The sequence below is a fragment of the Monodelphis domestica genome, chromosome 1 (genome assembly GCF_027887165.1).
Source record: "Monodelphis domestica isolate mMonDom1 chromosome 1, mMonDom1.pri, whole genome shotgun sequence".
In the NCBI taxonomy this organism is placed as follows: Eukaryota; Metazoa; Chordata; class Mammalia; order Didelphimorphia; family Didelphidae; genus Monodelphis; species Monodelphis domestica.
In genome coordinates this window covers 123,470,722-123,614,900 of record NC_077227.1, presented here as the reverse complement: position 1 = coordinate 123,614,900, position 144,179 = coordinate 123,470,722, and the positions used below count along the sequence as shown (strand labels likewise).

The following is a 144,179-nucleotide window of genomic DNA, read 5'->3' as shown; positions in this document are numbered from 1 at the left end:
GGTAAGGAAGGGTTTCTGAGGTCTGAACTTTAGCAGCTTCTAAGCCGCCATCTTGACCGGAAGTCATTAAATTTATTTTTTATTTTAATGTAGGGAAATTGCAGGAAAGAATAATAGACTAGAAATTAGAAAAACAGGCTTCTAGTCCCCAGTCAATGACTAACCTAATTTGTAAACCCCATGCCTTCTCATATATTATAATAATATTAATGATTTAACATTTCAATAATATTTTAAATGTTTACAAAATGATTTCCTCATTATCTCAGTTTCACAGAAGAGGAAACTGAGGCTTAGAAATATGTGCCCATAGGCACACTGCTAAGAAATGTCTAAGTCAGGACACAAAAGGCCTGACTTCAAGCCCATTGCTGTTTCTGCTGCATCATGTTGTCTTAAAATTCCCTCTTAGCTCTCAGGTCCTCTTTGGAGGAGTATAGATTTATTCAACAAATCCAGGAATACAAACATGAAGAAATGCATGTTATGATTGACTTATTTTTTCTGGTGTCCTGTGATTTTGATTTGTTTAACAGATATCTGAAAATAGTCTGTTTTTAAAAGTTGGGTTGGAAAATGCTGAATTATCTGACCATAAATCCCCTGAATGAATTAATCAGGATCAATTGGATGAAGAGTTTGTCATCTCCTGTGCTCCAGGAATAACAAACTGGTTAGAATCTCAGATCTGAGAGAGAACAGAAAGGGAGTGGGGTTGATTGCCTCAGCTGGTAGAGCATAACTAAGAACTGAAGAGAATTTTGTTCCTGTTCTCCATGACCAGGAATAAACGACTGAGAATAAACTGGGGCCAATAAATACCAGCTATGAAAAGATCTTAGTTAACCTAATGGCAATAGGCAATTTTAAATGCATCAAATTAAAGGACTCTTGAATAAAATCAGTGCTGCTAGGATAAGAAAATTTATCACTTTTAAAAAATCTTTCCATCAATTATTGCTGATGAAAAGTCTGATATTTACAATATGTAGAGAAATAATGCAAGCATATAAGACCAAGAACCAAAAAAGGTCATCAAATGATAAGAACAAAATTTTCAAAAGAAAAATCTCTCAATTATCCAATAAAATATTAGTCCAATTCAATAATTATAAAAGAAACACAAATCCAAAGTAACACATCTATCACATTACAAAGATGACAGGAGATAAAAATGCTCAAAGTCAATAGTCATAGTCAATATTTGAAGAAATGAGAATATAGTATGCTAATAAACTGAGTGGAGCTATATTAACTGGTCCAAACAATTTCTAAAAAACAACTTAGAATTGTTCTGAGACAACTAAATGTCCATATCCTTTGACCTAGAGAGCCCACTCTTGGGCATACTACCCAGAGGTACCTGAAGGAGATGAAAGAAAGAAAAAAAGGCTAGATAGATGTTCTCCCTCCCCCCCACCTCTCTCTCCCTCCATCTGTCTTCCACATACACACATATATACACACATATACACTGATACATAGAGTGAGAGATGTAGATTATAGATTTAGATGTAAATGTTGTAGATAAAAATGATATGGATGCAAAGTGATATCTTATATCAAAGGATTTAGACCAATCATGAAACTGACCTTGACCTCAAAATTGATGTCAATGATCTCAAAATCAATCTCTCTATATCTTGATTATCCCAATCTCAATCTCAATGATAGTGATGATACTATATATCAATCTCTAAATAGAAGGCTATTGATATATATCAATTTTTTTGTTTTTGCTAATCAGTGCCTTGTGATATTTATTTAAATGCTTTACAATTAACTTATAAATAGCAGGAAAAAAACTAGTCTAAGGTCAGAAATGATAGTAACTGTTGTCTTTGATCAAGCTTTTCCAGCTTCAGAAAGAACACACTTTCCAGAAGGGAGGAAACAGTTAATTCAGAGATCAAAGACAAATAAAAAACAAGAAAATGAGACCTCTAAGAATATATGCTTGAAGTTTTTAATAGCCTGACCATCATTAATTAAGGTCAGAATTAATAATTTAATTGGTTAATCTGACAAGGGTTTCACTCAGCCTGATCAGACTATTTAGGGAAAGTTTCTAGATAAAAATCTTTAATTTTCAAAATGGATACAACTGGAAAAAAATGCCACTAGCATCACTACTATTCTCAAGGTTTCCTATGAGGATAGTGAAGCATATGATACCACCCCAAAAGCCCATATCACCATGACAATGACTTCAATGAGTCTCTCAGAAATGAGGAAGGTGAACCATGAAAACACCCCTGGGACCCTACTGCTTGGTACATCACAGTGTCTGGCTTGACTAGACTGACTTCTGGTAGAGTCCATCCCCAGATGATTTCTCCCTGGAAAAGGTGGAAGGAAATTGTATTCATAAGTCATCTGAGTAAATTCAGTACAGGAATGCAAGTCTTAGTCATCATCATTATCACAGGTGGAATCATGAAGGGGATCCTTTTGGTCAGGAATGACTTTGGAGGGTCAGGCATGTGTGGATGAATGCCTCATATCCTTGCTAGGACTATAATGAGCTTCCTCAAATGGCATGAAGATGTATTATAGCCTTTATCCCCATTCTTGGACTCTTGACCAAATATGAGAAGTCAAGGTCTCAGAACAAGGGGCTATTCTAAAGAATACTCAGGATACAAGTGGTATGTTCCTGCTATATAACCAAAATTTTCATAACAACATATTTAGTGATAGAATAAACCTCAAAACTTCTTCAGAGTAGAGACTGTCTTTTATTTATTGATTTGTATTTCCAATGCTTAATATGGTGCCCAGAACATAGTATGCACTCAACAAATTCTTTATCACCCAACATCTATCTATCTGTCATCTAAAAACATAGAGGCAATGTCATGTGGAAAAAACACAGGATGCCTTCCCTAATAAAGGAGAGCTCTGATTTATTAACTTACCTCAAAACTTCAAGTTTCACCAGAGTAAGTCCACCTCCATTAATGCAGAGTGTATACCTGATGGATTTAGTAGGCATTCCACAAAAGTTGCTTCACCATGCAGGGGGAAGCTAGGTGGCTCGGTGGATAGAGAGGTCATGGATTCAAATCTAATCCCCAGCACTTCCTAGCTGTGTGATCTTGGGCAAGTCACTTAACTGCCTTGGAACCAGGACTCAGTATCAACTATAAACCTTAAAATTTCTTAGACTTATGAATGTTGGAAATTTCACCATTGGGAAATTTCATACTTGGAAAAAATTTCCTACTGATAGTAAGAACTCTATTGGAATGTAAAACCCCTTGGCATGGGAGGATCCTTCTCCTCCCTACTTAAGACTACTTTAGGACAGAAACATTTTGCTAAACAATGGAAAGGGTTTTGACCTATGCTTAAGCATAGAACAGGAAGTTCTTTGAGTCATGATTGATTTTAGAATTGATACAATAGAGATACTTGGAATGGCAGAACCAGGTCTTGGAAAATACAATCTCCACCCTACTTAGAGTAACAGGATTTAGGAAGGGCTGCAGCAAAGATCAAGATTTAATTATTTGAGAATATGACCTTCAACAGACATGTGCAAAGCCACAGACCTCTGGGCGATCCTGGGTTAAACTAGAGCCACCATTGGCACAGGGGAGACATTGACAGTGATTGGTAGATGTGAGAATTGAGGGGAGGGAACTTAGATGGTTTCCTTAAAGATAGCCGGGGGGGGGGGGGAGGGGGGGGGAGCTGAGGAGAGAAGGAGGAGAGTTTTTTGCTCTGAGAGGTTTGCTCTGAAGGAGTCTGAGAGGAGAGAGGTCCTGGAGGGAGAGGTACTGGAGAGGTCTTGAAGGAGGCTGTGGAAGGAGAACTCAGGAGGAGTCAGGAGGAGAATTCTCTGGAACACTTCTTGAAAGGAGGCTCTCTTGAAGGTGGAGCCTGAGGTTGGCATGAGAAGCCTTACCTAGAGAGATCTTGGGTGAGTGATAAAACCAACTTACTGATTTATTCATTCTTATTCCTTTCTTACTTTCTCTCTTTTTCTATTGATTAATCAGTGTATTATAAATTAAATTTCTCTATAAAACCCAGTTGGCTTGGGCATATTCTTTTTTTTTTCTTTTCCTCCCCCCCCACCCCCCATAGCCAACGCGTAAGTCCACTGGGCATTAGATGTTTTCTTGATTTGAACCCATTGCTTTGTTGATAGTATTTGCATTAGAGTGTTCATTTAGAGTCCATCCTCTGTCATGTCCCCTCAACCTCTGTATTCAGGCAGTTGCTTTTTCTCGGCGTTTCCACTCCCATAGTTTATCCTTTCCTTATGAATGGTGTTTTTTTCTCCTGGATCCCTGCAAGTTGTTCAGGGACATTACACCACCACTAATGGAGAAGTCCATCACGTTCGATTATACCACAGTGTATTAGTCTCTGTGTACAATGTTCTTCTGGTTCTGCTCCTCTCGCTCTGCATCACTTCCTGGAGGTTGTTCCAGTCTCCATGGAACTTCTCCACTTTATTATTCCTTTTAGCACAATAGTATTCCATCACCAACATATACCACAGTTTGTTCAGCCATTCCCCAATTGATGGGCATCCCCTCGTTTTCCAGTTTTGGGCCACCACAAAGAGCGCAGCTATGAATATTTTTGTACAAGTCTTTGTGTCCATTATCTCTTTGGGGTACAGACCCAGCAGTGCTATGGCTGGGTCAAAGGGTAGATATTCTTTTGTTGCTCTTTGGGCATAGTTCCAAATTGCCCTCCAGAATGGTTGGATCATTTCACAGCTCCACCAGCAATGAATTAATGTCCCTATTTTGCCACATCCCCTCCAGCATTCATTACTTTCCTTTGCTGTTATGTTAGCCAATCTGCTAGGTGTGAGGTGATACCTCAGAGTTGTTTTGATTTGCATCTCTCTGATTATAAGAGATGTAGAACACTTCTTCATGTGCTTGTTAATAGTTTTGATTTCTTTATCTGAGAACTGCCTATCCATTTCCCTTGCCCATTTATCAATTGGAGAATGGCTTGATTTTTTGTACAATTGATTTAGCTCATTATAAATATGAGTAATTAAATTGGGCATATTCATAAATTGGGAATATATTCCCTGGCGACCATCTTATATTTATATAAAGCCAAGACACAGTAGAAAACATATTTCAGCGGTCATAATTGTTATATATTTCCCTTGCTCCCAAAACATTTTAATTATCACACAACTCTAAGATAGAAAGTAAAGGTTTAAAATATATACTGTCTGATAAATAACTGTGAATATCTTATGTCAATGATCCAAGATAATTCTGAAGGACTTACAATGAAAAATGCTATCTACCTTCAGAGAAAGAATTGATGGAATCTGAATATAATTTGAAGCATACTTTTTTAAAACGTTATTTCTCTTAAGGTTCTTTAAAAAAAATCTGTGCATTCTTTTGCAATGTGGCTAATACTGAAATCTGTTTTGCATGACTGCACATGTATAATCTCTGTCAAATTACTTACCTTCTCAAGGAAAGTAGATGAAAAAAGAGAGGCAATTTGGAACTCAAAAAAATTTTTAAAAGAATGTTGAAAATTGTTTTTACATGTAATTGGAAAAATAAAATGTTAATTTTTTAAAAGCAGAGTTCTTTGCCAAAGGATAAGGAATTTTAAGTGTGTGAGGTTGGATTTGAACTTAGATAATCTTGATCCCAGACTTTGCACTCCAATCACTTTGCCACTTAGTTGCCTCAAACACCAAAAACACCAGATGAGAAGGGCAAAAACCTGCAGCTTTCAGCAGTAGTTTCTTTAGTATAGCAAAGCCTCTGTTCCCATTTTACAAGTAGTGAACATATGGATCTTAAGAACTGATATAAACTGAATGAATAAAGCAGTTTAAGTAAGATGATATTCACAAATGTATTTGTGAGTGATAATACATACTATATAAGCTTTATAGGTTAAAGTAATGGATATCAACCCATTCTTCCCACTCCACAAACACCCCAATTGTTCTATTATATTCTTATAAAGAATTTAGACCAAAGCAGGAATGCTCTGGAGCCAGCTACCACAGACTAAAAAGAGCTGGTTGTTAAATTTTCTGGGTGTGCATTTATATCTCAGAAATCAGAAAACACTAAAAATCAAGCCTTTGTTTTTTATTTTTAACTTAAGAAAGTGATGGAGAAAATACTAATAAAGCAAATCAAATTTAAAAGTGTATTGTGTACATTTTGGTGAGGAGAGCCAGTACCATTTACCACGATATTACTGAATTAAAAAAGCATCATTGATTTGACAGAAGATAGCATTCATATGTTCTTATATGGCCAAAATAGCAGGTTATTGATGGAATTTGTCATTTTTAACTGGTTCTTTTGATATCCTATAATCACAGCTTGCAGTCAGCAAGCCTTCAGGGCTAACTACCTCAGATGCTTTCTCATGTTTTAAATTCATTTGATCAGATGGAATTGGCCATAGTGTTCACATTGGGATATTGTATTATCAAAGATCCATGAAAGAAATTGTCATTGTTCAACTCCAAGTTTAATGCTCTAGTTCTTGTCACTATTTTGGAACCACCACCAATGAAATTGCCGTGATGGTTACAGCTTCATAAGGAGGGGATTTCAAAAGAATCAATTTCTACTTTTCATCTATTTAAAATCCCTGCATTCTGTCTCTCTCTATCTGTTCAAGGATGTAATTAAAGTAAAAGAGTCCAGAAAATCCCCTTCCAATCAATAATTCAAAAAGTTGGTCCCCTGTGACATTTTTTTCATTATAACTCTTCAGGTCAGGAGTTAATGAATTCTCTAGGATAGAGCTCCCTGCTGGGATGCTAAAGTATAATTAATGTACTCCTTGGGTAATTATGTATTTTTTAATTATCCCCTTTTTTCTAAGCAGGCTGGAGGACTTGTTTATAAATAAAAGAAAGCATTACAGGATTGTGAACTGTGCTTTGCAAAAAGGAGATTCAAATGAGGGAACAAAGTAGAGTGCCAAGAGACTGCTTGGATATTCGCTGAGTCAAGAAAGATTCATTTGGAAAGGGGTGATAATAGTTCAATCACCTATTAAAAATTCCTGACACAAACTTTCAGTGCCATAATGAATACTACTGAGAAATCAGTCAATTCAGAGGGGTTTTCTCACTCTCTTTCTTTCTTTTTTGTCAATGTTGGCAGCATGCGTTTCCACCTGGGTATCAGAGAACACTTGGAGCACATTCAATCATCCCACCCTGCATAGATTTCTTTCAGTTATAGGGACCTATTATTTTGTCACAGCTACAGTCTAACCACAGGATTCAGTCAAGTTCAAAACGATTTCTATGAAAAGCATTGGATAATTTCACTCTAAGGTAGCAAAGTACTGAAAAGAATATTGTGCCTTCAAAGCCCCTCTGCTTCCTCGAAAATATGACTCTGTGGATCGTCACCAAATTTCTCTCAGTCTCAATTTCCATAGTATAGATATGATAATATATGTGCTACCCAAGTCAAGGGAACTTGGAATAGAAAACCAGCCTTTAAATCAAAAAGATCAAGATTCAAAACCCATCGCTAACACAGACTAGCTATGATCATGAGCAAATCACTAAGCTTTTCCATGGCCCAGGAAGCCCAAGAATATTAAGTTATAGATGAGTTTGTTTTATGTTGGTGAAGGGATCTCCACACTGGGAATGTCCTACCCTAATGAAATAGCAAATCCAGATGAAAAGAAATATCCATTCATTACCTCCCTACCATGATGCTATGAAGATGTAATGAGATAGATAGTATATGTGAATATGCAGTATGGATAGAATATTATTATTATTATTATTATATTAGTTATTGGTGCAGCCATTTAGGTGACAGGTAGGTGGCTGAGCTTGTGGTCAGGAAGATCTGAATTCAAGTCCAGTCACTCACATTTACTGTAAGTTATGGATGAGTTGAATCCGTATTGATGAAGGGATCTTCACAGGCATACTGTAGACACTTGATAAGTGTTTACTCCTTTCCCCTTCAATATCTCCAGTCAAATCCTACAATTCTGAGGTCCTTATTCTAATGTGGTCTTCCTTCTCCCCTCACCAAACCATTGCTCATACTATTTCCCAAGTTTGGAATAGAATGACCTCCTTCTATATCTATCTGTTCAAGTCTTTCCATTCCTTTGAGCCCCAACTAAGATACTACATTTTCTCTGAAAGCTTGACTTTTCTCTCCTCTCATCTCCACCTCCAAAAGCCTTCCCTGAGAAAAGTGATTTTCCTTCCTCAAATCTCCCATAGCCCCTTGCCTGGATCCTTGATGCCCCTCTCATATTCCTTTTTATCATACTGATTTGTTTATATCTTATATTCAACCACTGAGAAGCTATATAATTGGAAAAAAATTTACCTGGGGGGGAAAAAGACAGTTGAAGGTAGAGGAAAGTGGGGACAATGCAATGGATAGACTATGTTGCTGTCATTGTTGAGTCATTCTTCAGTCACATCCAATTCTTCAGTACCTCATTTGAAGTCTTCATGGCAAAGACACAGGAGTGGTTTGTCATTTCCTTCTCCAGCAGACTATGTATGGTATAGTCCAACCAGGCAAGGGAACAGTCTAGTCTTGCCCCAAAGAGATAGGGAGATTGTAAGCTCTGAATGTAGTGACTCTCTTTTGCCTTTTTGTATCTGGCACAAAGTAAACATTTGGTTAATTAATTGATTGAAAGGCAGGGTTAAGAAAAAAGTAAGGGCATTTGGAAGTGGTGGCTGTGCCACATTAATTTGGGTCTAGAGAGGGCAACAAGGCAAGGTGCATGGACAGATATTATGGAAAAGAGGAAGTATGCCCTCCTGGGGAGGAAGTGTACACCATATCTCAAGAAAGAAGTATATGTCCCCCAGATATTAATGTCCTGGGTTAAAGCTACATCTCATACTAGTTTTAACTGCTACCACCCGCCAAAAAGATCATACAAATTCCTGGAGGGGAGGATATTTGTATTCACAGCATCTAGCACAGTTCCCTGAATATTGCAGGCAATTAATAAGTATTTATTGAATTTAATTGAATAACTGTTTGATGATTGGAAAAATGGACCAAAACTCCTCATTTCCTTCCTAGCTTAGCCAATAATTAAGTGAGCATGGTAGTCTATTGTCTCCAGTTCCCTGACCATATTATTGAGAAGACAGCCCCTTAATTAATAAAATTCATCAACCAGAAAAAACTGGAATTTTGCCCAAATTTTCTGTGAAGTAGAATATGGCATAAGGAAGTTCTTTCTGCCTTGAGTATTAAAACTAAAGGGAAATAAGTAGAGCTACAAGGAGAAGGTGCACTGTGTTGTGATTTTGTCATTTTCTTTATGTGTGCTATCCCTGAAAGGATCTACTCCTTAACTCCTCTACTACATTCTGGTGTCTTTTGTGCTGGGCTTGAGATGGCTTCTTGGGGTGCAGGCTCAATCACTAGAAGGGATGAGGCTGGGATAGCACAGTAAGCCAGATACAATCCAACAGTTTCATATCTATGAAGACTTTTGATCTGAGACTCTTCCCCATCCCTTTAAAGCCATATTTGAGAGTCACAGGAAGTATTCCATCTTCAAACCTGGTTTGGCCTGTAACTCTCCTGATTCCTTCTGGAAGGTTGTCCCAGCAACCAGTTCCTCCACCTCTACAGTCTTCTCTGTTGGGTAAATTCAATCACACTTGAGGAAGTCTGTGTGAGGAAATCTGTGACTCCTCAAACTCCCCCTAGACTTTGCCTTACCTTCCACAATTACCTTCCCAACACCCCACCCCAAGCTTTTGATTTCCCTTTTTGGTGCTGTCTTCCCATTCAAAAATAGACACCTTAAGGGCAGCTAGGTGGCCCACTGAAAAGACTACTGGGCCTACTGTCAGGAAGACTCGTCTTCCTGAGTTCAAATCAGACCTCATACATTAGCTGTGTGACCCTGGGCAGGGAACATAACCCTGTTTGCCTCAGTTTCCTCATCTGTAAAATGAACTGGAGAAGCAAATGGCAAACCCCTCTGGTATCTTTGCCAAGAAAACCCCAAATAGGGTCAGGAAAATTCAGATGTGACTGAAAAACTACAGAACAACAACAGGACAAAGATTGGCTTGTATTTTGTATTTGCATTCCCAGGGCTTGGCACAAACTAAGCACTGGATAAATATTCTGGATATGGAACTATTTGGCTATCTAGTTTTCTCTATCACCAATGAAAGATTTGTTGCTGAAGGACAGAATTTTCCTCATTATGAAGTTTTACCATAAGGAATTACTAGAAATGAACTCCTAGGAATGCCTTAGAATAAAGTACTAAAGCAACACAGCATCTACATAGATCTGCAGAGATGTTTTCTCATTGAATATCTGTAATGTAAACCACTCCATTTTGTTCTCATGTCTCTTGAAGCAAATAAGATCTTTGCTAAATAATGAATTACTTAGCCCCAAAAAGAACATTTAGGAATCTAAATATCAGCCTCAGAATAGCACCTGCAAGAGGAAATTTTACCAGTTGACTCACCCTTCCCTCCTCCAAAGGAAGATGAATTAAGTAGGGAGTCTAGCATTATCTAGCAGATGATGTCATCAAATCATAGAGATGAGAAGAGAATTTTTAGTCTAAATGTTTCACTTTATAAATGAGGAAAATGTGTCCCACAGAGGTTGGGTCTTGTCATTGCTAATTAATTAGTAGCTGTGCGAAATTAACATAAAAATGTAAACCTTTGTGTGCACACTAAGTTAGGACACCAACAACTCATGTGATTAAAGGGCTACATGGGCACCTGGAGTCCTGACTTCCTGAAGGAGCTGGTAGAAGTCGTAGATGTGCCGGGAAGCCAGGACTCAGGACCAGATTGTCCAAAGAAAGAACCCTAGTAGGAGTGATGTCATTGGCCTTATAAAAAAAAAAAAGGAATCAGATGATGATGTCACTCCCACTGGGGCTCTCTCATTGGACAGTCTGAGACCCAGAGTTCAGACTTCCTCCCTTAGGGAGGAACTCTTCCTGAATACAAGATAGGTCCAGAGCTCTCCCTTCTCTCTAGTTCTCCTTAAAGTTGGCTGGAAGGAAGGCACAGGCAAAGAAGCACAGAAGAGGGTTTTTGGGTTGTTTTTTTAATTAGGGTGACCTGGTGATTTCTCTCTGACTATCTGTGTCTGTCAGTCTCTGTCTCTCTCATTCAAATTTTAATCTTTACAGTGATAGGTGGAATAGTGAATAGAGCATTGATCTCAAAGTAAGGAGGAAAATCTGAGCTCAAATCCAGGTTCAGATAGTATGTGTTCATGGGAAAGTCACTTAGCTTCTGTCTACTAAAGTGTATATCTGTAAAATGGGAATATAATAATATAGTCCTTGCCTCACAAAATTATTGGGAGGATTAAATGAGTTTAGTAAGAGCTCAAATAATAAATCAATAGTTGTAAACCTTAAAATACTACATAAATACTAGTTATAATTCATTTTATTATTCATTTCTGTTGATTGTACCATCTTAAAATTGGAGGCTCTTGTGTGGCTAGGCAAATTGCTTAACCTCAGAGGGTCTAAACGTTTTAGTGTATAAAATGAGGGGTTCAGATGGAGGGATCTCAAAGAACTCTGATTAATTTTTTTTAAACCCTTACCTTACTGTGTGTTAATTCTAAGGTAGAAGAGTAGTAAGGACTAGGCAATGGTGGCGAAGTACCTTGTCCAGGGTAACACAGCTAGAAAGTGTCTGATGCCAGATTTGAACCTAAGACATCCCTGTCTCTGGACCTGGCTTTCAAATCCTAGCTGCCACCTAGATGCCCCTGCTCTTTGATTTTTAATTCATATTAATTTATTTTTATAATTTACTGCTCTTCAGCATAGTATAATAAATAGTTCTCTTTCTTGTTCTTTGCCAAATATTTTGTCTGAAAGCCTGGATTAGTTTTAAGGAATTAGTTATAATGAAATATTACATTTATTTAAACTTTTTTCAATCATTGCTCTTATTGTTTAGGGAAATATATACGCCCATATGTCAGTCATTTTAAGATTCCTCAAAAGGCTCCCCCTACACAAAAATTATCTCCTTTTATAACACAAATTGACTTGATAGGGATAATACATTCCATTCAATTCAATAAATATTCATTGTGTGATAACTATATTTAAAATATCATGTTGGGCACTGGGACTACTATTAACTCCTTAATTTAAATAATAATATAATTAAATTTTTGATGTTTAATTGTTTTTCAGTTACGTCCAACTCTTCATGATCTTTTGAGGGGGTTCTTGGCAAAGACACATGGTTTGCCATTTCTTTATCTATATTATTTTACAGATAAGGAAACCAAAGCAAACAGGGTTAAGTGACTTGTCCAAGGTCACACAGTATAGTGGGTCTAGTAAGTGTCTGGGGCTAGATTTGATCTCAAAAAATGAATCTTCCTGAAACTAGGTCCAGCATTCTATCTACATCATCACCTAACTGTCCCATTAATAAAATAGTCAGCAACTGTATAGCACTTTAAATTTTACAAAGCATTTTTGTATATACTTTATCTCATTTGACACAAATGATGAAATACCAGGAGTACCCCAAATAAAGACTTTTTTTGTTCATTTTTGCTAACTCTTGTTACTAATCCCTAATGACTATAAGTAAACCTCTTTGCTGGACTACAATTTAGTGTCCTTGATTCCATTCTCCCCCTTAGTTATGAGTCATCAGCAAAATCACTACTAGCCCAGCTGCATCAAGATTAAACTACTTGTCTACCCTGGGAGGATTCTGAGGGTTCAAACTATATGTAAGTGGGCTAATTACACATATGGAGTATACTTACAAAGTCTTCTCCAGCTTCACAAAATTCCTCTTCAAGACTTTTCTCATTTCCAGATCTATCTAGTCCTTCAGTCTCAGTCCTTGTAACTCTGGCACTTTATCTACCTGGTTTCCCTCAAAGGCTGGCTCACCTTCTTGGTCCTTGCTTCTGCTTTCCAACTCCAAATACAGGCAGGTACCATTTGATCCCAGAAGAATCAGGTGATTTCTGTTCTATCTCTAATTTCCTCCCCAGCTTACATAGACCTACAGCCTTCATTTTCCTGAATTTTTTGCCCCATAATGTTACTGGTACATAAATTTTCTCCAACTAAGCCGTGCACATATTTGATTCTGACTCATTCTTGCTCTTGGCCTGCCCTTCATCATTCCTGATTTTTCACCCAGAGAGCTGATTCACACCCTCCCCCACAAATAGGAGGGTGTCACGTTTACTGAATATAAAGTTTCTTGATAATCAAGTTCCGGAATGACCTGTCCAATTATATGAGATTTACATTTCCAGAGATATAAATTTATATTGAACATATAAGGGAGAAGAAAGTTATACTGGAAAGGATCTAATAAATTCATGTCATTGATATCACTCTTCTGTGTAGAAATTAGCTGACAGAATTAAGACTTAGTGAGCAGGGAAGATGGGCCATATTTAGAATGTCTGGAACCTAGAGATTGAGTAGATAAAGACCAACTCACATGGCACGCATGAGGCAGGTACCCATCGTTCCCTTGGAGCATGGTCAGGAAATATTTCTGTTGAAATGTGAAAGGTTGGGGCCAGACTAGACATGCAGATAAGAGGTTTTTAGTGGGAGATGATGAACAGTCTCCAAAAGGACTACAGTGTCAGAACTAAACAAATATATAAAAGGAATGACCTATCTCCTTCTTGTCTCTCTTCCATTTGGTTTTTAAATAGGAAGACTGCCTGGAGCTGCCACTAAGATCAGGGGAGAGAAGGAGCCATTGACCCCATTCCTCCTCATATGGTCCATCCATGCTACCATGAGCCCAGATCCTGACAGGTGAGTCTGAGTCTAGCTCTTTGATGTTTCTTTCTCTGAGGAGGTGAGCAAAACAGTAACTCAAGTTAGAAGTATCCAGGTGACGTTGGGTTTCCAACCATCTGGGGAAAGGTTCACCCCACACTTAAGTGGTCCCCAGGAAAAACAACTGAACATCCCCTAAAGAGAGTCAAGATGATAAATATGTATAATAAAAAAATATACATATTCTAAATCCACAACATCCTAGTTTGCTAGGATGAATACAAGATATAGAAGTAATACCCAAGTCAAGGCTTTAGTTGAAGGAATCTCAATAAACAGTCAAAATCATATCAGGATCAAGACTGATTTTGTCAAGACAAAATGCATTTTTCCTTATTTTCTTCTGCTAAAGGATTATATTGATGACTGAGACTGAGTCAAGGACTGAAATTGTTGAGGACCCAGATTCCAGAGCATAGAACCAAATTAGCTATTATACTTGCCAAGAGCATCCCCCGAAGAACGAGATACATAAATATCAAATTTTGTTGGTGATCATGAGGAGAGGTGCAGAATCCAAGCAACTGCCCAGTTTGGCAAACCTGGGTAGAATGAGACAACCAAGAGGTAAAGACAACTTTGCTCAAAGAACTCTTCAGAAGGTAGGGACAAAATGAGTTAAATAAATTATTTGTGGCAGAGAGTTGACCCCATGGGGTAATCCATGATCCTTTATCCAAAACTCTGGATTTACAAGGATTGAGTTCAATCTCAGTGATGCTTAGGCTAATTTTGTCCTGATCTAGATTTTCTTTTGGGAAATCTGAGAATATAGCTCATACCTAGTACTTCACAGATAGAAGCCAAAAGGTCCCTAGCTCCTATCTAAGGATTAGAGGTACCAAGGGATATCACTTACAGGATCGCCTTTATTTCATCCCACAAAAAATGCAGAAAATACCTAAAGGACTCACAATAGCCCATAAACAATAAATACAAATTTCCTCCCTCTTGCCTGAGCCCCAGTTCCTCCAGAGACTAATAGAGTTCCCCAGACACATTAGCTCCATCCTGTATAGGCTCTATAAGGAAAGCAATAAACATTTGTTAAGTTGGTATTATGTGCTAGTCACTGCACTAAATACTTTCAGCAGAGAATCATGAGGCTTCCCTCAGAATCCCTATAAATTTGAAGTACCAAATTTTTATCAGAGATATTTACATGGTTTTTTTTAAAAGAATCTAATCTTCAGATTCTAGCTCCATTCTGCACTTCCTTGATGTACTACCTTATAATATTGTATATTGGGGGTATTTTTGTTTGCATATTATTTTCCTATTAGTTCCTTTTAAGACAGAGACTATCATAGCTAAATCTTTTATTTTCCCAAAGCATAGTTTTGGTTTGTTGTTTGTTGGTTTGTTTGTTTTTTAATACTTACCTTCTATGTTGGTATCATTTTTAAAACAAGAGTGGAAAAGGCTAAGTAATTGAGGTTAAATGCCTTGCCCAGGGTCACACAGCTAGGAAGTGTCTAAGGCCAGATTTTAACTAGGGTCCTCCTGACTCAATGTCTGGTGTTCTATCCACCTAGCTGCCCCAAGTACAGGGTAAGGACTTGATATTTGTTTGTTAAATTTATTATACTTTTTGAACATTGTATCATGCTTTGGGGATTTATGAAATCTTTTTACATGTTTTTTAATAATTCTTATAACTGTACCTAAATTATTATAATAGCCACATAATAAATTTTCCATGTCTATTCCTTCCTTCTTTGGTCCATTCAATTCTTTACTCCATAGTCCTCACTCTATATAGATTATAGTGAAATTTCCAGATGAATCTTCCTAAAACACTGCTTCCATAAGATCATTCCCCTATTCAAATGTCTGCAGAACAAAACAAAACAAAAAAAGAAGTCCTTAAGATTTCCACTCTGTTTTTGTGAGTGTACTCTTACAACAAGGTCCAATATGGAAGTGTATATTGCATAACAATAAAAATAAAATTTAAAACAATTTTTAAATAATTTTTTTTTCAAAAAAGAGAGCAAGAGAGAGTAGAAAAGGTCCATTAGGGCAGCGATGGCAAATGAGTCCCCAAACTGCAATCCTTACAGACATGTGGGCCACCTCCCCTACTCTACACTGGGAAAGGAGGAAGTGCTCCCATTGGGCTGCTTGGGGGGTGGGGGGACAGGTGATGAAAGAAATTTCCTCAAGCCCAGAGAGAGAGGGGGAGGAGAGCAGCCCCTTAGGACAAGCGTGCCATAGGTTTGCCAACAGGGCTTTAGGGAAAAGGGGACCACCAGAGATCTTCATGGGTATTAGATCTTAGTCCTTATTCCCATCCAAAATGAGATGGTGCTTTCCTTGTTCAGAAAGTTGAGGTGGCAGATGAACGGAAGAGGTCTTTACAGTTTATCCTGCCCAAGGGTCGACCAAATGCTTTTTGTTTTAACATAAGGTCTGGAGCCTAGTTCTTTTTTCAAATGACTCCTAGTATGAAAGGCATCTTCTCCTCCATTGCACTTTAGGCATGGCTGAGGATTATTTCTCATTGTTCTTCCTGGTGAAAGAAACTCAGTAAGAATCTATGAGGGCTCTCAAAAAAAAAAAAGTACCAAGTATGTAGTATCTAGTATGTAGTATCTAGTACCAAGTATGGAAAATACAAAAACAAAATCAAAAATGTTCTCAATAGGTAGATGCAGCTAATAGAAGTTGGAATCGCTGACAAAGAGGATGGTTGGGGTTAGTATAATGAAAGTAAGGGTGCCTGTGCTGAGTTCTGAAAGAAGAGAAGGATTCCAAAAGGCTGAGATGAGGGAATGCAATACAGACTTGGATAAATCCTGTACAAAACACAAAAGTAGTAGACAAAATATTGAGTTGGGGAAGTGCTAAATAAAAATTGGAAAATCAAGTGTATGATGGGTAATAAGGAGTAATAAAGCTAGAATGATAAATCAGAGTCAAACTGCAAAGGCCTTACCAAATTAAGGAGCTTGCATTTTATCCTAGAGTCAACTGCATGTGTCCATGGGAAAGTCACTTAGCTTCTGTCTACTAAAGTTTCTACATCTGTAAAATGGGAATATAATAGTACAATCTTTGCCTCACAAAATTATTGAGAGGGTTAAATGAGCTCAGATAATTAATTAATATTTATAAACATTAAGGTACTACATAAATGCTAATATTTATAATTTATTTTATTATCCAACGATTGTACCATCTTAAAATTGGAGGCTCATGTGTGGCTATTCAGCACTTTTGAGTACTGTGATCTGGCTTATGTTATTTTATTCTCTATATCTAGAAAGTCACTAAGTTCTGTTGTTCATTTCCCTTAGAAATCTTTTTCTAAAAACAAACAAACAAAACTTCTTACCTTCCATCTTAGAATCAATACTGTGTATTGGTTCCAAGGCAAAAGAGAAGTAAAGGATATGCAGTGGGGATTAAGTGACTTTCCCAAGGTCACATAGTTAGAAAATGTCTGGAATCAGATTTAAACCCAGGTCTTCCCATCTCTAAATCTAGCTCTCAATCCACTGAGTGACCTAGCTGCCTCCTAGAAAAATCTCTTAATTGTATTCCTTCTACCATTATTTTCATAGCTGCTGTCTGTAATAAAAAAAGGAAGTTTGCAAAAGGATTTTGCAATGTGAACTTCCAATTGATTGACAGGGACATGTCACATGGGAACTTGAGTCAAGATCTGGGTGAAGATTCCAAGGTCCCAACTGTAAAACACTCTCTCTTCTGAAGAAGGTTTTGGAGAAATTGGAGAATTTCCATCTGTCTACCAGGTATCTGGCCCTTCGGGAGATACCATCTGGAGTGAGAGAGAAACTGCTTGAACAGGCTGCTGGCAGCTAGACAGAAGACCAAAGAACCACTTCTCTATTGGACCTACTTTGGACATTTTCCTCTGAAGATCTTGGCTCATATACTGGACTCTATTTGTAAGATTGTGTTTGGGTAAACTTAATTTATTCAGCTTAGATAAATTAAGATAGTTTTCTAGGAATTAGGTTATGGGATTAAGATCAACAACCTTCCCTTATCCTTTTACCCTCCTTTCCTCTCAACCTTCCCAACAATAAACCTAAAATATTTATATGTTTCCTTCTTCTTCTTTCCCCTAACAAATCCCATAATAACATGCCTTAGCTCCCCTAATCCTTGATTGTGAGCTCATTTAAGAAAGGGACTGTTGGGACTTCCACGTAAGCATGGCAGCAGTCTAGACGCAGGATGCTTCCTCTCTTCAGCACCCACTGATATAGACTACATCAAAAGTCCAAAAAAATACCCAAATTCATGAGAACGAGGGGACTCTACAGTAGGGCACAGCATAGAAGGTACATGGGATTTGGGCATTTCCACACTATAAGGTGATGAAAAAGCACCCACCAAAACGTGAGCTGATCTATCCTCCCCCATGCCACCTACAGAACCAGAGTCAGAGCCAGAGTGCACCAGAATCAGTGAGTGAGTGAGGGACACCTATAGGTCTTTGGGTGCTGACTAAGACCACCAAAAACCTATCTCTGAGAGCAGATACAGCTGAAACACCAGCGGGCTGGAGAGTGCAGACCATGGGTGCTTCTGGGAAGGTGGTGCAGAGGAGGGCAGCAAAAAGGTGAAGTTGCAGAGATTCAAGAGCTTGCCTCAGGCAAAATCCTTGCTCCTTAACTCCATACACAGAAGGCCTGCCCATCTCACTCAGATTTCTGACTAAAGAGGGAAGTAAAAAACCTCCACAGTGATAGAAAATTGTGCCCAGGAACTGCAACCTCCCTCCACAAAAGAAAAAAAAAGAAAATAGGCATTGACCCTGGAAAAATTTTACAGAGGAAAAACCCAGGCTACAGAGGAAATACAGGAGGAAATTCAAATAAACACAAAACCTTCAAAAAAATGGAAATTGTCCACAAGCTCCTGAAGAATTTAAATTGGGGCTTATCAAAAAGATGGAAACCTTCTGGCAAGAAAAGTGGGAAATAGTTAAAAGAGAAAATAACACTCTGAATGACAAGAACTCCCAATTGGAGAAACAGTTGGAAGCCACGAAAAGCAGGATAGACCTAAGTGAAAAGGAAAATCAAAAGATTATAGCTGAAAATCAGTCCTTAAGGACCAGAATTAGGTAACTGGAAGACAATGATCTTGCAAAACAGCAAGAATTAATAAAGCAAAGTTAAAAAAACTGACAAAATAGAAGAAAACATAAAATGTCTCACAAGTGATCAGGAAAACGGGTCACAGGGAGACAATTTGAGAATCATTGGTCTAGCTGAAAAACCAAAAATAAACAGAAATCTTGACATCATACTACAAGAAACCATCCAAGAAAACTGCCCTGATATTCTTGAACAAGGGGGGAAAATAGACATTGAAAGAGTTCATAGAACACCTTCTACACTAAATCCTCAAAAGACAACTCCAAGGAATGTAATTGCCAAATTTCAGAGCATTCAAGCTAAGCAGAAAATTCTACAAGAAGCCAAAAAGAGACAGTTCAGATAACAAGGAGCACCAATCAGGATCACAAAAGACCTGACAGCTTCCACACTAAAGGACAGCAAGGCCTGGAACATGATATTCAGAAAGGCAAGGGAATTGGGTCTTCACCCAAGGATCACCTATCCATCAAAATTGACTATATACTTCCAGGAGAAAGTACAGGCATTCAAAAAAAAAATAGAAGCTTTCCAAGTATTTGTAAAGAAAAGACCAGAACCAAGTGGAAAGTTTGATATCCAAATACAAAGAAAAAGAGAAACATGAAAAGGTAAAAAAGAAAGAGAGGGAAAAGGGGGAAATGCTTTTTTATCCAAACATCAAATTATATATATATTGGGGAAATGTTATTTGTAACTCTCAAAAATTGTATTCATTATTATAGTAATTAGAAGAATCATTCACAGGAAGAGATTGGGGCATTAAGGGATATAAGATAATATGCAAAAAAAAAGAAAAAGGGAGGGGGGAATTGAAGATGGCCCCAAGAGATACTTGAAGAAATAAAATAAATAGGATAATCTTTATCACACAAAGATACACATGGGAAGGGGAGGGGAAGAATAATCTTATAAAAAGGAGAAGAAGAGAGTGCTAATGAGTAATACTTAAACCTTACTCTCAGTGAAATCAATCCTGAGAGGGAAGAGCATCTAGATCTATAGGAGTCTGGGATTCTATCTTATCCTACAGGGTAAGTGAGAAGGGAAAACTAAAGGGGTAGGGGTAGGGAGTACAAAAAGGGAGATAAGATAGGAGGGAGGGAACTTAAAAGACCCTAAAAAAACAAGAAGGAAACAAAAAGGGAGGGGAAGAAAGGGAAGCACATTAAAGGAGGGGATTAGGGGGATTGATTAAAAGTAAACCACTGGTTTAAAAGGATATAGCAAAAAAAGAAAGGATAGAACTAGGAGAGCATATCAAAATGCTAGGGAATACACAAGTGACAATCATAACCTTGAATGTGACTGGGATGAACTCACCTATAAAATAAAAACAAATAGGAGAGTAGATTAGAATCCAAAATCCTACCATATGTTGTCTACAAGAAACACACCTGAGGTGGGTAGATACTCAAAAGTTTATAATTAAAGGTTGGAGCAAAACCTATTGTACCTCAATTGATAGAAAGAAGGCAGGAGTTGCAATTTTGATATCTGATAAAAAAAAAAGTAAAAATAGATACGATTAAAAGGGATAGGGAAGGTAAATACATCCTTATAAAAAGGAAGTATAGAAAATGAGGAAATATCAGTAATCAACATGTATGCACCAAATGGCATAGCATCCAAATTTCTAAAGGAGAAACTAGTGGAATTAAAGGAGGAAATAGATAGTAATACTATACTAGTGGGAGAACTGAACCTACCACTATCAAATTTAGATAAATCAAATCAAAAAATAAATAAGAAAGAGGTAAAAGATGTGAATGAAATCTTAGAAAACTTAGAGTTAATAGATATATGGAGAAAAATAAATAGGGACAAAAAGGAATACACATTCTTTTCAGGAGCACATGGTACATTCACAAAGATTGACCATGTACTAGGTCATAAAAACATGGCAAACAAATGCAGAAAAGCATAAATAATAAATGCCACCTTTTCAGATCATAACACAATAAAAATAATGATCAGTAAGGGTACATGGAGAGCCAAATCAAAAATTAATTGGAAATTAAATAATATGATTCTCTTTTGGTTAGTTAGAGAACAAATCATAGAAAAAATTAATAATTTCATTGAAGAAAATGACAAGGATGAGACATCCTTTCAAAATCTATGGGATGTAGCCAAAGCAGTACTCAGGGGAAATTTTATATCCTTGATTTCATATGTTAACAAATTATGGAGGGCAGAAATCAATGAAATGGACATGCAAATCAAAAAACTTGAAAGTGAACAAATTAAAAATCCCCAGAAGAAAACTAAATTAGAGATCCTAAAAATTAAGGAGAAATTAATAAAATCAAAAGTGAAAGAAATATTGAACTAATAAATAAGACTAGAAGCTGGTATTTTGAAAAAACAAAATAGACAAAGTAGTAGTCAATGTAATTTTTTAAAAAAGGAAAGAAGCAAACCAAATTAACAGTATCATAGATGAAAAGGGAGACCTCACCTCCAAGGAAGAGGAAATTAAGGCAATAATTAAAAACTATTTTGCCCAATTTTATGGCAATAAATATGCCAATCTAGGTGATATGGATAAATATTTACAAAAATATAAATTGCCTAGATTAACAGAAGAAGAAATAGAATTCTTAAATAATCCCATATCAGAAAAAGAAATTGAATAAGCGATCAAAGAACTTCCTAAGAAAAAATCCTCAGGGCCTGAAGGATTCACAAGTGAATTGTATCAAATATTCAAAGAAAGGCTAATCCCAATACTATACAAACCATTCAACACAATGAGCAAAGAGGGAGTTCTACCAAATTGCTTTTATGACACAAATATGACACTGATTCCAAAGCCAAGCAGGTGAAAAACTGAGAAAGAAAACTCCAGAACAATCTCCTTAATGAACATAGATGCAAAAATCTTAAATAGGATACTAGCAAAAAGACTCCAGCAAGTCATCATGAGGGTTATTCACTGTGATCAGGTGGGATTTATACCAGGAATGCAAGGATGGTTCAATATTAGGAAAACCATCCACATAATTGACCATATATCAACAAGTAAATCAACAAAAATCACATGATTATCTCAATAGATGCAGAAAAAGTCTTTGGCAAAATGCAACACTCATTCCTATTGAAAATACTAGAAAGTATAGGAATAGAAGGGTCTTTCCTAAAAATAATAAATAGTATCTATCTAAAATCATCAGCAAACATCATCTGCAATGGGCATAAACTAGATGCATTTCCAAAAAGATCAGGAGTGAAACAGGGATGCCCATTATCATCTCTATTATTTAACATTGTACTAGAAAGAGTAGCAGTAGTAATTAGAGAAGAAAAAGAAATTGAAGGTATTAAAATTGGCAATGAAGAGACCAGCCTATCACTCTTTGCAGATGATATGATGGTCTACTTAAAGAATCCTAGAGAATCAACTAAAAACTAGTGGAAATAATCAACAACTTTAGCAAAGTTGTAGGATACAAAATAAATGCACATAAGTCATCAGCATTTCTATATATCTCCAACCCAGTTCAGCATCAAGAATTAGAAAGAGAAATTCCATTTAAAGTCACCCAAGACAATATAAAATACTTAGGAATCTATCTGCAGAGACAAACACAGGAACTATATGAACACAGCTACAAAACACTTTCCACACAACTAAAACTAGATCTAAACAATTGGAAAAACATTGATTGCTCATGGGTGGGATGAGTTAACATAATAAAAATGACCATCTTACCCAAACTTATTTACTTATTTAGTGCCATACCCATCGACCTACCAAAAAACTTTTTTACTGAATTAGAAAAAACCATAACAAAGTTCATTCGGAAGAACAAAAGATCAAGAATATCCAGGTAAATCATGAAAATAAATGTGAAGGAAGGGGGGGCTTGCAGTACCAGATGTCAAACTATACTATAAAGCAGTGGTCATCAAAATACTATGTTACTGGCTAAGAGACAGAAAGGAGGATCAGTGGAATAGACTTGGGGTAAGTGACCTCAGCAAGACAGTCTGATAAGCCCAAAGATACCAGCTTTTGGGACCAAAATCCACTATTTGATAAAAACTGCTGGGAAAATTGGAAGAAAATTGGGAGAGATTAGGTTTGGATCAATACCTCACACCCTACACCAAGATAAACTCAGAATGGATGAGTGACTTGAACATAAAGAAGGAAACTATAAGTAAACTATGTCAACAAAGAATAGTATACATGTCAGACCTTTGGGAAAGAAATAATTTTAAAAACAAACAAGACTTAGAAAGTTACAAAATGTAAAATAAAGAGTTTTGATTTCATCAAATTAAAAAGGTTTTGGACAAACAAAACCAATGTAACTAAAATTAGAAAGAAAGTAAAAAATTTTGAAACAATCTTCATTACAAAAACCTCCGACAAAGGTCTAATTACTCAAATTTATAAAGAGCTAAGCCAATTGTACAAAAAATCAAGCCATTCTCCAATTGATAAATGGGCAAGGGACATAAATAGGCCATTTTCAGTCAAAGTAATCAAAACTAATAATAAGCACATGAAAAAGTGTTCTAAATCTCTGATAATCAGAGAGATGCAAATCAAAACAATTCTGAGGTACCACCTCACACCTACTAGTAGATTGGCTAACATGACGGCAAGGAAAAGTAATGAATGCTGGAGGGGATGTGGCAAAATTGGGACACTAATTCATTGCTGGTGGAGTTGTGAATTGATCCAACCATTCTGAAGGGCAATCTGGAACTATGCCCAAAGGGCACTAAAAGATTGTCTGCCCTTTGATCCAGCCATAGCACTGCTGGATTTGTACCCCAAAAGAGATAAATTGTGGTGGCAAAAAATTGGAAAATGAGGGGATGCCTTTCAATTGGGGAATGGCTGAACAAAATGTGGTATATGTTGGTGATGGAATACTATTGTGCTAAAAGAAATAATGAACTTGAGGAATTCCATGTAAACTCGAACAACCTCCAGGAATTGATGCAGAGCGAAAGGAGCAGAATCAGGAGAACATTGTACACAGAGACTGATACACTGTGGTACAATCAAATGTAATGAACTTCTCCATTAGTGGCAATGCAGTGTTCCTGAACACTATCCACATTCAGAGGAAAAACTGTGGGAGTAGAAACACAAAAGAAAAACAACTACTTGACTACATGGGTTGAGGGGATATGGCTAGGGATATAAACTCTAAATGAACATCCTGATACAAACACCAACAACATGGAAATAGGTTCTGATCAAGGACGCATATAATACCCAGTGGAACTGCGCCTGGGCTAAGGGTAGGAGAGGGAGGGATAGAATACAATTCTTGTAACCAAAGAATAATGTTCTAAATTGACTAAATAAAAAAAATTAAAAAGAAAAAAGAAAGGGATTGTTTTTCCCTCTTTGTATCCTCAACACTTAGCAGGGTGCCTGGAACAAAGGAGGTACTTGAAAAATGTCACAATAAGTGAAAAATGACACTCAATTCCTCTATTTTTGTTACTGGAGAATACTATAGACTATATGAACAGAAAGAGAAAATAGGCAAGGATTTGGGGAAATATCAGAAATCTGGCAAAGGAGCATGATAAAGTAATGATAAGAAACTTCCTTTTTCCAGATATATACTGGAGCTCTCTCTCTGCCAAAAGCTGCACACCACGTACCTAAATTTCCTTGCATTATTTCATCCTTCAGAAGTTGGAGGGAACAGAATTCCATTGTGTATGTATTTCTTACCAACAGAAAGAATTTGTTAGCTGAGGTAGAAATAATGGGAATCTTAACTAAACATGACTAGACCTCCTAAAGTTTGTGATAGACAAGAAAAAGAGAGCCAGGATGAACCAAAATGCATCTCAAATTTGAGGAGAGCAGATTTCAAGGAAAGATAGGTGGAAGTCATAAATACGAATGCTATAATGGAAACCAGTTCATGAGGCATGGGAAGGTTCTCAAAAATGAAATTTTTTACACACCAAGTCCTTTTAAACAATCCTTGTGAGGAGGAAAAATGAGTCATTTGAAGAGACTACTGAAGATTCCTCCAGAACTCATCCAGGAACTTAAATTTTCAAAAGATAGGTATAGAAGCTGCAAATAAAGAACTGTAGCAGAGGAAGAATACAAAGTCATGACAAACTACTGTAGGAACAGAGTCAGGAGCCCTAAAACTCAGAATGATTAGAGTCTGATAAGGAATTATCAAGACCCAATTACTTTGTTTGGTTTTTATATTGTTGGAAGATTAAGGAAAGGGATAACCCCTCTGCTCAGAGTAGATATTAAAATGATGAAAACCAAAACAGTGACAGAGAGAAAGCACAATTGTTAGTAGCTCCCCTGTTTCTTGAGAATGTCATTTTCATTTCTATATCCACGCAAAGCCAAAATTAGGCTGGGGTGATGAGGACTTTTTTTTAACCCTTGCTTTCTGTACTAGTAACAACTCTAAGACAGAAGGGCAAGGGCTAGCTAAATGGAGTTAAGTGATTTGCCCAAGGTCACCCAGCTAGAAAGTGTCTGAGGCCAGATTTGAACCAGGTCCTTCCAATTCCAAGTCTGGTGCTTTATCCACTTTGCCACTGAGCTGTCTATAAGGGATTTTTAGAAAAATAAGGCTCAAAATATAGAGGGTACAAAAATTTATCATATTTTTATTATTAGCCAGAAACAATTGAACCTAACAGTATGATCCAGGAGGAAGAATATTCAGTCTGGAGTCAGAGAACCTAGGTTCAAATCCTGCCTTTGATATGTAACCACTGATGTAGTTTTGAGCAAGTCAATTAATTCCCCACTAAGCTGCAAGTTCCTCATCTCTAAAATGAAGGGGTTGACATAGATGGTCTGTGAGGTACCTTCTAGAATTATATCTATGATTTTATTTAGCTAGAATAATTAGTTGAAATAGGAAGAGACAAGCACTATTAATGATCCCCAACTGTTAACCATGATAAAAACTAATTCCCATTCAACTGATTTTGCCTTAATTACTTCTTATTTTCATATCATAAATTACAAGATGATTTGAGAGCCCATTTTGTGCTGCTTGTCCCAAATGGTGAAATTACTAGTTACAGCCCTATCTCCAGATGTTTGCTCATGCTTTTCCTTCATTTGGAATTTTCCCAATTTTCTCCTCCATCTGTCCACTTTTATTTATCATCATCATCATCATTTCTGCAGTCAAGTTCAAGATCATGGAACTCTGATAGAGTGCTGGGAAGATCAGATGAGAGAATGGATGTAAAACATATAGCACCATATAAAAGTCAATCGTTGTCATTGTTGTGATCCTACAGTCACCAGACCTCCTTTCTGGCTATAACTTCATTCCCTGAGCCATCTACTGCACTCCTGCTGAGCTCAATATTTCTAGAGTAATACAGGGGTTTAATGGTAAATATTTAACCCGGTTCATTAGGGAAAAAATGTATATAAAATCTCTTAAGTGGAATTTGCATCATTAACACTTTCTTTAGTCTAAACAACCAACAAGACAATAAAGTAAGCCCTAATTTTCACATTTATTTCTAAGGTTTAAATACTTGAATACAAAATTTCACAATACCTCGCCAAATATGGTTTAGCTGGCTCCAAGAAATTCTGGATTTAAGGTTCTTTCTTAAGGTTTTATCTCCAGTGCTTAGCGTAGTGTCTAGCATATATTGTTGTTTATGCTGTTGTTCAGGCACTTCAATCATCTCTGAATTTTCAAGACCCCATGTGCTGTTTTCTTAGCAAAGATACTTGTGTGGTTTGTCATTTCCTTCTCCAGTTCATTTTATAGATGAGGAAACTGAACAAACAAGGTTAAGGGACTTGCCTAGGGTCAAATAGCTAAGTGTGGGTGGCCAAATATAAGTTGAGAGAGATAATTCATTCTAACTTCAGGCCTGTCCATGAAACCATTTAACTGCCTCCTAATATACATTTGACACTTAATAAATGCTTATTGGTAGACTGTCCAGTACAACAAAGCAATTTGTCCAAGATATCACAGTTCCTTTCAACCAAACATAATGCTCATTTTTATACATCATACTGACGAGATTCTTGAGGGCACGGACTGTGTGGTATTTTACTTCTGTAAACCCAATACCTATGACAGGCATTTGTATATTATAAGTTCTTTTATTTTAATCAGGCATAAGGCAAGTATTTATTTCCTGTGCACAAAAAAAAATGTTAAATACAAAATGCTTTCATGAGCACTCATTGTCAGAAGAACCAAACTTATAGAAATGGCATTAATAACTATCACTGAGATTTAAAACTATCTGAAGATAAGCATTTGCTGAACCAGTATTTTACATTTTACCTGCATTTACCTAGGGTTTGCACAATTCCCTTCAAGAAAGATGTTTTCTGGCGGACCAAGCCAAAGGTCACACTCATCTTCTGGTTGGCACTGTTAGGGCTAAGAGAGCCCCTGGAAAGATGGTATAAAGGGACGACCAGGATTTTACAGAACCGGGTCAGAGAGGGTAGTCAGTCTCTTCAAGGCCAGAGAGCAAAAATGGAGGCCAGTGAGTAATCAAATCTAACTGCTTCTCTGAGATAACAAGGTTTAATCACATTGATAACTGGGTATGGGATGAGGGAAGTGGGTTGAGGATTATTCCCTATCTCTAATAAAAACTAACTTGTTTCCCCACCATCTGACTTTGAATGGAAAGTCTCTTCTGTCCTTGACCGAAGTTGAGGCTATGCTGAATATACTCTCTGCCTGATAAATCCCTTCTATTCTTAGCTAAACCTAGGCTAACCCCACTTAGAAACAAGCCTCTAGATTGTAGATTGAATAGAAATGAAGTCAGGCTTCAGAAGTGATCAAGTCCCTCTAGGGGATGACCCCCAAAGGCAAACTGAGCAGTTCGATCAGCTCTCATTCAGATCTTGCTCTTCACAGTTTCACAGTAGAGTTATAAGTCTCAGTGGGGTTCAGGCTCTCCTTAAATTTTCTTTCAAGAATGGTTTCCCCTTTCCAAAGGTTGGAGCAGGGATGTGGGAGCTGGTTGTCCCCTCCAGAGTTAAGGAACAATTCCCCTCACTGGCTGTTGGAATTCCAGCATCCCCCTCTCCTTCCAAGCTTCTAACAGGGTTTTAAACCCCTGTCAGTCTTGCTTCATAGCATTCTATGACACTCTACTTGTAATCCTGTTGTCTTCCCAAAATCTCCTCTTACAGTACGCCATCTCTTAAAACAACAACAAAAAAGTTTTAAGTTAGCAAAGCCAGCAAAACTAGTCAACACACCAAACATGTCTGAGAGTATATTCTATAGTCTCCACCCATAGTCTCTCACTTCTTCAAAGAAGGGAGGAAGGTATATTTTTTCCAACCCTTCTTCAGGTCTCAGGTTGGTCATCCTGATTTCAATGAAACAAAACTGGTGAACTCATAGAGAAATGGATACACATTCATTGCTGGTAGAATTGCAAACTTGTAAATTCTGGACAGTGATCTGGCAGGAAGCAGCAAAAATTATTAAAATAATATTATCCTTTAACTGAACATGTCAATTGTTGGTGAATTTGTCTTAAAATTATTATTGAAAACAAAACAAGATATTCAAAGACGACAGAATGATGATGTTGTTGTTGATGACAATGATGTCAATAATGACATAGATGATGATATTGTTTGTGATGATGTTGATGTTGATATTGATGATGATGATGATGATGATGATGATTGAATTTGGAGTTGGAGGTTTTCCTTCCATTTAGACCTTTCTGACTCTTCCCACTACAATGGTAGGTGAGGGAGTGGTCATGGGACCTTCTTTCTTCCTTTTCCTTAAACCCAAGAATTCAGGCTTCTGCATACTTTTTAAGTTGAATCAAGCAGGAGCATCCCCTGGCTGTGTCCTGTTGTTAGATTTGGTTTTCTGTCCCCTCAAAGCATTTTATTTTTGATTGGTATGGAAGGGTTTTCACAGAGATCTGGACTTTTGATGGTTCTAAGTAGCCATCTTGACTTTTCCCCCATAGGTTCTTAATATAATGTTTTTTAAATTAGGTATAAGCCCTACTTTCCCAAATCTACAATGTCTCCCCAAATTCTAGGCTATGCTGATATCTCCTTTCTCTGAACCATAATCATACTTATAATCATAACAATTTATCATTTAATTATTCCTTAATAATCATATTTATATATATTATTTTTGTCTCCTACTCAATGATAAGTAAAATTGAGAACATGAACAATGTCTTATTCTTACATTCCATATTCCACCATGCATAGCACAATAAGTCAAGAGAATTATTGGGATAGCTATCTAATTAATTCAATTCAACAAACAATGCTTTTAAAGGAAAAATTAATTTTATCCAAAATTATTTTATCGAGATATCTATTATAAATATATGTCCCATTGAGTATATAGGGTGATTGAGGAAGACTAGCAACTCTTGGGTGAGGGGTGAGGTAAGCCCTTTTAGGACCACTCATCCACCTTTGGTATCCACCTTTCACCCAACTCTCACCTATGGTTCCAAGAAACTGTACCATGAACAGCTCCCACACTCTGTTAAAATCATCTTGGCAGATAGGTTAAGGGTAATCGAGAGGCCTCAAACTCATAGTGAGTTAGGGGGATGTTTAATCTAAGCATGTAAAGACATCCCCCAGCAGAATGGATGATGAGAAAAACCTGTTCCAACAGCCATTAAGGCAGCTGAAGTGGGTGCTATGGAGCAATTTAGAGTTTGGTCAGCTATCAAAGAAGCCAAGGCCATCCACTGCATTCTGGGCTATCACTGGTAGTTATGACTTTTTTTTTTTCCACTGAATTTCAATAACCCTAGAAGAGAGAGTAAGGCTGATGACTTTGTGCAACTCTGCTTCTATTAAATGCAATTCACCCTCCAGGCAAGATATGACTCTGAGATATCATTGGTCCACTTCAAAAATGAAAGATGAACAACTTTCCATAGGAAACACACAGATAAAATGATATTGAATTTCTAAAAACTGAAGTTTGACTGGTATAGTGTCATCAGGGGCAAGATTCAATGGAATAACATTTAAATAAAGGAAAAAACTATGTTGAAACACTGACAATGAGTTAAAGAAAATGATATATAATGAAACCATTAGATCATAGGTTTTCAGAGGAATTATAGGTCATCAAGCTAACATCCTGATTTTGTGAATAAGGAACCTGGGACTCACAGAAATGAAGTAGCAATAATAATACTAATATTTAAGGAATACTTAAAAGTTTGTGAATTGCTTTAAAAATATCATCTTATTTGAGCCTCAAAAAGGCCCTGTGAGGTTAACTGTTATGGGTAGTATTAATCCCATTTTATGGATGAGGAAAATGAGATAAGAAGGGGTTAAATAACTTTCCCACAGTCAGTGGCAGAAGTAGGATTGTGATCTAGATCACAGATTGAGAACTGGATGGAAGGTCTTTGAGTATAGCTTTCTTGTCTTCCAGATGAGGAGACACAGAAAAGCTAAGCATCTTGTCCAGTGTCATATAGCTAAGCAAGAATCTGAGATGGGATTTAAACAAACACAAGTCTTCCTGACTCTAATACTATCTGCTGTCCAATTTTCCCAATGTTACAAGTAATGAAAAAGTCCCATTGTCAAGTTCCATTGTCAATCCACTAAATAGTGATTTTTTTTCAATGTTATGGCATGGTTTAAGAATCACCCCATGAATGAAAGCTAAATCTCTGATTAATTTAATCCACCCCATTAGGCAGTTACTAGGATTCATTACCATGTATATGCCTATTGATGAAAAGACACAATATAACTTTAACTGTCTTCAAAAACAAAATCCTACTAGGCTCAAAGATGAGAATGTGAGTCTAAGAAACCTCATCTGTAAGAATTTGTCTCTGTGTTAATCTGTCTCTCTTTGTATTATATGACTATGAGCAGGTTATTTTCTTTCTAGACTTCAATTTTCTCATCCACAAAATGGGGTAATTAGACTAGTCAGGGATAACTAATCTGGAGATCCATGAACTTTTAAAAATGTTTCAGGGTGTACATCGGTTGGGGAATGTCTGAACAAATTGTGGTATCTGATGGTGATGGAATACTATTGTGCTAAAAGGAATGATGAACTGGAGGAATTCCATGCGAACTGGAATGACCTCCAGGAATTGATGCAGAGTGAGAGGAGCAGAACCAGGAGAATATTATACCCAGAGACTGATACACTGTGGTACAATCAAATGTAATGGACTTCCCTACTAGCAGCAATGCAATGATCCAGGACAATCCAGAGAAGTTTATGCAAAAGAATGCTACCCACATCCAGAGAAAGAACTGTGGAAGTAGAAACACAGAAGAAAAACAACTACTTGATCATGTGGTTCAATGGAGATATGATTGGGGATGTTGACTTTAAATGATCACTCTATTGCAAATAATAATAATATGGAAATAGGTTTTGAACAATGATACATGTAAAACCCAGTGGAATTTCTCATTGGCTCTGGGTGGGAGTGGGAGGAGAGGATGGAAAGAACATGAATCAAGTAAACATGGAAAAATATTTTAAATTAATTAATTAAATAAAAATTTAAAAATAGTTCAGAGACTGTACTTCAATATATTTGATTTCTCTTGTAATTCTATGCATTTTATTTTATGCATTTAAAAGCATTCTTCTGGGAAGAGGCCCATGGATCTCATCAGACTGCCAAAGCAATCCAAAACACAAAAAAGGTTAAGAATTCCTAAACCTCTGGTTGGTAATATACCTTCCTAAATCTGAAATCCATTACCTCTAGGTAATATATCTACTCAGTCTGGTATTAAATATACTTCACAAATCGGCTCCAGCCTATCTTTTCAGCCTTATTTTTCACAAATTGTATTTTTTTCCCTGACCTTTAATTTCATTGGTATAAGAAGCTCCTGGTGAGATCCTACCTCTACCAAGGCAGATAGACACCTTCACTGAAACTTAAAAGTCTTAAAAGTTCCTGGGGCACAGAGAAGTGATTTACCTTGGGTTACAAACAAGACAGGCAAGACTTGAACCAATTCTTCTTGAAACTAAGACCAGTTATTTAGATATTACATCATACTACCTTCACATGTTCTCTACACAAACTGAACTACTAGCAATTTCATTAACAGCATTCTATCTTGTATCTCCATATTTTCTCCATAAATATAATGTACTCTTCATATCTCAAAGTCCTTGCTTTTCTTCAAGGCTCAGCTTAGGTTCCATCTTTTAACCATTAAGATTTTCCTGATCCCTTTGGTCAACAATGCACTCTTTTCTTCCACTTTAGAATCAATACTGTATTGTTTCCAAGGCAGAAGAACAGTAAAGGCTAGCCAATGGAGGTTAAGTGACTTGCCCAGGGTCAAACAGCTAGAAAGTGTTGAGATCAAATTTGAACTCAGGTCCTCCCACCCCCAGGTCTGGCTCTTAATCCACTAAGCCACCTATTTTCCCCTAATCACTTTGTATTTGTTTATCTAAATATACATTGCATCTTTCCTCTCCCTCTCCATCCTCATGGTGGTTGTAATTTCTTTGACAGTAAAAATGTCTTTGTCTTTGTTTCTCATATATTTGCCAAGTGCCTAGAGACAGTAAATATTTGGTGAATCAAATGGTTCTATATTCTTTTTTGTTTATATATATTATTTTTCCCTTTTGTTTCTATCTCCAACTCAGTGGTTATGTGCATCTGTATCTTTATTTGTAGCCTTCTATGGTCCTGTGTCTTGCTGTCTGTGTATGAGTGTATATGTCTCTAAGTCAGTGGAATAAGGAACTAAGGAAAGGGACTAATTTTTAACCTTTCTATGCAAGAAATGCATCAAACTTCACTGTGTCATTCCTATGAATGGGGAAATAAGTGAAATACACTTAGAAAAAATGACTCCACTTAAAAGCAGTGACTTTTTTACCCCTGGCATATTTATCCTTTGGTTATTAGATTGAGTTAGAATTTCAGAGGTACAACTGTGTTTTGCTGGGAAGTGAGATATTAAGCCAAAAAATCTGTAGGGGCACCAAGCTTCTAGATGGCTGGCTTCCCATCATGTGTCCATATAGCTTTGGTAATGTCTAATTGAAGAATCTGTTCACTTCAATTCATAGTTTGGAGCTGTCCAAATCTGAAACATATTCCAAGGAACAGTGAAGATGAGCTGGGAATCATAATATAAGGGACTTAAGAATATAGGTATGCATACTACATTTAGCCCAACAAATTATGTGTGAAGTTTGTATTTAAGCCCAGACATTACTGGATCACATGTACCTTAGTCTCTTTTTTGCCTTTTATTTAATTAATTATCCTCTTCATTCTCTTTTTCATCTTTTGACCTACCTCTTGCTTGATGAAATGAAACTTTGCTGCCATTGTCTCCTTTTGGGCATCCTAGACCCACAAGGGAAAAACCACCCTGCTCTCTTGGATCTCAGCCAGAGATAGGGAAGAACTAGAAGAAAGAACACAGAATCCTACCTCTCTGTGATAATAGAAAAGGTTGCAATGACCCAGAGGGGGTTTATCATTTCTTCCAGAATACGACGACCCAAGTAGGAAATTTAGAATTGTCCAAATTATCCACTTTGGCCTAAATTTGGGCCCTGAAAAAAATGGTACAGAAAAAAAAATTGACAATTATCTAGGCAAAGAAAGAAACTTCTCTGTGATTAGATATTGTAAAGGGGAAAGCATCATTACTTTGGTGTATACAATGGCCACAAAAAGTCACTTAAATTCAATAAACATGGTCTGGGCAGTACTGATCATTCATTTGACTAGTGTTGTCAGGTACCCCTACCCAGCATTTTGAATATTTTATTGTAATAGCTAGACTTTAGAAATCTTTACCTCTCATTTTATACATAATAAAAATGAAACATAGGGAGACTAAGCAATTTGGTTAGGAGCAAGCAATTCCTTCACAAGGAAAGCCAGAATCATAACAGCCATCCCAGTCCAGTATTCTTTGAGGTAGCTAGGTGATACACTGGAAAGAACTGGACCTGAAGTAAGAATATTCAAATCCAGTCATGTGATTCTGGGCAAGTTACTTAACTTCTGCCTGTCTCAGTTTCTTCAACTGCAAAGCAGGGACCATAGAGCACCTTTGTGGAAGGGTTGTTGTGATGGCCTTTTCTCAGTCTTCATTCTCCTTGGCCTTTCTGCAGCCTATGAAACTGCTGATAATTCTCCACAATATTTTCTTCTTTCTGGGTTTTCAAGACCCATTCTTTCCAGGTTTTCTCCTGTTACATGTCCATTCCTGTTCTAATCCTTTGTTGGATCCTTTTCCAGATCATGCCCTCTAACTGTAAATGTCCCTCAGAGTTCTCTCCTGGGTCTTCTTCTCCCTCTATACTACTTCACTTGGTGTTCAGGGGAGTCAAGGAAGATTAGTACCTCTGGTGTTACAACTTGCTGAGTCTCTTTCAAGGGAGCTTTTCTCCTTTGGTGCCTACCTGCCATCCAGCTCTCACTTGTGGCTCCAAGAAGCTATGCCATGTATAGAAACTACATTCCAGTAAACCATCTCAGCTGGCCTCAAATCAGTCTTGGAGTTGGGGGAATGGAAAGACTTCCCCCATTGGAAGGGGTGGATGAGAACAATCTGTTCCAATGGCCATGAAGGTGGCTGAAGCAGGTGCTGTGGAGCACATATAGCTTCGTTATGTGAATTTAAAAACTATTCCACCCTACTCAGACTGTTCTTTAGAAGATTTGATTTAGCTATTTCCTAATTTGTAACAATGGAGATACTTGGTCTAACAGAATCAGGTTTTGGGAACTCTACATTGCTCCACCCTACCTAGTTTAATGAGGTCAAGAATGTCTGCACCCATACTCAAGGATTAAGTATCTAAGAAGATGGCCTTCAACAGACATGTGCAGAAACAGCTGACAGACCCCTGGGCTGTCCTAAGTCAAGCTAAGCTAACATTGGTACAGATGAGATACAGGAAAGTGACATAAAACTGACTATATAGGGCACGTCACTTCCTCTCTTTGGCCTTTTCCCCAGAGAGGCGGCTCTGGTTCGCAGCGTACTGTTTCGACATCTTGACATGGTGGCAGCTATTTGTCTGGGTTTTGGCAGTGTTTGCCCTTGGGCTAATTCAGGTTCAGGCATCTTGGCTGAGCCCTCTTGGAATTCAGGCTGATTCCTTCCTCCTTTATTCTCCAAAACCTTACCTTCCTAGAGCCTCTAATCTTCCCCCTGGCACTAGCCAGGTGGGAGAAATCCTACACCCTTTCTTTCTCCCTTCTTCTTAATTTCTTTCCACTATATTAATTAAATCACCATAAATTTCCAGCTGACTTGGGTATTTTTTTTTTATTTGTGATATCCATAGTGACCAATTAATTAACATAGTTTAGGTCACAGTGCTAAAATTATCCTTTACAGTTGGACATCAAAGATGCTAAAGTCTTCCACTGCTTCCAAAGTCATCACCAGTTGTCTTGACTTTGGTCTTGCCACTTGACTTCAATGACTCAAAGAGATAAAGACTTCATCTCAAGTAGAAGGATAGCAACAAGTTCACTTGGTGATTGATATCAGGTCCCAGGTATTGAATTACCTCCCCCATCCAATCCTTTGCCAAGAACTGTTGACTTCACCTTTGCAATATCTCTCAAATACATCCCTTCTCTTCTCTGACACTATTATCATTCTGGTACAGGTCCTCAGCATCACCTCACACCTGCACTATTGCAATAATCTGTTGGTGGATCTGCCTACCTCAAGTTTCTCCCTACTCCAGATCATCCTCCATTCTGCCACTAAAGTAATTTTCCTAAAATAGATCAGATGAGATCACCACATGCACGCATGCATGATTCACTCAATAAACATTAGTGGTTTCCTATTGCCTCCAGAAACAAATACGAAATGCTCCTTTGACATTCAAAACCATTCAGAAAATAACCCTGTCCCACATTCCCTTCTTCTCATATCTTATTTTCTACAGTCTTTAATTCAGTAACACTGACTTCCTGACTGTTGATGAACAAGACATTCCATCTCTCGGCTCTAGACATTCTCTCTGGTTTTCCTGCATACCTCAAATGCTCTCCTTACTCTGCTTTGACTTCTGAACTCCCTGGATTCCAAATTCCAATTAAAATTTCACCTTCTACAGGAAGTCTTCCCTAACTCTCTGAATTCTAGTGCCTTGTCTCCATTAATTACCTCCTACTTATCCTGTCTATAGCTTACTTTGAATGTGTTCGCATGTTGACTCCCTACTTAGATTATAAGCTACCCGAAGTCAGGAACTAGGTTTGATTGTTTTTTTTTTGTCTTTTTGTATCCCAAATACTTAGTACAGTGCCTGGAACATAGTAGGTACTATGTAATTAATTTTTTTCATTATCCTTATTATTATTATTACCACCAGCTAATCTAGTGTTGTCTCCTCTACCCAGTGACTTTACTTCTGATATCCCTCCAATCTCCTGGGGAATCATCAAAATCACTCAACTACATCTGGGTAATCAAGAGGGGACTAGAATAATGGAGAAAAGGAAATGAGAAGTTTTCAGGGAGCATAATTGGGTAAGCACAGGGACTCAAGGATAGCATAGTAGAGATAATAAATGAAACAAATATCAGAGAACAGATCCATTGGCAAGAGGACAAAGCAGAAAGCTGCAAGTGCTTCATTGTATTGTCCAACCCTGGCTAATTGCCCTGCAGAGCAGAGGTAAGTGGTCTACTTCACTAGTCTTAATGCCAAATCAAGACATAGATAGTATGTGCTCTGGAAAAAACACTAGCCTGAGATTTAGGAGATCTAATCCCATCTCTTCCACAAATGAGCTATTTGATCCTCTCTGTGATCCTCAGTTTTCTGATCAATAAAAAGACAGGGCTGGATTAGATATTCCCATAGGTCTCATGCAGTTTTATCATTCAATGTTTCTACTTGTTTTGGATGAATAAATGCAGGGTATGTTTCTTCCCCAAACTGGAACCCAATTGGGCACATAGTTTGGTTGTATTTGATATATTCAGATATATGGCTGGCTCTGCTATTTGTTACCTCTCCCAAAACATTTGTTTCCCATTCTAGTGCTGCTTGAATTTTAACTACCCTTTTCTTTAACAGGTCCAAATGGTTGGTCAGATACTCTGATCAGACATTTAAAACTGTTGGTTTCTTGCTCCTACTGTGGAATAGGAAGATGCTCATCAACACCTACATGCATGTGGATAGTGGGGAATGTTGATTCTGGGGACAGAACTACAACTTCATCTGCTTTAGACAGGTTGGCATAAAGGACAGCCTGCATTTAGGGGGGAATGGGGGGGTTGTAAGGAAGCCAAGGTCAGATCTGGGGCTGAGACCAAAGAAATGTGACATGCCAAATCTGGGTAGGACCACAGAGGACATGTCACATTTGTTCAGTCCAGACTGGCAATGGGATTGAAGCAGTTGGTGGAAAACAGTGGTAGAAAGGGTTCAGGTAGACCAAAAGAACAGCACTGCAGTAAGTGATTGATTTAGTCGTGTAACATCTTCAGGGTGAAGCCTGGAGGGGTAGGATCTATGACAGTCCTATGGTATACGGGGACCCAGGTAATGAACAGGGTCAATGCTATAGAGCTTTAAGTACTGTAGACCTGGTGAAATGATGTCTCCCAATGGGGATGTGGTATTTCTTCAGTGCTGAAATTAAGAAATATATAATATACTGTATATGCAGAGTGAATATATCAAAGGAAAATGTTGTATGCAATTTTGCTGTTTATGAAGATAGATTATAAATCAACCTTTATAATATGTAACTGACAGTTTCATTTGCTTTTTAATGTTATACTGATCTTTTGGAAATGCAGGAATTTCACATAAAGCAAGTTGCTTGATGAACTTAATCTTACCCATAATTGGATAATAAAACAGTATGTACAGTAATTAAAAGTATTGTGATAAAAGAGACAATGTGCAGTTTCATATATAGTCATTTCTTTGAATTGTTAAGTTCAACTCAGGTCATGTACTTGTGACATTTTTTTTTTAAAAAGTAATAGTGCTTATGAAATGAGATTCAATATCAGTAATGTCCCTGGAATCAGGACAGATTTTAAAGACTGTGCCCAAGCCTACTAACAAAAAAGAATTAAAGTGATTTGCTTTTGGAGATGCTAACTTTTGGCTAGGTTATAAGAAATAGTCCCTTGCTGTCTTTTTCACACAAGCATTTTCACACATTTTGTGTAAATATCCTAGCAGAGTCCAGAGAGAATGTGATTTTGATGGTCAAATCTCTGCTTTTCTGGCCTCTCTGATAATGCCTACCATTGCTATAGCCACTCTTCAGAGATTCCATTCCTCCCTTGCTCCACTTTGGTTACCCCAACTCTGTTATTCCAGTTTTCCTCCTCCCTCAGGTTCTATATAATTGACTCTGATAAATGGGAGAGGGATTATTGTTGCCTGGAATTATTTTAAAATATTAAATATACTAAAATTTTTTTATTTTAAAATATTTCAATATTAAGTATTGCCCCACCAAAACTTCTAATCCTTACTATAAAATAATTAAAATTACAAACATTGTTATTCATCTAAATTGAGGGACAATAGTTCATTTAGTCCTCTCCCCACAAATCTATTCCTTTTATATATAGGTGAGGAAACTGAGTTTAAGATAAAGTGACTGGCCCAAGGTCATAGTGGTGACAAAAACAGATTTTGAACTGAGGTCTTTTGACTCCAAACCCCTTACACTGGGTTAATAGATGGGATTTTATGACTTGCTGTTGCTGTTTAGTTGTTTTTTAGTCATGTCTGACTATTTGTGATACCATTTGGAGTTTTCTTGGCAAAGATCCCGGAGTTGTTTGCCATTTCCTTCTCCAGATCATTTTATAGAGAAAGAAACTGAGGCAAACAGATTAAGTGACTTGCCTGGAGTCACATAGTTAGGGTCTGGGGCCAGATTTGAACTCGGGAAGATTGAGTCCAGGACCAACTCTCTAGAGATCCACTGCACCACCCAGTAGCCTGCATTTGATGATACTGGGGTCAAATCATGTCTCATCTACTTCATCCAACCACACAAGTATTGGTTATTGAACACTTTCTGTGTCTATAATGCACAACACTGGACCTACCAGTGAGATGGGCAGGATGTATGTAGCTCAGGAAAGCTAAGCTTTAATAATTTATTTAACCTATTATGTACAAGGCAGAGTTAGATCTGGAATATCATCTACGGCAATCCCTTATTTTGCAGATTGGGAAAGTGAAGTTTAGGGAGGTGAGGTCCCACTACATGACAGTATTACAAAACAAAATGAGGGTTCTACCCTGGAACCATTAATCCATGGCCATGATCATCTCTTACAGTTATATAGCACCTAAGAGTTTGCTCATTGCTTTCTTATACATTATCTCTTTCGATTCTCCTAGCAATTTAATTATTAAATAAATTATTAATTTCTTAATTAAATTAAACAATTAACTAATACAATTATATTATTAAATAACATTATCTCATTTTATCCCCCCATGGTATATTGTATTTTTATTTATCCTATTAAATATTTGTCAGCTACATCTTTTTAAACCCCTATTTTCTGACTTAGTGATGACTCTAAGACAGAAGGGCAAGGGCTGGGCAAACAGGGTTAACTGACTTGCCCAGCACCCAACTAGGAAGTATGTGGGATCAAATTTGAACCCAGGTCATCCCAACTCCAATTCTGGTGCTGTATCCACTGGGCTACCTAGGTGCCCTTTTCAACTACATTTTAATTTGGTTCAGGGAACACCTACAGCCATTAAGTTTAACACTTCTAGTGTAGTGGATAGATTGCTGTGTTGGGGAACAGAACGATCCTGAATTCACTCATATCTTACCTCAAACATTTACTAGCTATCCTACCCTGTGAGAACCAGATTTGCATGTAAACTTTGTAAACCTTAAAGCATTACATAAATATCAACTATTTCTATTATTGACAAATGCTTTGTTAAAATCTATGTGATATATTGACAACATTGCCCTGATTTGCCAGTGTATAAATCTTGTCCAAAAAAAAGGAAATAAAATGAGTCTGCTATAAGTTCATGATGAAAAAATGTTAGTTTCCTTGTAATTACCATTTTGTTTTCTAGTGTCATCAACTGTTTCTATAATGATCAATTCTAGAATTTCTACCTTTTAGATTCAGTCCCCAGACTTCTGATTCCTATGCCCTAAATCCAATGATATTTATACTACATAGATGGGTCCCAGCTGTGCGGAAAGGCCTTGTACCTAAAAAGACAAACAACCAAAGAAGCTATAATTAGTAATACCTATTACATGAAGACAGCAACTTTTAATGGTATAAAAGAAAAACTATACATATTGTAAAGAGGGGAAAGGGGTTAATTTTTAAAGGGTTGGACTTGATTATTTAAGAGTTTGGTCACCAGGAATTTAATTAATTCCAAAGAGATTTTATTTACAATTTCATTGCAAAATGTAGAAAGAGTGAAGTAAGAAATCAGAGAGAGGATAAGGTAAGCTTAAACACTAAGTAATTACTCCAGGCCCCAGGAGAGTTGGTCCTTAGCTGGCCTCTTGCCCAGGACCTGGGGAAGTCTCTCCTGAGACTAGTCTCTTCAGAAAATATCCAAGAAACTGCCAGCTTTTTCAGTCACCACAGGTCAGTCCAGTCAGCAGATCCTTCTGCCCCTCTTCACCAGCCTCAACTGGAAAGCAGGAAAAATTGACCCCGTCTCCACTTCCAAAAATGAAGAACTCCCTCTCACAGGAAGTTCCACTACAAATATCTCCAAGTTGAACTCCCAGAAGAACTTCGTTCAGGCTCTTGTCTCTTTCTTTTAAAGACTTTTTTCTTGAGTCACTTCCCCTAATTCCACGTCTACCAATCACAGCTGATGCTCTGCTTTAGGACGGCCCAGAAGGCAAGTTAGTCGATTCTGATTCGTTACCCACTATCACCCTAATCGCAGACCTCCCACTTCATGATTAGGTGGGAAATTTGCACTTTTGGTGACAGATCTTCATATTTAACTTTTAAGTGGGATGCTTACACTTATGGGGATTAAAATCTTTACATTCATTGTTACAATCAGGGAGAGCCAAATCCAATCTTCACAATATGTATAATCACGGAGGTTTGGGTTCATATGAAAACAATACTGAAAAATTATGATGACTTCTCAAATTAAGGTTACAAAAGCCATTTCCCAACAGATAATGATTAAAATATACAGGCAGTTCTCAAAGGAAAAAAATCCAAGCTATCAACAATAATATAAAATATATTATAATATATAAATAACAATATATTATATATATTAACAATAATATAAAAAATTCTCCAACTAATAATAAAAATACAAATTAAAACAACCCTAAGGTTCTACCTCAATATCAAATTAGCAAAGATGACAAACATGAAAAATAACAATTGTTAGAAGAGCTGGGAAAGGCACACTAATGCACTGTTCATGAAGTTAAGAATTGGGGGGTTGGGGAGAAGCTAGGTTCAGTGGATTGAGAGCCAAGCCTAGAGACAGGAAGTCCTAGGTTCAAATCTGGTCTCAGACACTTCCCAGCTGTGTGACCCTGGGCAAGTCACTTGACCCCCATTGCCTAGCCCTTACCACTCTTCTGCCTTGGAGCCAATACACAATATTGACTCCAAGACGGAAGGTAAGGGTTTAAAAAAAAAAAAAGAATTGGTCCAGCCATTTTAGAAAGCAATTTGGAACTCCACTTCAAAAAGTCACCAAACTGCATATATCTTTGATTTAATAATTCTATTTCTAGGTATATAAATATGAAAGAGATCAAAGAAAAAGAGGAATGCCCCATACATATGAAGCAATATTTATAGTAGCCATTTTTGTGATAGTAGAGAATAGGAAACTAAGGGGATAGTCATCAACTAGAGAATAGCTGAATAAATTATGGTATCTCAATGTAATGAACTATTATAGCATAAAAATTATGAAAAGAATTAGTTCATAGAAACCTGAAAAATATATAAACTGATGCAGAATGACATGAGTACAATTAGGAGAACAATTTATCCAATAACAATATTTTTTAAAAAACGACTTTGAACAAGTTACGAATTCTGAGAAATGATTAATCACTAAATCAGAAGACAGATGAATCACGTTACCCACTATGTGAAGGGAAGATTATAATATTTTTTTTAATAGAACAAAGGTCAGTTGGTCAGTCAGGAAGCATTTATTAAGTGCATACTATGTACCAGTCACTGTTTTAAGCACTGGAGTATGGATTTGTTTTGCTTTATCATCCATATTTATAAAAACGCAAGGAATTGTTGTTTGTTTTAAGCTAGGGGGAATTTAGGAGAAACTAGTAACACTGATGCAAAAAGAGGAAACAAAGACAAAACAGTCATCTTAGCATTAAATGCACAAAAGAGAACAGAGGGAGGTTCAGATTGGGACACAAATACACAAAATAGTTTTGAAACTAATATGTTTGATTTATTATATTCTTTTTTCTAAAAATACAAGTTGTATGTAATAGATTCAGTTTCCAAAAAAAAAACCCTCCATGCATATGCCAAAAAGCACCCAAGATTAAGGCAACAATATAAAATCCAGATTCAATTTATAGCAAAAGGTTATTTGACAATGTTTTAATTATAAAAATATCAGTTTTGAAACTCTATCATTACAGTATATTTAATGTGAATATTTATAGTTTAAATAATTTAAAATGCCAAATAGTATTGAGTCACTTTTTAAAAAACAACATATTTGTCCTTATAGCTCTTGGGAAATTCCTGTCTCTTCTTCCCCTTCCCCCAAATATTCATATCCTTGTTACTTCAGCCATCTTTTCCTTATTCTTTGGAGCCTATTTGACTTTCTTTGCTGTATATCTGTATTCTTTCTACATGGAGTCTCAAATCACATACAATCCCCTAAGCCATTATGAACAAATTATTCAAATAATGCTACTTTTAAGTTATTATCACAGCATTGATCCCCATATGAAATGTCATCTCCCAACTTTCAACCTTAGACAAATTTTTTTCCAAGGCAGAAACCCCAAATAAATGGAATTTAGTTTATAATCGATATAACATCAGAACTTGGCAGTGGTGTCTAAAGATGCTTAATAGGTAGCTTTCCTATAATGAGGCATTTAGGGACTAATCATGGTGAATTACAGTATTAAACTAACAAACCAATAAGCAATTCTGTTGAATCCTTCATTACTTCAGCCCAAAAAGCTATGAAATGTTTAAACCAAAATTTCAAGTTGGGTGAACAAAGAAAAGGACTAATAAAGTCATGATAAGTATCATTTGCTCTCTCTAAAGTTTGAACCAGAAACAAACATCAACAAAGCAATTAATATTTATCAAATTTTCCTGTATGTTTTAGGGATTGAAAGCAGAGCCATTAAAGGACATGTTAGCATATAGTACAATCTCTGTTTAAATGAGCCTAAATTCAAATCATTAATCCAACTTGGACCAAGGAATCTCATTTATAATTTACATTTCAAAGGAGATGTAAAATTCTCATTTTAACATCAGGAAATTAGAAAGAAAATCACTAAATGAAATGTTTAATATTAACTAATATTCTAGTATTCACATTCCTAAAGATTTTCAACTAATATTTCATACTAAACCCCTTGTAATTACACCAAAGTCAATGCAGTTCTTGGTAATATAAGGGTAGAGTTGCCATTGATTTTTAGATAGGAGAAAAGAAATGCATTTTATTTTACTCAAGTACAAAACCCAGATCATTCAACAGGGTTGTCACTGGGAACTGCAAAGTTTATTTGTCTTCATAAAGCACTTCGTCTATTCTCATATCGTTTTCTCCGACTGGCACCTCACCACAGATCTGTTCTTTGAAAGCCAAAGCAATTGTATAAGGTTTTCTTTCTTGGTGTTGCAGGCACCGCTTCAGGTAGGTGTCATAGTATCCCTTGCCCCTTCCCAGGCGATTGCCCTGTTTGTCAAATCCAAGACCTGGCATGAAGATGAGATCCAAACCTCCTATTTAAAAAAGAAAAGAAAAGAAACAAATGTAAAAGAATTAACAAATTCAAAAATAATGAATTATTTTAATCCTGATATCTTATTAAAAGAAGGATGTATATAATTCTATCGGAATATGTGAAGGTTTGTAAGTAATTCTACATAATGCTTATCTTAAACCTAAAAGGCTGGCTCTGTGCCTTTCCTCTTTCAATTCAGACAATTAAGTTTGAATGTTTACTAAGAACCTGCTGTGTACAAAGCACGGGATACACAAACTCCTCTAGACACAGACTAATGGGAGGCTTCTAACATCTATACAAAAAAAAATGTGGTTAGAGAAAAGCAGAGTACAAACAACTAGGAGTGGGGGAGGAATGTCTTGGAAGAAGAGAGCCTTGAAAAAGAGAGAAAGATGAAGAAAGAGGGGACTCCATGGATGAGGGGGTACCCATGAGGATGGAGACAGGCTAGAGGTAGATTACTGGGTCTGGGAGCCTATTAGTAGGTTAGTTTGGCTGAAATACAGCTAGTTCAAAAGGAATAATGAAAATAAGTTTAGAAACAGTAAGTTGGAGTAGTATCAGAGGAGGTCTAAAATTCCAGGCAAAAATATTTGTGTTTTCTCCTAAAACAAAAGGAAGCAGTGAAAATCTTTGAAAAGAGGAGTTCCATGGTTAGATGTGTGTCTGAGAAAGATCATTCTAACACCCACATGAAGGATGAAATAGAAAGAGGAGACAAGAAGCATGAACACTACTACATTGGTCCACTATTTAGACGAGTGATGAGAGCCCTAACTAAGGAAGCAGCCCCCTTGTGAGGAGGAAAATAAAGAATGGATGAAAGAGATGTAGTTATAATCAACAAGTCTACGCAACTGACTAGTTATTACTGCTGTTGCTCATCCTTCATTTTTTGAAGAGGACCCATGACATCATGTGGTAATGGCTTGACTCGAACAGTGGATTTAAGTGAGGCAAAGTAGGAAGTCATCAGCTTACTCTCTCTTCCACAGTCATCATAATCCAGTAGCAAGACAAAAAATCAAGATGCCTGGTGATGATTTAGGATGCAGTGGATGACCTCGGTGTCTTTGATGTCTAACCAAACTTTAAGTGCTCCACAGAGCCTGCTTCAACCACTTTCATGGACACAGGAACAATTTGTCCTCATCTGTTCATCCCACCAGGGGAAGTTTTTATATGCTGGAGACAGAAGAGTCAAGGATGACTCTGAAGTTACAAATTAGGCAGACTAAAAGAATAGTGGCACCATAGAAAGAAATAAGAAAGTTTGGAAGAGGATGTGGTTTAGAAGGAAAGCTATATCATACCTATCTCAAAAAAATTATGTATAAAACAACTCATTATCTCAGGATTCAAGGTACCTTGTTTCAAATCCCACCTGTGATATTTATAACCTGCATGATCTTAGATATACAACTTAACCTCTGTAGGCTTCTATTTCCATACCTGTAAAATGAGGGGGTAGACTAGATGACATGTGAGATATCATTCAATTTTTCTGATTTGTTATCCTGTGATTTTTCCCTATAAATCTCTAATCCTAATATTTTTTTCAATTTTTGAAGGCACTACTCCTACCCTAACTATACAGGCTCAACACCTTGGTGTCATTTTTAACTAATTCATTCTCCCTCACCCCTACATTGAAACTGAGACAGAGCAATCAGACTAGTATGAGGAAAACCAAGAGATTATAATGCCACAAATACTAAGTAGGTGAGAATGTCCAGGAAAAGAGAAGTGTTAAGCAATGTCAACTGTGGTTAAGGTCATGGAGGATGAGGACTGAGAAAAGGTCATCAAATTCAATGGTTAAAAAGATTGATGGCAATCTTTGAAAGACCAGTTTCAAATGAGTGGTCAGAATGAAAGCCAGAGGTAATGAGCTGAAAAGTGAAAGGGTAGGCAGTGAGGAAGTAGAGGCAGAAAGAATTTTCAGAAAAGAGGAAGAAACAAAAGGTGGTTGTTGAGGGTATGGTGGGGTTAAATGAAATTTTTCAATGGTGGGGAGAACTGAGCATGGTTATAGCCAGGAGCGAAGGAACCAGCACATAGGAAGAGACAAAAGATGAGAGAAGATGATCAATGAGGCAATATCCCAGAAATGACAGGAGATTACAATTAAAGGCACAAGAGAAGTAAATGTTAGCAAGGAAAAGGGACATATCTTCAAAGATTAGCGGAAAGGACAGAATGGATGAAAATTAAAAGGGTGTTGAGGTGTGGAGTAGAGAAAATGAAGAAATTCATGATGGATGGTTTCAATTTTCTCAGTAAAGTAAGAGGCAAAGTCTTCTGCTATGGGTAGGAGGACAGAGAGGCTTGATGAAGAGAGAGGAAAAGGTTTGGAAAACTTACAGGGTATGAGTAGTAAGGAAGGGAGTGATTGGCTCAAAGGAAAAACAAAAATTGCTATGCAAAAGTAATGGTCATTTTGCAAATAGGTGACATCAATCTTCATTGGACACAGTCAACATAGTTGCATTAATTTTTCAACAATGCTTAGAACAGTTTGGGAGTAGGGAAAGAGGGAGGTCAAAGGTGACAATTACGATTTAAGATTAAGGATTAACAATCTGTGAGTGGGGTTGAAAACAAAGGGTCAAAGGATTAAGGATGAAAGAAAATGCATAATTGAATTGGTTAAGTATAAAGTCAAAAGAACTAAAGATGGAAAGTAGGAAGAGAGCAGGGGCTGGAAGAATGGCAAAGGATAGGTTTAGGAAAGAGACAAATAAAAGTAAAAGCATGCAATTATGGACAAAGAAAGGAATCTAAACATTCAAGACCATAGGGAAGTTTGAAATGAGAGTTAGGTTGACATTGTGACTATTTCTATGGATGGCTGAAGGGAAATGCAGATGTAAGAAGTTCAAAGTTGGTGAACTGGAAGGGCAAGGCACATGAATACTGAATTCCCAAACAACAAGGGCAAGATTTGAGAAAGGAAGGAAGATTATAAGCAAGGGACTAAATTTCTTAAGAAAGAAAAAAGATCAAAGAAACAGGAAAAGGTCTTAAATATACAAAAATATAGCAGCTCTGTGGTGGTAAAGAACGCAAAACTAACAAGGTGCCAATTAATTTTAAAATGCTAAACAAAATATAGTAAATGAATATACTAGTAATATTATATAATGTAAAAATTATGAAAGGAGAAGTTTCAAACAAACTTAGAAAAACTTGCATGAACTGATGCAAAGTGAACTGAGAAGAACCAAGAGAATTATTTATAATGAAACAGCACTGTAAAAATGAGCAATTTTGAAAGACTAATGAATTCTGATAAATGCAAAAATTAACCATAACTATTCTAGATAACTGATGACAATACATGCCACCCACCACCTCACAGGGAAATGATAGACTAAATATGCACAATGAAGCACACTTGTAGACATGACCAATAGGGGTATTTGTTTTGCTTGATTGTATATTTGTTACAAGATTATTAGTTTTTTCTTTCTTTTTGTAGTGGAGAAGAGGGAGGGAGAGAGGGAAAAGTGCACCTATTAATTGGGTGCACGGAGATGGGAAAAAGGAAAAATAATCTGATTTGACCAAATGTGTCTCAATCTTTTTTTCTTCCCACAATTACAAACACCTTTCTGATTAGTGTCTCTCTATATAACATATATATATATATAAATATATATACATACACATATAATGTGTTTATATTTCAACTTTTAAAGAGCATTTTTCTAAGCTATGATTTTCTTTCAGATATCTAGTTTTAGTTTCCCTTCCTCGAATACAACTGGTACTTTAAACAGTATAGGACAAGTTTTCAGATAAGATATAGGTTGCTTGAAATGTGTATCTGTGAGAAAACTCCCTGCATCAATCTTCAGATCCCTCTGAGTTTCAGGTCAGTATAATCAGGTCAGTGATGAGCAACCTTTTGAGCTTCATGTGTCAAAATTCACCAAAAAACTGAGCATAACTCAGGTGATCTGTCACTTCATGAAAAAAAAGATACAATTTCACGATATTCACATCCTTCTCGGCATGTGGCCCCATACTTCTCTGTATGTGGCCATGTGTCATCGAAAATGGCAACACATGTCAGTGTTGACACACGTCATAGTTTCACCACCATGGACCTAGTTGCTTTAGTTAAGAGTCTCAAAGCAGCAGTTAGAGGTAGTCCAGCATCCTAGCCACATAAGGCTAGGTTCAAACAATAGAATAAATTTTTTTCACAGTTTCCCTAGTTGGATAACTTTTTTTCACATGATAGAAATTGGCCTGGATCCATAGCTGAAAAGAAAGGAAAATGAGCTAGCTTCAGATTTAAGCCACAAGTTGGGATCAATGTTGTTCCTACTACCACTTGCCATTTTCATTCCTTTTAGTATCTGAAGTTGGATTTGAACTCAGGTCTTCCTAACTCCAGACCCAGAATTCTAAGCAGCACTAAAGAGCGTCAGGCACACAGTGGGTGCTTAATAAATGTCTAATGATTTTTTTATTGACTAAGTAAAGTAACAGGGAAGTTGGAAAAAGGGAATGGTTTGGGGAAAAAGAAAATCAATTGTTTTGGGCATTTTGAGTTTGAGAAGCCTATAGGATATCCAGGTTGAAATGTTCAAAAGGCACAAAGCATATTTCCATATTGGTCATTTTTGTTAGAGAATAAACATAAAACCAAAATCCCAAAATAAAAACCCAAATAACAGGAGGAGGAGGAGAAAGAGAAGTTACTTAGAAAGTTATTGTGAAATTATGGCAAGTTTCATAGTGAGGACGATTAATGAGCAAAAGCAAAGACTAGTTAGACCTAGAAAGTAAAAGGGAACATAGTATTTCAATAAACTTGTTTGGTTCACAATGAAAAGGGTGATATGTCAACACCATGAACTTCTGCTGAAATTAGATTAGTAGGAATTTTTTTTTAAGACAGTGCAGTAGAGGCAAGAAAGCCAAAACTAAAGAAAGCAAAATAATAGAGTAGAAAGTACTTTTCTTAATGGACCTATACTACTGTGTAACTTCTAATAATGCCTATTCCCCTCAAAGAAGACATTTTGTTTTGCAAAAGATTCAGCCATGAGTCATGCATGACTTGCAATTCTGGATATCAAAAACATGCATATGGAATTTGGGTTCCTTACTTGAATTACATTTGAGTCAGAAAAATGATATACTTAATACAAAGCCAGATGTGGGTGGAGAGGCTCTAACTCAAGCTGCACTTTACCATTTACTAGCTGTATGATTGTGAGCAAGCACTTGAACTTATGAGTCCCAGTTTTTTCAGCTGTAAAATGAGGTCCTATTTGTACTCCTTCTCACTGGGGCTGCTTCCTCCTCATCGTCCTCCTCCTCCTTTAGAAAAGAACTTTCTACAGCACTATGCATGGTAGAAGAGAGCAGTCTTAAAGTCAGTAGACTCCTGTTAAATCCTAACTCCAGTACTTGTCATTTAATTTAGCATTTCTGATTTAGTCTCCTAATCTAAAGACATGGAGATATCGGGGTTTGCATTCTCTGCCTCACAGAATCGTTGTGGGGAAAGCATCCAGGACTATAAGCCCCTTGGGGGATGGGGACTATTTCATTTTTGTCTTTGTCCCAACATCTAGCAGAGAGCTTTCTTTACACATAATATATGGGCACTGAATTGAACTGAAAGAACTTGGTAAATCTCGAGAGTTCCCTGTAGCTGGCGCAGCTAAGTAGCACCATGGATAGAGCACAAGTCAGAAGGACTTGGGTTCAAATGTGATCTCAGACACTTCCTAGCAGTAGGATTCTGGACAAATCATTTAGCTCCAGTTGCCTAGCCCTTGTTGCTCTTCTCTTGGAGACGATTGATAATAAGTCAAAAGACATGAGCTTAAAAAAAAAAATAAGAGTTCTGTGTAATTGTGGGTTGTTATTATTATGATCACAGTAAGAGGTGGCTGTCCCTGAGGGCAGCCAAAATCAATCAAACAAATAGTATTTATTAAATATTTACTTGGCACCCACCACTGGGGATTCAAATATCAAATTCAAAAAAAAAATCAAATAATCCCTACTCATAAGGTGCTCACATTCTAACAGGAGAGTCAGCAGCAACAAACATGAGCATATACAGAATACATGTAAAGAGAATCAATAAAAATACATATAATATATATACATATATATGGTTTTTGAAGAAAGAAAGCATTAGAAAATGAGAGAAAGACTTAGTATAGAAGGAGGTTCTTGAGCTGTATCTTGTTTAAATCTAATATGAAGATGTTTTTAAATCATGACCATTTGGAAAAGTTCATCTTTTTTTATATTTGTTTGTTTTCAGTACATACTAAATTTAAATCAGTAATACTGATACTGCCTTGCTCATCTGTCTCCCCTTCTGAACTTCCTTCTGTTAGCTCTTCTGAATAAGCTCTTATTATTATGGTCACACTAAGAATTGGCTCTTTTTTCTCTTATTTTCTATCCAAAGAAGGATTTCAGTGCTGTACTTGGAATAACTGAGTAGGTGGAATAGAGAACCTAATTTCTTCAGTGCAGTATAAGGCAGTTTGATTCATGTCTCAGTCTGTCTAGACCAGGGAAGAGATTAAAAGCAGGAGTGAAGGGTTGCCAAGTCTAAAGGCAGTCACTGTTCAGGTTACCACTACTTTGTCTCTTGGTTGTTTTCTGAACATGAAAAAATTCACAAGAATATTCTGTCACCTAAGGAGCCTAATCAATATGACCACCCTTAAGCATGAGATTATCAATGACTATCATCTAAAGGGGATGGGGAAGGAAAGGGAGAGGGGTCTACATACTTTCACCAAAGGAGACTCTCCTAGTAAAATTCAAGTTTGAAGAAAGGAGAGGAAAATAGATTGAAGAATAATTTCAAGATGGTTCATAAGGTATTCTATTGTGTTTTTCCAAATTCTTTTTCATTTTTGTAAGGGGAAAGAGGGAAAAGAAGAAAAGGGAAGATCAGAAAAGAAATCCCAGGCATGTGAAAGCTTCCAGCCTCTGGGAAGAAAAAAAAGGATTGGCATTTACTTTTCAGTTTTAAGTTATCTTCACTTCTCCCAACAATTTCTGGTCCACCACATTAGTTCTCAGGCTCTTTTAAAAGCTAAAAATGATTGATTTTCCATGTCTTGTGATGTTACAAGGGAAGAGGAAGAATAAAGGTACTAAATTATAAGGCTAAAATGTTACACGTTCAAACTGTTAGAAGTTTTAAATTTGGCTGAATTGCCATGCAGGTTGATTAATCCCCCCTTCCCTACTGGCAAATGTGGGAAAAGATTTCCTGATTTTTCTAGCTCTTCTCTTGCAGACTGGGGAGTTGAGGGTCAGGACATGGTAAGGTAAGCATATTTCCTATTTCCTTCTGCTATATCCAATGTATTCAATAGAAAGGCCTCTGAAAAAGAGACAACAGTGTGCATGTTTATACAAGATGCACACAATGCAAACACATGGTACCTTTGAATGGGAAAGCACTAACAGACGAGGTGCCAAGAGGGAATTAAAGCACACTCTTGAAAGCAGTCACAGAAGAAATAGGATTCCTACAGTGCATAAAGTTTTTGTTTTTGTTTTTAAACCTTTATTTTCTGTCCTGAAATTGATACAAGTATCAGTTCCAAAGCATAATAGCAGTAAGGGCTAGGCAATTAGGATTAAGAGACTTGCCCAGGGTCACATAGCTAGGAAAGCATCTGAGGCCAGATTTGAACCCAGGGCCTCCTGTCTACAAGCCTGGCTCTGTTATCACTGAACTACCTAGCTGCCTCAGTCCATAATGTTTTAAAGGGAGCATAGGGCCAACTATAATCTCCTTTCTGCCTATGATATGAGAAAAAATATAAACAGGAACCCACCAAAGTAAGGCATTTTAGTATTTAATGTCTTTTTCCCTGGGATTTGTCCTATCTGTTCTCTTCTTCTCCTGACCATTTTGAGAAGAAATGGAAGAAAACTGCCTTCTTGGACAATATCTTTGCGTTATTTTCTGCTTTGAAACGGCAGCTATAGTTACAAACAAAGGCTTCTGGGGGGTTTAAAAAGGAAATAAATCAGTTGAATGCATTTTTCCTCAAAATAGCAAAGAATTATATTAAAACAGCAGCTAACTTTCTGACAATGATTAGTGTTCAGAGACAGTAAAGTAAGTCAATAGTTTCTTCTATTTCTGGGCAGGGAAAGACAAGAATATCACATTTTATTAAAAACAACAATAGCTATCATTTATGTAGCACTTTAAGGTTTGCGAGGTGCTTTATAAACATTATTTATTTGTTTCTCAAGATAACCCTGTGAGGTAGGTGCTATTACTATCCTCATTTGACAAATGAAAAGTGAGGTACAGACAGAGTAAGTGATTTGCCAGAAATGGCAGAGCTAATAATTGACTAAGGCAGGATTAGAAATCAGGTCTTCCAAGTCCCGTGCTCTATCCACTGAACCACCTTGAGGACAACATACATTTTTTTCAAAACTCACATTGCCATTGATTGACGCAATATTGCTGGGCACATAATAGGTGCTATGTGAATATTAGCGATTATGATTATCATTACTATTCTTTTTATTATTTATCATCTGAAGCTGTTTGGGATCTTTGTTGTTAAACTTTTATCAGGCAAGGTAATCCAGAGTCACAAAGTTAGTGAGGGTCTGAGACCAGATATGAACTGGGTTCCTCCTGACTCCCATTCTAGCACCCAGCTGCCCCTGACAGACGGATTCTTCAGTAAATTCCTGGTCCCATCACCAAGGGCATTTTCTGCAACCAAACGGGTGACTTATTGTTGCTTTCATATCCTGCACAAGTCTTTCCAAGTCCTTTCATAAATCCTCCACGGAGGATGTGCCCAACATGCCAGAGGCCTTCCTCTAGGTTTTTAAATATTTGATAGATGGTAACAGCTAATGGTTATATAATATTTTAAGATTTGCAAAACACTTTACAAATACTATCTTATTTGATTTGCCAGTGCCCCATATGCTCTATTCACCTATTATGTCACTCATTCTTTTCTAATCCCACAGTTTTATAATGATGTCTTCTTTCCTATGTAGGATGCATGTCATCAGTAGCAAAATGCCGGACTATGTCATACTCATACCCACCACATGCTTTGGGGACACCTGCAAAGCTGCTTTCAGAGATTCCATGGCTCAGCTTCCAGGATTCCAAGACGTGTCTCCATATAACATCGACAGTGTTGTTATGGAGTTTTTTTGTTATTGGATTCTAGTGGCAGGAAGTGATTTGGAATTGAATGTAGGATGAAAAAGAGAAAGCTGTCAGTTCAGTTTGAACGGAATATAGAATGTATGAAGGAAATGAATGTGAAATGGGGCTGGTTTGGAGCCAATAGCACAGGTAATCACTCAGTTCACAAAGGGAGGGAGATAGAGGGAGATGGACTCAATGAGTCGCCTGTGGTTGCAATGCTGTTTCCTCAGTCCAAATCACTATTTGTAATTACCAGAGCAATGCCTTCCACCTTGCACAACCATAGGAGTCAGTTTGAATGATTACCAACAGCTGAGTGACCCTCATTATTGCCTTTTCACAAATGCCAGCAGCACTGTTCCCTGCCCTTGACATTCATTCTATCTCCAACCTATGGGTTTTGTGTAGGCTATAACTATGGTCTAGAATGGTCACTTTGCTTGTCTCCAATATAAGATTAGATCCTTAAGGTTCCTTCAAGGTTCAACTCAAGGAAATTTTCCTGATCACCTTAAGTATTGGTGCTTACACCCTTTTCAAATAGTTCTTATGTCTTATCTGGTGCATATTCTTATCTGGTGGCATGTTGTATCTTCTCCTAGTAGAATGTAGGCTTCTTGAACACAGGAACTGTTTTCACTTTTATCTTTGTGTTCCCAAAACCTCAGACATAACTGCTATATGAATATATAGATGAAAAAAAGGAAAAAAGAAAAAGAATAATGAGAGAAGGTTGTGGATCCCTAGGCTCCTCTGATTTTTCCTGAAACAATGCCATATACCACAGTCAGAGGCACCCTATTTTTATTACAAGTCACTTCTATTGCCTCCACCAAAGGCAGAGAGAGAGCCTTCTCATTGGACTATATCTCTTACTCTTTTATTTTTCCCTAGCCCCAGATCAAGAATAAATCATTGGCTGCTTCACACACAGGACAGCTCTTTTAAATACAAAAACAATTTTACTATAATGTAAGGATTTTCAGGGCTCCAGCTACATGAAACATGAGTGATAAATACATAGTATGAATGAAAAACCCAACTTTGTCCAGCTGTAAAGATGTCTTATTCAGATGTTGCCTCAGTTATGGATGTATCCATGAATAAATGAAAAAAGGTATCTATTATGTTCTTACTATTTTCCAAACAATGGTCTAACACCTGAGCATATAAATATGAAAGCAAACAGTTCCTGACCTCAAGGATCTCATATTCTAACTGGTTTGGGCAAACATAAGCAAAAAGCACTGAAGTAAGAATGATTGTGATATATTTGGGGAGATATGAGGCCAGACTTGGTTTGATCAAAGTATGTATATAATGGGATCATTGCTTGCTTTAAGGTATGCAAAGCACTTTTCCTCAAAATAATTTAGAGAGGAAGGTAATATAAGAATTATTTTTCCCATTTTTGTAGATAAAGAAAAATGAAGCAAATTGCCAGAATTTTACATAGTTAATGATTTGAAGAGATGTAATTAAAACCCAGATTTTCTGTCTTCAAGATTGGGAACTTCCTTCGAAACATGAACCATGAAAAGTCAACAGAAAAATATTATTAGTGCTACTTAGTAGCAAAAAAAAACCAGAATTTTTGAGTCAAAACAAAAAAAAAATCAGAACAGGGCATTTCACCAAGGAATCTCTCAAGCAAACAGATTATAGTAATTGACACTGTTGTACCATCAACATAAAGGACCAGTTTTTGTGATTAGCTGAAGAAATGTTATGCCAAAAAGCAACAGGACATCATAGCTTCCTTCTAAAGCAAAGCATTTTAGTGCACTTCTGTCTGAAACATTCTTGTAGGTTTTTGCTTTGTCACTTGTCCCATTTTCCCCTAGAAGAATTCACTCAGCAGGCAGCTGTCTGGCTCTAGGAATGGACCATTCTAACAATGAAAGAATCATCTATAAAATCTGCCAATTCAGTTTGTGAAAACCTACATTCCTTTTCCAAATAATGGAAAGGATAGAAGAAACAGAGGATAGTGTTGTGGTCTGCTTAAACTCAGGACTTAGAATCATGGCTCTTATGTCCTTAAAAGGGAATGTGGAGATCATTTAGTCCCACCTCATCTCTATTCTACCCCTCCCATCTGACAGATGAAGATATTAAAGCCCAAAGTCATACAGGTAGTATTGAGTATGAGAGCAAAGATTTGAACCCAGATCCTCTCACTTCAAATTCAATACTGTTTTTTTGCTGGATTCTACATCCACTTTTAAAACATATGTTCCAGTTCAAAATGTTGACTGTCAGCTAAATGGAAAATAGCAACTAGCATGACACTGAACAAATTAACCAAAACAAATTAAAGTAATTAAATGTATTGACACATAATGCACTTTACAATTTATTATGTCTTTTAAAAAATTTATAATGTGATGTCATTTTGCTGTAATTATTTGTTTTATGTGATTATGATTGAGCTCACAAGATTTTGACACATACTCTTTAATTCATCATAATTAAACTGTACTTCTATTACTTTGAATACTAAGCATACCTTTGACAGTCAATTTTTCTAAATCTAGTCTTGATTTCACTGGAGTTTAAATAATGTAAGTTCCTAGGCCACTGAAGAATGTTTATTTACATTTCTTGGATAAATTTATTGAACTTTCATGGCATGTGGCAGTGTCTGGCCCATAGCAAGTTCTATGTGATATTAACTATTATTATTATAATGTAAACCTGTGATGCCATTTCTACCTCCATTTAAATAATCTGTGTCTTAGTATATCAGTATATTTGTCAAATTTGATGATTCCCTCAAAGGTGTTAAAACTTCCAAGTCTACTAGGAGACAATGAAAAACATTTTTAGAGATAAATGTCTTACAGTCTAATAAAGATGCTCAAATCTTTTGGGCTCACCTGAACTTCTTACAATGGTTTAATAGAACCCTGAATGAAAAAGTGAGTTTCATCAGAGTAAAATTTATACTTTTTTCAGTCTTTAGTACTCTGGTCTTCATATTTTCTTGTTCATGATGATTCTTTGTAATGATAGGCTGCAGTTGTTTTATTTTGTTTTACTGATCTTCTCACTGTTCTTCAAATTTCAAGGAGCCTACACCACATGGTAGAGGAATCAATAATAAGCCTTGTAGCTGCCAGGTTTCTTTGAGGTTCTTGTTTGTTTCCTAAGAATTAATTAGGGTTTGGGGGGTTTTTTGCAACAACTTTGCCAGCTCTTGATACTGATTTTCATTTTGCTTTGTGTTTCAGTATAATTTATCCTGATTTATTGTGGACTTGAGTAATATTTTAAAATTCTTGACTTTTCCAAACAATAGACTGCAAAATCTCAATCACCTAAGTGTGCTCTAAGAATTAAAACTCTTTCACATATTCTTAGAGTAAACTTTTCTGTAAAAAATCATAGAATTAAAAGGATAATATGAACACAACTAAACACATGTGTTTGGCAGAAAATCCAGCACTCATCTGATGAAGAACTAATTAAAAAATGGGGGAAAAAAAGTCAACTGCTTTCAACTGGGTACGGTCAGATATTCTAAGTCATTCTGGTGTCGGTTTGAACATTCATGAATGACCATTGCTTTCATAAAATGAAATCCTATCAAAATATTACTTATCCCAAGCACTTCACAAATCACTGCAATAAGTGTATAATAAATACTTAATTTGACTAGCAACTAGGTTAATGTTAGGGCTAGTGCAATCCATTTGCCACTTATAGATTTCATTTCTCAGAAAGTTTTTTTTTCAAGATGTTATAAATTATGAAAAAGCAAGTCACAACCTCTCTGGGTCTCAAGTTCCTCATCTTTAAAATGATAGTTAGACTAGATAACCACCACCACCACTACTCCAATCCCTTTTTTCTCTAAATTTATAGTCCTATAATTATTTCATCTATTAGTATGTTATAAAAATAACATTCTTTTCTTTGACCTAAGATATGTGACCTTTAGCAAGTTAAATCAACTTTATGAACTTCCATAAAATAAATGTTAAAATAGATCATGAATGAATGAATAGAGCACTTCTTAAACACAATGTACCAAGCAATGTACATAGCACTGGGGATACAAAAAGAAAAATTGAGACAATCCTTCCTTTCAAGGAGCTCACACTCTAATTGGGAGAAACAATACAGAAAAGAAAGTTAAGCTGTAGGGTAGATGGAAAGGCTTAAAAGCCCTAATGGTGTAGTAACACCCTCAATGGCAACTTCCAAGGATGATTAGGCTACATCAAGAAGTCGGATGTAAGTGACAGGGTCTGTTGGGCACAGAGATGAGGCACATGTTAAGGCCAGATGGTCCTATAGCTCACTGAAAGGAACAGAGTTGGTGACTCCCCATCTCATCCAAACCAAGTGAGCAGTTAAGCAAGCTGGATGGATTCTGGGCAGCCCCAATTTGGGAAGCATTCAAGAAGAAAGATGGAGAAGGGCAAACAACCAGGTATTGGGGTCATGATCAGTAATGCCCCTTCCAGATTTAACATTTTGATTCTAAAAATCACACAATATTTTTTCAATTTTAAGAAGCATGTTATACAGAGAAATGTTTATTATACTAATTATATATTATACAAATTAATGTTTAAAGATGTCTCATTTTTCTTAGAAAGAAAAACTTAAAATACTCTTTCCCTGCCTTATTAAGTATAAAGTTATACTTATAAGTATAAAGTAAAATTAAGTACCCTGCTTCTTAAAATCGTTGACTAAAGGAGACTTTCATACCCAGGTCATTCAAGCATGCACAGTATCTGATAATCCTAAATTCCAAGACATATCTTTTTTATTTAACATTTCATCCTCACCAATTTTTCCTTTCTAGCCATAATCACATTTTCCATTCTCATTCCAGATTCAAGTAGCACTTCACCTCTAAGCTTCTTAGTTTACCTTTGTCATAGTGTAAGGCACTTCTCCCTATAGAAAAGGTCAAGAGAAAAGAGATCCATCAAAAGAAGCTGAGTAGAATATAGAGGAACCAGTACTTGAAAGAAGTTCTGCTGACTCAAGAAAGGTCAGTTTCTTTATGGGAAAGGGTTATATCTAAAGCCCGGGAAGGTTAAGAGGCAGCTGTCTAATCTAAGTGGGGGAAAACCATAAGAAACTATAAAAATAGAAGGGAGATTTTAGTTAGTATTTAGTTAATAGAAGTGTTATTTTAGTTACATTGACCTGGGTTAAGTAATGAAGTATCACACCTAAAATGCTTCCAACTCAATAAAGCTTGAACACTGTGTTTCCTCATATAGTAAAATATTGAAATTTGGAAAAAAAGGAAATTGGGATAACAAATAATATAACATTTTTATTACCTCTCCACAGGGAGTGGAGAAGGGGGGGTTGCACATAATGACAAATACTATCACTGTGTAAGTTGTTTCTGCTTAACTGTTTTCTTTGTTACAAGTGTGTACTACGTTTGGTGGGAGAGGAAGGGCAGCCATGAGGGGAGGGAGTAGTACTATACCTGGAAATAATTATCATATAAAAATAAGACATTTGGAGCACATGATTTCTTCCAAGGTCCCTTTCAGAATTAAAATTTGGTAGTTTTAAGAACTACTCCTGACTGTGAAAGAGGGAGAGAAATAATGATAGGTATAGTGTTTGCTCCTTAACCAGATATAGGTATTGATATGTATAGGATATTATCTGTGTATGTGGGGAGGCTATCATGTGTTATACATTATCCCTTAAAATGTAGGTTCTTTATCATTTAAAATCATTAGATTATTTATAAAATGATTTAGTGGTAAGACTTCGAGTGAAATCTGAGTTGTAATCCTATCTCTGACATTTATTACCTGAAAAAATGTGGGCAAACCATTTAACTTCCATAGACTTTAGACAAATTCCTAAGATTTATCTACTAGTTCTTAGATGAGTTATCTTGTTGAGAGAAGGAGTTGTCTAGGCTAATGAGATCCTTTGTGAATCAGCATGAATCTTTCTGCCCTCTGTGTTTACATGTTTTTATGTTTTATGTCTCACATGCAGATAGGATCAGGAGTTGTAAGGATCATAGGATACTTATTTTTAGACTTGGAAGAAAATTGAAATATCATCTAGTTCAGCCCTTTCTTATTAGAGATGAGGAAATACTTGGGCCCAAAAGAGATGAACTTCCTCATCCAAATCACAAAAGTACTAAGTACTAGACCCAAGATTAAAACCCAGATCCTTTGAGTCCAAAGCTAGTGCATCCTATATCATGGTATACGATGCCGAAAACAAAAGAAATGGAGAAGAATCCATTCATCCAAACACCAAAAGTTGGCATGAAAACTACTGGGCATGTACCTCAATGAAGTCAATGACAGAAAGAAAAAGTAACTGGAAGTAAAATGGTTGTACACTAATTGAAAAATACCAATACATCAGAGATAGGTTATTTTGGCAGTGTGAGTACTCCTTTCAGAAACACAGAATGTGGGCTCTTTCTCTAGCCTTCCTGGATGGTCTTATGGCTAAAAAATCCATCATCGGTCAGTAGCCAGGCTGGTGACAATGCTTACCAACTTTGCTATGCTGGTTCTTAGGTGACCAATTCTGTCACCAAACCCCAAATTGAAGTCTTTCCAGTTAGGTGAGACTCGCCAGAATTTGCATTCCACTGACATAAACAACCTTCTCATAACCTCCATGGCACAATAAGGGATCAGAGGGTCACTGTCACATTTGATAAATATCCTGCCAGGCTTTAGGCTGTACTCCATTGTTATTGACTCAACCAAAGTTCATAATCAAAGCAATGATTAGCATCATGCCCTACTCAACTTAGCTAGTCAAGTAAAGATCAAGCACACATTTAACACAGACCTCTTAGGTTTTCTCATTTAAGAAAGAATGAAATAGGAAGAAAAGAAAGAACACCTCTGCTCTACCTTAAAGAATAAGAGCTCTAACTGTACAATTGTGCCCTATCAAAAGCAGCTTTTTTTTCCCAGAGACCTCTTCCACTTTTCTGTGGCTCACCCTCACTGGGCATCTTTTTCATCTACTAGCTGGTGAGGCAACAGCTGGCCAACTGATAGCCCCAAGGAGACTCTGGCCTGTCAAGGATGAGCCCTGCCCCATCTTGCTTCAGGCCTGGATGCTGTCCTGAGACACCCAGAACTAAAATTAGTTTAACTGATGCTTTATATGCTGGCAGGTAGTTAGGCTATTTTTAGCCTCCAGGAGTTCACATGTTGGGACTGGAGTCAGGTCTTACCTCTAACTTTCTCACCTGTCGTTATAAGCTATGCAGCTCTTTCTCAGCCTCATTTTCATTTCACCAACATTCTCTCAATGTCCAGTTCTGCTTTTCCTGCTTTAATGATACCCCGTCTTCCCTTTACCCCAACTTTATGACTTATGATTGGCTGACTGTAAATATCTTCTCAGTGGACCATCTGACTCCGGCATCACCCTTCTCCAATTAATTCTCTCAGCTGTTGCCAAAGTTATCTTTTCTGCTTGTCACTTTGAATATGCCATCTCTTCTCAAATTCTAATTAGTTTCCCAGACTCCAGCCCTTCCCCCTGCAATCCATCCTATACATCACTGACAGATTAATCTTCCTAAAACATTTATTTCATAATTTCACACCCCTGCTTACAAACTTCAAAATGGATTCCATTGCCTAAGGGATTAATAGCAATAATGATTACCATCATCAAAGTTCATCTTATATAGAACTTCCCAGTTTCTCATAACAGTCCTGTGGGAGAACTAATCCAAGTATTCTGTCAGTGAAAGCTCAAATTTCTTAGCCTAGCATTCAAGGTTCTCCATGATATGGCCAAACCTCCCTTTCCAATCTTATCTCAAATTTACATGATGTCGTCACTCCTGGTCTGTTCACTGTTCCCTAGACTTGGTTTTTTTCAGTTCATAATCAACAAATGTTTATTAAATCCTATTATGTACAAACAACTGTGCTAAGTACTGAAGATACAAAAAGTTAGAAATGTTACTGGCCCTGCTCCCAAGGAGCTTATAGTCCTAATAGAAGAATTGTACCCAAATAAATTTGATACATCTGAAAATGGGAAAGGAGAAAAGAAAATAAAGTGCTCTAGAAAGGGAAGAGAGCATAGTCTAGGCACAGGGGCTTAAGAGGATGAGGAAGAGCTGCTAATTCAGTCTGATTGGAATGCAACATGCACAAAAGGCCACAAAGGCAGGTTGCTGCCAGATCTATGAAGGATATAAATAACAACTAAAAAGTTTGCATTTTATCCTACAGGAAATAGGCAGCCATTGAAGACTGAATAGGGGGTTGGGGGAAGCATCCTCAAATTTATGCAATAAAAACATTTTAGAATTGGAAACTAAAGGAGTCTCTCCTCTTAGGGAATGGCTAAATAAATTAAGTATGTGGATGTAATGGAATATCATTGTGCTTGAAATGTGTGTTTGATTGAGGCAATGATAAATTGCAAGTTCAGAAGACTGAAGATGAATTATGGCATTTATCTCCCATTAAAGAAGTGATAAAACTAAAAAGAGAATGAAAGCACACATTTTCAGACACAATCGATGAGAAATATGTTTTCCTAAGCTATGTATTTTTATGATAGGAATTTTATTTGGAGAGTTTATTGTGTTGTTTGATAGGGAGGAGCAATAGAAGGTACAAAGAATAAATACATGTGAAAACAAATAAATGATTTTTGGGAGTTTATTTTTAACCCATATCTTAATTTTTATTTATCTTTTTTATTTAATTATCTGTTAATTATTAAATAATTAATTACTTGATTAATTATTTCTGTTTATTATATATCTTATTTATTATCATCTTATTTTTTAACCCATACCTTCTGTCTTAGAATTGATACTAAGTGTCAAGTCCAAGGTAGAAGACAGTAAAGGCTAGGCAATTGGAGTTAAGTGATTTGTTCAGGGTCACATGGCTAGGAAGTATCTGAGGTATTTTTAAAACTATATTTTATTTTGGCAACTGTCTGTGACTGGAAAATGGAACACTAAGGAGGCTTCTGTGATAGTCTAGGTGGGAAATAATGAAGGGTGAACAGAGATACTGGTGTATAAAAACAGAAGAGATGGTTAGAAGAGAAACTACAGAAGTAAAATGATAGAAACCTTAAAATTAAGTTGGCTAGGAGAAGTGACAGAAAGGAAAGAGATAGGGAAGGCCCTTATGTTTTAAGAACAAAGAAGATGGTTCTGATATCAACAGAACCAGACATTTTTAAAGAAGGGAAAGGTTTGGGGGTAGGAATGCTTGATAAGTGGAAAAAATTGTTTAATTTAAAAAAAGAAAGAAATGGGGAAAATATGTTCAATCTTGGACATTCTGTAACAGCAGGATCTCCAGTTGGAAATATCCAGCAAAGCAGTTTCCTACTTCCATTTTTCTCATACACCGTTTGGTTTCGGGATTCTGAAACACTGAATTATCAACATCCTGCAAGCCTCTGGCATTGGCATATATGCCAAAAAAAAAAAAAGGAAAGGGTTCATGATGTGTCAAAAATGCATCTGTCACTGACTTTATGACACAGGAAGATCACCATTCAGTGTTCAGTATTCTCTATGCTTAAGAATTCAGGTATTTTAGAGTAGAGTCCAAGGCACAAGACTTTTCCCCACAACACAAGGGAATTAAAATAAAGACACATGGGGAATGCCACTGCTAGATTCCCCATAATAACACTGCTTAGTCTACAAAGTTGTAACACTGCAAAGTAATATACTCTCTTAAGCACCTTTCTCTCAACTCATCTTTACAGTCAAGGTATAAAAGTCAATTTAATAATACTACTAGTACAATTCTATGCTGTCCTAGATGTTATATAGGCCCTCCAGGCAATCCCAGAGCTCAAGAGAGACTAATGACCTGTCTTCCTGGTCTCACTACTAAACTATCCTGCCTGACAGTAGTAATATTTTGAATTAGAGATACATTGGCACACTCAGGTACAAGCGTTACTTTTGGTCCTTCTCATTTCCTCTCACACTTTTTGTATACCTGAACATGTAACTGACTTAACTATAAACTACAAAGCTCCACATGGTCTTGTATGTAGAAAGTTCTTTTTTTTTTTAATTCCTTCATTGATTTATTAATTGGATAAAGTACTGTGGTGGCTTTCTAATGGACTATGATTCAAGCACAAAATTTTTAGACTTCTAAATCTTTTACCAGGCCATCTGAGACTAAATTGCTGGATTCGTCTCCTTTATTCCTCTCAAATATTTTTGAAGTCCTATTAGTCTAAGTATCTGACTTCTATTTCTACTTTCAAGTCTCTTTATAATATACTATAAGTTCAAAATGTTTTCCTCTCTAAAATCCTTTCTAGATAGTGCTCATAATGTAAGCAGTTCCATGAAGTCTTCCTTAAATAATAAGGAATAATCATAATTTTCCCCAACCTAATGCTATGTTAAAATATGTATCTGTGGGGAGAGGAGGAGGCAGCAGAGGTATCACTTCCTTGCCTGAGGACCTTTATAAGAATTAAGGACCTTTATAATCCCATAATCTTTGGATCTCTCAATCTAAAACTCTGGTTTCCCAGCACTATCCAGTAATACCCAGAATAGGATGTACCCTTCTATGCTATATTCCAAGGTTTTTCACAATCATTGACATCATAACTGACATTTCCATATATTTATAAGTTGCTTATCTTATCTGACTCTTGAAACAAGCTCCTAAGGTATTAAAAAGATGATGATTCCCATTTCACAAATGAGAAAAATACAGCACACAGGAGTAAATTATTTGACCATGGTTACAAAGCTAATAAAGGCAGGATTTGGAGGCAGAATTTGAACCTAAGTCTTGTTGATACCAAGTCCAGTGCTCTATAGACTTTACACTCTAGTTACCTATTCATAGATAGCCCCATCTTCTGTCCTGCAATTTCACAAGGCAGAACATACAGACCCTCTACCTAGATAAAATTACTAAGAGAGGAAAGTTTTGGAGACAAAGGATGCTTATGAATCACAAAATATTCATATGCATCTAATTTTCCTGATGAAATTTACCCTATAAATAGCTTATTGACAAGGTCAGTCCTTAATTCTTTACTTATACTAGTTTCCTTCAGAAGGAACTGTATCTTATTCAGTTTCAAAGGCAGATTCAAGAGCCTATACCTCTCCTGGACAAAATGGAACAGGCATATATGAGTCCCACTTCTTTACTGATCTTTGGCAAATGACAAAAAGGAAACAGAAGTACTCAACTCCTATTTTATTTCCATCTTATCTAGCAAGGAGAATTCCTCACGTACTTTCCATATTGATGAGCTAACAGTATAAAGAAGATATTGGAACCAAACACAAATGACAAGTGAGTAAAAGGGCACCTAGCCATCTTAAAGGAATTTGAGAATTCTGACAATGAAAGATGGAAGGTGCAGAAGGAACCTCTAGATTTAATCTCTGAGCCACTGTCAGTAATCTTCGAGAAGTCAGAGAATGGAATAATTGTCAGAAGGTTGTCAATTATTCATTTCCTCCAAAAAAAGGACAAATAGATATTGAAACTATAGACAAGCAAGCTTAACACTAATCCCTACAACATTTTAGAAAAAAAAATATTAAACAGATGGTTTATAAGGATAAAGGGGGGGAAAGGGAGAGTAAAATCAAATATCAGTATGGTTTTTGAAAAAAAAAATATGTGAAGCTGACCTCATTTGGATTTTTTATTGTGGTTGGCAGGTAATTAGTTCAGGAGAATCTATGATCCTAGGGCATCTCCAAGAGAAGAGAGTCAAAAACAGAAACTTAAGAAGTACAAAGAAGATAAAGTACCAAGAAAAAAGAAAGAGGAAATGTAACCAGAGAGGTAGGAAAATATCCATGAAAGGCAATGACATGGAAGCCAAGGGAGAAGACATCAAGGAGGAATGGTACCCAATGTCAAGCACCACCAAGAGGTCAAGAAGGGTGAGAACGGAAAAAAGTCCAATATTCCCCAAAATCTCTGCCTTCAAAGAGAACCCAAAAAGTTTATCCCCTCAATAAGAAGCAGAGTGAACTACCCAAAATGTATGTAAAAAAAGAAAGAAGAAATGAAGTTTAATATCATGAGAGTAGAAGCTATATTGACTCCTCAACTCTCTTAACTTGCATCTAGGTAATGAATTTCCACCAATGCTGAAATTGCACAGGTTTTCCAAAACCAATGCAACTACTTTCACAATCACTAGTGCCAACAGACTTTTGGCATTAATTTTCACATGTACCTTGAATTAATTGGCAGCTGAAAGTACTTGCCACTCATGTTGCTGGCTTCTACACTGACATGGAGAGCCATCTCTGCCCTGGATTTCCCAGCTCATTTTATTTTTATTTATTACATTTATAGGTAAACCAAAGTTGGGCAGGATAGTCAATTCTACAAATAATAAAAATCAAGATTAAGAATGGTCAGCAAGCTAGAACACTGGGCCAAAAGCAATAAAATTGGATGGGGGGGGGGGATGTAAAGCATTACATTTAGAATAAAAAATTAAGCTGTGCAAGTACCAGAAAGAAGAAAGCTGAAGACTGTCATTCACATGAAAGTGAAAAAATGCACTTTGTTTACTTTACAATCTTAATAGGAGCCAACAATCATAAATGTCTACTAAAAAATTTACTGCCTTTGCATGAATAGAAAGGATATAGTCAAGTCAAAGGAAGTAATAACCTTACACTGTTCTCTGAACAAAACATCTATTCAGTTCTGCATAGTCAGGGGCAAATTGAACTTGTCCAGAAGAGAGCAATTAGGATGGTGAAGGATCTAAAAATTCTGTTATACAAAGAATATTTAAAGGAACTAGGAATGTTTAATTTAGAGAAGAAAAGGTTAAAGGAGGACCTAAATGTTTTCAAAATAGTTGAAGGAGTTGTCAGGTAATAGAGAAGTGCTCTATCTCTCTCCAGAAGGCAGAATTGAGACTAATGGCAGAAGTTATAGGAGAAAATATTTGGGTGAACTTAAGAAAAAAAATTAGAACGGTTTCCTCTGTCCAACAATTTAATTACCTGCCTTAATAAGAGCTCCCTGTCATTGCCTATATCCAAGCAGGGTTTAGATGTTATAGAAGAATCACTGTGGTGGAAAGAAAGGAGATTGGAAGGATGAAACTGAAGGTTCTTTTTTTGTTTCTTGGCTCAGACCTATGATTTCATGGGCATAGAAAACTCCCTCTACAAATGCAGATCTGTCACAGTTTTAGAAAGCTATCTGGAGCACAAAGATATTCACGCACAGTCAATATGTGTCAGGTGGGATTTGAATCCAGGTTGTCCAGGCATGAAGGCCAGTTCTCTATCCACTATTATCACACTGCCTCTCCAGGATTCCTTATATTAGAATTTTGTGATTATATTATTGAATAATCTAAATATTAAATATTCTAAATAAAGACCACTAAAATTCTGAATTCTAATTATTTGCAAACTAGAAAGCTTACATAAATCACCCTGGATTACAGAAATTTAATGAAGCAATCAATCACTTGAGAAAGGCAACATAGAACAGTGAAAAGAATATGGGCTCTTCAAGTCAAAAGACCTAGGTTCAAAACTCTACTCTGATGCTTTCTAGTTGTGACCTTAGGTAAATCAACTGCCCTTTTGGAGTTCAATGCCTTCATCTGCGAAATGAGGAGGTTTGATAAAATGGACCTCTCAGGTCTCTTTCATTATTACATCTACAGTAGGCTATATGTGCTAGATGTCAGATTTCACCCTGTCTTCAAATAGAATCAATCTTTTTGTAAATTTACACAGAACTGGAGAGTCCCATCATGTTTTGGTCCTAGTACCAAAGCAGAGGGCACCCAGGCATTGAACAATGAGGAGATAACCCCCAATCCTAATATTTGTATTGTGAACCTCCTCCTTAATGTTAGTCAAGCTATTCCTATCCTGGGGAAATAATGCTCCAAGCAATATTTTAGATGGTCAGGTGAACATTTCCCTGAAAAACAATTAGAAACTAGATCTAAAAATTAGATAAGATCTTCCCTGTCTGCAGAGGACACAAGTAGTCAAATGACAGGATTTGTTTCAAGTAGAAGACTGTTAGTACAATTTCTTATCCATCCTCCTTAGGGTCCTCAGGTCTCGTCCTCCTCAGGTTAGCAAGATTGGGAGATCTGTCTCACTTTGCAAGGCTGCACGAACAACCTCTGTTCTCCACGTTAGCCACAGCAAACTCCATTGCCTTTTATTCCCTGATGGCAAACAGCCTAAGCTGCCTTTAGTTTGTTGGCTTAGAGGGACAGAAGCCTGGACTAAGCCCTGCTCACAAAATTCTCTAGAACAAGCTTTTTGTTGTTGTTGTTGAGTCTGATTTTGTCCTTGTCCGTCCAGAACATCCTCTACCAGTTGGTTTCTTACTTTTAATATTAAAAAACCCACCAGAGAAGACTTAACTAGAGGCACCCCTCCCACATCCCTTTTACTAATGTCAAAAAGAAACAGGGTAATTAATCACTGACAGGAATTTCAAAGGAAAGGAAATCAAATGATTCTTAAGTTAAAGGGTGCTTAGGATTCACTAGGGATTTTTATGAAGTTAGAGATTTTTGGATTGATAATTCATAGGGAGGTAGCATGGCAGTTTGGTGGTTCAGTGGATAGAGTAGCCAGGCATTGGAGTCAGAAAGACTCATCTTGTGAGTCCAAATCCAGCCTCAGACATTTTACTAGCTGGCTGACCCTGGAAAAACCACATAATCCTGTGTGCCTCAGTTTCTTCATCTATAAAATGAGCTGGAGAAGGAAACAGCAAATCTCTCTGTTATCTTTGGCAAGAAAATCTAAAATGGGGTCATGAAGAGTCAGAAGTGACTGAAATGCCTGAACAACAGGCAAGGCAAAGATGATTAAGGCTGATCTCAAATCCAAGGAAACCTGAGTTCAAGTCCCACCTCACACATACTTGATGCATGACTTGGGAGAAGTTACTTAAAAACTCTTACTGCTTCAGAAAGCTCTCTAGGACACTGAGCCACAAAGTATTTGCTTATATTGGCAGAGAAGGTTTCCTTATCTAGAAGCTCCCTATACCAATAAAATCAATCACATCCCTGTCCCTAATTAACTAAACTGTAAGTATCTTTTACTGTAGTAGTAGCAGTACCTGGAATCTCGATATAATTTTTTTAAACTGTATTTTCTGTTTTTGAGAGACAGAAGAGCAGTAAAGGCTAGGCAACAGGGGTGAAGTCACTTACCCAGGCCACACAGCAAGGAAGAATGAGGCCAGATTTTAACCCAGAACCTTCTGTCTCCAGGCATGGCTCTATATCCACTGAGCCACCTAGTTTCCCCTCTCCAAAGCATTTTAGAATTGGGAAAGTCCTTTTTACATATATTTCATTTGTGACATTACAGCATTCCAACAAGTCAGTAGGCTCAGTGGCATAGGCTCTAGCTATTAATGCTAAATTCTTTATCTCTCCCATAATTTCAGAAAGAGATTTGGAACTTTAATCTGATAGCTTCTCAGAGAAAAAAATCTATCTTACCTCTGAGACCAAGAGCAAATCACTTACCCTCTCTAGTCTTCAGTGACCTCATCTATAAAACAGGGATGATCTCATTGTTGGCCCTATTCAAAGGAAGACTGAAGCATATCTCTAGTATTTACTATGTGCCAGGAACTGTGCAAAGTGCTTTACTTATATTATCTCATTTGAACCCCACAACAAGTCTGCAAAGTAAGGGATAGTATTATCTCCATTTTACAGATGAGAAAAGTAAAGTAACTTGCCCACGATCATACAAATAATAAGTGTTTGAGGAAGAATTTGAACTCAGTTCTTCCTGACTCTAGCACTAGAGCTCTATCCACTGAACTACCTAGCAGTCACTAATCTCAGTGAATTGTTCTTCAGTTTAAAGGCAGTAATATGTGTACATACATATTACCAAAGTGGCATATATACACATGTACATATATGTCACTGAAAACTTTAATGCACTATACAAAAATAAAAAATGTTTCTATTATTGTTGTCATTATTATTAATAAGGAATCTTTCATCAGACTATCTATTACTGATTCTGTATTCTGTGAAAATCAAAGACCTGATGACACAAATCAAACACTGTTAAATGTTTTTGTTACATCCTAAAGATTTATAATAGCCATCCCCTGCCCCTAATTGAGTTAAAGAGTCTCAAGTTAAAAAGCCTCTATGAACCCTGGTTAAAGAAACTAGAGTTAAAGGAAATATGGAGAAGAGAAGGCTTAAGGGGTGGCAACCTACTAAAAATACGATCATATAGATGAGGGATTTAGGCAATTTGGCCCCAAAAAATAAGGCGGCTAATTTTTTGTTATTGTTTTCTTGGCAACAATACTGGAGTGGTTGGCTATTTCATTCTCTAGCTGGTTTTACAGATGAGGAAACTGAGGCAACCAATGTTTCTAAGTCGCTGAGGCTAGATTTGAACTCAGATTTTCTTGACTCCAGGCCCTACACTCTATCCACTGAGCCACCTAGCTGTCCCCAATGAAAAGCAGGCTAGAATATTGCCTTCCTCATTTACTAACTATAACTCTGGTCCATTCACTTAATTTCTCTATGTCTTAAGTTTCTTCATCTTTGAAATGAAGGTATTGAACTTGATGTTCTCCAAGTTCCTTTCTAGCTCTAAATCTATAATTCTGTGGGGATGGTGGGAGAAGCAAATGGGTAGAAGTTAAAAAGAGAAATACTGACACCCAAAGTAAGAAAAGATTGTCTAATAATAAGAGTTGCCCAGAAGTAAAAGAAGCTTCATTGAAAGGTAGGTTCCTCTTTACTGCAGGATTTCAAACAAAGACTGAATGGCCACTTTTTCAAATACAGTTCAAAGAAATAGCATATGAGATTCCCTCTAAATCTGAGATTCTTTGGGTCTGAGTATGATTCATAATTCTTTACAGTGATATTCCCAAATCATTTGTTTTTCCTTTAGAGACACATAAAGGCTTCTCTAAAGCACAAGGATTGTACTTGTCAAAAAGGCAACTAAGATAAATGCCCTCTGAAAAATGGGAGAGCCAGCCTAGAAGAACTAGAACACTCTTTCTACCTCCAAAATTCTATGATTCCAGTGCTTTCTTATAAAATCCAAATCTAGTATGACATATTTGTGGTGAACACTCTAAGACAATATCTATCTATGAAAAGATTTTAAGTTCCAAGGAGATAGAGAGCTTTTCTTAATTGTCTTCATTTCTCCCCCAGTACTTACCATACTGCTGTACTCACTAACACATTCCATAATGACTACTAAGTCAAGAACTTGATTATCAATAATCATAAGCTACTGTCTTGTATGCTACAATTGTTAAAACAGGAGAAGAGAGGAGAGGAGTGGGCCAGATGACAGCTCAAGTCCTGTCTAACTCTAAATCTCTGATCCGATATAGACCATCTCCCTGCCTTGCCAATGAGTGGTACCTCTCCTGCCCCTGGATGCTTCCCACCAGACTTCCAGCTCTGAACCTCTACCTGGGGCCTTGCTAATTGGTGTGAGCCCACCACTGGTTGGTAAGAGCAACCAAATGGCCCCAGGTACCCTATCTTGCCACCTTCTTGCATGGCACCCTGAAAAACAACCCTAGCCCTGTCCTCACTAGCCACTTCTTGTTCTGAGAAAAGCAATCAAAATAATATTACTCAGGCATCTGTGAAAAGGACACATCATTCATTTGCCCTTATGGCTCCACTTGCCATCTAAGACTTCAACCTTCCCTGGCCACCATACTCATAGATGTTAGACTCTAAGAAGGTTGTGGTCAAATGTCACAGGATGAGAAGGCCTGAACATGCTATATTCTGCAACATTTTGAGGCAGTATCCTCATTGACTAGTTAACAGAGAAGCAGTTTGTCTAAGCATCTAGCATAAAGAAAGCATGTTAAGTAATCCTCTTTGGAAACTGGTAAAAACCTAATGTCTATCTTTTTTTTTTTGCTTAAATTTATATTCCCAGTACTTACCATCATGCTTAATTAATTGCTGAGTGATGAACTAATGTTAACATAGGATCAAGAACTATAAGGGACCTTAGAGAGCATTATCATAGATTTAAACTGGAAAGAAGCTTAGAGGTCATTTAGTCCAGCCACCTAATTTTAGAGGCCAAGAAAGGTTAAGTAACATCCCCAGATTTGTAGAGAGAAAAGCAGTAAAGCTAGCATTTGAACCCAGGTTGTCAGATGCCATATTCCAAGCCTTTTGAAGGGACTTTTTTTTTGGGGGGGGGAGGGCATGGATCAGACAATTGCAATAACCACCACAAATGCCTCTCTCTCACACACACACACACACACACACACACACACACACACACACACACACACACACACACACACACACACACACAGTGCAGGCCAAGGTTATAATTGCAAGGAAAGTGTTCTGAAAGCCTTAACGGACTAAAAAAATGGGAGGTGATATTTTTGTTGATGTGACTATAGGAGATCATTATTCTTCCAGATAATTCCACAAATCCAGAGTATGAAAACTGACAGAAAGAACAGCAGCTCTGCTAGGACCACTTAGAATGAAAGGTTAATGAAGGAAAGCCTTCCCAGCAGCGCCTTTGGGACAGAGCAGGACCTCAGGAAAGGCTGTGATAAAAACACAAAAACGCAGCCACTGGAGAAAAGAACATACCTGAGAGATGAACAATCTCCATTGGCTTCATGTTTACTCTGCAAGTTATTTATGTTTAAGTTCTCAATGTTTTATTTAACATCCAATTTCTAGCACACTAATTAATTGAATTATAAACCGGACATCTTTTTGATTCAAATCTGTCAGTTGGCATTGCCAACTCTCTTCTGACATCTGGTGGCAGCAGGGATCAGTAATGCAGGCAGGAATCTGAGCATTAGTGGGTAAACTGGGATAATAATAACAAAGCCCAAACCTCTGGAAAAAAGAATCACCACCTAACTTAATTATTACAAAAGTCTCCTTCACTAACACACACAACACCTTCACCTGCAAGCTCCCCCTGGATAAATGTTTACTTGCCTATGGAGAGGGGGGCACAGATGGATGCCCAGAATTGCTGGAGAGCAAAGAAATGTTAATTAATTTTTAGAACTTCCTATTCAAGAGAAAATCTTACTACAAACTCCACATCTAGGAGTAAAAGCAGTTAAAGTGACAGTCTTTTCCTATGTTCTTTTCTTCCCTGTAATGAGTACATCCTAAGCCAGGGCTTAACAAATCCCAAGAGCCAGATCCCTGTGGGGCCTTAGATATTTCATTGCAGCATCTACTATTTCCTTTTCTTTTATTGCTGTAATAGATATGGCAGTTTCTCTTTCTTTTTGCTGAAATAGATATACCAGTTTCTTTTTCCTTTTCCTTTTTTCTAATTTTTATTAATGCCTTTTGTTCTTACAACATATTCAGTTCCAGATAATCCCTACAATGAACCCCCAGCACCCCATGAGCCCTTCTTTGTAACAAAGAAAAACGGCCAAAACAACCTGTGGGACAGTGAATGCAACATTGCGCACTACTAGTCCCCACTCTAAAAGGAAAGGTGGGAAGTGGTGTGTGACTACAACAATTATCACAGGAGAGGAGGGAGAGGAGGAGGAAGAGGGAAAGACCAGGGTGGGTAAGGGAGAGCTTCACCGCACAGCTCTTTTGCAGCTACTTCAGCCTGCTTTGACCCCCTGCCAGACATCTACACAATCCAAATCCTCCCAGCCCACATGGACCACCTCTTGCTCCATTTGTGAAAAGGGGTCCCCAAAGCTCCTCATCCTGCCCACATTTCCCCCATCCCCTCTAAGCTTAGCCTATTCTACTTAATGCCAACCAGCTTGCTCAGGAATGGAAATGGGCAAACCCCATCAGCTTACTTCCTTCTTAGACTAAAAACCTTTCAAGTTCCGTTATGCACATTTGAGAAGAACCAGAAGTTTCCCTATTGAGGGGAAAATCCATTCTTCTTGGGAATTAAATACTGAAGTCCAGATGTAGGGCAGCTCTCTGGCCTCCAGGTCCCCACAGTAGGTGGAATCCCTAGGAAGGTCATTAAGGTCAATGAGGCAATATTCCATTGAATTCAACAAGTATTTACTTTCAAAACACTGTGTGCAGAGTACTCAGCTGGCACTAGGGTCCCAAGGACAAAACCAAAACACTCCCTGCCCTGAAAGAGCTTATATTCTTCTGGGAGAAACAACAGGAACTCCAAGAAGGCAATACAAAAATCTACAAAATAAAGACCAAGTGACCTGAAGAGGAAGGGAAGGAGGAAGATAAACAATGGAAGAAACTGGAAAGGCTTCCTACTAAGGGGGCTCTTGAACCTGAAAGGAGGGGGGGCGGGTTCCAAGAGGTGGCAGTGAGAGGGAGAGGGCATCAGGCAGGAGGCACTGCCAGTGCCAAGGCACGGAGAGACAGTGACAAATAAGCTAGTTTGGCTGGAAAGTCATGAGGGGAATGACTCAGGTTGGTGAGACAGATGGGGTGCTAGACTCTGAAGGGCTCTCATCTTCCCAACAACCCCCAGATTTTTTCATCTCTCAGCTTTTACACATGCCCAGAATGCCCTCTCTTCCCCTCTTTGTCTCCAGAATTCCTACCCACACTTTAAATACAAATGTTACCTTTTCCATTAAGTTTTTCCTAATTCTACTTGTTAGTTACAATTGTCTTCCTTGGCCTTTGCATAGCACTTTGGATTTCTCTAATGTTTTCTTTAAGACATAGCAGTGGGGCAGTTATGTAGCACAGTGGATAGCACCCCAGGCCTGGAGGCCAGAGGCCCTAAGTTTAAATCTAACCTCCCATACTTCCCAGCTATGTGACCCTGGGCAAGTCACTTAACCCTTTGCCTAGTCTGCCTAGTTCTTTTCCTTGTCTTGGAGTTGTTATTAGGAAAGAAGGGTGTAAAGGGTTTTTTGTTGTTGTTGTTGTTGTTGTTGTTGTTGTTGTTTTTAAGGATATAGCTCTGTCTTGTCATACTCAACTGTGAAAAGTTCATTCATTTTAGCAAAATTTGAATTCCATGTAATTTTTCACTATCAGTGTCATGGTGTCATGATAAAAAACAGCTATTGAGTACTTCTTATATTTTCATAGGGGATAGATGAAACTGCAATAAAGATAGTCATGTAGGTTAGTGCTGTGGAAAGAACAAAGAATTACACTTTGAGACTAGAAGTTCCAATCTTCTTTGACACTAAATGGCTCTTTGACCTTAGACAGTCTCCTCATCTATCAGTGGAAGCAGTTTGACTATATAATCTCTAAGATCCCTTATATCATCACTTGATTAGATTCAATACCATATATATCTTACTTTGTTTCCTACTAGATGCACTTATATTGTATCTATCTTTTATTCAATAGTGTCTTAAGTATGTACTGGTATTCCAAATGAATAGATACTATAAAATCCGATGACTTCCTTATAAAAGAGAAAATCCAATTAAAAATGTGTCTTGTACTTAAGTCTCCAAAGAATTAAAGATGGATGAAAATTCAAAATAAGTTAATACCCTTTATCGCAAATATGCAAAAAGTGTTTCTGCAAAAACTCCTCATAAATAGTATCATCAGGAGGTGATTTTTTTGCCAAAAAGCAAGGAAGTTTTTCCAAATGCCAAGTTCAGTATTACCATTGTTATTAATACTAGTGAGATGTGTTCTTGTATTTCTTCTACCCTTTAACATCTTAATTAGCTATCCCCAAAAAAGAATATCAGATCAGGAAGGAAATTAAAGATCCTTTCTCTGTTTCTAACAGAATTTTGCTAGTTTAGTTAAGTAATGAGTTAGGAGTTAGATGGAGCAAAATCCTAAAGTAAACCACTTTTAGCCTATTCATTTAAAATCTTTAAAGACTGAAAAAAAAAACTAAAATGAAAAGCTCTTAATGGGAAAAGGAAAATTCTGTTTGTGGCAGATACATTTAGATCTAGATGGGAACAGTACCTCACACTGAAAGAGTCAAAACTAATTTTTCCAATCAGTTGCTGGAGGAGAGCAAGTTTAGGAGGAGATTCAACTCCACCAACTAGATATTCAGGCAAAGAAAAAGAAAAAAAATTAAACTCAATTTATGCTCACAGTCAGTGATAGCTTACATTTATATATTGCTTAAGGGATTACAAAGCTCTTTACTCATAGCAGGCCTGTGGGTTAGGTAGTGCTGGTCTTAATTTCCCCAATTTAAAGATGAAGAAACTGAAGGCTAGCAAAATGGAAGTTAGTGTGCCCGCGGGGACACCGCTTATACACTTGGGAGCTCTGACTTAATCCTGGGTCGTCAGTCTCTGAGTCTCATGACCTTTCCACTATTCCATACTCCAGACAGAGAAATGACTGACTGTAATTGAAACTTCCATTTCTGCTTTTCTCATTCCTTAAAAGGTCAGCTCTCAAAGCCACTCTTCTTAATAATTGTGTTATTGTATCACCTTAAATGCTGAACAGACTTGGAGCTTCTATCTCATTGCCACCATTTGTTCTACTAAGATGTTCAAAAAGAGAGTACTTGAAAGGCTTGCAACTTTTCTGGTTCAGTACATTTAACTAAAATAAAATGACATAGTATGTTATCATATTTCTTATGCCTGTACCACACTTCCAAGCCTAGATAGGCTCATAGTTCTGCTAATGTGAGCCTCGTGCCACCTAGAACAGTTTCTATTACTGCAAGTCCAAGATAAAGTAAGCTATTACTTAGAAATAATAGCACCTGGTATTTATATAATGTCTTTCTCCAATGAGTTCCAAGTGCTTATTCAATGGAACTCTATCCTGGTTATCTACATCAATAATTCTTACTTGATGGGTGATCTACTTACTCTTTTAACCCTTAATGCGACAAGCTGCAAGAACAGTCTGATTCAAAAAATGCAAGTACTAAAAAAAGTCCTGGTCACACATGCACCTGGATTAAGCTTACTCAGCAACTCTACACTGCTCTATGAAGAAATGGACACAGCAAGGTGTTTTTTGTGGTCATTCGGTTGTTTTCACCTCTGAATCTTCATGATCCCACATGGGATGTTCTTGGCAAACATACTAGAGAGGTTTGCCATTTCCCCCTCCATTTCATTTTGCAGATAAGGAAATGGAGGCAAACAGGATTAAGGGATTTAGTGCCCAAGGTCACAAAGCCTATCTCTCAGGCTAGATTTGAACTTGGGAAGGTGAATCTTTTGGACTTCAAGCCTAGCACTCTATTCACCACACTATCTACCTGCTCCAGCATGGTATTTAGTACTGAGCTAAAAGTAAGGAATCTTGGATTCTAGTCATGACTCTAGCATGAACTAGTTGTGTGGCTGTGGATAAATTGTTCCTTCTCTCTGAATCTTAGGTCCTTCAACTATAAAAGGAGAGGGGTAGACTGACTACTTCATCTCTAAGGTCTTTTCTGGTTTGAATTTGATGAGTCAAGAACCTGAATAAGAACACTTTTTCCAAATACCCTAAGAATTCTATTAGATCAGTAACTATCATCTGATGGAAATTAGCTCTTAAGAAATTTAGATTCTACTGACATTTTGGAAAATGCACATAGAGATTAGAAGTTGTCTTGATTTTTTAGCAAAGCCAACATACAAACATTTCTTGATATTTATAGAGAATTTCATGACATCCTCATAGATTAGGCCATATTCTTAAACAACAAAACAAAGAATGTAAGATCTAGACAGAACCTTAAAGCTCATCTTTGGGCCTTTCTGAGTCCTTTTTTTTTTTTAAACCTTTTGACAGCAATGAACACCTCCAACACTTCCATATCCCTCTCCTAAATACTCCCTGTGTTTCCACTCCCTGTTTGGCAATCATAAGATTTTGTACTTTCCTGCCAATTCCTTCTCTATTTCCTTTGTTGTTTTATTATCTTCTTGCTGCCCACTAAGTGAATCTGCCAAAGCTCTGTCCATGGTTCTCTTCTCTTATTTCTCTATACATGCCCAGGTTCTGCAAACAACCATTTTCCTTTAATGTTCTTATAACTATTTCAATATGATTGTCTGATACAACAACCTCACAATTCTACCTCCATGATCTCTCTTACACTTATCCTCTTCTCTTGACTCATACTGCTATTGCCCTCAGTTAAGCTATCATCAAGTCTTGCTTGGATTTTTGGAATGCCCAGTCATCGTCCTGCTTTCAGTCTTTCCTTGTTTCAAACCTCCCTTAAGAGGAATTTCAAAATAATCTTCCTAAAGACCACATCATTCCCCTATTCAAAAATCTTCAAGGGTTTCCAATTTCTTCAAGAATAAAATACAGACTCCTAATATTGGCATTTATGGCCCAACCAGATCTAGTCCCAACTAACTTTTCTAGCCTTGTTTCACACAGCAACTCTCAGTGCATTCTATGTTCTCATCACAACCATCTATGTACATACAAGAAGGCAATGTCCTGGGTCAAGAAAGCTCTCTCTTCTCCTCTTCCCTAGCTTTCCAAATCTTTGTCTTTTTTCAATGCTTTGTCATGAAGCCTCTTTGGAGAATCTTTCTCCAGTTGCCCCAGCTGAAAATGTCCTGTTGGTGAAAAGGCCATGTTGTTGAGATCTCTCCTTTGCTCTTCCACTGTAGCCTTCCTTAAATTACACTTAGCTGTGTACATGCCACATTCACATTTCCGGAGTTATAGAGCATCCCCAGCAGATAGCATAATGCTTCACACAAAGAAAGGGCTTCATAAATGCTTTTCCATTATACTTCACTGAAGGCAGAGGATAGATCATGGGAACAGTAGATAGAGTGTCAGACTTGGAAACAGGAAGACCCAAGTTCAAATCTAGCTCCAGATATTCACTTTGTGACTCTGAAAATTTCATTAACCTTGCTCAGCCACAGATTCCTCATCATGAGGACAAACTGAAATAAAATTTATAAAATATTTTGCAAACCTTAAAGCACTTTATTATTATTATTAGCTAATATGTTTATAGCCCAGGACATGACATATCTGTTAATAAATTGTTATGAGGCAGTTAGGTGGTACAGTGAATACAGTGAATACAGTGAACTCTACACTTGGAATTAGGAACACCTGAGTTCAAATCCAGCCTCACATAAATACTAGCTGGGTGACCCTGAATAAGTCATTTGGCAATTCTCAACCTCAATTTGCTCACCTATGAATGAGGATAATAATAGCATCTAATTCATAGAATAGTTGTAAGGTTCAAATGAGATACATGTATGTTTTGTAAATCGTAAATCTATATAAATACTAGCTATTATAAAAAGGACATTTGTTAAATAAATGTTGTAACTCTGTGTTATGTGTTGATAAATTTAGTTCTTGTGTGTTTGTTCCTTCCTGTGGATCTGCTATCATATCCCAGTTTTGTTCTTCAGCTACAGACATCTCTTGTAGCTTTGAACATTCATTTTTGCAATCCATCATCAGTTTGCAATAGAATTGCATTAGTACGGAGACTTAAGGATGGTGTAATAATGTTTGTTTGCTTTTTCTTGTGCAGTTACTATTGGTTGGAATTCATTGGCATAAGGATTTAAGTTTGACTTTTCTATTATGTCTTTGGTATGTTCTTTTGTAATATCATCCCTGCTTTCAGTATCATTGTCCCCAGGTAGTCTGATAATTTGAATGTTCTCTGTTATTGCATTTTCCTCCCCATTTGACCATTCTGTTGTTTGCTCGTGTGCTTCAATTAAATCATTTGCAGTTTGTTTAGAAAATTTAGAACCCTCTACTATTTGTGTCTCATATGGTTCTGTTTTTGGTTTTGCTATTTGTTCTATGCTTTCTGTTTCTAAAGTATATTCTTTCCTTTCTGCTGAGTTATTTTTGTTTTGTGCTGAGACATGTTGCAATTCACTGTTGCTTGGATCTAATCTTTTATGTTCTTTGCTTTTAAAGTTATAATGTCATAATAAATTGAAAGTTTGTGCATTATAGACTGTTGCCAGTTTTGTTCCTTTCCCTTTCTTTGTATTTTGTTCCACTGTTCCAAATATTTTCTCTTTAATCTTTGTTACATCATTATCGAATTGGATTTCTTCTTCTATCTGCTCTTTAGCTTTATTTTGTGCTTTTGGAACCTCAAATTCTATTTGCATGTAGTCTCCTTCCTTTCTATTTTCCCCATTTCCTTTCCCATTTTTCCTTTTTGATGTTACCCCATGCACCTGGTTTCATAACTGACTTTGTTTGGCAGCATCTGAGACTACTTGTGAATAATGTGGTTTAGCTCCTTGTTGGATGTATCTCTCCATGGTTTCTAAATTTGGTGCTTGCAATGAATTCTCACAATTACAATTACAACATTTTGTATTTGTTTGTGTATTTTTGCTGCCATACTTTATGCTGCTTTTCCAGGACCTCTGTTTGTTATTAGTTTGGACTAATTGTGCCTTTAAATAAAAGTCTCAAACTATGTGACCCCTTTTTCCACATAGGAAACATTTGGGTACAATTTCTCCTTTGATTGTTTTGTGTGTAATTTCTTGTGGATTTGTATGATTGCAGAGTGGCTAGATTTTTTATTTCTTCAATTTATTTGTGTTTAATTGTGCTATTTGCCTCCTTGAGCTTGGTTTTAAGCTTTTTTTATTATTTCATCCTTTTCCTCTAGGATTTCTTTATGACCTGTGAATATGTAAGTTGCAGTTTTTCTTAAATCTTCCAGACTTAGTAGTTTCCCAGTCTGGGCATTGATGTTTAAAATATGATCTTATAGGTGTATTACTGCCTTTCACAAATTGTCTCCATATGTGTTGGAGATTTTATTCAGTTATTTCAAATCCAAGCACATCCTCTGCTACTTTAATCACTCTATCAAGGAACTTTGATGGATGTTCCCCACTTTCCCATCTCAATTTCTTAAACTGTTCCCAAATATCTGGTCTTTTTGAAAAACTTTTCATTGCCTCTAACAGATCTTCTCTGGCCTTTTTTTAGATAATGTAGATTTGCATTATTAAATAACTCTAAGTCTTTTCCTTCCTCTGGCCATGATGTTAAATTTGGATTGTTTCTAGTTTCATCAATGAATTGTTGTTTTTCCTGTTTTGAAAATAATTCTGAGAGAAGAATTTCAGTGTCCTGGAAATTTGGATCATAAAGCCTAATTGCTCTTTTAAATTCTTTCAAACATCTCACAGGCTCTGAAAATCATGAAGGAATTCATTTTTTCAGACTTTCAAGGTCTGCTGCTATAAATGGCTTATTTGTTTTAATATGAATTATGCCACTGTCTGGTTGTAGGCTTGTTTGATCTCTCGGTGGGAATATTGTATTCCACCTTCAGTCCTATCTGTCTTTTCTTGCTCAGCTACATTGTTATTTTTAGGTATGTCTTATTGTGTGTTAATATATTTGCCACTTTGTTTCTCCTCAATCAGTTGCTTAATCATTTGCTTCAGTTGTGTGATCTCCTCCCTCATGGCTAAAATCATCACTGCCATTTCATTGTGTTTTCTTTTTCCCCGTAAATTAGATGCACACCTTTTATAGGGCATAGTATAATTGGATAAAGAAGAATAATGCTCCAGCATATGTGGGAATGAAGGAAATCAAGCAATCTATACTAATCTTCGGCCATTGAAAACTTTCATAGATGTTAAGCAGAAAATAAATATAATCTGGAATCTTGACAAAAAATAAGTTGTAAAACATTTAAAAGAAATGTCCAATCAAGGCTAGGTAACCCATGGCAAGTAATAGTTTCCTTGCCATCTTGTATCTTGAAAAGCCTTTTGCATCAGAATAAAATGTTTTTTAAGTCTGGCCCTTTAAGAGTTGCCTCCTCCCTTCAGAAGGAATGGTTTCTTTTGGCTGTGGTGTTGCTAGGCAGATTAGTTGCACTTAACAATGCTCTCAAAATGGCTGTTTTACATAGTCACACAGGCTTTTAAAATATATATAGGCCCAATCTCTCTGAAACTTCTCTGACACCTCCAAATGCCTTCTTTTCCCCCAATTTTTTGGCAAAATAGGCTGGAAAAACCTAGCTGGTTCTGCCAAAACTGTAATATTTATAGGGAAAATCTGTTGGGATTGAAGAACAAGGGATACATAAGGTTTTGTAACAGGGAATGGAGGAGTTGAAGGGAGAGAGGGAATATGGCTGCCAGTGAGGTAAAAGGAGAGAGCAAAAGGCTATTTTTGAAAAATGGGGTTCCCGAGAAATGGGCCACCTAAGCCTGAGGGCATGTCTTCTCTATAGATTGATGTTGCAGATACGCCAGAGAATGTAAGCACAGACGCCGCTGAGGGACAAGCCTCTCCCCAGACCAAGGTCACCCAGCAGGGGTCCAATAAGTACTGTGTAAATCTTGAAATCTTTCAGACTTGTGAATGTTAAAAATTTCCCCATCAGGGAATTCTTAATTGGAACAAATTCCCTACTGAGAAACATTCCCCATTTTGATGTGAGAACTCGCCAGGATCAGAAATGGGAGGACCTCTACTCCACCCATACTTAAGACTGCTTTAGGGGAGAAAACTCATTGCTAAACAAAGAAAGTACTTGGATCCATGCTTATCGTGGGGCAAGGAGTTTTTTGAGCCTGTTTTTAGAATTGATACAATGAGATGCTAGGTACCTAAAAGGGTCGGGCAAGTTTTGTCTTAATGAGATTAGTTGACTCAGCTGTGTTTTCACTGGTTCAGACTTACTGAGGAGAATTGTTGACTTAGCAGGAATTCAGATGGGCAGTCCTTTGGAAAGCGTCTACAGTGATTGGTAGATGTAGGGACTTAGGGGAGGTGACATGGGAGAAAAACCCCTATATAAGAAAAAGCAGAATCTCTTAAAGATATACTTTTGGAGAAATCCTTTTGGAGAATCTCTGATGAGGACCACTTGGGAAGAATCTCTTGAGAGAGGCTCTGAAGAAGGGAAGCTCTTGGAGGACAATCTCTAAGGAGGTCTCCCCGGAGCTCCTCTAAGGGGACTCTGTCCCTCTGGAGGCTCTGGAGAGAGGCCCTTTGGAACAGTCTCTGGCTGGAAGGCTCTCTGGTGAAGCCAGCTGAGATGGAACTGGCCTGGTGTTACTAGAATCCTTGTTTAGTCAGACCTTGTGGTGAGTGTTAAAAAACTGACTGATTTAAGAAAACATCTAATGCCCAGTGGACTTACGCGTCGGCTATGGGGGGTGGGGGGGGGAGGAAAAAAAATGATCTATGTCTTTAACGAATAATGCTTGGAAATGATCAAATAAAATATATTTAAAAAAAAATTAAAAAAAAAACTGACTGATTTCTCTTTTAAGACTCAGGTCTAGGCCATATTGGCTTGAGGCCCTTCATACATATTCCTTTCTTACTCTCTCTCTCTTTCTTTGATTACTCATTATATTATTAATTAAAAATCTCTATAAAACCCAGTTGACTTGGGTATTTGAATAATTGGGAATATTTCCCTGGCGACCACCTTATATTTGATTTAAAAACCAAGACACTGTAGTGAAACATATTTTCTGCGGTCAAATTTACTCACCCTATCTTATATCTATCACAATTTATATCTTCCACCATTTTAACTCACTACAGTTTAAGACCTCAACCAATTTAAATCTCGCAACTGTCTATGGTTGAATGGCTATCCCAAGGTTCAGCTCCCTCTATGTCCACCTGAAATGATAGTCCTCTTATCTGACTGCAGTTATTTAAATAAAGATGAATTTTAATAAATAACAAGTTTTAATGGGGGGGAAGGGGGTATCAGGGAAGAGGGAATCAGGATTTCCCTAGATTAGGTTTGAGTCTCTCTCAGTTTTCGAGCTGAGGCCAGGCCTCACAGCCTGGTGGATGGTTTCTTTTATTCCTGCCTAAGCTAATCTATGCTAGTTTTCTTAAATTCAAAATCTTAGTAGTAGACAGCAAGAGCAAGAACATTTCTGACCTCAAGAGCTGGTTGGGCCTGTCTCTTCAGGCTGATACCCCTAAAGACTGACCTTACAGTTCAAACTGCTTCCTTTAAGTCCTTTTTGTCCGATGGCAATCACAGGAATCCACGTAGAGCACATAGTTGGGAAAATCAGGAGCACAGGCACTTCTATACAGAGACAGGGAGATAGGTTCCTTCTAGTCCGAGGGTCAGGAAGCCAGTCCCTCATGAGACCAACTGCCCCTCCCCCTACCAACTGTCATTCTTGTCAGTATCTTCTCTCTAATATTCCAACTGCTGTTTGTCCCACCTCCATGGCAGAAAGTCCAAAACTTGCTTTAGTTTTCCTTTCCACAATTATAAAAAGGACATTTGTTAAATTCCTTAAAAATTAATCTAGTATATAGTCCCCTCATTTTATAGATAAGGAAAGGGAAGTCCTGAAATAAGTTATAATTTATCCAAAATCAGATAGGTACACAGCTGGGAGCAGAAGCCAGATTTTCTAATACCAAAGCAGAGCTCTGTCTACTATATCGTATTATATCTGCTCATTCCTTTTATTATCAAACCCTGAAGTGCCCAGCATTCTGACAGCCTGTGACTAGAAACAAAACAACAACAAAAAAAAGTAGCTGAACTTCCCGAGAGAAAGCAAACTACCGATGTCCCAAGTTGCAAATTATCCACTGAATTCTCCAAATAACTTGGCTATTTCCCTGTTTGTACAACTAAATTTCCTATAAAGCTTTCAAATGTCCCTAGAGAAAGATTTCTCCAAGAATCACCCTTCTGTTACAAATTCTCCTAAGGTCTTAAAACAAGTGGGAGCAAGGCAAAGAAATATTCTCTAAATCTACTATTGGAAAAAATGGGGTGAATAAAAGAGTGTGACAGTTCACACAGTTAATATGGAAAAAGATACTCTATCAATAGGTATATCCTTTTAAATCAAGATCTACAAAAGATAATAAGATGCCTTCTGGCCATCCTAAAAGGGTGAAAGGATATTTCATTTGTTGATCTCTCCAATCCAAAACACTATTGCTCACTAAATACATTGTATAGGTAGCAAGTAGGTAATATAGTGATTAGAGTACCAGGTCTGTAGTCAAGGGGACCCAGGTTCAAATCTGGCCTCAGATACTTCTTAGCAGTGTGACTCTGGGCAAGTCATTTAACCCCAGTTGCCTAAAATAAACAAAAAAAGAATACATTGTATACCTTTTCAAGGGGTGCCATTTTTTTGTTCATTGTTGGCTCTAGGATACCAATTTGAGTCTACAACATGGGTCACACTTTGGGGATATAAATATTTTTTTGAGATTAAAAAGTATGTAAAGGCAAACGCATGAAAACTTTGGTTTTACATTAGTTTTGTTTTCCTAAATTAGATGGTCTTTCCTTGGTCCTCTTAGTGCTACTGATAAACCCCAAAACATTGTTGTGGACAGTGTGGGGAACTTTCAGCATGGGAACTCTCTCTATCACAATCTATCTATGACTTACTAGATGAGAACATTGCTTGGGGCACCTATAAACAAACAAAATTCTTATCCAGTATCAGAGAGAGCTGGAAAATGTCAATGGTTAGATTTGAACCCAAATCTCCCTGATTCCAAATTTGGTACCATATTTACTACTACCCTCTGCTGCTTCTGTTCTAACAGTTAAGTTTGCTACTGATATGATGACTGTAACAGCCTACCCCTAGGATTAGATAAAAGGAATTAAATTGGAATAGAAGGCAGGAAAATTGGACCCAAATTCTATCTCTGATGATTACAACCTATATGAATTTAGGTAGGTTACTTACCTTTCTTGGGTTTTATCTGTTTAAAAAAAAAAACACTAGATGGCTTCTATGGTCCTTTTGACTTCTAAATCTATGATCCTATAGACTACAATTATAGGATCCTAAGCTGGAAACTTATCTGTGATTATTTAGTTATACTGAATAGAGTGCTGAACTAATGAGGCCACCTCTGTAGCCATTTAACAAATTTAAGCCCAAAGTGAAAGAGGAAATGCCAAAAGAGTTCAGTTAAATCAGGAGCTTTCTCCCCACTATTATAAAGACAACTCCAAGGTAGCATGGGCTATTACAATATGTGCTCCCTTTAGAATCAGAGAGACTTTGGAAGGCTTCCTCAGAAATTTCTCTAGGCTTCAGTTTCCTCATCTGTTAAACAAAGGTTATAAATTAATCAAAGGTCTCTCTAGCTCTGTGCCCTATGAATTATGTATCCTAGGAATTCTGTATCTTTTACCAGATAGCTTTCCAAAGGTCATTCAGTCAATAAACACTAATTAAGCACATACTATGTGTCAGGCACTGTGCTAACCAATGGAGAAAGTCAAAGACCTTTCCTATTCTTAAGGAGCTCACAGTCTAATGGTAAGAAACATGTACAAGCAAGATCTACAGGATAAATTGGAGATAACAAACTGAGAAGAGGCACTAACAATAAGGGAGAACAGGGAAAGCCTTCCTTCAGAAGGTGGGATATTTAGCTGGAACTTGAAGGAACCCAGGAAATCCAAAGTGAAGATGAAAAAGGAAAGAACTGGAGACAATCAGTGAAAATATCCCATGTTGGGATGTGGGATGGGTTATTCTAGGAGGGGCAAGGTGCCCAGTGTCAATCAACTGAAGAGGACATGGGATTGGGGGCAGAGGGGGAAGCAAAGTATAAGAAGTCTGGAAAGGTAGGAGAGGGCCAGGTTATAAAGACTAGAGGAATTTATATTTGATCCAGGAAGAAATGGGATTGCATGGAGTTGGCTGAATGGGATTGGGGTGGCATAGTGGGATCTGTGCTTTAGGAGGATTATTTTGATGACTAAATAGAGGAGAGTTGGGAGTGGGGAGAGATTTGGAGAGAGAACCACCAGCAGGCTATTGCAGTAGTCTAAGCTTGTGGTGAAGAGAGCCTACCCTGAGGGTGGCAGTGTCAGGGGAAAGAGGGCACATTCAGGAGATGCCCAAAAGTGAAAACAAGAAGCCTTGGCAACAGGCTGGATATGAGTGAGTAGGGGTGAAAGTTAAGATGGCACTTCGACTATAAATCTGGGAGAATGGGTAGATAGTGGAGCCCTTCACAGCAGAAAGGAAGTCTGAGAGTGAAGGACTTGGGGGAAAGATGATGAGATCAGTTTGGATCACATTAAGCTTAACTGTCTATAAGACAACCAGGTTAAGATGTTTAATGGGCATTTGGAGATGTGAGACTGGAGATCAGCAGAGATTTGGGCCAGAGAAGTGGATCTGAGCATCATCAGTATAGAAGTGAGAACTGAATCCATGGAAACTGATGAGATCACAAAGTGAAATAGTATAGAAGAAGTAACCTCAAGGCAGCTAATTTCAGACATCAAGGAGCTCAGTCTAGTAGGGGAAACAAGACAAATGCAAAAAAAAAGAACCAATAGAAATGTAAAGTAGTATGCCAAGTACTAAATGAATACTGCAGAAATTCAATGGGATAAGCATTCCAAATGATAGTTTTTAAAAGGAAAAAAGAAAAAAGAAACTTGCCCATTTCATACTAAAATATAAAAGATTTATTTCAGGGAGGAATATATGTTAATAGATTTGATAGATGGGAAGACACCACACTTCTGGAGAGAGAACAAGGATATGTGGGAGAAAACTAAGGAAGGAAAAGAGAGGCTGTAGGGCAACAAAAACAAATCTTACCTAAGTTTAGATTTTGCCTAAATTTGTCCTTCTTGGTTCTCAATATCTTCCCCTCTTCCAAATGGACAGAAAATAAAGCTGAATAATTTCTTACTATTTCTTGTGTTTCATGCATAATAGTACATGCATATTATCCCTTGTTCTTAATTTAAAGGAAGGTGAGTCAATTTTTTTATTTTGTGTTTTTCTCTCAAAAGATAATTTGTTAGTTTGAGGGATTATTATTTTTTGAGGAACACTACGCATACATATTATTAATGACTAACTGAAAGAAAAATTCATTACATAAGAAGGTACATTTGCATACACAATTATCTTGCTGGCAGATGACAGAAATGATCTCTTTTAAACCAGATGCACTCAAACATTACGATAGTCCGGGAAGTGGTATTTTTTTTTAAACAGACTACTGCCCTAATAAATGGAAAGTACCATTTGGCATCACAGAAAAAGCACTAAATCTGGAGGAAGGTACAAGCTGGGTTTGAACACCAGCTCTTCCTCTTTCGATATGCAATTTAAGTTACTTCAAGACAGAGACTGAAGTTTATCTTGGAATCACTAGTGCCTGATACATGGTAGGCACTTAAAAAATATTTGATTGACCATGTGACCAAGGAAAAGTCATTTCCCTTCTTTGAAACTCAGTTTCCTTGACTGCAAAATTTAGAGATTTAATTATCTGATCGCTAAAGTCTTTCTAGTTTTCACATTTTAGCAGCTCAACATCTAAAATAATGATCCATCATTCTCTCCATAGTACAAATAATTCCAGGAACATGGTATTGTAATTTTGTTCTCAAATTAAACCAAAAAAAAAAGATATCTGAACTTCAGGAAACCACAGAAAAAAGCTGATAAATTCCCACTAGTCAGTCTGTTGAATACTGACATCTGCTGGAAAATAGAAAATGTATCTAGCTAAGCTGTGGCATTTTGAAGTCTAAACAACCACATACTCCAAGATAATGCTGGTTCAACTAAATATAACCAAATAGCATCAAAAAATCACAAAATCATGACAGAATGCCTTTTTATTGATTGTCGTCTTATGACTATTGCACTATGGAATTCAGCTCCCTGTATGAGTTTCATCTAAGATGTTTTTGCAAAAACTAGTTAAAAGAAGTAGCTAAGAAGCACAGTGGATAGAGTAGTTCAATATCTGCAGGACCTGCATTCAGATCTGACCTCAGATACTTCCTAGCTACGTGACACTTGGGCAAGTCACCTAACCCCAATTGCCTAACTTTACTCTTCTTCTGCCTTGGAACTGGGACTCAGTATCAATTTTAAGACAGAAGATAAGGGTTAAAAAAAAAACAGTTAATAATTTTCAATGAGATATGACCATATGTATGCTAGTTAACAGATAAAATTATTCTTAGATGCCTGTTTGGATGTAATTTTTTTTTTTAATTTTAAGCTCAAATACTCAAAAATTCAGTTCACCACATATCACCTTCTTTCTTAAGATAGCTCCTCTATGGCCATAATGGTTCCTGCTTAATAATTTTCTGAAAGGCAAAATTAAGTAAAGTCACAGTACAAAGTATTTCATAGCCATATGGTCTTCACGTTACCATGCAAAACAAATAGATCTTTAGATCTTTCCCCGAACTTCAAGGATCTCATGAAGTAGTATGAGAGTTAATAAAGTTCTGGGCTTTGACTCAGAAATATCTAGGTTTGAAAGCTACCTCTGATACTTACTGACTATACGGATCATTCATAAATTACTTGACCCCTTTGATCTTCAGTTTCCTCAAGTAAAAGACTGGGATCAGAATACTTGTAAGTACCTCCCTCACAGGATTGTTGAGAGGGTCAGATTAGATAATGTGTCAGTAAAATCTTTGCAATTTAAAAAATCCACAAAAATTATAGAATCAGAAAATTCCAGAGTTCAAATGGATTTTAGCAGCCATCTAGTCCAAAGCATGTGTTAAAAAAAGAATCCTTTCTGAGGCATATCTAACAAGGAGTTGTTCAGCCTCTCTCCCAAGGGCCTGAGGCACTGCACAGTGATACAGGGGATAGTGTGTTGTATATCTGGAGTGAGGGGACTTGAGTTCCACTTCTGCCTCCACCATTTAATACCTATAATCATCTTAGGCAAGATGCAAAAGCTCTCCTGCCTCATTTTCTTCCTCTGCAAAAACAGATGCCTTCTTCAGGATGCTCTCTAGTTTTCTAATATGTGTCCTAAAATATGGGGCCCAAAATTGAATAAATGACTCCAGGTGTGATCTAACCAAAGGCAAAGTACTGCAGATATCACATTCTTACTTATTCCTGTAAGCTATGTCCATCATCACATAGCCCAAGCTCACATCTGATTTTCCAGACACCATATATCACTGACTCAAACTGAGCTTGCAGTGAGACAAACTGCCACGTAATCAGTCCTCCTCTGTCATGTTTTCATGAAATCAATTTTGAAAACTCAAATGCAAAAGTTTACATTTATCTCTTATTACATTTCATCTTATTCAACTCAGCCATAAGTCAGACACCTTTTGAATGCTGACTCTGTCATCCGGTTCGCTGTCCCTTTCAGTGCTGTGTCATGTGCAAAAGATATAAGATGCCATCTCTGCCTTTATTATCATTTTGTTGCTGAGGGAATTCCCCTCACCTATGCATATCACGGCCCATCTAAGACTCAGTAGGCAATGTTTTTGAACTGTAGCCCCCTTCAAAAGAAAAATCATTGCCCTGACGTCAATGTGAGGATGAGCCTCTGTTATCTTCCAAAGTCTGATGCACAGTCCAGTGCACACTCAGGATCCTACCAGCTCCTTGGAACTACCTAGTATCAATTCTAAGACAGAAGGTAAGGATTATTTTTTAAAAAGTAAGAAGGCTTTCTCTTTTGGTTGCTTCTTTAAAAGAGAATAGCATTAGTCAGTAGAAACAAAGTTTTTGTTGAGATGAGAATTTAAACCCTCAGGAAGTCTAAAGTTGTTAAAGCTAAATTTGTTCTGATAATATTAAACTAAGTTATCCATTTCATCTATAATGTTTCTGTATCAGTTTGTTCTCTTTAGGAAGGTGTTTATAGGTAGGTCCAACACAGATTAGAGGAACTATATATCTACTTGATTAGTTCAGGATGGACAGTTACATTTAAATCACCTTAAATTCCAGTCCTAATGTTACTGCAGGGAGCAAGTGCATAGATATATCAAAACATTCTGCCCTTTTTTCCCTCCTGTTTTCATTTTTTTACCTATGATGGACACAAAAGAAAGATAAAATTCAACAAAGCAAAGGTAGTCGGTATTTCTATATTTATGCAGTTTATTACTAACTGAGCATACTTCCATGTGACTTAAAATATAGCAACCTCTCTAGAGAAAGGAAAGATTAGATTAGCATTGGGGACAAATGACAGACATCTCATATATTTATAATTTCCTACTTTCATAGACATTATCAACTCCAATGAAACACTATCCTATTAAAATATACTATCCCTTATAAAATCATTTTATCATTTTATTCTTAACACTAAGGTAAAGACATATTCATTATATATTATGTCTCTATACATAAAAATAATCTTTCTGCACTAAAAAATTACCAACATTCCTCTGTTTCTTTAGCAATTCTTCATGGTTGTTTGTTTTGTTTTTTTTTTTTTAGTTAAAATCTATCCATTCACATACTATCACTTCATTCAACGTCATGTATTTTCATTTAATATGTTTAAAATGTCCAAGGAAATGTTTTAAAATTAGATCTATAAAATGCTATTTCATAAGAAAAATTTATATTGATCTTGTCTGTATTTCACCAGTGCCACTCCTTTCCTCTTTCAAATAAATCAGAGAAGAAAACAAGACTCCACACAAAGGTACACATACAAGGGGAACTTTATTTTTTAATGGAAAGAAATATTCAGTTTCTCATTAAAGTCCCACATAAATTGCCTAATTACCCTTTGACTCATTGATTTACATTCAATCTTAAGCAAGCCAAGGGATCGTCATGGTTGGTTTGAAGCCAAAAGGAGTACTATAGTCCAATTGCTCTAATATGTGTATATATGTGTATGTATACATATATATATATACACACATATGTATATATAAAAACATGTATATATGAGTTATTTTCATTTTGTTGCTAAAGGAATTCCCCGACCCATCTAAGATTCAGTAGACAATTTTTTCCTATAGGAAAATCAAGTTTTCAAAGCTGAGTACAGGTATGTTTCAGTAGAAACCAAAAGATGAGAAAATAGATATTGGTTATACTATCTCTATATTTGCATCACTATCATTATCTCACTGACCTGAGTCCACCCTTCAAGTGTGCAAAATGCAACCTATCTAAAAGTTTTCATTGCATGCAATTCTTGTCCATATGCCTCCACAATTCCTCTATGGATGATCTATAGAACGAAGTATCAGCTCACTGAATGGAAAATCTTCCTCTGGATCTTTTCAATAGTCCATGGGCATCAGTTTAGCCCTGAGGCTGTCCCTCACTCTTGCCACATAACTGGCCCATTGCCCTTTTGATCATATGTTTCCTGAATGATAACTTAGCAGACAGGAAATGACTGCATATAGAGATGGAAGATATTTCCAAGTCAACTATCTATAGAATACAAGTGATGTTATAGAAAAGCTCAAAACATCAATAACATAAGAAAAAGTAATAACAAAAGATATGTTATGGAATCAAATGAGCTCCAACATGACCTATTGTTTAAAAAGCATTTTAATGTTGAAAAATAGGAAATGAAAGAACTGGAAGAAACCTTTCAGTTAATTACAACTCAAAATTATAAAAACAGATTGTCATCACTACCTAAGGAATTTTAACCATTGTAAATCATCACAACCAAAAGAGCCTAGCTAATGCAGAAATTTAATCTGTATAACATCATATAAGCAATGGGTTTGGTATTTCTTGCTTTCTCATTGGGTAGAGAAAAATGAGAGAGAAGGAAGAGAATCTGGAACTGAAAATAAAATTTAATATTTTTTAAATGGGTATGCAGAGTTTGGTGACTTTGGGAGCATGGTTCCAAATTGCTTTCTAGAATAACTATGCCAATTCATGGCTCTACCAACAGTGCATTAATGTGCCTGTTTTGATTTACACTTTAAATCACCAATTCTGATTAGGTTAAAGTCCTATTAAAGGCTTTTTATACCCCTTCTTGCATGTAAATCACTGCTGATATTATATTTCTATCAATCAGTGAACATTTATTAAGTCTTTATTCTAGGCATTGTGCTAAATCCTAAAGATATAATGATGGGCAAAAACAATCCCTGCCCTCAAATAGCTTAGTCTAATGGGGAATATGACAAATAAGTAGCTAAGTGAAAATAAAATATATAAAAAATAGAAAGTATTTGGATTAACAAGTGAGAGCTGGGTGTCAGGTGGGAGTCAGAGGCTGGAGAGCTGCCCTAGGAGGGCACGACAAGCCCTCCATACCAGAGATACTACCCCTCTCTGAACACCCCATACATCCCATCACACTTGTGGCTCCCAGTAGCTACTAGCATGAGGCAGCGGCCACAACCCGGGCAACAGCTTCGACAGGCCAGCTAAACCTTGTGAGGGTAGCCATCGGGTCATCGACCCCTGGTGAACCAGGGCTTTGCTCACCCAGCATGTGAAGACTGCTTCGGCTGAACAGACGGAAGAAACCAATAAGAAGGTTCAATGGCTGAGAAGGCGACGCAGCAAAGCACTGTGGAGTGCTTAGGGTGTGCTGGAGCACAAAAGACAACACGGCCACCCAATGCAGCTGAGGAAGTCTCCAGGTGTAACGACTTTTCGTGCCACTGGACCCAGGCTTCCAACGCCGAGAGAGTGGGACTGTCTCTGTGCACCGACTTTTCCACTTATATCTCCTTCACGCACAAGTATCTTTGTGCACACTCATCTATTCTGACCCCATCCACCCTCTTCAAGACCTGCGGCAATGGGGGAGTGACGACGCAACAGGTGGAGGTGACCACTGGCAGTTGTAGTCACGATCCTGCATGTAGGCCACCCACGGACCAGGGGTCCCTGTAGGGCAGCAGAGAAGTTCGGCAGCATCCTGGGCGACTGAGCAGCCCTCTCTAGGACAGCACTGCTCCCTAATCAAGGGAGGGGACTAGAAAAGGTGTCCCAAACATTGCCTGCCCTACAGACACCAGCACCATGGCTGGCGGGTCATCCCTTTAAGCGATTGAAATCAAAGAAAACAAAATACAAAGAAACTCCTACTAGGAGCATGGAACATCAGGACATTACTTGACAGAGAGAATACCCCAAGACCTGAGAGAAGAACAGCTCTAATCGGTAAAGAACTGGCGCGATATAACATCCACATCGCAGCCCTAAGCAAAACACGCTTACCAGAAGAGGGATCACTCAGCGAACCCACCACTGGATACACCTTCTTCTGGAAAGGTAGAGCCTCAAATGAAGACAGAATCCACAGTGTTGGCCTGGCTATCAAGACCAGCTTGCTCAAACAGCTGCCAGACTTGCCTGTGGGCATCAGCGAGAAGCTCATGAAGATCCGTTTATCTCTCAGCAAAGACTGGTATGCCACAATCATCAGCACATATGCCCCAACACTGACCAGCACAGAGGAAACCATCGAGCAGTTCTACTCTGACCTGAGTGCCGTCCTGCACTCAGTGCCCACAAATGACAAACTGATACTACTGGGAGACTTCAAAGCCAGCGTTGGCCAGGACCATGAAAGATATAAAGGAGTGCTCGGCAAACACAGCGTGGGCAAAATGAACAACAACAGCCTACTGCTACTCAGCAAATGCTCAGAGTTTGAACTCACCATCACAAACACTGTGTTCAGAATGGCGAACAAATACAAAACAACGTGGATGCACCCACGATCAAAGCAGTGGCATCTCATTGACTACATCATTGTACGCCAACGAGACATCCAGGATGTACAGATCACCAGAGCCATGAGAGGAGCTGAATGCTGGACAGACCACTGATTGGTTAGAGCGACTCTTCAAATGCACATTGCGCCTCACCATCCAAAACGTGCCCAGACAGTTTGCGCATTTTACAACATGAGTCCTCTTAGAGATCCATCTTATTTGCAAACATTCCAGTCCTGCCTGGACGACAAGCTGTCTGTCAAGGGACCACTCACTGGAAGCTCAACCGAGAAATGGAACCAGTTCAGAGACGCAGTGAAGGAAACATCAAAGGCAGTCCTAGGCCCCAAACAAAGCAACCACCAGGACTGGTTCAACGAGAACAACGCTGCTATTGAAGACCTATTGAGCAAAAAGAACAAAGCCTTTATGGAGTGGCAAAATAATGCAAACTCTGCTCCTAAAAAGAACAGATTCAAGTCTCTCCAAGTCACGGCGCAGTGTGAGATCAGGAAAATGCAAGACCGATGGTGGGGAAAAAAGGCAGAAGAAATCCAGCTCTTTGCTGATACGAAAAACTACAAACAATTTTTCAGTGCCCTCGAGACTGTCTATGGGCCATTAAAACCCACCACCACTCCCTTGCTATCCTCTGACAGTGACACTCTCATAAAAGATAAAAAAGGCATCAGCAACAGGTGGAAAGAACACTTCAGTCAGCTTCTCAACCAACCCTCGTCAGTCGACCAAAGCGCCCTTGACCAGATCCCCTAAAACCGCATCATTGAACAACTTGACGTCCCTCCTTCAATAGAGGAAGTCCAAAAAGCCATTAAACAAATGAGTGCTGGCAAGGTACCCAGTAGAGACAGGATCCCAATCAAGGTGTACAAGGCCTTAAATGGAAAGGTGCTTCAGGCATTCCACATAGTGCTGACCAGCATATGGGAAAAGTAAGACATGCCTCCAGAACTCAGAGATTCCTCCATCGTAGCCCTACACAAGAACAAAGGCGCACGAGCAGCCTGTGACAACTACAGAGGCATCTCACTACTCTCCACTGCTGGAAAGATCCTCGCCCGTGTTATACTCAACAGACTTCTGTCATGCAAAATTCGTCAAACTGATCCAGCTCTTTCATGTCGACATGACAGGGGAAGTCCTATCTGGTGGAGACACTTCTGATTGCTTCAACATCTCCAATGGCGTGAAACAAGGCTGCATCCTTGCTCCGGTGCTATTCAACCTATTCTTCATCCAAATATTACGACATGCTGTGATGGATCTAAATCTGGGCGTCTACATCAAATACCAACTAGATGGCTCACTATTCGACCTTCAACCACCTGACTGCAAAAACAAAGAAAACAGAGAGACTCATCCTGGAAACTCTCTTTGCAGATGACTGTGCTCTCATGGCCCACCAAGAAAATCATCTCCAAACCATTGTGGACAGGTTCTCTACCACAACAAAACTGTCTGGCCTGACTATCAGCCTCAGCAAAACAGAGGTGCTGTTCCAACCTGCACCAGGGAGGCCAACTAACCAGTCATGCATTACAATCAACGGCACACAGCTTTCTAACGTCAACACAAGTACCTGGGCAGCACCATCGCCAACGACGGGTCCCTAGACCACGAGATTAATGCCAGGATCCAAAAGGCCAGCCAGGCACTCGGGCGGCTGCGCTCCAAAGTCCTCCAACACAGAGGTGTAAGCACTGCGACGAAGCTCAAAGTGTATAACGCAGTGGTCCTCAGCTCACTCCTGTACGGTTGTGAGACATGGACACTGTACCGGAAGCACATGAAACAGCTGGAGCAATTCCACCAACGCTCCCTCTGGTCAATCATGAGGATCCGATGGCAGGACTGAATCACCAATCAGGAAGTCCTCGACAGAGCCAACTCCACCAGCATGGAAGTCATGGTCCTCAAAACCCAGCTACGATGGTCTGGACACGTCATCCGCATGGACCCACAGTGAATACCAAGACAGGTATTCTATGGTGAGCTGTCAGCTGGACCCAGGAAACAAGGCTGACCAAAGAAAAGATTCAAGGATCAGCTAAAGTCAAACTTGAAGTGGGCAGGCATGACACCAAAGCAACTAGAACTCGCTGCCTCTGACAGAAGCAGCTGGCGAACCCACATTCACCATGCCGCCACCACCTTTGAAGATCAGCGACGTCGACGTCTTGCCGCTGCCTGTGAACGCCAACACCAGGCCACACCCGCACCTCCCATAACAACTGGCGTCCCTTGCCCCATGTGCCACAAACTCTGCACCTCAGCCTTTGGACTTCAAAGCCATATGAGGGTACACCGTAGATGAAAACGCACAAAGACAATTGTCATTCTCGGTCACCGAGAGGCTACTACTATTTGGATTAACTCAATGGGCTGTTCATCTAACTGTGTGTCAGTCTGGACAGCAGGTATTAATTATGCTGCAAGTTTATCACTATTATAAGTCTCTGCATAACCATGTGGGCCCTCTGAATTGGATTTTGATACATTGTAGTATTCCATAAGTCAGTCGTAGCATTTATGAAAGTATACTGACTTTTAAAAATTAAATTTTGCATCAAAAAGCAACTTGGGGTCATGGAAATCAATCTAGTCCACAGCCTATTTTCAATTCAATTCTGGACCCAGGTAATCATCCATCTGCAATACCTGTACAGATAACTTATTTTGCTTTTTGGAATGATTTCTATAGATCACATCTTCATAGTCACATAATTAAAGAAAGCTGTAGAGGAAAAAAAAAGAGATACCATTGTGTTCACTGTTTCTTGATAATAAAAAAGCATGTGACTCAGCAGAGCACAACATACACTTGCAGCCTCACCTCCAACAAGGGGATTCCCATGCATACGTTATGATAATGTGCCATTCCTCACTGGACATAACTACAGAGAAAACTTTGTTTTAAAATGATCTAATTATCTATATTAAGAGAAGCATAAAGTAGGGAGATATGTTTACGAAGATAGTCACCACTAAAAGGAAACTAGCTTAAACAGAATCCAATGGAAGACAAATTGCCTATAGATGGCTCAGGTCTTCCAGATGCTCCTGATAAGATTGAATCAAGTCCCATAATCTAATAGGGATTCCTCAGTGAGATTCAATTCAATTCATTAAATACTTTATAATAAGTTCTACGGATATGATAAAAATGGAATATTCCTTGCACTCTTGTATTCAGAGTTTATATGCATATGGAAAAACATAAAAATAAATACAAATTTGAGGCAGGAATGTAACAGTTGTAGAAATCAGAAAAATCTTCAGGAATAAAGTTATACATGAGATGAGCCTTGAAAGAAGAAAAAATTCTGAGAGGCAGAGATAAGAAAGAGACTTTCACACACAAGAAACACAACTTTTGTGAATGAAAACATGGGAGTTTTTGGACAGGAATCAGGTTATGTGAGTCTAGAAAGGTAGGCTAGAGACAGGCACATGAAGACTGTTAAAGACCAAGCTAAGAAGTTTATATTTTACCATAGAGGCAAGTCAATGAAGGTTTTTGAACAAAGGAGTTACATAGTCAGAGCTTTGCCTTCACAAGATTATTATGGAACTACATGAAAGAAAGATTGAGAGGAAAGACTAATCAGGGAGCCAGATTAAGACTATTATAATAATATAGGGAAGAAGTAATGAGGGTGTAGTCTATAATAAATGGAGAGAAGGGAGAATATGCAAAAAATATTTTGGAAATAGAATCAACAGGATTTGGCAATTGGCTAGGAGGGTTGAGAGAAGAAAGAGTCAAGGATGATTCAAAGTATACAAATCTGTATGATTGAGAAAATGATAGTTCAAAACAATGAGACATTTCATTGGAAATGTTTATTGAACAATTGGAATGGCATTTCAAGAGAAAAATGGGGTTGGAGATATATATTTGGGAGCTATGTACATAGTGATAATTGAATCCATAATAGCTGATGTAGATCTCTAATTGGGCACTAGTTTAAATTGTAAAGGAAAGGGGGCTCAACTGTTAATGCATTTGGGTAGAAAGACCATTGATCTATTGTAGTACATGTATCTTGGATATTTAATTTAGTATGGAACTTTGAATTCATTGGTATATAGAACTCCCAAGTGAGGAAATACCCTCCACCAGTGCAGAGTAACAACTGTTCTACAACCATGACCTTAGAATACTGCTCAGGACACTGAGAGGCTCGATGACTTTCCTAGTATCACACAGCTGTCAACATGGAAATATAGAGATCCCCAGTTTACTTAGTTTAAGGGTATAAACCCCAGGTTTTGACCTTGTCACAGGAGAGGTTTCCCCCTGAGGGAAGGTCTCACTTCTCCAGACAATGGACATCCTGGTAGTTTAGGTGGGAGCAGCTAATCCCATCCAATGTTAAGTACCCCTTTTGTCCCTCTGATTTCTCCCCCTAGGCTAAGGTCCATTACCAAGGCAGCCCAGCCCTGGGCTGAGTCTTTCCCTTTTGTGTCCATTATGGGGCATCAGGTCCTCACTGTTACTCCTATCTGGAACTCCTCATTTTCCTTTCTTACCTTTGTAAAGTCAATCAACTGTCCCTCTCACCCCCAGGTCATCTAGAGTGGTATATAGGTTCCCCAAGTTCTTTTGTTCCTCAGAGTCCATCCTGAGTCAGTGGCACCCCCAGGGGTCAGTGACCAGGGCACCCAGACTCTGTGCAGTCTCAGGGAGCAGCTCTGTTGTCGGGGACCTATTAGCGCTGAACCCCTTTAACCCTTGATTAAAGAGTGATTTTGACTATTTAACAGTTCTGTGTTTTTTCTAGTTGACACAGCCAACCAGTTGAGTCCATAGCAGGGTTTGAACTTAAGTCTTACTCCAGAGCTGATGCTCTTCTCCATCATACCACATTGACTCTTTTAATGTGCTTTTATCAGAATTGCTCTTTTACAAAAATGAATAATATGGAAATGGGTTTCAGTGATTATATATATATATATATATGTGTGTGTGTGTGTGTGTGTGTGTGCCTGTGTGTATAACTATATGTATGTATGTATGTATGTATGTATGTATAACCCAGTGGAATTACTTGTCAGCTCCAGGAGAGGGAAGGGATGAGGGGAGAGAGAAAACATGAATCATGGAACCATGGGAAAAAATTAAAAATTTTTAAAAAATGTCTTTTTAACTATAGAGGATTTCTGATATTTGACATGGGCACTGTACCCAGGTGAACTATTATCAGAGAAACTCCCTTGCCTTTGCATCCTTGTGACTCTTAACCTAGAAACACCCAATGACCCCACCCAGGGTCCTGAGATGTTTACCCTCTTTTGTCCTCTAGATTTAAGATGGACAAAGAGATGAATCTTTATGCCTCCTGGCAGGCCCCAGTCAGATGAGCACCTCACCCCACCAAATGCCTGAGGGACTGATACTCTAGGTCATGTCCACACCAGGTCATAGAATCTAAAGAGTATATAAACCCCAGAACTGATGTCATCTGGAGGGACAGCCTTTCCACCCATGCTGTCCCCAGGAAGGAACAGACTTTCCATTCATGCTGTCCTACCAGGAACTGCTCCCCATCTTGCTGTCCCACCTTGCTATTCTCCTGACCATTCTCAACATTACTTTCTAAATCAATAAATATCTCTTTTTGTTTTTAAGCTAAGTTTTGGAGTCTTGCATTCTTGCAAAAGGTATCCTTCCCAACCCCAAAGGTATCCTTCCCGCCCATAACAATATTTCCTTTTGTTATTTATTTACTAAATAAGCATTTATTAAGCACAGTGGTGTATAAATATGTAGGAATAATGTTTCATAAATGAAGAAACAAATACTGCTAAAATTAGAACCATGATGACTAATTTAGTCAAAAGATCAGTAAGTTAAGTAAAAATTAGACAACAAGCTACTTGGTATCATAGAGATGTAATTCTGGTTCCAAAATCCTTTGGTTTGGGACTCTCTCCTATAAAAATAATAGGTAAGTGAATTGGTAAATGATTATGGATATAAACTGATTAGATACTCTGCTCGCTGTGCTTACAAAGTATCTTCAGTTTATCTAAGTGAAGTGAAGCTCATAAGTGAACTTCTCTACAGGGCTAGGTGCAAGGACATTTAGGAGACTCTTGTTATACAAAAATAAACTATTTATTTAGAAATACATATATAAAAGGATTTCTAACTCTAAGGGATTCTAACTCCACCCAAAATAAAACTCCCTTGTTCCACAAAGAACCACTTCTCCTGTTTCCACAGTCTACACTAATCCTTCCCGATCTGACTAACCCAAATTTTCCCTATTCTACAATAAACTAACACTATTATCCTTAAACAAAATATAAAATTCTTAACTTTGTCTCCAAGTTATAAAAATAGCAAAGGCTAGCTGGCTGAGCCTCAGCAAGAACCAAGTTAGGACTCTGAGCCTTAACAGACTCAGAGTCCAAACCAACGACCAGGTTTTTCTTTGGCCTTCTCAGAGATAAAACAATCTATGAAACAGCAATAGATAGTTACTAGTGTTTCCCAAGTTGGAAAAGGAAGATCACTTAGCTCCTTCAGATTATTCCCTCCTTTCCTTCTCCCTGGAACTGCGAGGAGAGAGAGAAAAGATGTCACCTGCTCCCAGCACTCCAAGAGAGAGTAACTGCCACTCCCCCAGAGACTAACTGCCACAGAAAAACCATTTCACCTCCCCCACTGACACTCTGTCTCAGATCTGTTTCAAACTCCAATTTTTTCTAAAGCCAGCTTCTTCACTTCTTATCTCTAAACTAAGGTAATAAGACTTAACTTCTAATATCATCCTAATACTCTTAACTGGTGGACATCAATACCTTGGAAGAAGCCAACATGAAAGGAGCAGGCATTCTTCATCATATCCCTATTCTAGCTTTCTACTACCCTAGAGACTTCAGGCAACTTCCCCTGGAGTGAAGTACAGGACTCTCTCTCCTCCACTTTGTATTGTCTGATACATATTTTCATATGGATATTTTCTCTTTCTGTTTTTTTTTATTTCAATAAAATAATTTGTCCTAATTTTATAACGTGTTTATTATAACTGATATTAGGTGGGAAATGAGGTCAAGCTTTGTCTATAAAGCTCAGGATTGTCCTTCCTCTAATTAATGAAACAGCAATCAAAAGTTAGAATGTATCTGAAGATCACATCCCCTAGACTAACAATATTTAAGTAAATAGATATAAGTCTAGCCCAGTGTCTCCTCTCTCTGAAGAGAGCAACCGTTCTCAAACCTCCTGCTTCCCCTCCTGTAAGGAATTAAAGTCTCCCTTAGAAAAGGGCAGGGAAGGGGAGAGAATAGGTCTTCCTGAAGCCAACTGGAGGGTTCTATCCACTGCATCAGGTGGCTGCCTCTAATTGACTGCGTTTAAGTATTAACTAATTATTGGAGTGTCATGTTGACATCCCCAAAGTAAATCAATGTAATCTAGAGTACACCAATGATCACTTTTTGAAAACTAATCATTTCTCTATTAGAGTTGCATGAGACTACATAGTGTAGTAGAAAGAATTTGGAATTAAGGAACCTGGATTCAATTTCTAATAGAAAACAGACTAGAAGTTGAGATATGTGGGTTCTGTTTTCAGACTTTCATGTTTCTGAAAAAGACTTAAAAATGGATAATTTGACTCGCTCTGAAAGAGCTATACATTAGCTATACTCCTGAAATTATAATCAATTTGCTTTTTGAGAAAAGTCTTAAGAATTTGCAATAAAATGTTAAATTCATTCATTATGTAATTTAGCTTTATACTTTAATTGCTTGTTTTATAATTAATCATTTTCTGTTTTGCTAAACAATAAAAATGTAACAGAAATTCTCAAATATACAAAAAAATAGCAATGTAACAGCTGATTCAAACAAAAAGAAAAACCTATAGTATAGCATTTTTAACATAGGGAAACTTTATGGAATGAATAACCTTATTATGCCAGTTTGAAGTTTCAGTTTTAAAAAGAATTAAATAATGCTGACTTCAAATGTTATTAAAATGAAATTATAGCTGGTTCATTTTATGTTAATAGAACACACAGGAAAGAGTCCAAAACAGAATTTCTCTGCTGTAACATGCAGTTCCACAAATTAAGCACTCAAATTAATGAAGATTGTTTTCTTCTGGCATGGGGCCTATTGACTAAACTACTGAATGCTTCATAAATATGATTTTCCTTTTTCTCTCATTTAATCATTGGATGAAGCTTATGTACCATACACCACTGCCCTAATGTTGGACAAATGTTGGCTGGAGTACACAGCCTTTAATCAGATTGGGTACTGGAACATTTGGAATGTGTCAAAACAAGATAATAAAATGTCTTTTCAAAAATATATATGGCAATATTATTTGTAATTGCAAAGAGCTAGAAACAATCTAAATGCCCAACAGTTTGTGAATATGGGTAAAAAAACTATGATATATCAACATAATGGGCTACTAGCATACCATTAAAAATGATCAATATGAAGGCTATAAGAAAATTTGAAACATTAAATAATGTAAGTAGGAGAAAGTAGAACTATTCAAATAATCTGAATATTGAAACTATATCAAAAGTCTTATTAATAATGCAAAGAAAGATTAATAGTTACAAAGCTATTGTGAAAAGAAATTAATTCCCAAGTGTAAATAACCATGAACATATGTTTCTTTAGATTGGACATTTGCTTTTACTTACATAAAAACTATTTTTAAAAAATAAAGATTATAAAACACATCATATATAAGAGGATACATGCTTTACTTGATTATACCCATATTGTTACAAAGACTCTGGGGATTCATCTTAGTAGTAGCTAGTCTTTACCTAGTGCTTCAGGGCTTGCTAAATATTATTTTTATTTTACAAATAGATATACTAGGGCTGGAAGAGATTAAGTGAATTCCCCAAAGGCACACAAGTACCAAGTGCCTGATGCAGTACTTGAACTTGGGCCTTTTGGACTATAAGTCAAGTCTCTCTATCTACTTCACCAATTATCTAAGTGCTAGAATTTCTTCAGTGAAATGAATGTTAAATGAGCATTAGAGAAGCTCCTGTAAGCTTTGGTGGGATCTTTCATTGCTTTTTAACCACTAAGTAGATCCCACAGTTATAAATTGTGCACTGGTGAACTATCCTCAGAAAAGTTCCATTAGAAATCAGAACATGGGAAAAGAAAATGATCTTGGTTTCCAATGAATAATATTTGAAAATGACCATAAAATAATGTTAAAAAAAAAAGAAATCAGAACATGGAGGCAACCTTAGGAAAATCTGTGGAAGAGACATCTTCCCCTCTTCTCCAAGCTTTTGGCTACCTAAATCATCACCCATCCTCATCAACGCTCCATCCTTCCTACCATCGCTAAATTAATATTCCTAAAACATCTCCTGTATCTGTTAGTTTCCTACTCAAAAACTCATTGGCTTCCCTCACCAATCTCCTCAATCTAACATTCAAGGCTTTCCAACTTCTATTTCCCATTATGTGAACCCAATTGTGCTTGAATAAGACTTCAGTCATCAAAATTATGACACAAAAGAAAGTATTCTTCACCTGGAGCTAGAATGACATTTAACTAGTATTACTGCAATGATAAGGTAATAATAACTGGCATCTACATGATGCTTTAAACCTTGCAAAGGGCTTTTGTCTACATCACCTCGTTTGATTCTCACAACCCTATGAATATTACAGATATTTTTATCCATTATAAATAGGAAACCGAAGTGTAGAGAGGCTATATCTTGCCCAGAGTCACAGAGCTGACAGTATCTGAAGTGGGATTCCAACTTCGGTCCTCTTGCCTCTGAGTCCAGTTCATGACCTACTATATTTCATCTGTAAAATATAGATAATAATAGCATCCACTTTCCAGGCTGTTGTAAAAATAGAATGGGATTGTATTTGTAAGGTACACTGCAAATTTTAGAGCATTATAGACTTGTAAATGGGAGAAAAAGCTCTTATCTCCCACTGGTCATTCATCATGAATGAGACAGCATGCGTGGTAGAAAGAATCTGGAGTCAAAGAACCTGGACTTGAATCTAATATCCAGTTGGGACCTGTGTGTCCCTAAAGCTCTTCAGGTTTCAGTTTTATCATCTATAACATGGAAGGTTTTTAACTCAATGATATCTATAGTCTTTTCCAATTCTAAATTCTATGATTCTACTGAATCTCTCTAAGCCTCAGTTCCTTTAGCTATAAATGAGAATAGTAAAGTAAGTTATAATAAATGTTCTTTCATCTGTCTCATTTTTAAGCATTAATAACATTTCTAAATAGGTCAGGATATAGTTATTTTAGTTACATGCCATATTCTTTTCTTACTTTTATTGTCTCTTCAACATTTGCACTAATTTCTATCTTTGTTATAACAAATAAGTAGTCTGATTTTACACAGACAGATGATTTATGAATGACTCCGATTACCAAAACAAGTGGCTTTCTATTTATTAAAATATAAAATAAATTTTGTGTTGCTATTCTGTGCTTGTCATATCCAGCATCTCCAGCATCAAAGATTGCCACTTGTTGTTGTCCATCCCTCATTTGAAGAGAACCATTGGAATAATAGGGTAAAGTCTTGACTTGCATGTGTTAAGAGAGGCAGACTGGCACAAAGTCATCAGTCTTACTCTTCCAGAGGCAGCATATACTATGTTGGCAAGACAAAAGTCAGGATGACTGGCGATGGTCCTGGATGCAGCGAATGACTTTGGTGTCTTCCATGTCTGACCAATTTCTAAGCACTTCCCAGGATCTGCCTCAGCTGTCTTAGAACAAATTGTTCTCATTCAGCCATTCCTCAGAAGGAAGTCTTCCCATGCTTCATGAAGAAACTCACCAACAAGTTTAAGGTCTGTAGTTACCTTCAACCTCCTATTTAGCCTATCTGCAAGCACAGTCTTACTGGGGGAGTCACTGCACATGCTACAGCTTCTTGAAGTCATGAGTGATTTATAAATTTAATTTTAAATTTTTATATAAAATTTGACTTACAAATCTGAGAAAGTGCTTATTTTATGTTTAGACTACAAGTCTTTGGCTTTTTTTTCTTTCCTGACTCCTAAACTACAACATCCAACATATTTTTCACTGATCGTCTGACCTATTCCCACCTCAACATTGATGTTACCAAACATCAAAACAAAAGTCGATTTAATTTATAGGGTTTCACTGTGTTCATTAATTCCTCTCTCTTTAGCCTCCTCAACAGATGGTGGCATATTAGCCACAATTACTTGCATGATGTCTTTTTTAGCAAATCAGGTATACTGATCATGATATAGTAAATAGAGCACAGGAACTGGAGTCAGGCCGACCTGAGTTCAAATATGACTCCAGACACCTACTAGCTTGTATCACTGTGAGCAAGTCACTTCATCAGTAAGCCTAAATTTCCTCAACTAAAATTGAGATAATAAGAGCATCTACTTGAAAAAGTTGTTATGAGGATCAAATGAGATAATATTTATAAAATGTACTTAGCACACTACCTGGCACATTTTAGTCACTATATAAATGCTTACTTCAATTTAGTTATGATCAGCCATGCAAGGATCCAAGACATCCCCAAGAGCCTCCTGATAAAAAATGTTATTCACCACTCTGGAAGGATCTGCTAGAGTCTGAATGCAGATTAAATCATTCCAGTTTTCATTTTATTTCCTTCACAATTTTTTTCTTGACACTATATGACTTCTTTCACAACATGGCAAATGTGTAAATATGTAATGCATTAAGGAATATGTATGTAACTTATATTGCTTGCTGCCTTGGAGAAGGTACAGGGGAGGGAAAGAGGGAGAGAACTTGTATAACAAAATGTCAGAAAGCAAATGTTAAAGATTGTTTCTGTATGAACAGGGGGAAAATTTTATGGGGGAAAAAAATCAATAAATGCTTATTCTCTTCCTTTCCATTTTAATACCAGCACTGTTCTGGTGATACTGGGTAGATAAAATTAATGGGGCACCTAAAGTTCCAAGAAATTAAAATTATAGATGCTCCAAAAAGCAATAAAGAGATGTATGATGGATATAAGTAAACTCTCATTTCCCACAATGAAATGAATAAAATAAGTGGCAATATCATAGCTAGGGACCTGAAAGGTCATCTAGTCCAATGCCCTCATTTTACAGATAATGAAACTGAGTCCCACTGAAGTTAAGTGACTGCCAGAGTTGGGAACTAAGCACAGATCTTCTGATTCCAAATACCATGTTCTTCCTATTCTACTATTCTATCTCCAAGAAATGTACGACTAGAAGAAGAGAGAAGCCAGTTACATACCAAATTGAACAAATAGGCCATCCAAGTTCAACACTGAAGTGTGGGTATCACTGGTAAAATGTTAAAAGACCTAGAGGAAGGCCTCCAGGGTAATGGAAAACCCTCTGAGGAAGGTTTATTGGAAGAAACAGCTAAGGATTTCTCAGGATAAAAGTCTATGGAGAACTTATGATTGAAATAATTGAAGGATCCCTTGCAGAAATGAAGTCTCTAGTGATCTTGAAGTCTAATGCTTGTCATGCTCCCAATTTTTTAATAGCTTCAGGGAAATTATGAAGGCACTTGTGAACCAAAAAAAGAATGAATTTAAGATGAAAGTCTTGATTTTTTTAATAGAAATGTACTAAAATAAAACAATCACAAAAATATTAGCCTATCCAAAACAAGGATAAAACTAAAATTGTTGTAAAGGATCATAAAATCAGTGAGCACTCATGGTGAATATCATTACAGAGAGCACTTCTGGTGAACATCATTCACAATTATAAAGCAATTATTGGTGATAAACACACATAATCTTCCTGCTCCCTGAAGAAGTTGGTCTATTGTAAAATTTGGAACAAATCTGAAATAAGATGTTTAAAATCAGACATTTCCTTTCTTAACATTAGAAGTAAACATTTTTAAAATAATTTATTCTATTTTAATGCAACTGCTTTGATATCCTTTTAGAAGCACCTTGTTTAAAGTATTTAAAGTGTTTTGTTATAGTCAAGTCAATGAGAAGGCACTGTGCTAAGCCCTGAGCAAGCAGTCCTTGCCCTCTAAAAGCTGATGGACTCATGGGGGAGAAGACATGCAAACAGCTATGTATACACAAGAAGAGAGCCAGAGAAAGAGATGAAGTAGAGATGAGAAGAAAAAGAATTAAGGCCAAGAAACTAAAACACATGTCAGAGATGGAGTGTCTTGCTCCAGGAATAGCAAGGGTTCCTTTCCCAATAAGAAACACCAAAAGAAGTAACTTCTGAGTTGGGCTTTGAGGGACATTTTAATTTAATAGGTGAAGAAATCAAGAGAAGCCATTCCAAGTAGGGACAGCATGACATAAAGACTAGAGTATGTGAAGAAGACAGAAGGAGTCCAGGTTAGTTGCAGCACCATTTGTGGCAGGGGCCATAATGAGGTAAAGCTAGAAAGGTAGGGGGATGTGGGCCAGGCTAATGATTTGCAGCTTTACTTGGCAGATAAGAAGATGTCACTGAAAATTTTTAAACAGAGACATGACATGACTCAACCTCTGTGTGCCAGGGGTATACTAGATAATAATAGCTAGCACTGATATAGTACTTTTTTTTTTAAACCCTTATCTTCCATCCTAGAATCAATATTATGTATTGGTTCTAAGGCAGAAGAACAGTGAGGGTTAAGTGACCTGCCCAGGGTCACACAACTAGGAAATATATCTAAGACCAGATTTGAACCCAGGAACTCTCATCTCTAGGCCTGGTTCTCTACTCACTAAACCATCTAGCTGTCCCCTGACATAGAACTTTAAGGTTTGCAAAGTGCCTTACATATATTCTCTCATTTCATCTTGTAAGAGTTAAAATAGTTGGCGTAGTAAACTGTAGGTGATTAAAATAGTGGATGATACAAATTATAGTAGATAAAAGAGTGGATGAGTAAATTGTGACCGCAGAAAATATGGTTTCAAGACAGTGTCTTGTTTTAAATCAAATATAAGGTGGTCGCCAGGGAAATATTCCCAATTATGAAATATACTCAAGTTAACTGGGTTTTATAGAGACTTTAATTAATTCATATAATGAGGAATTAAAGAAAGAGAGAAAAAGTGGGAATAATGAGAAAGGGATAAGCTGGCCCTGGCCAGTCCTGGCCAACCCAGGCCTAAGCCCTAAGAGAAAAGATCAGTCAGGCCTAAATCACTCACCACAAGATCTGTCCAAGCAAGGATTCTAGTGACACCAGGCCAGCTCCATCTCAGCTGACTTCACCAGCTCAATCCTGAATCTGAATGTGCCAGAATGTCCCTGAGAGAGACCCTTCAAGGCAGCCTTGGCCAGCTGCCTCTTTCAATTCAGCCTTTCCCAGCTGACTGTCTCAGCAGACTGTCCCAAGAGCCTGTTCCCAGAGCTCTCTCCCAACAGCCTCCTTAGAGACTGTTTTTTCCTTATATAGGGAATTTTCTCCTATGTCACCTCCCCTAAAGTTCTCCCATCTACCAATCACAGTAGACGTTTTTTCAAAGGACAGCCCATTCTTAGCTCACACCTGAGTAGACTAATCTTTTGAGTAATTTTTCACCTCTTTGTTCCTTGTAAGTTCACAAGTTGTCTGACCTTTATAGATACTTAGCACCCTTTTGTCTCAATTATTCAATAAACCCAAACTAGGCTTAGCTTAAGAACGTTTGTCCTACTATAAGTATGAGTTTAAGTATCTTTCATTGTTCAGCAAAGAGTTTACAACTTTATCTTCCCCTAGGGCAGACTTAAGTAGGGGTGGTGTATAGTTCTCACATTCCTGATCTAAGTTACTTTCACTGTCCAAATGGGGAATGGTCCCAATGGGGAATTTTTAAAGTTTACAATCCTAACCCTATGAAGTAGGGTCTGAGAATTTTTAAGGTTCACAATCTCCAAAATGACTCTATGACCTAGGCACTCTCATCACCCCCATTTTACAGGTGAGGAAACTGACGTTTGGAAAGGTCACAACATATACCCAGAGTCACACAGCTAGAGACAGTTTAATGGAAAAATTTTATTCAGGTCTTCTTGCCCCTAAATTCAGCATGCTCTCTGGTATATCACCTACCTGCCTCTGGAAAGGGGGAGAAAATGAAGGTAGAATAACCTTTCAGGAGACGATTGCAAAGAGAACATAAATTAGGGTGGTAACAGTGGGGGAAGAGAGGAAAAATAAAATGAGAGAACTGCCCTGGTAGCAGAATAGAAAAACGTGAAGGAATAAAAAAGGTGACACCAAAGCCCTGAACCTTGAACCTAAAAAATTAAAGGAATTTTAATTAATAATGTTAAAAAAAATAAAACCTAATAAACCTCTTTCATAGAAGATTATTAATTTAAAAGAGAAAGCAACCAGGAAGTTAGAGACTACAAAATTGACCCCAAAAGTATATGTGCCCCTTTTAAGAAAAGTTCTTGGGGCAGCTGGGTAACTCAGTAGATTGAAAGTCAAGCCTAGTCCTAGGTTCAAATCTGGCCTCAGACACTTCCCAGCTGTGTGACCCTGGGCAAGTCACTTAACCCCCATGGCCTAGCCCTTACCACTCTTCTGCCTTGGAGCCAATACACAGTATTGACTCCAAGATGGAAGGTAAGGGTTTAAAAAAAAAAATTCTTAACTCTCCAAAGAGCTAATTCCCCAAGGAAAGAATTTGTATCATTTTAAGATTCCTGGTATGGACTACCAGTCTTCAACTAGGAGACACACCAAAACCAAGATAAAGAAAACAAGAAGGGGCAGCTAGGCAGCACAAAGGAGGCAGAGGCCCAGAGTTGGGGTTTAAATCTGGCCTCAGACATTTCCTGGCTGTGTGACCCTGGGTAAGTGATTTAATTCCAAATGTTTGTTGTTCTTCTGTCTTAGAAGGGAAGAATAGGTTAGGAAGGAAGGAAGGAAGGAAGGAAGGAAGGAAGGAAGGAAGGAAGGAAGGAAGGAAGGAAGGAAGGAAGGAAGGAAGGAAGGAAGGGAGAGAGAGAAACAGAAAGAAAGAAAGAAAGAAAGAAAGAAAGAAAGAAAGAAAGAAAGAAAGAAAGAAAGAAAGAAAGAAAGAAAGAAAGAAAGAAAGAAAGAAAGAAAGAAAGAAAGAAAGAAAGAAAGAAAGAAAGAAAGAAAGAAAGAAAGAAAGAAAGAAAGAAAGAAAGGGAGGGAAGGAAGGACGGAGGGAAGGAAGGAAGGAGGGAAGGAGGGAGGATGGATGAAAGGGAGGTAGAAAGGATGGAAGAAAGGGAGGAAGGAAGAAAGGGAAGAAGGAAAAGAGAGAGAAGGAAGGAGAGAAAGAGAAAAAGAAAGGCAGAAAGGCAAAAGGAAAGAAAGAAAGAAAGAAAGAAAGAAAGAAAGAAAGAAAGAAAGAAAGAAAGAAAGAAAGAAAGAAAGAAAGAAAGAAAGAAAGAAAGAAAGAAAGAAAGAAAGAAAGAAAGAAAGAAAGAAAGAAAGAAAGAAAGAAAGAAAGAAAGAAAGAAAGAAAGAAAGAAAGAAAGAAAGAAAGAGACAAGAGAAGGAGAGGGAGGAGGAGGAGGAAAGGGAGAGAAAGATGACCTCCAATTTATGATTCAATCTCACCAAACTGGTTGTGCCTTTTTATTTTATTTTCTATATAATAATTATAGTAATTATAAACAATAATACTTCAATGGTCCATTATTTCATCAGAATGGGATACTCCCTCTGCCAACACAGATTGCATCCATGCCTTAACAGATGGTTTAATGAGTTGCTGTGGCCAAAAGATCTATCACCTGGTGGCCAACTCCCTGGTAATGAGCCTCTCTGTATTTGGCTAAGTGACAGACTGTTGGTCTGAAATCCAACCTAGCTAATTAAAATAATAGCTCACATTTTCAAATCCTTTATCTCATTTGATCATCATAATAACCCTATAAGGTTTGTTGTACAAATAGAATTACTTTTTAACAGATGAGGAAACTGATTCTCAGAGAGGCTAATTGACTTGCCCACAGTCACCCAGGTTTTCTGACTAAGTTCAGAGGTCTACAATCCAGCTATAGATACTTCTCTACCAAAAACTGAAAAGTAGTTAAGGAGAACACCAAGCATTACCCTGAATTCTAACACTGGGTGATTGAATTTGGATATATAGCAATAATTTACTTTAGATAAGCCATTAGATAAGCACGAGTGTGCAAGCATACACACACACACACACACACACACACACACACACACACACACACACATATGCATTTTGAAAGGTTTTGGAAAATAGTGATTCTTTTGGCATATATTCGTAATATAATTTTTTTGAAAGATACTTTGCCTCCAGTATCAATTGTCCAAACTGCCTTACTTCAGAATGTATATGAGCTGTCTGCATATCCTTGAAGAGACTTTTATCTAAATTCATTCAGTCATCTGAAATAATGGAACATCTCACACTATGCCTAGATCAAGGAATTGCAGGTCCAGTTATTTAAGTTTGATAATTCCACTCATCTATGATCCTGTCATAATTTAGCTCCTCTTGAGCATCCACTGGGCATATGACATTACATGGAACCATGGAACTTTCATTGTCATTTACTAGTTTTTCAGTCATATCTAACTTTTCAGGACCCCATTTGAGTTTTTTTTCTTTTTGGCAAAGATACTAGAATGGTTTGCCATTTCCTTCTCCAGCTCATTTTAATTGAGGGAAACAGTTAAATGACTTGCCCAGGGTCATCCAGCTAGTAAGTATCTGAGGCCAGATTTGAAATCAGGAAGATGAGTCTTCTTGACCTCAGGCCCAATAGACAATCCACCGTGCCTCCTCAATTCCCTCCAAATGGGCTTTCATCCCAATACAAAAACATATAGGCTTTGTCCCACTCCCTCTTTTCTTTACCTTTCCTCCTTCCACTACAGATTCACAGATTTAATAATTAAGAAATAGAAAAGAACCTTAAATATCATCTAATCCAACTCACTATATGGATGAAGGAATTAAGGCTAAGTGATTTGGCCATATGATACGTGTGGCAAAGCCAAGATTTGAATCCAGGTTTTCTAATTCTAAATCCCACAGTTTTTCCATTGTATCAGCCTGACTATATTTAAATATTTCCCAAAATTGAATATAAGGATTTTTTAAGTCTATCAGTTTTACTCAAACATATACCTAGTCTTGCTTCATTAGGAGAGATAAGTCAAGAATTGACCAAATGTTATTCATGACATTATGTAGGGTAAGGCCACCAGCTGGTAACTGTGGCAGAGAAGGAAAAATTTAAAAATGTATAATCTTGCTTATTCCCAAGGGTGGTCAAGTATAGTTTGGTTTGGGAAGTTGGGGGGGGGGGGAGTGACTTTCTCTCTTTAAAAAATATACTTGCCTTAATTTTATTAGTAAATCTGATTCACAAGTAACTGAATTTCACATTAGGAAACCAAGTTGCGCCAGTATTTCCAAGTACTACTCAAGGCAGAAATAAACAATTACCATTAGGAACAGGTGAATCTTCTTATCATTATCACTGATCTAGACATGGCAGGGACTTCAAGAGTCATCTAACCACAACTCCTCCTTTTACAGATGAGGAAGTTAAAAATCCAGGGATACTGAAAAATTTATCCAGCTGTAATACTATTGAATAGGTGGGAAAACAAACATTTATTACAATTATTACATTTAATTACATTATTACAAGACACTGGTTACTAGGCACTTACTAGACAAAAGACAAGAATGAACCAGTTTTTGCCCTCAAAGAGCTTGGGTAGGGCACACACATGGAAGGTCCCCTCAGAACTAGGGTGACAATATACATAATGACTCCAATAATGTAAATAGAAAGAACACTAAAATGAGCCTGAAAGCTATATAATTCTAATAATTAATCTTAGCCCTTGAGAAGAAATGAGGAAAAGAATCTCCTGACTTCTTTAGAGAGGTGGGAGGACCCTGGGTGTAGAATGCTGCATACCCTAATCAGGGAGAGAGTGCTGTCAATTGGTTTTACCTAATTTTTCTTTGTGACAAGGAAGGCTTACTGTTTGAGGAGGGAAGGAAGAATTAGACAGGGAATATTCTTGGAAATAATGGCATTTTAAAAGCAAAAAGTATCAAGACAGTATTTAATTTTAACTCAGGTGTCAAAAAAGGAGAATTAATATGGTTAAAAAAAGGGTAAAGCCTTTAGCTCTTTAAAAGAAAGGAGCTATACCAATTTATAATGAAAGTGAAACTGAGTCTTATGTTCAAGCTCCAATAGAATAATGAACCCTCCAATACTCCACAGAGCAGCAGAGAGGAAATATTTTCTTCTTTCAAATACCAATGGCCCCAGGACAAAGAAATCAATGGAAGGTCAAATATTAGTTTCTTTGCATCACAAGAAAGAAAAGTTCTTGCTAACATACTTTTTAAATAAAAACAAACATGAAACTAAGGAATGCAATGTAAGGAATACATGTCTTTTGTTTCTAAATGTATAAATACTTAAGAAAAAGAAACAAAATGCTACAGAGAGATAAAGGGCAAGAATGAAATAGGGAGAGATGGAAAGAAAGAATGGGTGAAATAAAGATACAGATAAGTTCATAAGAAGAATTAGCAATTGAGAGAAATGAAATATGGGCATCAATACAATGTATAATCACACAAAGAAGCCCAATGACACAGAGACATACATATTGACATAAAGAAATAAACACTGAGAAAAATGAGGAAGTAGTTTTACATTAGAGGAAGGAAATCAGCATTTATATAGTGCCAACAATGTGTTGGGCTGTGTGAGAAGCATTTTTCAAATATCTCATCACTGAGATGATTATTATCCTCATTTTATAGATGAGGAAACTGAGGCAAATAGAGGTTAAATGACTTGCTTAGGGTCACACAACTAGTAACATATCTAAGGCTGGATTGAAACTTGGGTCTCATGAGTAAAGGCCCAGTGTTCAATCCATCCTGTCACCCAGATGCCTCTTTCTTGTTCATTGTCTTTTTCAAAGAAAACCAGCAACATCATGAGGTAATGTCTTGACTTGCACATGAATTGTAACCAAAGTCCAGTGGCAGGCCAAAAGTCAAGAAAGCTAGCAATGGTCCAAGATACAGTGGATGACCTTGGCATCTTTGGTGTCTGACCAAGCTCAAAGCACTCCATAGCACCTGCTTTAGCTACCTTTACAGCCATTGGAAATAGTTTTCCTCTATTCCTCCAAAAGAGGGAAGTCTTCATAGGCTGGGGGTAAACATCCCACTAACTCACCAACAGGTTTGAGGCTGGTAGGTCACCCTCAACCTGGTTTAGCCCATCAGCTGAAATGGGAGGTCCTAGCTGCCCCTGATATTAGGTTGTCTACTCATATCACATTCTGTGCCTTGAGTTAGTTGATGTAGTAGGAGGAGGAGGAGGAGGAGGAGGAGGAGGAGGAGGAGGAGGAGTAGAAGACAAGTAGATGAGACATCATCCCAATAAGCACTATACAAGATCTTAAACAACTTCATTTGCATTGAGAAACAACTTTGTTTTTATTCAAAATTTAAACATTTTTAAATAAATGTTGATTTCGACATAGCACAATTTTATGTTTATATGAAGTTATTCCCTAAGTACTAGACGAGTACAGGTCAATTTACCAGTTATAATTGCAAGCCTCTTTGACATGCATGAACTACCTGATTATATTATCTTTCATTCTACAATAATGAAATGTTAATATTTCAAATCAAGATTGATGTCACTGTTCTGAGCTTTTTTATTGAATCAAATACATCTGGTGACTTGGGACAGCAAATGTAGTTGGGTGCTAATAATAATAGTTAACATTTATTCCGCACTTGAAAGTTTAAAAAAATCCCATCCAATCCTGCCCCAAACCCTATAGTGTGGGTGCCATTATTATCCCCAATTTAGAAGTGAGAGAATTGAGCTTGGAAAAAATGAATTTGCTCAGGGTTACCTGGCAAGTTAGTGTCTGAGGCATGTTTCAAGTCTAGTACTCTATCTGTTATGCCACTTCTCCTCTATCACCACTCCCATTCCCTCCCCAAATAAATAAATAGGAGATATACACATACATAGACAAAGAAATGAAAAAATAGATAATTAATGAACTAACTGATGCGACCATTTAGAGTCAGACAAAAGTATACCTTATATTTACAAATATGCCATTTAAGCCTGCAATTTTCTTCCTAAAATAAGTGTATTCCTGCAACCCCACTAGGATCTAGCCTACTTATTTGTTTATATGTCTAATGTCCAATGTTGTATAATTATAAGTTATTACTATCATCAAGCTATACAAAGAAAATTGATTATAAAGTCTACAAGGTACAAGAATATTCATAGCTGCACTCTTTGTAGTGACAAAAAAATTGGAAAATGAGGGGATGCCCTCCGATTGGGGAATGGCTGAACCAATTGTTGTATCTGTTGGTGATGGAATGCTATTGTGCTCAAAGGAATAATGAACTGGAGGAATTCCATGTGAACTGGAATGACCTCCAGGAATTGATGCAGAGTGAAAGGAGCAGAACCAGGAGAACCTTATACACAGAGACTGATACACTGTGGTACAATCAAAAGTAATGGACTTCTCTACTAGCAGCAATGCAATGATCCAGGACAATTCTGAGGGATTTAAGAGAAAGAACACTATTCATATCCAGAGAAAGAACTGTGGGAGCAGAAACACAGAAGAAAAACAACTGCTTGATCACATGGGTCAATGCGGATTTGACGTGGGGGGACATAGACTCTAAACACCATAGTGCAAATATTAATAATATGGAAATAGGTCTTGATCAATGATACAAGTTAAACCCAGTGGAATTACTCATTGGCTATGGGAGGGGGGTGGGAGGAGGGGAGAGAAAAAACATGAATCATGGAACCATGGAAAAATATTCTAAATCAATTAATTAAATAAAAATTTTCAAATTAAAAAAATAAAATAAAGTCTACAAGGCAATCCTGGGTCATTAAAGTGAAAATATAAAGATAAGAAACAGCAATGAGTCTGTCTGGGAACACTACTTCTCATTTCTCAAAGAAAACAGTCAATATTCATCGGAGTAGCATTCCAATTGTCTGATCCTTTAGGTCATTGCCATTTATAAGGGTTAAAAACAGGATTTCACAATTATAAGTATTAATAGAAATGATACCATTGGACAGATGAATAAACAGAGAGTGGACTTTATCTCCCAAGGTCAGAGTTTCTCCACCTTTACTCGAACAGCTAACATACTACATTGGTTGCTTCTGAAGCATGTATTTAGAAGGCTAGAGAGGCAAAGAAAGATTTCCTGAAAGTAGAACTGGTTCTTAGTCTTAAAGGCAAGACATAAAAAAGGTTTTTGGCCTTTCTTTGAATCCCTGAGTTTAGCACCATGCCTGGCACATAACAAGACCTTAATAAATGTTTGCTGACTGACTGAAAAGTAAAGAAGGAAAAAGGGCAGTGGAAGAAAGAAATGAGTTCCAAGAAAAGACATTCTAGCAGAGCAAAGTAAGTGAAGAATAGTCAAAGGTCCACAGCCTCCAGGGAAATTCCTATGTGGGCATCTATATACATGACCCAGATCTTTAAGCTGAGGGCTAAAAGCAATGCACTAAATAATATAGTTTTAAAATTTCAGACTCATTTATTAAATCATAATCTCTTCTGAATTGTATAAGGACAATCATATGTCTATAAACATAATGAGTATTTTAAAGTCCCAGTTAAGGGTAATAAATGAAAATTGAATTGTAATAGCAGTTTTAAACACCTGAAATTCTTAATGTAAATAGTTTTAATTCACCTGGGCCCGGCCTTCTAATGATACTTAAGTGCTCACCCAGTACATCCAATGAATCATTATGCTGGAATAGAACATTTAGTAGGCTAACATATCTTGGCAAGAATAACAGGCTATAACCCCTACGGAAGTATCGTTTAATCTTAATGTGTAAAGAGTTAGAAAGTAAAATGCCAGTCTGAAATTAGGGCAGATTCTAAAGCTGCTGCCAAAAAAGCAAAGTAGAAAACACTGGAAAATGTCAAGGGTATCCTGTCCATCTTGTACTCATCATTCGAGTGTGTGCCGCCCTGTCACCAAAAAAAAAAAAAAAAACAAAAAAAACCTGAGCTTTTCTTCCTCTCTGTTTTGTCAGATACAAAATGGCTTGGGAAAGCTTAGCTTCAGACAATGTATTTTCATGTGTACTTAGTGCCTACAAAGCAAAGTCTTCCTATTTGCAAAATTACCAAGAATAACATTTCCTTGAATAGTATGTATAATGCAGGACACTCTCAGCATAAAAGCACAAAGAAAACCCAGAGAGCCAAATAATAGTAACACAGGAGGCTCTAAAAATAAAAGGAATTTGAAAAGCCCTGGAAGGAAAACCAGGAGAACTGGGTTTTCATCCCAGCTGCCAGGGGAATCCTGAACTAGTCACTCTACTTTGGTTTCCTCATCAGATACCCACGTCCACCCAACTTGCATCACAAGATGAGAAGGCGGCCAAAAAGAGGTAATAGATGTGAAAAGACTTTGAAGTCTATAAAATGTTGGACAATTTTAGGATACTGTTTCTAAAGCATGATTCAAAAGCTATGTGGATGGCTTGTTTTCTGCTTTGAAATTATCATGCCTACTCCTCAAAGGGTGGTATAATTTCATTTTTGTCTCTGAGACAGTGCAAGCACTAAAAAACTGCCTGATGATTAACTGATAAATTTATGTCGTGAAGAGATGGGCTCTATGAAACAGATCTTTAACCTTATTTGTGTCATGCATGCCTTTGGTAATCTAATGGATCACATGGGCTCCCTTCTAGAAGAATTTAAATATAAAATAAAATACATAGGATTATAAAGGAAACCAATTATATTGAAAAAATAATTATCATTTTTTTAAGTTCACAGACCCCAGTTTAAGAATCCCTGTTGTCCTACTTCTGGTTTGTGAAGTAGTAGCAATGATTTATCAGAAGAATTCACCACAGTCTATTGCTGGACATTTCTTGGATTCTATACTACTTTGGAAATTTATGTAATAATTGTTTCCACTTTAGAACTATATGGTTTTTTTAAAGTACTAATATTACATATACATATCCAACATTATGACACATGAAAAGCAGAAAAGGAAAGGAGGGAAGGGGGGCAAGAGTGCCTACTATGTGCCAAGTACTGTTAAGTGCTGTATAGATATTATCCCAGTTGAGAATTAGAGCTGTTTAACTAGGACCAAAGATGGCATGAGATATCTGCAACTGAAATGTTGCTTTTTAAATTAAAAGCTATTGAGAAAAGGAAGTAGGCTTGTGCTGTATTGTCACACTGGAGAGGGAACTAAAACTAAAAACTAAAACCAAATTGTAGAAATTTGGGGAAGCAAACCTTAAGGCTGGCATGTTTCAGGTTAAAGGGAGTTTTTCCTAACACTAAGATGAAGCCAACAATAAAATGAGCTGTCTCCTGAAATAATAAGGGTCTCATCCTTAGATTAATTTAAAAAAGAATATGTGTCAGAGACAAAATAGAAGGGGTTCTTCTTTGAGGGGACAGGTTGAACAAGATAACTTCTATTCATTTCCAAATCTAAGGTTCCATGATTATAATTTTTATAACTCTAAAAAACGGTTCCTTAATTTTAAGAAAATTTGTAAGAAAAACATCCTCAATATTCTTCTACATTTTGTTCTCTTTTTTTCACCTCTGTAGAGAGAAAGACTTAAGCAAGTAGAAAGGAAAAGGGAAGTGATTCATTGGAGAATGAAGAAATAAGAGGAAGGATGGGATAATAAATGGAAAAGGGTACTGGAGGGAGTGGAAAGGATGGTATCTAGAACACAGAATAGCTTTGAAAAAAAAAAGAAGGCTCCATTTTCCACTGAGATAAAAGGGAAAGAAAAGGAAATGTGAAAGTACAAGAGTAAAGATTCCTAGACAGAGGTGTTTTGAGAGTTCCAAGAATGAATACTTGCTGAGTATTTTTCTTTTTCTTTTTCTTTTAATTTTATTGCAACATAGTGATTGTTTGTTGTATTTTTTGTGTGACTTCATATCTATATCAGGCATCACATATCTTGCCTTCTCAATGAATAGGGAAAGAGGGTAGAGGAAGGGAAAGAATTTGGACCTGAAAGTAAAAAATAAAAATTAATTTTTTTTTCTAAATGAATGTGGATTGAGAAGAAAGAAATCTAGGTTCCCTAGTTCCTGTTACAAATTTAACATCAGTCACTTAGCCTGAGTGTTGAGTGTCTTCATCAGTAAAATGAAAAGATTGGACTCTAGATGATTTATGAGGTGCTTACCAGTTTTAACATTTCTATGAGATGTGATTTATCCCGGATGAAGGATTTACGAAAGATGGCCTAAATTGTCTTCATAATGAAGGAAGCAAAATCATTTGCCAAGATCAAGTGAGGGTTGGGTAAGTATGGAAAATATTTGGAACAGTCACCATGAAATATGCCTTGAGGAATCAATACAAGATAAATTATTGTGAAATATTGTAATATCAGGGGCCCCAGATGAAGAGAGGGTATAAATATGTAGTGGGCTCACCCGGTGATTTCATAGCTTGCTCTAGTAAAACTATATGGTTTCAGAATTGACTATCTTCTATGTCAAGTAGTATTTTCATCTACTGTAACTGTTCTCTGAAGCATCAATAGGCACCATCATTCCTACCTCCAATTCTAATATTGTAGGATATATTAAGTATGTCCATGCTCATTCACTAAACTCACATAACACTTTTATTTTATAGACTTTATATCTTGGACTTGGTTTAGCCGGGTCTCTCTCGAAGCTATCTAAGAACCTGTTTTCATTTCTCTGACACTGCTCTTGCTTCCCACTGTTTTATGAAATACACTGTTCATAATCATCCACTCTCTTCCTCCACAAGATTTTGCAAACAAATTTATATTCTAAATTAATATTGCTATATAGTTCTCTTCCTGACAAGGAAATCAAGTATTAATTAGCTAAGGCAGTTTCTAGGTTCATCTGGTTTCCAGGTAATGGTGACTAACTTCTAGTAATCTAGTAGTCAAACTTCCTAAGGAAATAATGACAATGTCAATGACTGTTATTTATCCCATTCCCACTTAAAACAAAAACAATGTGCTTTTAAAAATTGAGTCAGATTTGCTTCAGTTGTATGCCATATATTCTTCTCATTTTTATTCTCTCTCAGCACTGATTTTGATCTTTGCCCTAACAAGGCAGTATACAGTAATACTTAACTGTATACAGATAGTTGATTTGGGAATTATTTCCACATCAATAGACAACCATTTCTACTGTGCTAAAATAGAATTAATTTCACTTACTGTAATGTTACTTAGAATTCACTTTTGAGTATCTCATAACTTTCTTCTTGAGTAAAATATTAATGGCATAGGAGGGTAAGGGCATTTAAAGATCAAACTGGGAGCACAACAGACAAAAATGGAAATGCTTGTAAAGATTTCTATAACAATCTTTTTCTATATATTATGCCATATTAGGATTCTAATACCACAGTCCTAAATATGTTTCTGGAAGAGAAATAGGGAAGGAAGGAAGGTAGGAAGGAAGGAAGGTAGGAAGGAAGGAAGGTAGGAAGGAAGGAAGGAAGGAAGGAAGGAAGGAAGGAAGGAAGGAAGGAAGGAAGGAAGGAAGGAAGGAAGGAAAGAAGGAAGGGAGGAAGGGAGGGAGGGAGGGAGGGAGGGAGGAAGGGAGGAAGGAAGGAAGGAAGGAAGGAAGGAAGGAAGGAAGGAAGGAAGGAAGGAAGGAAGGAAGGAAGGAAGGAAGGAAGGAAGGAAGGAAGGAAGGAAGGAAGGAAGAAGGCTAAACTAAACTAGATCACATACATAATAAAAAGGGGATTCAAACTACAGGTGGCACAATCTTATGGGTACTGGGGGAACAATCCTCAAGTCATCTGAAATAAGAAAAGATACCACCCTTTGGGAAAACTCATGTATTGTTATTACCAAAAATAATTACTAAGAAAATATCAATAACCACCAAATTTTATGTCTTTCCCAAAACATCTATATGTGGATCATCTTGTGCTGAGAGCATACATAATGAAGTAATGTGAGGGGATATGCAGGCTTTATGATTATACATTATAGGAAACTGTATCTGAATAGCCACAAAACTGACCAAAATATGTAGAAAATATGTGATCCCATTATTTTTATCATGTATTAACTACAAAAAAGCATTTGGCCTAGTAGAATAAATGCCTTGGCAGACAACATAGTGTCTTTCATCCATATTTCAAAATCATAGAAATTTTTTTAAAAATACTAATTACATCATGAAAGGTTTAGATGGGGGGGAAGTTCTACTGGGACAATAAAGAATCATTAGGGTCATGTAATAAGGAATTCTCTAAAAGTCTTTAAAAACTGGAAACTGTTTTTTTTTCAACTCTCTCACATTTGTAGGCCTTATGATTTCTCAATAATCTTCCAATACATTCTAATGAGAGAGAGAGAGAGAGAGAGAGAGAGAGATTTTGAGAGAGAGAGAGAGAGAGAGAGAGAGAGAGAGAGAGAGAGAGAGAGAGAGAGAGAGAGAGAAGAGAGAAAGCATTTAATAATTTCTAACTGTGTACTAGCCATTATGCTACAGGATGAGAATACAAATAGAAGTGTTGCTGTTGTTGTCATTCTTCCTTTCAAAGAGGACCAATGACATCAGGGGATGATATCTTGACTTGTGCATAAATTAGGTTTACATAAGATAGGACTACACAACATAAGTCATCAGCCTTGTACTTTCTTCTAGTCATAGAAATCCAGTGGCAAGATATAAAAACATCAGACCTTACCTTTAAGAAGAATATATCCTAAGGGGGAAAAATAACACAGAAAAGGGAGATGGAGGTAGAAGAGAAGAGAGAAAACTAATGCAAGGTGTAAAAGTCTGAAGAGACAGTAGTGTTAGCACAGCTGTCTTGGCCACTTCTTCAAACTGAGAGGAATTCACCAATCCAAAGAGAGGCCAGAAGCATCATCTAGGATGAGGAGTCTGCTAGGGTAGATGTGAGAAGTCCATAAAGTAAGGAGCAGAGTTAAGATAAGAGTGAGGATAGCTGTTTCACAGTGGTATAGCTGGGATGACCCTAAGTTATTTGTTATTTTTGTCACATAAACAGTCTGCCTCTTTTTTCCAATTACATATCCTTGATGTAGCTTTTCTTCCACTTAGAGATCCACAGGATCATTGATTAAGGACTGCAATGGCTCTTGGAGATCTTCTAGTTCAACCTCTTCATCCAAGGTAGGAAAATAAAGCCCAGAGAAAGTAAGCTTTAAGTCTGACAGGTAGTAGTAAGTGGTAGTCAGGATTTGTACCCAAATCTTCTGACCGAAAACCCAGAGCCCTTTCCACTATACCACAATGCAATTTATCACTGCTCATGTGCTGAAGGCTGCATACATTTGCCACATGGGCCATTGGGTCACCTGAGAGATTTTGATTCTTCTGAGATTACTATGTTCATATAGTATCACTTGGGAATTATTGTTGATAAAAAAAGATAGCTTTTTACAACAGTGAGCAACTTGTAATTATTTTTTTAAATTGTACAATATATTAAATGAAATCTAGCCAGATATCAATCTTCTATTAAATTCTAAGCCTAGCTTATTCTGTAGCATCTCTCCAAGATATAGTTGAATAGATGTATTATCTCATCTATGTGGATCCTTCTTCAACTGATATAACCCTCAAAGCATTCCCATCCTTTCATTCTGTGCAATTCATACAACTGCTCCATTATTCACTTTAACTATTCAGTTTATAGAAGATAGACAAACTTTTTCTTTCTGTTGCCAAATGAATTTCTTCACTATAAATTAAATTTTGGTACAACCAAATCTGAAAGACCATCCTGATTCATACAAAATTCTTGGAATTTTACTACATCAAATGTTGTGTAATATGTGAACTATTGGCTGAGGCTCAAAATTCTTATGAAGCAGAGATTTTTATTTTAATGATAGTTCATTGTAATATAAAACTCATTTAATCTGTAAAATTTGTGAGCAATCTTGTTAGCAATTTTATTAGTCTGAAGCATTGAAAAGATGGAAAGAAAAAGCAATCAAATTAAAATTAGCTCTTATTACTACTTTTAAGTCAATGTGATCTTAAATTGGGTTATCTAGGGGATTTCAGATTATTCATAAATTTAAATTCCCCATACCACCTCTAACCTACATTAGCATAAATACTTAACAATGAGCTGGGTTTCTGGTTTATTGCTAAGTTTTACTATAGGAAAGAACCAGTTCCCTAGATGTATTTTAAAGTTTCAAAGAGCCATACACAAATAAAAAGTACCCTTCAAGAGATGTAGTGATGGATGTAACTGCAAAGAGCTTGGACTCCTATAGATTTGAGGGGATGATTAATGGTAATGTGACTATTGCTAAAGTAGTTCTTTCAATAGGTGGGAATTAAGTGATTAAATCTATATAAGATAGAGGCAGCAATGGCACAGTGGATCTTTATATAACTAGTCAGAAGACTTGGATTCTAATCCTGCTTCTAATTTCCTGGACTGCCACCCTGAGCAAGTTATTTAACCTCACATTATCTTAAGCAATTCTCTAAGATTAGAACTGTGGATCTGCACTGGAAGAAGGAATCTCCTTATTGGGAAGCTTATCCTGTGATAATGAACTCATACCTCCCCTCTCCTCCCATCCCTTATCTATAGGGACATGTACAGTAAGCCTGTACAAAGATCCTAGTGAACTGAGGGCAGAGGTGGAAGAGTAAGAGAAGCCATGAGCCCTAAATCAGAAAGTCTTTCTACTTTGAAAGAGTATTGCTCTCTGAAAGATCTAAGGGATAACTCTGAAGCTGGCAGGAGGACCCAGAGTGGGTACCAGCTTTAAAGCAGAAATAACTAAGAGTAAAATCTAAAGCAAAGTCAGAAAACAGAATCTTCCACTGCATTTGGCTAAGGGCCAGATCAAAAGGTAAGTTAGAAAGGAAAGGACCTGCTGTAGAAAGATTGTGGTTATCTCTCAAGACCATTCTCATGCTCTATGTTTTGATAAGCCTATATGCTCTGTAAGAGTTTTATTTTCATTTATTTCCCTAGAAAGCAATAGAACAAAAAAAAAAAGCTTAGGGGTTCTGATCTATAAATATACATAGAATATAGCAGAAAAAGAAAATCCCAAATGGGCCTGGACTTCAGCAGGGCTACAGAGCCGGTCAATAGGTCAGATGTGAATTTATTGTCTTTTCCCCAAGATCCTCCCCTCTTTTAAGCTTCCCTAATACTGCAGAGAGCATCATTATCCACCTGGTCAGCCATCCCTCAGGCTTTTTCTTGCCCCCTCATTCTCACTCATCCCACATAGTCAATCTATAATCTAGTTTTGGTGCTGGTCATCTTCTCTATGCCATACTGTCACAATTCTGGTTCAGACTCTCATCTAAACAATTATGAAAGCTTTCTAACTGGTCTCCCTGCCTCAAGTCTTTCCCCTACTCCAACTGATCCTCCATTAGATTGCCAAAGGGATTTTCCTGACCACATCACACTCCTGATCCCTAACCCTCACTAGATCCTATTACCTGTAGGAAAAAAATGCAAACTCCTCTCTGGTTCTTTATAACCTGACCTCCTCCTACCTTTCTAGTCTTACCTTTTATTCCTCCTGAGCCACACTCTACAATTCAGCTACAGTCCCCTGTAATTCACTGAGAATAACATATGGCCCATCTCCATGCCTTTACATCAGTTATCCTCCATGCCAGGTACATGTTCCTCCCTCTCTCCCTCTCCCTCTCTCTCTCTCTCTCTGTCTCTCCCTCTGGCTCTGACTCTCTCTCTCTCCCTCTCCCTCTGTCTCTGACTCTCTCTCTCTCCCTCTCCCTCTGTCTCTGACTCTCTTTCTCTCTCTCTCCCTCTCTCTCTGTCTCTCTCTCTCCCTCTGCCTCTCTCTCTGTCTCTCTCTCTCCCTCTCCCTCTGTCTCTGACTCTCTCTCTCTCCCTCTCCCTCTCTCCCTCTCTCTCTCAGCACCCAGCAACTTCCCCTCTGAGATTATATCTAGTTATTTATAGGATAGCTTCCTCATTGGAATACAAGCTCCCTGAAGATAGAGACTGTTTTTGCCTTTCACAGTATCTCTAGCACTTATCATAGTGCCTGGCACATAGTAAGTATATAATAATTGCTTATTGACTAAGAAGTCCAAGAATAAAGAAAAATGGACCTCCAAATGGAAGGCAGCAGTTTTTCCATTAACATATATATGATGAACAATTCCTTTCTTAGGGACCCAGAATTTAAACTCCTGATGCTACATGAGGTTCACTATTTTCCTAGACTTTATGAAACAGAAAGACACATGAATACCATGAAAGCATATTTTAATCTGATCACACAGAAGACAATCTGGAACTTTAATCAAGTTGTCTCCAAGACTTGATAGTAAGAGCTGTGCTTTGAAAAATTAACATCGTATCGCCTTCCAAGCTGTTACTGCAAGTGAAAACCAAGAATAGGAAAAAAGAATGATAGGAAAAGTGGAATAGGAATTGATTATACCTATGAATCCCAAGACAGGAACCTCCTTCTCCTCTCCCTGCTGATCAGCACCTTTTCTTGTTAGTAAAGGAAAAGACCAGACAAGCTTTTACTTTGGACTTGTGAGTAGTTGTTTTTATTTTTGTTTGGTTGTTTTTTAAGCAAGAGGCATTCCTATGATCTATAATAGCTTCTGCCTATGCCACTTGTTTGGGTAACTATAAATTTATTATTTGTCTTCTTTATGTATGTTTCCTGCCTGCCCAACCAAACTAGGGGCATCTTGATGGCAGGGATTAACTATGCCTATTGATAACTCTAGTGCCTTGTATATAGTACTTTCTGGGTGATCACTATAACAATACATCCAAGATTAACTCATCTTAAATTTCTACTTTCACAAAAATTTCTTGTATACTTAACCTTCTCTTAAGTGACACAGTTGCCACCCTGGAACAGGTCTTCATCACTTCATACTTGGACTATCAAAATAACCCACTGGTTGGTCTCCCAGCCCCAAGTCCCTCCTCACTCAAGTCTGTCCTCTACTCAGCTACCAAATAGATGTTCCTAATGTACAGGGAGGTCCATCCATGTCACTCTCCTCCTCAGTAAGCTCTGGTAGCTCCATATTACCTCTGGAATTAAATATAAACTCTTGCTTGAGACTTACAGCTCTTCATAGTCTGGCCCCTTTCTACCTTTTCAGTCTCTTTATACATTACTCCCCGGTATATACTCTGTGATCCAGTGACACTAGTCTTCTTGCTGTTCTTCACACAAAACATTCTGTCTCCCCAAACTGACTGTCCCTGTGCCTGAAATGTTTTTCCCTCTAATCTCAATCTCCTAACTTCTGTAGCTACCTTTAATATCCAGCTCCTATCTTACCTCCTTACAGGAAGCCTTTCCCTATCCCAGTGCTAATGGCTTCCTTCTGGGATTACCTCCATTTTATCCAGAATATATCTTGTTTGTACGTATTTATTGGTGTGTTGTATCCTGTCATTAGAATGTAAGCTCCTTAATGGAAAAAAGGTTGTTTTTGCTTTCCTTTGTATCTTTACCACTTAATACAGTGCCTGGTATGTATTAAGCATTTAATAAATGTTTCTTGCTTTTGATATGAAGTAATCTAGCAATTGATTCCCTCATCTATAAAATGAGTTGAGAAGGAAATAGACTACCACTCTAGAATCTTTGCCAAAAAAATCCCAAATTGATTCTAAGACAAAAGGTAAGGGGCTAAAAAAAAAAATCATTATGGGACCATGAATTTGACTAGTTTGGATCTGTTACAACTTCTAAAAAATGATTAGACTAGATTGAAGGTTCCCAAAGGGAGTGCTGTGGCACATTCCTATGACCAAGTTTCTAGATGTTCCACAAAGTTCCTCCCCAGTCCTAGAATTCTAAATTTAAGCACCAGTGCTGAAATCAGAGGACATGGGTTCAAATCATGCCACTAATGATCAATGTGACCTTGAGTAAGGCATGTAATCTCTCTGGGACCCAGTTTCCTCATCTATAATATGAGGGGAATCAAATGGATGGTCTTCCCTTCCTACTTGTCACATAATGTAAGAATTAAATTTTAATGATTTGACTAAAATATATGAAGATTATAAATAATAATGGTGGTTTCCGATTCAAAGTAATATTGTTCAAAGTCAAAATGACTTTAATAAATTTTATTTATAAAAGAGGTGGAAAGGATGAAAGCAGAGAAATGCAAATGGGTAGAGAAAACATTAACCTATCTAACTAAATATTGCTTGGTGCTCCACTCAGCCAGGACTTGTTGACCTTCAACTGAAATTAAACTCTCTCCAGAAGACAGGAAGGAGAAGCCAACTATCCACTCACCCATGTTCCCTCCAAGAGGCAGGTCAAGACAATGACTGGAGCTGAAGGTGCCTCCTGAGGCCAACTTTCTTCCTTGAGTCAACCTTCTTCTTGAAGCTGACTTTCTTCTTGAAGTCAATTTTTTTAGCCCCAGAAGTTCAGGGCCTTCTATAATTCCTTCTTGTCCCTTTCCCTTTTCACAAGGGGCCAATCATGGCTTCCAAATTGCCCAGCACTGCCCAGGGGGCAGTGTTTGTGGGAAACACTTCTCAACTTCTGGAGAGGTGAATACTCATCAAAAGAGTTCACAGATTCCTGGCTGAGTGAGATGTGAATTCTCATTTCCTGGTTGATTGAGTTGAAAGGGTAAAGAGCTCCTCCACCTAGTGCTAAGTAGGTTGTTCAAGCTTTTGTTGATTCAATTAAAAAGTAGACAAAGAAGAGTTAATCCTGCCTTCACAAATCTACTGAAGTACTAAGGAGAGGTACTTAAATTATTGTTAACCAAAGTGTTAACTCAAAATAGACAAAGGGAATAAAGGATTCTCTTTCACAAGTATAAATTCAGAACAAAGAATTCCCCTTTACAATGGCAATAGCAGCCTTATCCATTAGGAGACAAAGATTTATTCTCTGCTATGAATCACCAGGAAGTAAAGAAAAAGAGGGTGAAGGGGTAGAGGAAGGAAAAGAGAGGCAGGAGAATCTTAAGACCCAAGTAATGAGTCTGGAGGCCCAAATGCCTAAGAATCTTTCTTTGTGGCCAACATAAGTGTCTAATGTGTCTCCATTGCTCATGCGTTGTGAGCAAAAAAGTTTTAAATGCCCCTGGACTAAATTGATTCTAAGAGCCTTTCTGAATCTAAAGGCATATCACACTATAATTTTTGACATGAATGAAAAAAATGCATACCGCTAACGAAAAATTCCCTAGAGACTCCTAAGATTACTGTCAGGACTCGGTTAATTGCTAATAGCCTTCAAATTTTCTTAGCCATCACCAGGAAGCCAAATGATTTAGGTCTACCAATTTATAAGAAAATTCAGATAAACACAAATCCTCCACACATGTAATTTGGTTTGCTATAGAAATAGTTTGCACTGTTAATAGAGAAGACAACACAAAGGCTAGGGGAAGCAGCACTAAAGTGGAGTGAGCATCGAGGGCATCTGGGCTACATTTCACAGCTGGCATGGCAGGATGAAAGAATATTTTTACCTAAGATATTTAAGGAAGAAGAAGAGTAATTACTGGTTGCTGGCATGTTTAATTACTAAGACCACTTTCAGTGCCTTTAGATGTTTTGAAAAGTTATCAGAATAAGGTAAAAGACCCAAAGATGGTTACATGTAATGTAACTGATGACATTGCAACACAAAAGAGATCTGCAAGAAAAAGCAAGAGGCTTGGAATTTGGTGAAACACCAATGAACCAAGATGGAGACAGAGTTCCAATAGAATCTTGAAGGGAGCAGTTAGGAAGCCCAGCGGCTTGAACTTCACTTCTCTTCTGACTGTTGGGAAGAAGGTAGAAGCCGGACTCCCTCTCTTGGTCAATGATTATTTATATGACTGAGTAATGAAAAGACTTTGGAGCTTAGCTCAGAAGAAACTCTGTCATCCTTTGCTATCAACATCTCCCCTTAGAGAAGAATAACTTTATTTCCTCAATTGAACACATTAAGAAATCTCCAATCAACAGGGAAATATAGGAAGTTAGAGAAACTTATTTTCCTCTCTCCCCCTCCCATCTCCCTACCTCCTTTACCTTAAAGAATAAAACCTCTTAGTTAAAAGATTTGAAGATGAGAATTAGTTATTAAAAGAAACCTTCAACTTTACCATTCTCAGAAGGGCATTCAAATCGGTTGAGGAAGTAGTGTGGAAGTAAGTAGTGTGAGGGAGGAGGGCAAGATCCAGTGTTTCCTCTAGTTTGCTTCCTGATGTCCCTGTCCTATTACCATAATTCTTCTAAGAGGGGTATCTATTACAGTAACCATCAAGATGGCCAAAGAGTTGCTTGCTACAAACCTTTTCAATTTCAAAAATCAAAAGAAAGTAATTATGCACCTGATATATCATAATTAAAGATGAATGAACAAATTAAAAAGATAGGCCAGGCAACACACTAGGTAAAAAACATAAAAAAAACTAACTCCATAGTCCTTTAATATTTAGACATCTCATTCAACAAAACTGTAGCTACATGCCTGCCATTGTAAGCATAATTAAGCCCAAATGCTTACTTCTCAGGAACTCAACTATAGAGATGCCCCCACTGAAGTAACTATCAAAAAAAATCCCCCCAATGTTCATAAAAAGTGGCAGACACTAATTACATTTAGTCACAAGAAGCAATGATGGAAGGAGAATAGGGCACAATGGAAAAATGTGTTCAGAACAAAGCTGATGGTATTTCTCATTGCTCATCTATCTTGCTCTTCAGCTGCATTTGACAGTTGACCACCCTCTTTCTCCTTTCTGGGTTTTGATTTATTTTTCTGACATTAGTCTCCCCTAGTTTGTATAACCATCATCAGAGGCTCCTTTGCTGGCTTACTACCCATAACATCAACTGTGAGTTTTCTTCAAGGCTCTTATCCTAACCCTCTTTTTACTCTATACTATCTCTTGATGACTTAATCAGATATTGTGGGAATGATTCAAGATAAATATATCTAGCATCAGTCTCTCTCCTAAGTGCATGTCATTTCATAACTAATTGCTTATTAGACACTCCAAACTGGATATCCCAGAGAGATATCAAATTCAACATATTCAAATCAAAACTCATCAAAGGCACCACCATTCCTCCATTCTCCCAGGTTCACAACCTCAATACCTCATTTTCCTTCATCTCACATATCCAATCAGTTGCCAAATTCTTCATATCATCTCTAATATCTGACATCTTTCTCTATACTCATACAGTCACCACCTTATCACCTCTCCCCAATATTACAACAATTATCTCCTATTTGTTCTCCTTTCTTCAAGACTCTGGACATTCCAATCCATCATCAGTACATCTGCCAAAGTGATTTCCTTAAGTGTAAATGAGATCAAATTATTACCTTGTTTAAAAAACTCCAATTATTTCCTCTTCCCTCTAAGATAAAATATAAACTCTTCCTATTTGGCTTTTAAACCCTTCAAAGTCTGGCCTCAACCTATCTTTCCAGCTTTATATCTCCTTTCCTACTCTCCAGGTATCTGAAGGAAAAGATACCAAAGACATTGAAAAAAATCTTGGTTTAATTTATTACAAACAAAAAGTAATCAAGAGAAAAAACATCAATAACTAGTGATCTATATGTCAACCTTATCAACCATATGAATTTTTTATGAAAATAATCTATACTCACATCAAGGGCATCCTTGATGAGGACATTAAAAGAAGGAAAAAATCTATGTTAGATGAATATTTAAAGAAAGGATTTTTTTAAAGTATGGGTTGAGAAGTTGTCTAAATATCTGGGGAATAATATTCTTCCCTAGTTATACTTTTAGGAGAATCAATCAATGGAAACACCTCCTCCTGTATTTCCCTTTATTCATAAGTTTAAATTCTTCTTGAAGCTTAATACAATAGGGACCAGCCAGAGCAAAGGAATGACCTAGTAGCAAAAATAGATGAACAAAGGAAGAAGCACCTAAAAATAATGAGTTTGGGAATACAGCAGTAGAAAAGTAATGATAACAGTTATCTAAGGACTAAATACAAACTTTCAGTTGCCATCTGGAACATTCAAAACCACAGAGAAATGCAAATTAAAACAACACAAAGGTATCACCTCATAAAAATCAAATTGGCAAAAAGAGGGAAATTCAGTATTGAAGTCAGACACACTAATTCACTGATGGTCAAGCTGTGAATTGGTCTAATCATTCTGGTAAATAATTGAGAATTATGAAAGTTATCAAGTTGTTTATGCTATTTCTAACCAGAGATCCCATAACTGCTTTTATAGTTCAGAATGGATAATCACAAGAAATGAGTCATACGTATAAAAGATTCATTAAAAGCTTATTTTTTTTAAGGCTCTTCAAAAAGGCTTTACCTGGTACAGCAGAAAGAACACTGTATTGGAAGTCAAATCCTGCCTTGCATGACCCCAGAAGAATCATTTAACCTCTCTTGGTCTCAGTTCCTCATTTGTAAAATAAAGCTACTGGAACAAGAAGATTCTTCAATTCCCTTCTATCTCTAAATCTATTATCTTATTGGTGGGAAATATCTGAAAAAAAAATAAGGTATCTGAATATAATGGAAAGACAATTATGGAGAATTCAGGGGAAAATTGGAAGACATAGGAAGTGATTCAGAGTAAAGGAAGCAGAGACAAAAGACCAATAAGTAAAATCAATACTGAAGTACAAATAAAGAAAGCCTTAAAAGGCAATTAAAAAGTCAGGTCAAATTAAATTGATAATGCTGGTGCCAAATTATTAAAGTTAAAACACACATCCTTCCTTACTATTAACAACCAATAATAGTCACTTCTTAGCCTTTTGGCTAAGACCAAGTGTTAACAACCAATAAACCCTAAAAGTGGAAAGTAACACACACTATCAGACACAACTACTCAATTAATTGGTTTTGCTCCTAGTTTAAATAACACTCTCAGGAGTTTTTCTTTAACTATTTACAGGGAAACATACTTTCTGGAGGAGAGTACATGGTGTTTGTTGAGAAACCTATATAGCATCAACACAAAATGAATCCTTTTTCTTTTCAAAACAAAATAGTGATAACCCAAATAATAAAATGACCAATTCTTTATAAAGCACCAAAGTCATATTGATGAAGAAAGGGAAAGTCAAGAAGCATCTGGTAACTTCAAGGCAAGTACAATAAAAACTTAAAACAGTAAACAAAACGTGAGAAATAAATTTTGGCACAATAAGTAATTTATCCAATCAGAATATTTGGTATTACCACACACTCTACTCTCATAAATATTTTGTTAAAAAATCAATAATCATAAGATTAATATTGTTCTCGTTAATATTGTAGCCAACATCTTTAAAAGGTTCTTATACCTCAAATCTCTTCCACTCTCCAATAAGATCTAGCCTAATTCCAACTCTGCAGGAGACAGATTGAAAGAGACAATTGGCCAGGATCTTACTTAAGTGGCTAATATCTACATCATAAGGGTGAGTGATGCAGCCATGCCTGGATGACTGGAACAGTTGAGTTATATGCATGACAAGGCAGAATTCAGTTAGGAAGCAAAGATTTCTCTGCTCACCTGTTGACAAAGCTTCCTCCCTCACTTCATCATCACTGGGTTGATGAATGTTCCAAGAAGTTTTGGGAAGTGAAATAATTTCCTCTGCTGAAAATAACTTGACCATATCCATATAGTTGCTCTTGAATTTGTATCGAGGGATAAAACATGTTTTGCCACGCTGAAAAATATCCTTGATAATTTCTTCTGTTTCAATTTCATCTTGCATGCTCAGAAAGATGGAAATTCTCTGAGACTCTTGATATTTACTGTGAGCAATCACCTAAGTGGGAAAAGATTACAATTGTATTTAAGAAACTACTAAAAAGATGATAAACACCACTAAAAATATCTCTATTCCCTCTTGGTTTTTTCCAGTTTATTTACCAACAAAGCCAGTGTGGTATGAAAGAAAAAGCATTGGAGTATGTTGCAAAATATTCATAGCAGCACTTTTTTGTGGTAGCAAAAAATTAGAAACAAAGTAAGTACTCTTTGGGGAAGGGATAAACAAATTGTAGTAAGTATATCAGTGTAATGGATGATTTTGTAATAAGACATGATAAATTGGAGGAATTCTGAGGAACATGGGAAAACTCATGAATTGATGTTGAATGAAGTAAGCAAAATCAAGACAATATACACAATTGCTAAAATAATATAAATAGAAAGAACAATAAAGCTCCCTTCAATTTACATAATTATAGTGGTTGCTCTAGAGATAAGGAAATGCCCCTTACCCCTTTCCCAAAGACTGCAAAATATTACATATCCTATCAAAGGTAGTTCATGTACAATTCCACCAGCAGTGTATTAGTGTCCCAATTTTGCCACATATCCCCCCCCCCAACATTTATCACTTTCCTTTACTGCCATATTGATTTATCTGCTAGGTATTGTGAATTTTAAAACTATTCCACCCTAATCAGACCATTCTTTAAAAGATGTGATTTAGCTATTTCCTGATCAGTAACAATGGAGATACTTGGAATAACAGAATCAGGTCTTGGAAACTCTACATTCTCCACCCTACTCAGTTTAACAAGATTTTTAAGGTCTGCATCAAACTCAAGATTTAATTATCTGAGGAGATGGCCTTCAACAGATATGTGCAAAAAAAGGACAGACCTCTGGGCTATCCTAAGCCAAGCTAAGTCCTTATTGGTACAGATGAGACACAGAAAAGTGATGTTAAAATGTCCATGTATAAGGCACGTCACTTCCTGCCTCTTTCTCTTTCCCCGGAGAGATGACTCTGGCTGGCAGCGTGGCTGACATCTTGGAGTATTGGGTGGTGAGTTTTGCCCTGGAGCTGATTTCAGTTTCGGGCATCTTAGCTGAGCCCCTTTGGAGGTCAGGCTGATTCCTTCCTCCTTCATACTCCAAACCCTTACTCCCTTATCTCCTGATCTCCCCACCTGATATTAATCAGGTGGGGGAGGGGGGGGGAGAGAAAAACCTACTCCTTCTTTCTTCTTCTTAATCTTCTCTACTATATCAATTAAATCACCATAAAATTTGGCAGCTAACTCGGGTATTTTATTATTTGGGTTTTTCATTAGGATTTTTATAAATAAAACCCTTGGTGATCTAAATTAATTATACATTCAGTCTCAGCCATAATTTCACCCTTTACAGTATGAGGTGGTACCTCAGAGTTCTTTTGATTTGCATTTCTCTAATCAGGAGGGATTTAGAACACTATTTCATGTGATTATTGATCATTTTGATTTCTTCATCTGAAAACTGCCTATTCATATCCCTTGACCATTGGGGAATGGCTTGATTTTTTGTAAATTTGATTTAATTCCTTATATATTTGGGAAATTAAACCTTTGTCTGAGAGTTTTGTTAAAATTTTTTTCCCCAGTTTGTTGCTTTCCTTCTAATTTTGGTTGGTTTTGTTTATACAAAAACCTTTTTAATTTAATATAATCAAAGTCATTCATTTTACATTTTGTAATGTTTTCTATCTCTTGCTTGGAGGGGATGTGACAAAATTGGGACACTAATACACTGTTGATGGAGTTGTGAATTAATCCAACCATTATGGAGGGCAATTTGGAACTATGCCTAAAGGACTTTAAAAGAATGCTTGCCCTTTGATACAGCCATACTACTTCTGGGTTTGTACCTCAAAAAGATAATAAGGAAAAATACTTATACAAAAATACTTATAGCTACACTCTTTGTGGTAGCAAAAAAATGGAAAATGAGGGGATGTCCATTGATTGGGAAATGGCTGAACAAATTGTAGTGTCTGATGGTGATGGAATACTATTGTGCTGAAAGGAATAAAGAAATGGAGGAATTCCATGTGAACTGTAAATATCTCCAGGAATTGATGCAGAGCAAAAGGAGCAGAATCAGGAGAATATTGTACACAGATTCTGATAACACTGTGGCACAACAGAATGTAATGGACTTTTCTGCTAGGAGCAATGCAATGATCCAAAACATTTCTGAGGGACTTATGAGAAAGAACACTATCCACATCCTGAGAAAGAACTGTGGAAACAGAAATGCAGAAGAAAAACATATAATTGATCACGTGGTTAAATGGAGATATAATTAGGGTTTTGATGTTAAAAGATCACTCTACTACAAATATGAATAACATAGAAATAGGTTTTGAACAAGGATACATGTACAACCCAGTGGAACTGCTTCTCAGCTCCAGGAGGAGGAAGGAAAGAGGGGATAGAAATCATGAATCATGTAACCATGGAAAAATATTCTAAATAAATAAATAAATTTTAAAAAAGAACTAAGTACAAGCAAATAGAGGCACAGCTTGAAAATAAAGAATCAGAGACATCACTGAGCATATTAACCACTTGAACTAAAACATCATGCCAGTGCAATGTTAGTGAGACAGTGTAGACTGATTCTTCTTGCCAGTGAACACATCTGCTCAGCACAGAAGCTCCCTTCAACCAGGAACTTTTAGGGACATTTCCTGGGAAAGCAAGATGTCAAAAATCATAGTTTTAGAGTTGTGAATTATCCTGAGCATTTGGGTTTTTCTCCTTAGAAGTTTTTCTGTAAAGGGGTGTCTATTTTCACCCAAAGATATTAAGTACATTGGTGGCAGAGCACTATCTGTCTTTACGTGTATATTATGATATATTTGATTTAATATATGAATACTTGTGATCTTATTATTAATTTTGCTTTATTATTAAGTAAATTGTTATGTTTAGGATCTAAAAGTGTCACTCTTGTCAGTGTTTGGTTTTATGTAAAGTAAAGCACATCAGTGGAGACTTAAGAACTGGAGTGGTATAAAATGGGAGTACTTCCTCCATAATAAGTTTACCCCAGGATCCCTGAGAGCGTCAGTAGTGGTCTTCTGGGAAACCCTATACATGATAGTGTGTGAGCACATAGTCAGCCCAAAGAATGAGTGGATAACCACATGATATGTTTGAGAAGTGTGAGGTGTTATAATGTGTGCCATGGGCACTATAACCCTAATGGGGGAAAAAAGCCTCTGGGTTAGGAGTCAAAGGTGTTGGGCTCCATTTCTGGCCATGTCACCTACTGCATGACCTTCGGTACCTAATAGAATCTCAGGAATCTCTTCCATAATATCCTAATAAAGAAATAAATAAAAATGGGGAGAGCTTTACCTTCTGCTTGAAGTGCTAAAAGGAGAACTCACTATGGAATGTGAGATTGGAATAATGGAAAGAATGCTAGATTTGAAGTCAAAGAACTTGGGTTTAAATCATGCCTGTGCCACTGACTACCTAAGTGAATTTGAGCAAGTCACTTAATTTGTTTGCCCATCCACAAAATCATAGTATTACACTAGATAACTGTTAAGGTCCCTTACAGCATCTACTCTATGATTTTATGACTTTAAGATATACTTTGAGGCAGTTTTAATCATTAGGAAGCTTCTCCTGGTATTGAGCCAAAGTCCATCTTTTGTATCCTCCTCTCATTGCTCCTAGTTTTACCATCTGGATCCATGCAGAAAAGATCTAGGCCTCAGGTTATTCCTTGGTAAAAGAGAAGGAATGATTTCTTCTCTGCTTAACTCATAGGACTGTTGTAAGGGACGAAAGAAATGAGGCAGGATATATAAAAACATTTTGCTATATGTAAATGCTATAAGGCATTATTATTATTTCTACTTCATGAATTCTTCAGAAGTTGTGTTTTCAGAGCAATAGAAAATGGAGAAACAGCTTTCAAACAGAAAATAAATTTCATAGCTATTCCATGCCCTGCTCGATACATCCAGTAGCTATAATTTCAGTGATGAGGGTCATCCTTTTATGCACATAGATTGCAAAACTTGTAGAAGATGAGCTTACACAGCTGTTGTGACAAAAAAGTTCATCCTCCTTGAGTCAAACAAGTGAAGGGTCCCTCTCAGCTGGACAAATGACACAGGGTCTCTCATTGGGACAGAGCCTTCCACAGAGGAACTATAGAAAACCTCAGAGTAAAATCATTTCTAATGAAAATGATTAGAGTCACTCTATATATGGCTTTATATATTTTTTTAATCTAATATTACATAAATTTCCCAAAGGCCATCTTGAACATGACATTTATATTTTCTGTGTTGCTGCCAGAATGTATTTCCTAATGTAAAAGTTTTAACCTTCTAGAATAAAGTGAAGTTTTTGGACCTGGGGAAAATGCCAGAATATTATAAGAATCTCTCCAGGTGAATCATGTTCCAAAAAGAATAGTTAACCTTTACCTAGCCATCCTGGACCTATGTCCTATTTAATGTACTTAAGATTCAAGTATTATATCACTTATTATTTTATAGTTTGGTCAACTAGTATTCATTAAATATCCACTATGGGCCAGGCACTGTGCTAAGCATTGGGGAGGCAACAAAAGGCAGAAGAGAGTCCTTGACTTCAAAGTGGAAATATAATGGAAGATCCAGCATGCAAACAAGTGTGTATAAACAAGACATAGATAAGACAAATTGGAAATTATCAACAGAGGAAAGGCACTGGCATGAGGAGGGAATCAAGAAAGACTTTTTCAGAAGGCAAGACTTTAACTGAGATTTGAAGGAAGCCAAGGAAGTTAGGGAGTGGAGATGAAAAGGGAGAGTTCCACGCATAGATGTCAGCCATGCAGCATCAGGAGATGGAGTGTCTTGTTCAATGAAGAACAGCAAGAAATCCAGTATCATTGTATCATAGAATAGATCAAGAGCATAAGATATAAGGAGATGGAAAAGGTTTATATTAAAGTTAACAGTTTTGTTGTTAGGGATCTTCATTTGCCTTTGAAGCTGTCATCCTTAGGGTGAGAATTAATAAAGTTAGCTGCTTTTATATTTCTCCATCCAAAGCCAGAATCTCCCACTGACTTCTTCCCATCATTGATTCTCCTTGATGGTATTTTCAATCAAATTTCACTTGTGAAATATATTAGAATGAGGGTGTCTCTAACATAAATGACATGTTTCAGTCCCTCATCTCTATAAAGATGGCCCTGCATTTGAGGTAAAGTATGGAATGTAAATAATAAAAGCTTGCATTTATTTAGATCTTCACAATTTCCCAACAACCTGATGAAGTTTAAGTACTATTACCCTCATTTTACAGATGAGAAAACTAAGGCTTAGAAAAGTCAAAGGGCTCATCCACAGTCACATAAGTAGTCATGAAACACAATTAGAGCTGGAACTCAGTTCTTCTGGCAAAAAGAAGCTCCTTGTGTTCACCATACTCTCTCTCCCACACAAATATTACTGAATAAATAAGCAATAACAAAAGAGGAAGAGCCATTTATAAATGCCTTTCCTCAAATAACTAATTCTTGTGGCTTCAACTCAAAACTCCACACCAATGAGTACCCAAACATCTCTAAGGTATCCTTCTACCTGACCTTCAGTCATTTGCCTATTATGGCATCCTGGGCATTTATTTACAATATAACAATACGAAATATTTATTAAGCCCCTACTGTACACAGAATACTATTGTAGATAACAGGAGAGGCATGTGTCAACAAAATATAGCCTCAGTCCATATAGAAATTACAAAATAGTAGGAAGAGAATAATAATATATAATGGCATACTAAGAACTCTGGAGAGCACCAAACAGAGTGCTAAACAAAGCTTGAGGGGGAAGATTAGTAACAAATGGGGAAATCATGGACAACTTCATGAAAGTAGTGCCATATAAACTGGGCTTAAAATGATGATGCTCAACAGGCAAGGTGCTGGGGTTGGAAATGCTAAGCCAAAACAACAACAACAACAACAACAACAATAAGAAGCAAACAGTAATACAAGAGGCTGAATTGGAAGTTTATAAAAAGAATACTAGAAGAGATTAGTATAAAAGAGTTACAAAAATGTTGGTAATTGACTTTCTAATTGAGACTTATAGAAAAGAGCTTAGGGCAATTACTACCTCCATTCCGGCTAGATAAAAAACATCTAGTAATTTCTGATCAAAGGCAGCAAAACAAACTGCCATTATACTGCTAGAAAAGGCAGGACATTTGCTAAAAAATAAATAAAACTTGACTCTGAAACCTGAAGTACAATGAACAAACCAAGTAGGACAGTTTACCATGGCAATTCACCAAAAAAGCTCCCAAAGAGAATGACAGAAGACTGAAGATCTTATTTCCAACAAATATGGAGGGCAAGTGGAATTATGCAGTGATCTGCCAAGAAAATCATGCTCCTGCTTCTGCCAAGTGACTAGTCAACAAACATGTGTACACAAAGTGGAGAATGATCTCTCCACTAGAAAAGAATAAAAAAGAGCTAAAAGAAAGTGTCTTTATTCTCTCAATAAGCAGAGAGCAGAATTCTTTTAAATAAAGAAGTTCTTCAAAGAGAAAACAAAGACTATGAAGACTCAGAAAGGGAAGAGAAAAAGCATAAACTATGTGAAGAGACTGGAAGGTGGAAAAAAATGTGAACAAAGTAGGAATGGAAAACTGACCATTGAACATCTGGGATGATGCAATAGCTATGAGGCTTTTCCTACTGAATCATAAATAGTACCCATTGAGGAAGAAGGGCTGGCTAGTGCTCTAAGGCATCATGATATACCTGCCTGAGGTCACACAGCTAGTAAATGTCTGAAGTTAAATTTTATCTCAGGTTTTCCCAACTCCAGGCCTAGACTTAGCGGCTTAGGGAAAGTATCTGGGATATGGAGAGATTCCTTAGCCAGCCTTATTAAAAACTACTGACCACAACCTACTCCTATTAAATCCTTTGACCTTTACAGTTATCCCTGGAAAGTAGGTACTATAATTAGCCTCATTTTATAGAAAAGAAAAAGTGAGGGAAACATGTTAAGAGGCTTGACCAGGGTCATACAGCTGATTCGTGATGAGGCAGTATTTGAACTCAGGTATACCTGACTCTAGGCCTAGTGCTCTATCTACTGTTCTACCTAGCTAGAACACAAGCTCTGGTAGGTCCCATGAAATTGGAAAGTCTTCTGTTATGGGCCAACTACTAGCTTAAATACTTCTCAGAGGTTCATCACCAAGATGGCTGCAAAAGAATGAAATTTTTAGAGTTTCTGAAGTCTATTTTCTGAATTATAGAAATTCATATTGCACTTCCAATATGAATTAATGAAAACATCACCCATACCAAGGAAATGATGGGTCCCAGAAGTATTAAAGTTAAAATTCTATTGGAGTATATATCTATGGGAACCACCAATGTAAAAATTCCCTCCACAAATATAGATCAGCATATTAACAGTATTTATTTGTCATACAGAAGGCTGGCTTTGGAGAGGGGAAATTTAGATTTAAGTCTGGTATTTATAGTACAAAAGATCTGATACTGAGTAAGTTATTTAACTTTTCAATGTCCCAGGTAACTCTAAGACTAAAACTACATAAGTATATTAAAATATGTCTATATAATCTCCCATTTACATAGCACTCTAAGGTTTATAAAGTGCTTTCATCACAAACTTTTAAAGAGAAATAGTTACAAATATTATTCCCACTTTACAAATGAGTAAATTCAGGTTCTTATAGGTAGAATGATTTGCTCAAAGTCACATAACTAATATGCATGTTGAAGTCAGAATTTAGATCCTAGGTCTACCATTGTTGTTTGCTTTTCAGTCCTTTCTTAGTTGTGCCCAATTCTTTATGACCACATTTGGAGATTTCTTGGCAAAGATATGGAATGGTTTACATTTCATTCTTCAGCATATATAACTAAGTCCTAGTTCTGATGACTCCAAACCCATTAATCATTCCACTTTGTTTAATTAGCAGGCTCTTTTCCTTTTCCTATACCTAGGAAAATCCAAACTATCTCTCAAAGTACAGATCGGATTCCACTTACTCCATTAAACCATCTCTAATCACCCCAGAGGAAGGTGATCTTACCTTTCTCTTACCTCTTCTAATGTGCATTGCCTTTGTCACTGGAACATCAAGGATTTGTGATTTCAGTGCTATGGGAATTCCTTTAGATAGATACTCCTTATAACTAAGAGTCACAGAATTGACTGATCATAGAATTGGATTTGGAAGGAAGCTTAGAAATCAACTAGTCCAATTCCCTCATTTTGCCAATGAGGCTTTGAAAGATGCAGTAACACAGCTAGTAAGTGTTAAAAGGAGGATTTCTTTTTTTTTTTTAAGAGATAGAATTTCAACTTAAGTCTTCCTAACTCCACATCTGGCACTCTGTCATCCTGTAATCTTGATGACTTATATAACTTTCTTATATGTTTCTTTCCAAAAAAGACCCTTTTTAAACGGATACTTTGTGCATAATTCTATGATGGAAAATATGTCAGTCTTAAAGAACTTGATTGTATAATCATTCATTCATTCATTCAACCAATGTTGATTAAGTAGCTAATGGTGAGGGGAGAATGGGCAGTAGTATACTCCAGAAACAGTGCTGGACAGAAAAGGAGGTAAACCCTTCATTCAGGAAGTTTTATAGCCTAGTAGGCAAGAATCTTTCCAGGTAAAACCATGTCATCTTTGTATTCTCAGCACCCAGCAGTGCTTTACAGAGGCCTTCCAGAAATATTGTGCAGAATGCCTGAACATTTGAGCAGCAATTATTAGTGCAGAATTTGTGCAGGAAACATCTGTATAGACATATCACTGCCAAATAGCAAGGGCCACTCCACCCATTCAACAGCAGAGGGCTTCAATTTCAAAGATGATTTCGGGCTTTTCTCTCTATTTTTAACCTCTCCTTGACACATACCTAGCTCTGTCAAGGTATTTTAAAGACACACACCGCAGTCTGACTTTTATAACTACTACATTTGGGGAGGGCGGTAAGAACAGTGGACCCTGGCTAGGAATTATGGTTCTAGTCCCCACCAGCTCCGTTTCCCCTGGGTCAGTTTCCTTCTCTGTACAAAGAGAGGGGAAGGAGTCATAGACCAAATAACCCTTCCAGCTTTGAGTCTTAGGAGCCCAGGAGAGGTCCAGGGAGAGCGAGGGCGCGCACGTTAAAAGCGAAGCGGGAAGAGGGTACAAGGGGAGTCGCTTTACTGTCGACGTAAATGCGTGCGCGTCCCCGCGGCTAAGCAGCGTCCTGAGAAACGAGGCTGTCTTCGTAGTCATGTGGCCTCCCAGACCCGACGCTTCCAGGAGCCCCCTGGCCCTCGCTCCCGCTCACCCCACGCACCTTCTCGGTCAGCAACCGGGACTGGCGGAGCCGTTCCTCGGCGCTTAGCGTCCGTAGCCGCTGCTTTATCTCAGTCCGCAAATTACGCTTTGCTCCGTTTACAGCTGCTGCAGCCGCCATGTTGCAGTGCAGAACGGGCCCGCCCCCGGAGCCCTCCCGCCCAACTCCGAGAAAGACCTGAGACTGACCGGGAAGCGACCTCCCCTGTGCAGGCCCCTCCCTTCTCGTGCACTGCCTGAAACCTAGGAGCTGCCTGATAGAAAGTCAGGAACAATTAGACTAGATCACTTAGAAGGACTAACTGGGTTCACTTAAGGACATAGGATTCAGAGCTGGCGAGGACCTGAGCAGCTCTCTAGTCCCAAAGTTTAAGGGACTTGCCCAAGGTTACGTAGGACTGGGATTCTGACCTAATGTTCTTATCACTACACTAATAACTAAGCTGTAAAAGAGGGATCCCGGTGAGCTAAGATAAATACTACCTGATAGGTTGTGCTTCCCCACCAAAGAATGAGTGCATTCCCCCCACCCGCCACCACCATCTCATTTTAGAGATAAGGAGAATGACTAACTTGGGCCACAATCGATTATTCATAGGTGGCTCAATAAAGTCGGATGATTGGTAAATGGAGAGCATTATGCTAGGTGTTGAGACCTACCTGAGTGGCAGTAAAAGCACTGCCACTTCCTATGTGATCTTAGGACTATTTCTCTTTTTCTCTTATAGAATAAAGACATCTCCCTCTCACCGTTTCACAGTTTGCTTGTCAATAGGATCTATTTATGTAGAACTGTAAAGTCTAGGTTTTAAAAAGTGGTTTTCCCAAAACAATCTATGAGGTAGGTAGTATAAACTTATTTTACAGATGAGAAGACCAACTCAGCAAGCACTAAGTGCCTTCTATGTGCCAGACTCCATGCTCAGTGCTACACAAAAGTAAAATAGCCAAATGGGGAAAAAACACTGTATACATTTACTGTTCACAATGGTAGCTCCTGAACCACAACCAATGTGCTTACCATTTAAACATATAATTTGCTTACCACTTAAATATAAGCAAGATGATGGCACTATTAACTCTTCATAAAAATACTACTGGAAGGCAAAACAATAATAATTATAATCTACCCATAAAGTTGGGTTACAGTATCCCACTAGTACAAAAGTGTCTTTAGGAGATAGGCCACAAACTTAAGAGAAAACAGAAACCATGACAACCATGACTGGACTATAGACGTTTTTCTGTCTTTAGTTTTGGGAACATCCTGAACTTTGCATTGCTTGTTAGGTAATAGAAATATTGCACCACGAGGCCTCTTCTTGTTCTCCAGTTAAATAAGGGTGGTCACAATTACTTTCCGGCCACTGAGAGCTCCTTTTGGCTTCCCTTCTCTAAAACTGCAGGAAGTCACAATTCCCTAGTTAACTCTTCAAACAGAAGAGGATTCTGCTTTCTCCAGCTCTTTCCATCAGATCTTTCCTCTAATCACTTTAGCTCCCAGCTTCAACTGCAGAATCTTTCCATCTCTAGTTAGCTCAACTCAGTTTGAAGTAGCTGCTTCTAATGGTTTTGCTTCTCCTGGCTTCTGATGTCTAAGCTTTTATTTTCAGATATTTCTTGTCTCAAACCTGTGCCTAGTCATGTATTGTTACCCACTTCTATATTAGGTTAAGAAATCCAAAAAATCCAAATTTTTATTATATATAACATAGTCAATATACAGTTAATCCATGGTCTCTAAACAGTTCTTGGATTCAGAATTTCCTGGCAATAAATCTCCAAGTCTTAAAAACAGTTAGCTTCTAGGAAACAGTGACACTAGGATCTGCTTTTTCTAGGATTCTCTCAGAACTGTGTCTCCAAAGATTTTTATCTAAAGAGTTAGTTTTTTTCCCCTAGTTTATATGTTTCCACAAGCTATTTCTCTCACATAAATGTCCTTTATCTGCCCCTTTCAGTCAATACAATGTATACATAAGAAAGGAGCATTACCCAAAGCAAGATTATTTATCTCTCTCTCCCACCTCCCCAAGTGTGATTGTCTGCCAAGAATGTACTGAGGTTTCTTTTCTCCCTACATTATTCTAAAATATCCTCATCAGCTTCTGTGGATTTAAATATCATTTCTATGCATGTGGCTTCCAAATACATATACATATGTATACATGTATGTGTTTACAGATGTATGTATGTGCCTCATACACTGATTAAGAAAATACAAAGTAAATTGGGGGAGAATGAAAGCATTAAATGATTTTAAGGAAAGTTTTTCTAACACTTAAAGCTGCATCCAATGGTAGAATGAGCTGTTTCATAAAATAATGGATTCCTATCACTGAATAGGAATAGGCAAAGGCTA

At 37.3% G+C, this 144,179-nt stretch overlaps 1 protein-coding gene across 1 annotated transcript; it reads right to left on the bottom strand.

Annotated features, from left to right (window-relative positions):
- Positions 1-42,402: 42,402 nt before the first annotated feature.
- On the bottom strand, positions 42,403-141,995 carry MTHFS (methenyltetrahydrofolate synthetase). The gene is made up of 3 exons (XM_001368166.4): positions 141,819-141,995; positions 132,201-132,462; positions 42,403-43,965 (listed from the first exon to the last, which is right to left on the bottom strand). The coding sequence occupies exons 1-3, from the start codon at positions 141,936-141,938 to the stop codon at positions 43,742-43,744; spliced, it is 606 nt and encodes a 201-aa protein (XP_001368203.1). The 5' UTR covers positions 141,939-141,995; the 3' UTR covers positions 42,403-43,741.
- Positions 141,996-144,179: the final 2,184 nt, after the last annotated feature.

Bases quoted from the DNA above. Each gene is read 5' to 3' on its own strand.
- MTHFS (XM_001368166.4), bottom strand. From the start codon at position 141,938: ATGGCGGCTGCAGCAGCTGTAAACGGAGCAAAGCGTAATTTGCGGACT. The intron at 132,463-141,818 runs GTGCGTGGGGTG...TTTCCCACTTAG, and splicing joins CCCGGTTGCTGACCGAGAAG to GTGATTGCTCACAGTAAATA. The intron at 43,966-132,200 runs GTGAGCAGAGAA...TTTTTTAAATAG, and splicing joins GGAGGAAGCTTTGTCAACAG to GAGGTTTGGATCTCATCTTC.